The 144,179-nt window shown below is 46.1% G+C and overlaps 4 protein-coding genes across 4 annotated transcripts in view; 2 read left to right on the top strand and 2 right to left on the bottom strand.

Moving 5' to 3' along the window:
* The window catches only part of LOC122928680 (thyroid adenoma-associated protein homolog), a 99,353-nt gene extending 30,820 nt beyond the window's left edge, over nucleotides 1–68,533 (bottom strand). Inside the window, exons 1-17 of the mRNA XM_044281774.1 lie at nucleotides 68,399–68,533; nucleotides 62,748–62,922; nucleotides 61,437–61,523; nucleotides 49,950–49,977; nucleotides 49,150–49,298; nucleotides 47,517–47,639; nucleotides 39,843–39,963; nucleotides 33,178–33,323; nucleotides 32,696–32,777; nucleotides 31,800–31,936; nucleotides 30,659–30,856; nucleotides 29,896–30,562; nucleotides 24,470–24,622; nucleotides 21,637–21,746; nucleotides 8,388–8,545; nucleotides 4,970–5,112; nucleotides 354–533 (exon numbers count right to left, since the gene is read on the bottom strand). Coding sequence (XP_044137709.1) covers nucleotides 354–533; nucleotides 4,970–5,112; nucleotides 8,388–8,545; nucleotides 21,637–21,746; nucleotides 24,470–24,622; nucleotides 29,896–30,562; nucleotides 30,659–30,856; nucleotides 31,800–31,936; nucleotides 32,696–32,777; nucleotides 33,178–33,323; nucleotides 39,843–39,963; nucleotides 47,517–47,639; nucleotides 49,150–49,298; nucleotides 49,950–49,977; nucleotides 61,437–61,523; nucleotides 62,748–62,922; nucleotides 68,399–68,520 — 2,779 coding nt within the window. The 5' untranslated portion in view covers nucleotides 68,521–68,533. The remainder of the gene's footprint in view (nucleotides 1–353; nucleotides 534–4,969; nucleotides 5,113–8,387; nucleotides 8,546–21,636; nucleotides 21,747–24,469; nucleotides 24,623–29,895; nucleotides 30,563–30,658; nucleotides 30,857–31,799; nucleotides 31,937–32,695; nucleotides 32,778–33,177; nucleotides 33,324–39,842; nucleotides 39,964–47,516; nucleotides 47,640–49,149; nucleotides 49,299–49,949; nucleotides 49,978–61,436; nucleotides 61,524–62,747; nucleotides 62,923–68,398) is intronic.
* A 19,357-nt stretch (nucleotides 68,534–87,890) lies between these two features.
* GSC2 (goosecoid homeobox 2) lies at nucleotides 87,891–96,232 on the top strand. Its single transcript, XM_044281760.1, has 3 exons — nucleotides 87,891–88,542; nucleotides 91,952–92,226; nucleotides 96,121–96,232. The coding sequence occupies exons 1-3, from the start codon at nucleotides 88,221–88,223 to the stop codon at nucleotides 96,220–96,222; spliced, it is 699 nt and encodes a 232-aa protein (XP_044137695.1). The 5' UTR covers nucleotides 87,891–88,220; the 3' UTR covers nucleotides 96,223–96,232.
* Nucleotides 96,233–99,396: 3,164 nt separating this feature from the next.
* ESS2 (ess-2 splicing factor homolog) lies at nucleotides 99,397–137,484 on the top strand. Its single transcript, XM_044275540.1, has 10 exons — nucleotides 99,397–99,600; nucleotides 102,130–102,295; nucleotides 105,141–105,221; nucleotides 123,843–124,015; nucleotides 124,770–124,887; nucleotides 133,361–133,494; nucleotides 133,586–133,688; nucleotides 133,775–133,884; nucleotides 135,981–136,096; nucleotides 136,198–137,484. Exons 1-10 carry the CDS (start codon nucleotides 99,451–99,453, stop codon nucleotides 136,481–136,483), a joined length of 1,437 nt encoding a protein of 478 aa, XP_044131475.1. The 5' UTR covers nucleotides 99,397–99,450; the 3' UTR covers nucleotides 136,484–137,484.
* Nucleotides 137,485–137,507: 23 nt separating this feature from the next.
* Nucleotides 137,508–140,607, bottom strand: LOC122924445 (testis-specific serine/threonine-protein kinase 1-like). The gene has a single exon (XM_044275539.1). It carries the CDS (start codon nucleotides 139,747–139,749, stop codon nucleotides 138,661–138,663), a length of 1,089 nt encoding a protein of 362 aa, XP_044131474.1. The 5' UTR covers nucleotides 139,750–140,607; the 3' UTR covers nucleotides 137,508–138,660.
* Nucleotides 140,608–144,179: the final 3,572 nt, after the last annotated feature.

Genomic DNA, 144,179 nt, shown 5'->3' with positions numbered 1-144,179 from the left:
TTGTCACGGTCTCACAATGATGACTTGCTGAAAGTCTAACCAAATGTGGTAGTGAGCAATGATTGCATAATTTAGTTGTTTTCCATTGCAGTGATCACCATAAAGTCTGCTGCGTGCATGATATGCTATAGAATTGTGAATAACCCTGTAAGAACACAGCTTCCTCATCCGTACTTGTGGTTTCGCTGGTATTTCATCACTTAAATGAAGGAGGTTGAGCTGTAAAATTACACACAACCTGTGCACGGTGTGGCGGTGTGAAAGCAGCAATGCTATTTGAATCCTATACAACCCCTTTAATAAAAAGAAATAATTCTAGAAAACCTGTGAGTATAACGTTATTAGCACCTTACCTGAAGGCTCTGCCCTCCATGATTTGTGCAGCGTGCTCAGGATGAAAGATGCTATTTCTTGCAACAAGCTAACAAGATTTTGTAAGAGGTAACGCCAGCAGGTGGAATCATGAGCTTGTAAGATGGCTTGTGAGAAGGAAGAGACATCCAACAGGCATAACCGCAGAGCAGAGAGCACCCCTAAGTGGTGACAACAGGGATGACAACATGTAAATGGAGTCTATATGACCAGCAAGTAATATGTTCTCCAGCTGTACAATGCTTTATCTAGTCAACCAAAAAGAATATATGGATCCCCACTGAGTCGTATAAAATAATATACCAACGCAAAATATAATGAAACCATACACAATTTTATTTTAATTATCACAAAAATAAATATCACAAAAACACAAAATTAAAAACACAATTAAAAAAGACACTAGGGCTGGTGGTGCATGATTGGTGGGTCAGAAAATAAAGTGCCAGTGCAAAGTGATATCAGCAACAAAAGTAAATAGAAAAATCCATGTCTTCATCAACAATGATGTAGTCACTGATCTGATCATTAAAGGGGTTCTCTACTTTGTTTAAACTGAAGATCTATCCTCTGGATAGATCATCAGCATCTTATCGGTGGGGGTTCGACACCCGGGACCCCCGCCGATCAGCTGTTTGAGAAGGCAGCGGCGCTCCAGCAGTGCTGTTGCCTTCTCACTGTTTACCTCAGGCCGAGTGACGCCACGACTGCCGCTGCCTTCTCAAACAGCTGATCGGCGGGGGTCCCAGGTGTCGGACCCCACCGGTCAGATGCTGATGATCTATCCAGAGGATAGATCATCAGTTTAAACTAAGTGCAGAACCCCTTTAAGCATTAATGCTTTATCTAGAACAGGAAAAACTTACTGGAAATTATCTATTATTACACAGATTTGATTAAAGAGGACCTTTCACCACTCCTGACATGCCTGTTTTAATAGCTTCATGCATCCCCCATGTAATAACAATCATGGAGCATCTATTCTTATGGCTCTATGTTGTGCCATTCCTTTATTATTTCTACTAGAAGTTATGAGTGAATTGCTAGCAGTCTGCAGTAAGGGTACAGAGGGGCGGTAACCAGTTGGGGGGAGTGTACCTGCACAGTCTGAAAATGGCAGCACTGATTGAGTCTGTGCAGGTACACCCCCCCCCCCCCCCCCCAACTGGTTACCACCCCTCTGTACCCTTATTAACCACTTTAACCCCACTAGCTAAAGCCCCCTTAATGACCAGGCCACTACACTACTTTCACCGTTTATTGCTCGTTATCGTTTTTATGCAACTTACCACCCAAATGAATTTTACCTTCTTTTCTTCTCACTAATAGAGCTTTCATTTGGTGGTATTTTATTGCTGCTGACATTTTTACTTTTTTTGTTATTAATCGAAATTTAACGATTTTTTGCAAAAAAATGACATTTTTCACTTTCAAAAAAAACGACATCCATATATAAATTTTTCGCTAAATTTATTGTTCTACATGTCTTTGATTAAAAAAAAAATGTTTGGGCAAAAAAAAAAATGGTTTGGGTAAAAGTTATAGCGTTTACACACTATGGTACAAAAATGTGAATTTCCGCTTTTTGAAGCAGCTCTGACTTTCTGAGCACCTGTCATGTTTCCTGAGGTTCTACACTGCCCAAACAGTAGAAAAACCCCACAAATGATCCCATTTCGGAAAGTAGACACCCTAAGGTATTCGCTGATGGGCATAGTGAGTTCATAGAACTTTTTATTTTTTGTCACAAGTTAGCGGAAAATGATGATTTTATATATTTTTTTTTTCTTACAAAGTCTCATATTCCACTAACTTGAGACAAAAAATAAAAAATTCTAGGAACTCGCCATGCCCCTCACGGAATACCTTGGGGTGTCTTCTTTCCAAAATGGGGTCACTTGTGGCGTAGTTATACTGCCTTGGCAATTTAGGGGCCCATATGTGTGAGAAGTAGTTTGCAATCAAAATGTGTAAAAAATGGCCTGCGAAATCCGAAAGGTGCTCTTTGGAATGTGTGCCCCTTTGCCCACCTAGGCTGCAAAAAAGTGTCACACATGTGGTATTGCCGTACTCAGGAGAAGTTGGGGAATGTGTTTTGGGGTGTCATTTTACATATACCCATGCTGGGTGAGAGAAATATCTTGGCAAAAGACAACTTTTCCCATTTTTTTAATACAAAGTTGGCATTTGACCAAGATATTTATCTCACCCAGCATGGGTATATGTAAAATGACACCCCAAAACACATTCCCCAACTTCTCCTGAGTACGGCAATACCACGTGTGACACTTTTTTGCAGCCTAGATTCGCAAAGCGGCCCAAATTCCTTTTAGGAAGGCATTTTTAGACATTTGGATCCCAGACTTCTTCTCACGCTTTCGGGCCCCTAACATGCCAGGGCAGTATAAATACCCCACATGTGACCCCATTTTGGAAAGAAGACACCCCAAGGTATTCCGTGAGGGGCATGGCGAGTTCCTAGAATTATTATTTTTTTTTGGCACAAGTTAGCGGAAATTGATTTTTTTTGTATTTGCTCACAAAGTCTCCCTTTCCGCTAACTTGGGACAAAAATTTCAATCTTTCATGGACTCAATATGCCCCTCACGGAATACCTTGGGGTGTCTTCTTTCCGCAATGGGGTCACATGTGGGGTATTTATACTGCCCTGGCATTTTAGGGCCCTAAAGCGTGAGAAGAAGTCTGGAATATAAATGTCTAAAAAATGTTACGCATTTGGATTCCGTGAGGGGTATGGTGAGTTCATGTGAGATTTTATTTTTTGACACAAGTTAGTGGAATATAAGACTTTGTAAGAAAAAACAAAAACAAAAACAAACAAAAAATTTCCACTAACTTGGGCCCAAAAAAATGTCTGAATGGAGCCTTACAGGGGGTGATCAATGACAGGGGGGTGATCAGGGAGTCTATATGGGGTGATCACCCCCTTGTCATTGATCACCCCCCTGTAAGGCTCCATTCAGACGTCCGCATGTGTTTTGCGGATCCGATCCATGTATCAGTGGATCGGTAAAAATCATACGGACGTCTGAATGGAGCCTTACAGGGGGGTGATCAATGACGGAGGTGATCAGGGAGTCTATATGGGTGATCACCCCTCTGTCATTGATCACCCCCCTGTAAAGCTCCATTCAGAGGTCCGCATGTGTTTTGTGGATCCGATCCATGTATCAGTGGATCCGTAAAAATCATACGGACGTCTGAATGGAGCCTTACAGGGGGGTGATCAATGACAGGGGGGTGATCAATGACAGGGAAGTGATCAGGAAGTCTATATGCGTGATCACCCCCTTGTCATTGATCACCCCCCTGTAAGGCTCCATTCAGAGGTCCGCATGTGTTTTGCGGATCCGATCCATGTATCCGTGGATCCGTAAAAATCATACGGACCACTGAATGGAGCCTTACAGGGGGGTGATCAATGACAGGGGGGGTGATCAGGGAGTCTATATGGGGTGATCAGTGGTTCATAAAGGGTTAATAAGTGACGGGGGGGGGGGGGGGTGTAGTGTAGTGTAGTGTTTTGTGGTACTTTACAGAGCTGCCTGTGTCCTCTGGTGGTCGATCCAAACAAAAGGGACCACCAGAGGACCAGGTAGCAGGTATATTAGACGCTGTTATCAAAACAGCGTCTAATATACCTGTTAGGGGTTAAAAAAAAATCACATCTCCAGCCTGCCAGCGAGCGATCGCCGCTGGCAGGCTGGAGATCCACTCGCTTACCTTCAGTTCCTGTGAGCACGCGCGCCTGTGTGCGCGCGTTCACAGGAAATCTCGGCTATCGCGAGATGACGCACGGATGCGTCCAGGAGGAATAGATCAACCACCTTCCGGACGCATCCGTGCGTTAGGCGGTCGGGAGGTGGTTAAAGGCTAATAGCAACTCATTCATAACTTCTAGTAGAAATAATCAAGCAACGGCACAACATAGAGCCATAAGAATAGATGCTCCATGATTGTTATTACACAGGGAATGCATGAAGCTATTAAAATAGGAATTTCAGGCGTGGTGACAGGTCCTCTTTAACTTCTTCTTGCACAAAAACAATTACCGTATTCACTATAATGTTAGGGCTCTTTCACATCAGTGTTTGCTATTTCTGTCATTCTGCTCTGTTATAGGAGCAGAACAACAAAACTAATGGCAGTGCCAGATTCGGCACACGACTGAAGCAAATGAAGCAAAACAGACCCTATTGGCTATAACGCCTCATTCACACATCAGTGTTTGGTCAGTGATTTCCATCAGTGATTGTGAGCCAAAACCAAGTGTGTCTCTATACACAGAACAGGAGCAGCTATTTCCCTTATACCTTATGTCTGTGGAGGCTCCGCTCCTGGTTTTGGATCACAATCACTGATGGAAATCACTGACCAAAATACTGACGTGTTCAGGAGAATGCTTTTTTTTTTTTTTTTTTTTTAGCAGAGAAAAAGTCTTGCATACTATTTGTATCAAATTCTGCCCCGAGCGGAGCCTCCAACGCAGATGTGAACAGAGCCTTAATGATACACATAGAGTTTCTGTGAGCAATGAGAATAACCACACAAAACCAACCAGTAACCAGATGCTTACCATGGATGGGCTTCTTGCTAGCTGCATGTAAGAGGTTTTTCTGTGCACAACAATAATGATCCTTGAGCATCATGGTGAGATAGGTAACAAGTCCTAGAGCAGACAGAGGGACACCTTCGGCCAAAAACAGACACTCATTTGGCCTTTACAGGGAACAAAAGTGAAGCTATATCAATATTTAATAAAAAAAAAACAACTTTCTGCATAAAAAGTGACACTATGAATGTTTTGCTGTTATTGTGTATTTTACAAAAAGAGGTGAAGCAGCTGCCAGATACACATATTGTCGAACATTTGTAAAGATCTGATGATATTCACATTATACAAACAGGACTTGAAATGGTTTTGAAACCCAAAAATTATATTAAAGTGGGTATTCCTATCTCAGACAATGGGGGCATATCGCTAGGATATGCCCCCATTGTCTGATAGGTGCGGCTCCCACCGCTGGGACCCGCACCCACAATGAGAACGTAGCGGGGAAATGAACGGAGGGCGCACTGTGCATGCTCAGCTGCCCTCCATTTCTATGGGGCCGCCGAAAATAGCCGAGGGCTGGCTCGGCTATTTCCGTCTGCCCCATAGGAATGAATGGAGCAGGGGCCGCGCGTGTTCGGTTCACTCCTATTCACTTCTAATGGAGCAGTGCTGGGACCCGCACCTACGAGAACGGAGCGGGGATTTCTCGGGGTTCGTCCACCACCAAGCACTGCTCCATTAGAAGTGAATAGGAGTGAACCGAACACGCGCGGCCCCTGCTCCATTCATTCCTATGGGGCAGACGGAAATAGCCGAGCCAGCGCTCAGCTATTTTCGGCGGCCCCATAGAAATGGAGTGCAGCTGCGCATGCACAGTGTGCCCTCCGTTCATTTCCCCGCTACGTTCTCATTGTGGGTGCGGGTCCCAGCGGTGGGACCCGCACCTATCAGACAATGGGGGCATATCCTAGCGATATGCCCCCATTGTCTGAGATGGGACAACCCCTTTAAGGAAGCACAGATTTTTCTTCTTTATTCGTTCCCCAATAACAGAGAGAATAGTACATTGAAGGACGTCTTTATTCTTGCATAAAATAATACCCTTCCCATGTGACCTGCAGTCTGACCACCACATGGTAGTCAGAAGGAAATAAGCCTTTCTATCCAAGTCTATGACAGCTTCAATGTCAGATTCACAGACTTGCATGACACAGGCTGTATTAGTCCGGTGGTCAAACTGCAGCACTGAGACAGATATTTTAAAATGGCTGGTAGTGTCTTTCCTTGAAGTACTACTCTTAACAGGGTTATAAACGGGTGACCAAATAAAAATACATTCTTAAAGGTCTAATCAACCTTTGTCTTTAGATGCAGACAGGAAGTCATTATTTGGTGCAGAAGAGGGCATCACACACAAAACTGAATGCAGATGCTAAATGGAGTGTTGCATCTGTTACATAATTCACATGTTTAAATTCATAAATATAGATATCTATACTAAACCATCTCAATCTAAGGGCTCGTTCATACGACCGTATGGCTTTTTCAGTGTCCTGCGGGCTGTTTTTAACGGATCTGTTTTTTGTTTCAGTAGTGTATCCAGTTCCGTTCCGTTTTTCCGTATGGCATATACAGTAATTACATAGAAAAAATTGGTTTGGGCATAAAATTTTTAATAGATGGTTCCGCAAAAACAGAATGGATACGGAAGACATATGGAGTACATTCTGTATGTCTTCCGTTTTTTTTGCGGACCCATTCACTTGAATGGAGCCACGGAACGTGATTTGCGGGCAATAATAGGACATGTTCTATCTTTGAATGGAACGGAAAAAACGGAAATGAATGGTTCTGTATACGGACCATATAAAGAACGCAAAAATGTTCGTGTTAACAAGCCCTAATCTACATGTTTTTCATATAAACTAGTTGATAGGGCACAAATACTAATCACCTGTCTGGAACTTCCCTCCAGCACTACAAATTCCAGAAAGCCAACTATACAAATAATAAGGGCAACGCAGTTATATACTGCTGGAATATGAAAAGAGATCAGCTAGAAGGAGCTAGGATAAAAAGCCTATTTTACAATATGGCAATACTGGGGTGTTACCTGTTCAAAGATCCAAGAGCCTTACTGTACATACTAGCCATCCTGTCGGGCCGCCAGCCACATCTGAAAATCATAAAGATCTGATGCTTTCAGCATTAATTAATGTAGGAGCATCAGACACTTTTGCACCTGGCCAGTGGCCGCAGGTGCCCTCCCTGAATTCTACTGTATTGCCCTCCTCAGGGCGATGATACAGTTTCATAATGTGGTGCGGGCGGCAGTATTTTTTTGCTGCACTATGGTATTTGGTTCTGCACTACAGTATTGCTGGCCCCGCCTACTTCTATTGTCCCATCTTCTGTCAATTTAAACCCGTCTACAACATTTTTGCCAGGGCCACTTTAAGTTCCCAGTCCGCCCCTGGGATGGGGTGACGGATCTCCCATGCACTGCACCCAACAACGATCTTGGCTAAATTATGGGTCTAAGTTGAAAGAGCTTGGAATTACATATCATAGGAGGATATTCAACATCTGAATGACTGTTACCATGCCAGAGTGGCAGCCTGTATCATAGCAAGGACGCTATGCCACCCAGTATTAATGTGACCCTGCCTTATCGTGTACCCTGCTGCAGAACTCAAAATAAAGGATGCACCACCATGGTTGTGGGCAGTGATGGCCAGTTCGCATTGTTCGCCCGCGAACACATGCGAGCTGCCATCTTTTCTCACAAGTCCGGTGAGGCACAGGTAAGCCCTTACCTGTGCCTGTGTGCGAGCCAGTCTGAAACAAATGCGGTCACCGGGAGCAGGCAGTTCCGAGAACAGCCGCTGGGGGCCTTTATCGGACTGTTCTCGAAACTGCCAGCTCCCGCTAACCGCATTTGTTTCAGACCGGCTCGCGCACAGGCCCAGGTAAGGGCTTACCTGTGCCTCACCGGACTTGTGAGTCAAGATGGCAGCTCGCATGTGTTCGCGGGCGAACAATGCGAACTGGCCATCACTGGTTGTGGGATCAGTGCCCCACTAGCAGCTTATACTCTGTCAGTCTCAGCTCAATCGCATTAAGTTTATATTACAGGAGGTAAGACTGCTCCGAAAATGAATGTCAGTCTTTCACAAGCATTCTGAATAAAAAAAAATAAAAAATATTTTCATAAGAACAGCACTGTGTAAAATGGAATTTGGACTCAAGTGACAAGCAAAAGATTAAAAGGTCCCTTGAAGTTCTACTAGTAATACCATTAAATTCTTTACATTTAAAACAAGCTATATATGCCATGTGCCTATCATTATAATGTGAATAATGTATCAGAAATGAAGGAAAATACAGTAAATCTTAGCCCTTCCATTGCTGTTTTCTCATTTTATGATTCCCTAAGCACCTTTGCAGCAAAGTCTTCATTAGAAGAGCTCCAGATTCTGCCATCGGTACACGAGGACTACAGAGAAATGCCTGCCCTAGTTCAAACAGACTAACAGTCAGCTCTTCTGAGGCTGGCAGGAAGAAACGGGCAAGCAAATCAGACGCCATTTCACGTAACTGTGGGGTAAAGAGTAATGCAACATATTAGAGAGCTAAAAATGGGAATTACATTTGTCAGCTTTTCATTGTGTGTACATTTCTATGACTATAGCCCCTAACAACAGCCTGATGTAATTCAGCTTCCTTGCATTATCAAGAGGGGGCCCCCCCTGTAACCTAAGCAATATGATCATCGGTGGAGACCGGGAAATCGTGAAAGCCATGGACAAAGGGCTGTCTAAGGGCCATATTACACAGGTCAAGGATGGGTCAAGCACGTTCCCAATAATTGGCCCATGTCAATGTGCCACTGATCACCCAACAAGCATGAAAAAGGAGATTTTTGTATAACTTACAAGTAAAATCTCTTTCTCGCTCTTCATTGGGGGACACAGAGACCTTGGGTATAGCTATGTCCTCTAGGAGGCGTTGACACTAGTAAAAGCTGTTGGCTCCTCCCCTGGCAGCTATACCCCCTCCAGCCTGGAGAGAGAGCTTCAGTTTGTGAGAAGCAGTAGGAGAAGCAAGCTAAGAAAAAACACGGAACACCAACCATGGCAAAGGACCCAACGGGCTCAAACCATCAACCGCCACAACTGTGACCAAACAACAATACTGAGTGGGTGCTGTGTCCCCCAATGAAGAGCGAGAAAGAGATTTTACTGGTAAGTTATACAAAAATCTCCTTTTCTCGCCCATATTCATTGGGGGACACAGAGACCTTGGGACGTCCAAGAGCAGTCCACAAGGGGGGGGGGAATAAACACAGACCCATGGAGCCAGCGCCCCTGCAGGCAACTGAGAACTGCTGCCTGCAAGACAAAGCTTCCAGAGGCGGTGCCCGCCGATGCATAAGTATGCACCTGGCAAATTTTTGTGAATGAGCGGAAGGAGGGCAGTAGCCGCCCCGCACAACTGCACGGCTGAACCTTGAATCATCCGAGCCCAAGAGCGCTAACCCCTCTGGTGAAAGGAGCCGCAACACTGAAGGGTGGAACCCTGCCCCGGGGACAGAATGTTCAAACAAATGCAGACGTGCAATTGACACCCTGGAGGCCGCCAATGTTATGCGAGGACCCTCCGGAAAGACAAAAACAAAGGCGAGCACTTACGCCGGAAGGAACTGGAGGCTGGCAAATAAACAGTCAGAGCCCTGACAACGGCCAAATGACCCAACTCCCTTTCCCTAGGGTGTGAAGGGGAGGGACGCAGTGATGGAAGGCCAGATTCTTCATTGAGATGAAAATCAGAGACCACGGTGCTTTAGTGTGACAGTAGGCTGCGTATCAAACATTGTCTTATGTGCTGTAAATGTTGGTGCATTATTAGATTATGCTTATGGTTGACGGTCGGCGCTGGCCCGACTACTATTTTTTGTTGTATGTGATTCAACATGCCATGATTTTGTTTCCTTTGCGAAATAGAAATAAAGAATTTCAAAAAAAAAAAAAAAAAAAAAAGAAAATCAGAGACCAGCGTCGGGAGAAAGGAAGAACGGCCCCAGGGAAGCTCCTACCCCTGGCAGAACCAGGACAGGTTCAAGGGGAGAATTCCGGAGTGCTAAAAAGACCAAGGTCTGATCCCAAGGCGGTAAAAGGAGGACGGCATGGAGGAACCGTTCGGCCATTCCCTGTAGGAAGGAATTGTGGACCCCGGGTGGGTCAGAGGACGCTGGAAGGCCACACAGTGCCGAACCTACCCAGCCAAGAACTAAAGCCCAAGCAAAAAACCCCGGATCCACCCCTGCTAAGGGGAAGCGCTCCACGGAAACGGAAGTGGTCCACCAATGTCCCCCCGAGCCGACCAGGTTTGACGGGAGACTGAGAAGCTGCCTGAATGAGGCATGTCCAACCGCAAGCCAGGAATCAACACATTGGATAGTCAAAAGTAGTGACGATATGAGAATCATTGACGGAAGAATTCCGTTAGCGACCGTGTATCGACGGTGCAGCAAAACCGCTTGACGGAAGCAAACAACCAAACCAAGATTAGAGAGAAAAAACTTCTGCCTCAAGGAGGAAGAATAGAAGGGGTGTCCCGTTCCAGGAACAAAACTCCATCAACAGACGCGACAGCACCCCCGCACATCCTGGCGTGGGGAGTCTCATAGTCTAGCCACGGAATGTGCAGTGAAAAGGTATGACTACATCGGACAGACATGCCGACACCAGTCAAGTATCAAGAGAGGTAGTGGTACACACTGGTAGCGCGCCCAGGACCAACGGTAGGAGTCACCTGTAGAAGGAGGAATATAGGAAACGTCACAGGCCAACAGTCGGTCCGGAACAAGACCGAAAGAAAAAGAAAAAACCACAGAACCAAAACCCTGCATCACATAGATGAGGGGGAGTAGCAACAGAGGAACCACCAAGGTTTGCGGAATGGCCGTGAACCCCGAGCCAGAGAAGGAAGAACGGAAGGAGAAAGGGGGGAAGGACGAAGCCCGTTCCCCATCCGAGACCAGCAGTATACAGAAGTAGCCACCGGATGATAGCAGTGATGCCATACTCCGCCAAAGGAGGAGCCTATGCAGCGTACGCCACCGAATACGGAGACAGAAGAATCCGTCAACTGACGAAGGAGCCGTACAGGAGGAGCCAGATTACGCAACGGCTACTACAGGACCCCCATACCGTAGAGGAATCCGGTAGAAGCCACGGTACCATACCGCCCCAGGGAAGGAGAGCTAACTTTAAACGCTCCACCCGGGAAGGGCGCTGAACAGGAACAACTGCCCAGCAAGCGTCAAGGTAGAACCCCTACCTGATAGAATGCCCCACTGTAGCGACTGCGAACGCTAGTACCCGCACAGGCTGAACAGGCTGCAAAGCTAAACCAGAGTGCCAACCCAAACACTTCCCACATCAGGATTGGTGGAAGAGAGTAAGGAGTCAGTGTAACACTTGGCCCGTTGGCACGTAATCACCATATATGTGCAATGGTGTACGCACCACTACTGATGCGAACAATACCGTTACCGACTGGGACAATGGAAACCCATGGAGATGGGAGTCTCTAGGACACAAGTGGTTTTGGGCAGGAGTTATAATCCTGCCCAAAACCAGCTCCAAAGGAACACAATGAGGAATAGCCACCGTATGCACTGGCGGGACTCATATAGTACTGGAGTAAGCGTACCGAGCACCGTCAAGTACCGAACTGTTGCCACGCCCCCTAATGAAATAAGCGCAGGCACCTAGAGCCGTGGCGCAGTTGAATTGCAGAATCTGAAGATGTACAGATACTCCCCCGCTAGTGATCACTAGCGAAAGAGGGTAAGGCAAGTAGTAAGAACAGTGACGCGCAACACTCCGCCTAAGGAAGGATAGTGCGACAGTCGGACCGTATCCAAACTGGTGCCACAGGAAGACACCCCACCAAGAAGGGGGGTTAATACCCACGTGGGAGAACTAGTGCATATGGCAATCCTGTACCCTGTGGGAGAGCAATTAGCACCCGAGAAAGGAGGTAATGTATACAGTACCCCTTGTAACCAGTGAGAATGGAATCGCTCCACCAATGGAAGGAGCTAATGAATACGGCAGGTACTGAACCCAGTGGAGGTACAATTCCGCCACCTACAGAAGGGGGAATGCACTGAAAATAGTGTTATTGTACCTAGTCCACCTATGGCAGGGGACAAAGTATAAAGGTGAAAACCGTATCGTAGTAGTGCAATTATACCGCCTAAGGAAGGGGGTAATGCCCACGACGAGTGCTACTGGCCACCGTAGATGCAACCTAAGGAGATTGATTCGGATTCACGTCAAGGCCCGAATCAGTGATTCTCCTCACCCCCCCTCCCTTGGGCGGACCCACTCCCGTGAGAGAGAGGGTGCACCTGAGTGTGACCCTGGGAGGAAGGGAGGGGGTGTGGAGATATCGAGGAGAAGACGACCTGCTGTGGTCCGCTTGCGCGCAGGTATACGCATTAGAAAATCGCCCCTAGCAGTCACGGACTGCGCAGTTGGGGGCTTATCAACCAAACTACCTGGGGGTGGATTGGGAACAGAGGTCCTGTATACAAAAGGAACCTGCGGAGAATTATCAACCCAACAACCCTAGAGGGTGGATTGGGAATTTCCAGTTTTCCCCCACTGGAATCGCGCAGGTGGGGAATTATCAACCAAACGACCCCATGGGGTGGATTGGGAATTCCAGAGGTTCTCCACAGTATGGCACAGGTAGAGAATATCGACCAAACGGCACCGGAGGACGGATTGGGATCCCGCAGAGATCCTTAACTGAATTGCGCAGGTGGAGAATTACGGGAATACTTCAGCTGTCCTCCTGTGAGTTGCGAAGGTGGAGAGTTATCAACCAAACGACCCCAGAGGGTGGAATGGGAATTCCAGAGGTTCTCCGCTGTATTGAGCAGGCGGAGAATTATCAACCAAACGACCCCGGAGGGTGGATTGGGAATTGCGGAGGCTCTCCGCTGTATTGAACAGGTGGAGAACTATCAACCAAACGACCCCGGAGGGTGGAATGGGAATTCCAGAGGTTCTCCGCTGTATTGAGCCGGTGGAGAATTATCAACCAAACGACCCCGGAGGGTGAATTGCGGAGGCTCTCCGCTGTATTGAACAGGTGGAGAATTATCAACCAAACGACCCCGGAGGGTGGAATGGGAGTTCCAGAGGCTCTCCGCTGTATTGAACAGGTGGAGAATTATGAACCAACGACCCCGGAGGGTGGATTGGTAATTGCAGCGGTCCTCAACTGTATTGCACCGGTGGAAAAGAATCAACCAAGCTCCCCCTGAGGGTGGGTTGGGAACTGTCAGAGGTCCTCCACTGGACTACGCAGGTGGAGGATTATCAACCAAACGGCCCAGAGGGCGGAGTGGGAAACTACGGTAAGAGAGGTCGTCACATGTCCGGGGCAGGACACGGGCCCATTTTTGTGCCGCACAGTCAGAGTGGACATGACTGAGGGGAGTAGGGCCTGAATGGAGGTAGACATTTATTTCCAGCTTCATTTTATTTATTTTTTATTTTATTTTTATTTTTTATTTTTTTTAAACTGGTCTGCCTAGCCTCAAGTGGATAAGAGGCAGGAAGGGGTTAAATTTTCAGCGGCGCCCGGAGGACCGGGATGTTCACCCCGCGGCCGGAATCGTGACAGCCGGAGGTCCATGCTAAGTAAGTGCCCCGCGGCGCGAGACTACCGCAAGGGGTCAGATGTCCGCGATCGGCCAGGGGCATTAACCCTTTCGGAGCTGCGTGCTTGACGCCTGCTCCCGAAAGAGTAAAATGAAGGATACTGCCGCCAGAAATAGCAAGTGGGAGACGGACTGCGCTCCAGTCTTTCGCCGGAGGTGCCCGGGGAGAAGATACATTAACCCTCTATGAGCCGGAAGCAGTCGGCCTAGAGGGCAAGTGAGAGGGGGACCGCGTGTCGCATGGCGCCCGCCGGATTAACCCCTTCTCTCTTTAGGGGTCTTGTCATAGTTGAATAAAGTCCCCTGGCCATTAACCTTAGGGCGACCCAGATTTTCAAAGATGGAGGGAGGGGGAAGAGGGCTTCATACTCACCTAGTCCCATGTACTCACCTCTCTCATCCTCTTCTCTTCACCCTCCCTAAGTGGACCCTCAAGGTCACCTTCTCCAGCAGGGTCACCTCCTCAGCAGCTGGCACCGGAGTGGCAGGCGTCTGGTATGGCGGGAGGGTCTTCTCTTTGGCGGACCTAGGTGACCCCTTGGCTGGCGGGATGCAGGGGAGCGAGGCTGCCCTGGTCCACTTTGTCTTCTGTGGGGGAGGCAGCAGTGCGGAATCGGCACTGGCGCAACTCGACCCCGGGAGAACAGGGAGGCGAGGCGACCACTGTTGTCCCATCTGAAAAGGAAGGAAAAAATAAACTAAAAATCTTCAGGAGATCCCTGCAGAGCAGGGAGGTCTTGCCTCCTATTGACACTAGAAAAAACTGAAGCTCTCTCTCCAGGCTGGAGGGGGTATAGCTGCCAGGGGAGGAGCCAACAGCTTTTACTAGTGTCAACGCCTCCTAGAGGACATAGCTATACCCAAGGTCTCTGTGTCCCCCAATGAATATGGGCGAGAAATGGGTGATCACATCATTCATTCAGTACCTAAAAGTGTTGTTTGTCAGCAGCATATCTCCCTGTGTAAACAGGGGACGTGATAATGACAATATGCAAACTAAATCGGGTGCGAATGATAGTAATGATGATAGTTTGTCCCCTCATTTTGCATTGACTCGTGTGAAAAGCCCTTTAAATGAGCATTGTTTGAACGTGCCACCATTGGCTCATATAACAGGACCCTTAGCTTATCGGGTGTCTGTACTTTTACATGCACAGGCAAGAATGTACTGCTATACAGACATAAAAAAGAAAAAAAAAAATAGGTAAAAACTCCCCTTATAGTTAGGCCTCTTGCACACGACCATATGTATTTTGCTGTCCGCAAAAAGGAGATTTTTGTATAACTTACCAGTTAAATCTCTTTCTCGCTCTTCCTTGGGGGACACAGACCTTGGGTATAGCTCAGCTCCCTAGGAGGCGTGACACTAAGTAAAACTGTTAAGCCCCTCCTCCATCAGCTATACCCTCAGCCTGGAGATAGAGGCTACCAGTTGCGTGTCCAAGTAGTGAAAGGATAACAACCAATAACGGAAACAACCAGCCAGCAACCCAACGGGGCGCCAGACCATAACCCTGTAACCAAACACAGAAGGGTGGGTGCTGTGTCCCCCAAGGAAGAGCGAGAAAGAGATTTAACTGGTAAGTTATACAAAAATCTCCTTTTCTCGCCCATTTTCCTTGGGGGACACAGACCTTGGGACGTTCAAGAGCAGTCCAAGAAGGGAGGGACCACAAACCCAAGGCGGAACACCACCAGAGCATCAGGAAACCGCTGCCTGCAAAACCAGGCGGCCCAAAGCAGCATCCGCTGATGCATGCGTATGCACCCTATAGAACTTTGTGAAAGTGTGCAGAGAGGACCAAGTGGCTGCTTTGCACAACTGTTCAGCCGAGGCCCGATGCCTCTGCGCCCAGGAAGCTCCGACTGCTCTGGTGGAATGAGCAGTGACGCCGAAAGGCGGAGGTCTGCCCTTGGCTCGATAAGCCTCAGACACCGCCAGTTTAATGAAACGGGCAATAGCCACCTTGGAGACCGCCAACCCTTTGCGCGAACCCTCCGGAACCACAAACAGGGAGTCCGTGCGCCGAAAGGACCCGGTGACCTCCAAGTAAATCCTCAACGCCCTGACCACATCCAGACGGTGCAGTTCCCGTTCTCTGGGGTGGGAAGGAGAGGGACAGAGCGACGGAAGGACGATGTCCTCATTGATGTGAAAGGCGGAGACCACCTTTGGCAGGAAAGTCGGGACAGGCCGAAGCACAACCTTATCCTGGTGGAAGATCAGGAAAGGTTCGGAGCAAGAAAGAGCCGCTAACTCCGACACCCGTCGGAGAGACGTGACGGCCACAAGAAAGATGACCTTGCAGGACAGAAGGCGAAGGGAGACCTCCCGTAAAGGCTCGAAGGGGGCTGATTGGAGCGACGAGAGCACCACATTCAGGTCCCAGGAAGGAACTGGAGGGCGGTACGGCGGAACAGAGTGAGCCACCCCTTGTAAAAAGGTCTTAATTGGCCCTAGAGGGGCCAGGGGACGCTGGAGAAGAATAGACAGCGCCGAAATCTGACCCTTCAGAGAACTGAGTCACAGCCCCAGGTCCAGACCCGACTGGAGGAAGGACAGGATTGTGGGAAGAGAAAACCGGAGAGGTGGGATGCTCCGGGACTCACAGAACCCCAGATAGGACCTCCAAACCCGATAGTAGATCCTAGAGGATACGGGCTTACGAGCCCGGATCATGGTGCGGACTACGTCCGCGGAGAAACCCCGTCGCGTTAAGACGGCGGTCTCAATAGCCACGCCGTCAAACGTAGCGAGCCTAAATGCTCGTGGAAGATCGGTCCCTGAGAGAGAAGGTCTTCCCTGGAGGGCAGTGGCCACGGTGCGTCTGCCAACAGCAACATTAGGTCGGCGTACCAAGACCGGCGGGGCCAATCCGGGGCGATTAGAATCGCGGGGACGCCCTCTGCCGCGATCCTCCGAAGAACCCGTGGCAGGAGGGGAAAAGGAGGAAAGACGTACAGAAGGGAGAATTCGCGCCACGGAAGGACGAGCGCGTCGGCGCCGTATGCCTTCGGGTCCCGTGCCCTGGCCAGGTATAGGGGGACCTTGTGGTTGAATTTGGAGGCCATGAGGTCCACATCGGGGCGACCCCAGCGAAGACAAAGGGCTTCGAACACCTCTGGGTGCAGGGACCATTCTCCCGGGTCGATGGTGGACCGGCTGAGGAAATCCGCCGCCCAGTTGTCCACCCCCGGGATGTAAATCGCAGATAAGGCCGGCACGTGCGTCTCCGCTCAGAGGAGAATGAGGGTCACCTCTTGCATCGCTGCAGCGCTGCGAGTGCCTCCCTGATGGTTTATGTATGCCACAGCCGTGGCATTGTCCGATTGGATCCGAACAGGGTGGCCCCTCAGCAGATGGGTCCAGTGTCTGAGGGACAGAAGAATCGCCCTCAGTTCCAGAATATTGATTGGAAGTCTGGACTCCGATAGAGACCAAACGCCCTGGACGGACCGGGGAGGGAAAACCCCCCCCCACCCCCGTAAGCTGGCATCTGTGGTAATCACCAGCCAGTTCAGTGGAAGGAAGGACTTCCTCCTTAGAGGGATATGCAACCACCAGCCGAGGGAAGCCCGAGCCAGGGGAGGCAGAAGAAAGGTCCTGTCCAGACTCCTCGGTGATTTGTCCCAGGCCGACAGAATTGCCCTCTGAAAGGTGCGGGATCGGAATTGTGCGAACGGCACCGCTTCGAAACAGGCAACCATCTTTCCCAACAACCGCATGCTGGATCTGAGGGAAGGGCGGTGATGACGGAGGAGACTGCGAACCGACCCGCGAAGGGCCAGACGCTTGTCCGACGGAAGGCGGACCTCCGCCAACTCTGTATCCAGGAGCATCCCCAGGAAGATCAGCCGTCTGGAGGGGGTAAGGGAAGATTTGGGGTGGTTGATAATCCAACCGAACCGCGTCAGGGTCTCCAGAGTGAGTTCCACACTGCGGGATGTCTGAGAGAAGGAGGGTGCCTTGACCAGGATGTCGTCCAAGTATGGGAGAAGAAAACACTTCTTGAACGTAGAAGGGCCAAGACAGGGGCCAGGACCTTGGTGAACACTCGAGGAGCCGTCGCCAGACCAAAGGGAAGGGCGACGAATTGGAAGTGATCGTCCCCCACCGCGAAGCGCAGGAAGCGGTGATGACATGGAGCAACCGGAACGTGGAGGTATGCATCCTGAATGTCGATTGAGGCCATGAAATCCCCTCTTTCCAGGGAGGCCACTGCGGACCTGAGAGACTCCATCCGGAATCTCTGCAGTCGGAGAAAACGGTTCAGGCGTTTTAGGTCCAAGATCGGACGCACTGAGCCTTCCTTCTTGGGAACCACAAAGAGGTTCGAGTAGAACCCCCTGAACCTTTCCGTCGGAGGCACGGGGGCGACGACACCCTTGTCCATTAGAGAGTGAATGGCCGCGAAGAAGGCGGCCAATCGTACGGGATCTCGCGGAGGACGGGATCGGAAGAAACGGTCTGGCGGAATGGACGCAATTCGATTTTGTATCCGCAAGATACAATCTCGAGCGCCCATGCGTCTGAGATGTGGGCCCGCCATACGTTCCTGAATAGGAGAAGGCGGCCCCCCACCCGGGTGGGTGGGGGCGCACCTTCAGGCAGAGGGCTGCTGGCCTGTGGGAGCCCGTGCAGGCTGGGACTTGCGCCAGGTAGGTTGCGTCCGAAAAAACGGCTTCTTGCGTCTATCCTGGGCTGGGCCAGAGGAAGAAGAACTGGCCGCGGGTCTAGACCCGGTGGGCTTGCGAAAGGACCGAAAACGGGACGAACCAGCGCGACCACGGGGGGCGCCCATTGGCCTGGACTGGGGGAGGTGAGTACTCTTCCCACCCGTGGCCTCTGATATAAGTTCGTCCAGACGGGTTCCGAACAGGCGGGAACCCGTGAATGGTAGGCCGGCCAAAGAGCGTTTGGAAGCGGCGTCCGCCGCCCAAACCTTCAGCCAGAGTTCCCTCCTGACAGAAACTGCCAGGGCAGAGGAACGGGCAATGAGGGCACCCGCATCAAGGGAGGCCTCACAGACGAATTTTCCGGCCTGAACAATTAGTTGGGCTAAGGAACGGAGGTCCTGAACAGGGACGTCCGACCCTAACTCCCGTTCCAGTTGCAAACCCCATTCAGAGACCGCTTTGCCAACCCAGGCGGAGGCAAAGACCGGTCTAAGGGCCGAACCAGAGGCAGTAAATATGGCCTTGGAGAGGGATTCCGTACGACGGTCCTCAACAGACTGGAGGGAAGATCCGTCCTGTACAGGAATAGTAGTGCTTTTGGACAGGCGAGCCACGGGAGGATCAACCTTAGGCGGGGATGTCCACGTGGTCACAGAATCCGCTGGAAAGGGATAACAAATGTCCAGCTTTTTGGGTGTAATAAAGCGGACGTTAGGCCGAGTCCAAGCCTTGGATACCACAGAAGAAAAATCAGCGTGTATGGGAAAAACCTTGGAGGCCTGTTTGGGGCGGAGAAAGGACACGCCGGCCTGTTCAGAGCTGGGGGGGTCATCGTGTAGCTGAAAGGTATCACGGATGCTAGTGACAAGATGCCCCACCGCGGACGCCAATTTGGACGGAAGCTCTGAGTCCATGTCCACGTCCGAATCCGCCAGTTCTCCCTCAGAAAGCGTATCCCTTTGAGAGGATAGACTTGACTGAGCTCGCACGCATGGCGGAGAGAGCGAAGCATCTGGAGAAGATGTGCGCTCAACCCTTGAACGTTTCTGAGTATGCCGGGCCCTGGAAGATTCGCTGGGAGGCAGGGAACCAGTGGGGGCGGCAGAAACGGTAGTCCCAGCGGGTGCGACAGGGATTGTGGCAGCCTGCGGGAGAGGCGGTCTATCCACGAGACGGCCCACTACGTGTGTAAGGCTTTCCACCGCCTGAGACAGAGACCTAGCCCAGTCAGGGGGTTCAGAGGCACCGGGGGGCGCAGCGGGAAGCGGGCCCTGCACCGGGGCCTGACATGCAAGGCAATGCGGCTCAGATTGCCCACGCGGAAAAAGTTCCTTACAGGCGGTACAGGCATGGTACCAGGGTTTGGGGGCACCTGTGGGATCTGACATGCTGAAGTGTGGTTGTACTCTAATATAGAGACCACAAAGGGTTATAGCAGCTATGACCAGGAGGGTTAGGAGAGGGTTAACTGTCCTACCAGTGCCTCAGAAGAACGTCAGGAGATGGCCCAGATCAGCAGCAGCAGAGAAGCAGTGAACAGCAGTGAGCAGCAGAGAGCGCCCACAGAAGCCGAGCGATGTACACAGGAGGTTAGAGTCCCCCACCGTGTCCCAGCTTCCTGTCAGGAGTGAGGAAGCGCGGGAAACCTCAGCAGAAAGCACGGGGAACAAGCTCCGCCCCCTTCAGCGCTTGAAATGTCTCATGTGAAGGAGAACGTAGCTCCGCCCCCAAAATGACGCGCGCGTAAGCCCCGCCCCCTGCCGGGACCGCTAAGCCCCGCCCCCCGTTCTCGGCGGGAAGGGGGAGAGAGAGAAGAGAAAAATGGAGTCAGCCCCGAATGAGGGGGAGGGGGGGGAGAAAGATAGCGGCGTGGGGGTGCTGAGGATGCTGCTGTGCTGCATTGTCCTGCAGATGAGCGCTCAGAATGAGCGACCACGGGTGCCCCCCTTACCCAGAGGGGTAGATGCTGCAGATAGGGACGGGGTATGGGCTGGAATAGCCATCTCACCGTCCGACGTCTTCACCCTCAGTCCTTTCCAGCAGGGTCGCCCCTTCAGCCACTGGCACCGCAGTGGCAGGAAGCTGGAAGAGGGGCTTGGCGTGCGGGCGACCCCCTAGATGGCGGGATGTAGGGGAGCCATTGCTGCCCAGATCCTCCTATTGCTTCTGTGGGGGAGGCAGCAGTGCAGATAAGTTGGCACTGGCGCAGCTCAACCCCGGGAGAGCAGAGAGGTCTAATGCGTCTCTGGTATCCCTAGGAAAAAATAAAATAACAAAATTAGAAGAAAAAGTAAAAATAACAAGGAGAAAACAGCCCTGCAGTAGCAGGGAGTGTCTTGCCTCCTTGGACACTAAGCTAAAACTGGTAGCCTCTATCTCCAGGCTGAGGGTATAGCTGATGGAGGAGGGGCTTAACAGTTTTACTTAGTGTCACGCCTCCTAGGGAGCTGAGCTATACCCAAGGTCTGTGTCCCCCAAGGAAAATGGGCGAGAAAAACAGATCTTCAAAAAATACGGATGACGTCTGGGTGCATTCTGTATTTTGCGTAACGGAACAGCTGGCCCCTAATAGAACAGTACTATCCTTGTCCGTTATGCGGACAATAATAGGACAAGTTCAATCTTTTAGCAGGACGGGTATACCGAAATACGGAAACAGAATGCACCTTCCGTTTTTTTTGCGGACCCATTGAAATGAATGGTTCCGCATACGGTCCGCAAAAATAATTGAACTGACACGGAAAGAACATAGCTTTGTGTGCAAGAGTCCTTAGATTTATCTGTGCTAACTTCTAAAGAGGAAGAATATCTTGTATTGAATCTTCAATGGTAGTAATACCGAAATAAATAAATAAATAAAAAATAAAAAAAGGACTGTCGTAACTTGGCATGCACCAAATTCCTTTTACCATGGTTGGTTAAGCTCCCTCAGGCAAGAAATGCCTCAATAAAATATTACTCCTCTATGTCACCCCCAAAACTTCGATCCTCCATGCCAGCCAGGCCTTGCTTGTTTGCCTGCATCTATGACTTACCTGTATACCACAAGTGACCACTTTAATCACTGGTCTCATTTGGTGCCATAAATGGCTGAGGCCAGTGATTGGCTGCAGTGGTTACATGTAGTATACAAGGTGTCAACACTGCAGCTAAAAAGCATATCCTTGCCCCCCCCCCCCCCCTTTATTTTTTATTTTTTTTTACTCTGACTCCACCATAAAACAGATTTGCTCATGGAAATGATGTTTAATATTTGAAGTTGGTTTACCTCATTAGTGCTGTCCTGCATACATCCTAACAGTGCCTGCATGCTGCCAGCTGACAGGAAATCCCAGCATCCTTTCTGCTTTGCAGAGTTTAGTAGAATAGAAACATCGTCTGTAAACATAGCACATAGGTAAAGCTGAGCATTCTTTAGATTATGAACAAAACATCTAAAAAGCATTCATACTAGCAAATAAACCATATTAATTAGAGAACATCTATTTAAGGTCTATAATATAGCAATATAATGTATATAAAAAGTTTCTACAGTTCAATCGCATTCTGCTGCAAACACTGAGCTATTGCACATTTTTTTCTTCTAAAAACCATTTCAGTGCATTATACCCATCTTATTAAATGCATATTATTGCAAGTTAACATTCATTTATAGCAAAAGCATTTTACTGCAATAAACGCCATTATGATCCCTGTGTTAATAAAGGCATTGATAACTGCTGCAAGATAAGGATAACGTGTATTTGCAGCAAAAGCAATACTGCAATAACGCCATTTTTGTAACCGTGTTTGTGAGTGCATAGTTCAAAGAAATTTTGCCGTAAACATTGCATTATTATATCCATGTTAGTGAACACATTCCTGCTTCAGACCGTGTAGTCCAATATTTAATGAAAATGTTGCGTTATTACCAAAGTAAATAGTCAATACCAGTTTAATTGCATCTATGTATTTACCGTATTTTTAACCCCATAAGACGGGGAAAACATTAATATGTCTTATGGGGTGAATACAGGGAAAAAAAAATTGGCGGCTTGCCGCCGGACATCTTATACTACCTGGCCGCAGCTGCGAGTGCTGGGAGGAAGTGGCCTGACATCGCTGCAGATGGTGGGGAAGGCAGGGACCAGCTGGCTCTGCGGGTGCTCCGTGTTATGGACCGACCGGCCAGCCGCAGCAGGTGTTGGGTGATATTAATCGGCCGGCCAGAATATGCACTGTGAGAGGTTGATGGAAGCACGTTAGCAGGCAGAAGAGGGGTGGAGCAGGCTTCCCTGTCACACATGCCTGCTCCACCTTTCGGTCCCCCCCAATAACATTTTATCAGCAGCAGAATAGGCTACTTTCACATTAGTGTTAGCAGTGTCCGGCAGGAACAGACTGCCGAATGCATACTAACACAAGCCCACATTCACTATACCTTTTGTTCAAAATATTTTTTTTCCTATTTTCACCCTCTTATGAGCAGGTGTGTCTTATAGGGCGAAAAATACGGTAAATTACAGGAAAAAAACTTGCAATTTTGTAAGTAGCATTTAATAATCTGTGTACCAAACCCATGACTTTTCATTTATAGGCCTCATAATAAAATGTCGGTAAAACAGAAAAATGCTAAACAAAAGATCTTATCATCCAAGAGTCAGAATGCGCATAGTAGCACCAGCAATCCAGTCAGTAGTAGTAGTAGGCCACAGTCCTCCATGGCTTACGATAGGCAACGAATTATTACTGAGGACAAATAAGATGATGTAGTGAACAGGATAACTCCCTCCTCCTCTCAGTCACAAAAGGATGATGCAAGTCTGAGCTTTGGAACACAACATTCCCCCTGCTACTCCTTGCAACCCCAGAGAAGCCTTTCAGTTTTATCTGCATCCTCTCTGTCTTTACTGCCAGCAAACCCACCCCACCCCACTAGTGAAGCAACTTCATTTTTCCTAAGAGGAGGCAACAACATTCCATGTGCTGTGGAAGATACTCAAGATAGTATACCTGTTGATGATTTTGTGTTAGAACAGTAAGCGTTTGGACTACCATAAAAAGAAGGTTCAGATGGAGGCGGGGGAACCCATGCATAACTGTGTTGGTAGCAACACTGTTAATCAGAGCAAATACAAAGCATGGAATTGTGAGGTGGGGCAAGGAGCCCACAATGACTTATCACATTCTGAGAAAAGTGGTGTGGGGGCGAGGATGATTATGTGTTGGATAAGACCTGGTAGTCAGATCAGGGTGCTAAGGAGAAGGTAACATCAGAAGAGGAGGGTGATGGCCTCAGTGGCAATAACGATCAAATGAAACCTTACAGCCAGAACCTCCAAAGAACTGCCATGAGCTGAGGTCTGTATAAATGTAAGCTCCGATTTGAGGTTTATTCTGGGATCTGTATAAATTTGTGAACTGATCTGGGGTCTATGAATTTGGGGGCTGATTTGGGGTTTAATCTGGGATCACTATAAATTTAGGATCTACCTGGGTTCTGTATGAATTTGGAGGTTGATCTGGGGTGTACGTTATCTTGGGTCTGTATGAATTTGGTGGCTGATCTGCAGTCTACATTCATTTTGAGGTCTGTGTGCAGGTCTGTATGAATTTTGGTGTCTGTATTAATTTTAGGTTCTGTATTAATTTTGGGGTATGGGAGTTTATATTCATTTTGGGGTCTCATCTTGGGTCTGTATTAAGAATGGGTTGTCCAGCCATGTAAAATTTATTTTTAGAAAAGTGATCAGAATGCCACAAAAAAGTAGTGATACCTCTCACCCCACTGTTCTCACTACTAGGGTAACGCCGGCTGAGTTGAAGCTCGGGGCGGTGTGTGAGACAAATGCACTGTATGATATTGAAATGAACTCAGCCCGTCAAATAAAAAAAATTCTTTGTGCGGCCCATATATCAGGTCGAGTTTGATACCCCTGACCTAGATTGTCAAAGAGCACTCTTAAAACACCACTTGTGAACCCAGACTAAAGTATCCATGGATAAATGCAGCTCAATTGTGAATATGGAGTGTAATCCCTGCCTAGGGTAGCACCTGTGGTAAACACCACCCTGGAAACAGTTTATACTTTTTCCATCAAAATGGAAAGTGCACCACTCACGTGGGGGTTGTCCTTTTTTCCTCTGTGGACTCCAACGGTCAGTGAAAGTTTCCAGCACGGAGCAAAGTGTGATCAAGGCACTGCATCGTCTCTGGTAATTGGCCGCAGGGGTCAGTGATGAAATGCTCAGATGAAACATCCAGTCTGTGAAGTCTGTTGCAGTAAATACGGATAAGAAAGATACATAAGTAACCACATCTAAATTACTAAAACCAGTATCATTCTGAAGCATGCATGTTAAAAATGATTGCAATGTTCAGTAATATTATTAAAGTAGTACTCTGGGATATTTTTTTATTTGCCTATATAGTGCAGTATAGGCCATCATTAAAGAATAAGACAGAGGGGTGGAGTCTCACCACACAGTGACAAAGAGCTGCTGTCCAGTGATGGCCAGTTCGCAGTGTTCGCCCAGAAACATATACGGGCTGCCATCTTTTTTCACAAGTCCGGCGAGGCACTAAGCCGGTCTGAAAACAAGTGCGGTCAGCAGGAGCAGGCAGTTCCGAGAACAGCCACCGGGGGCCTTCATCGGGCTGTTCTCGGAACTGCCTGCTCCCGGGGACCGCATTTGTTTTCAGACCGGCCCGTGGCACAGGTAAGGACTTACCTGTGCCTCGCCAGACTTGTGAAAAAAGATGGCAGCCTGCATATGTTTGCGGGTGAAAATTGCGAACTGGCCATCACTGCTGCTGTCCCCTCATGCTTCAGGGTCTCAATATTTTCTTGTGTGATGCAGCTGCCTGTCTGCCCTCTCTGCCTTAGCATTTCTTTCCCCTGTGAGCTTTTACATGAAGGAGGCAGGGAGACCAGTGTGAAGCTACGTCTCATAGAACTATACTGGAGGGTCAGCACACACAGATACTACAGGCAGTGTAAGGTTTATATAATTGTAGCTAATCACTGTATACTCTTGCCTACTATTTAGGGCACAACTACACTGCAACATTTGTCGCGCAACATTTTGTTGCACCAATATCGCGCAACAATTTTTATAATGGTAGTCCATGGTGTCGCGCTGCGACTGCGACAGTTGCAGAAAAATCCATCTCGAATAGATTTTTTGCACCAAATCCGCACCAATTGATGCGGATTGACCGCACGGATTTTCTTGAGAAGACCTGCGGATTTCAGTTCGGATTGTCCGCACATAAATCCTGAATGTGTGCATTTACCTTAAGACTTTTTTCAGATATTCTCCATGAAGATGCTCTCAACCACTGCTCAGTTGAAGGAGCAGTGTTTCAACTCCCTGCACAGTGGGTAGTCTGAAGTGCTGCAAAACTGCTAAAGGGACCTTAGCCCCTTTGTATTCAGAATCAGGAATCATTGATAAGAATACTATGGTATATGCTAGCAATATGCAATAATATTCTATCCTATAAGAGGCATTTCGTCATATAGCCAGCATAGACTTCTATTATGACGGAATGCTTCTTATAGGTGGTGCATGCAGTCATAAAATTCCGTTAAGGTCCATAGTAGCGGAATCCATAACAGGATTCTTTCATAACCCGGACGCTGAACTTAAAACACAAGTTCGCTCAACACTACTCCCAGTGCCATACAGATGAGTGAAATAGTTGTTAGAACAAACCTATTGTTCCATGGGCAGAAGTTCAGTGCCACAGATATATAAGAACTAGGCCTCATGCACACAACCGTATTTTGTATCAGTGTTCGATTTCTGTGGATGGCGCACACCACCTGGATACTTTCCCGATGAAATAATTTATGGAGGGACCATGGCTTGTGAGACCTTACAGTCAAATCATTGTTTTTCAGATCTGTACAGAATGAAGTAAACTGATCTCATGGTTTTTATGGAAATTTATAAGCATCTTAGATAAAAAAGTGGAGTCATGTTAGATAATTCTGTCTTCCATAATCATGGTTCTCTTATACGGAAGGCTTGAAACTTCCCAAAGCGTCTTGCTGCTGTAATGGCTATCAAGAAAGTTGTTTTATAGAAGGGATGTTTAAAAGGAAACCGACTATATTGGTTTAACCACTTAATGACCAGCATGTTTTGGGCCTTAGTGACCAAATAGTTTTCATCATCACTTTCCAATAGCTGTAACTTTTTTATTTTTTCATTGATATAGCTATATTAGGGGCTTGTTTTTTGCGGGACAATTGTAGTTTTTTAGTGGTGCCACATAACTTACTGATTAGTTTATGTTTTAGTACTTTTGCAAAATAAAACCTTTTAAAAAAATAAATAAAAAATAATGAGATTTTTGTGGACTCGCCTGTAAAAATTTCTTTCTCGCTTAGTTCATTGGGGGACACAGGACCGTGGGTATAGCTTCTGCTGCCACTAGGAGGCAACACTAGGCTGAAAAGTGTTAGCTCCTCCTCTGCCGGCTATACCCCCTTCCAGCCTGGAGAGAGCATATCAGTTTGTGCCCAAGCAGTAAGAGTAGGAGAAAAAAAACATACCTGAAATAAACCAAAACATAACTAATGCCGGAAGGGCCGAACCAGACTGAGGACCCCACCGGCAAACAAACCGCTAGCACCTGCGGCAATCATGGAAAATAATGGGTGGGAGCTGTGTCCCCCAATGAACTAAGCGAGAAAGATTTTACTGGTGAGTCCACAAAAATCTCGCTTTCTCGCTCGTATAATTGGGGACACAGGAACGTGGGACGTTCCAAAGCAGTCCACCGGGCGGGAAGAACACACCCCCATGGAAAACTGCCTCGCGGACGCTCAAGACACTAAGATGATAAAAACTGATATGCTCTCTCTTGGCTGGAGGGGGTATAGCGGCAGAGGAGAAGCTAACACTTTTCAGCCTAGTGTCGCCTCCTAGTGGCAGCAGCAGCTATACCCACGGTCCTGTGTCCCCCAATGATACTAGCGAGAAAAAAATGTTTTTGCATCACCATATCCAAAGGCCAATATCTTTTTTTATTTTATTTTTGTTTCTGCAGGGCTGTGTGGGGGCTTTATTTTTAAGAGACAAAATTATAGAATTCATAACACTTTTTGATTGCTTTTTATTTCAACTTTGGTGGTGAATAAGCAAAAAACACCAATTCTGGCAAATTTTTTTTGCATTCACCGTACAGGATAAATTGCTTAATAAATGTGTAGTGCTAGCCATTATAGACGTGGCGGTACCAAATATGTGGAAGGGATTTTATTTTAGCAATTTTTTCAATTAAGAAGCTTTATTTACCAATGAAAAAAAAAAAAATTTAACAGAATTTTTTTTATTTAATAAAACTTTTTTTACACTATTTATTAGTCCTACAAGAGGACTTTAATATGCAAATTTTGTTGATTAATTTATTTGATTAATTTGCCTTTGAGGCCTCTGACAATTAATTTTTTTTTAACAGAATTGTCAAAATAATTTTGTCCGACCCACTGTTTTGCCTCGCTGCCGCCTTCTCCTTCACTGCTGATTTATAGATGTGTAATAACCCCCTGCACGGCCAGTCCAAAAAAATGGGAGTGCAGGGGTTACTGTACATAGACCGGCAGTGCATGGGTTATTATATATATGTTTTCAGTTTAATTAACAAAATTAAACTGAAAACATATATATATTAAGTTGAATTAACAAAAATAAGAAAATCGAGATTCAAATTAAAAATTGTCCATAAGGTTGAAAAAAATTGAGATTAAATTTTTTTTCAAAATTGCCCAGCCCTACTTCTGGGGGTATAAATGATCAAAGCAAAACTCATAAAGTGGATGGACCAGGAGGGGATGGAAAAGAGGGAGAGACAAACTGGAGGAGAGAACCAAAGTATGTGAAGTGTCCATGTGTGGTAACTATGTATCACTGTTACTGTAAATTTTAAGGGATTTTATAAGCTTATATTGTAATTAGAGATGAGCGAATTTTATATTTTGAGGACTCCCCTGCATGACGGAAACGGGACGAATCTGTTTTGCAGCCCATAGACTTCTATTATACCTCTAAGGCATTCCGTTATAGAATTGCGTTATGGTCCGTGGTAACGGAATCCATAACGCAATTCACCTTTTACCAACAAACGAAGTGTAAACGAATTTCAAAATATGAAATTTGCTCATTTCTAATTGTAATCTTTGTTGATAAGCTGAGAAAATGTAATTATTGTTTTTCATAAATACAAAAATGTTTCTCTGAATATGACATTTCTTTTCTTCTGTATATTCATATAACTGACAATAGCTGTAGCAGCAATATTTGTGTTATACAATATACGGTATCTTCGCTCTATAAGACGCACCTGGATTTTAGAGGAGGTAAATAATAAAAAAAATATTTTTCATCAGAGCCCCAGTCTTTATCAGATCTCAGATCAGACCCTCAATCTTCATCAGACCTTAGATCAGACCCCCCAATATTCATCAGACCTCATATCGGACAAAAAAATAAAATAAAACTTACCTCTCCTGCTTTGGACAGAGCCGTCACTTGAGAGATCCAGCTCACTCTTCCTGCTGCGTTGCACTGTGATCTGACGAGTGCACTATGTCCTGATGCTGTCAGAACACAGTGCGGGACCCGGTTAAAGACCAGGGAGTGGCGAGTAAAACCAGTGCTAGCAGCGCTACACTCACTTCTCCCTGATCCTACTGTACTAATGAACGCTTCCAGAATGGAATCACTCATTAGTATTTGCTTTATAAGACACACTGCCATTCCCCCCCCCCCCCCCACACTTTTTTGGGGGAAAAAGTGTCTTCTAAAACAAAAATATGGTAGCTTTTTTGCAATATTGTATCTAATTTATTCATAAATAATATTTCTTACAAACTGCATATTGCTTCGAACTTTTTTTTCTGTTGCACTGTACCTCTGTCCTTGGAACAAAAGGTATGCAGGTATGCTCTAAAAACTTTCAGTCATCTACACAGCCCTGGGAGTAGTTAATTGGGTCAAAGGTAGCCGACAGACTCCTTGTAAGGCCCCATGCACACGGCCGTGTTTCACAGCCGCGTGCGGGCCGTGGAACCGCGGCCTGGATCCCTCCTGAGAGCAGGAGCGCACGGCGTCACTGATTGCTATGACGCCGGGCGCTCCCTGCTGCCGCCGCAATACAGTAATACACTGGTATGATCTATACCAGTGTATTACTGTACTGTGCCGACAGCAGGGAGCGCACGGCGTCATAGCAACCAATGACGCCGTGCGCTCCTGCTCTCAGGAGGGATCCAGGCCGCGGTTCCACGGCCCGCACACGGCTGTGAAACACGGCGGTGTGCATGGGGCCTAAGTGTGGTCGTATTCAGACTAGGCTGCAATGAACCCACAATTTAGTCGACAAGATCTTTGATCTGGCCATGTATATTAGTAGTTAAACTGATATTTGTAAAGTTGACATAATGTAATGTATATGTCGAAAAAAATAAACACTGTCCAATTATTGACATCATGCAGACTGTATATCATTTTGCTTTAACTTAAATACAGCTCTCACCAATTGCTTGGGCCACAGTTTCCTCTTCAGTACGTCCCTTGCGGAGGGCAGACATGGCTCCATCCCGAAGCCTCTCTAGAACTCTGCGTAGCACAGCCTGCAGTTGCTGTCGAAACCCTGGATTATCACAACCCATATTGTAAGGCAGATATTTCTTGAGTAGTTGCAGCTCATGAGAAGATGGGGGTTGATTAGTCCGAGGACCACAACACAGTAAACTCATTGCATCTAGACGTACGCCATCATCAGCAGATTCCAGACACAGCTGCATCCTCTCTTCTGCTTTTACCATTTGCCCTGAGACTACCTTCTGTGCCCGTGCAAGGCTGATCCAGCCACGTAGATGTGGTATACCTGAACCACACAGTTGTTTTGCCAAAAATTTGGATGAGTCGCTAAATGTGCGCAGAGTACACGGGAGAATATAAGTAGCTGCATTATTTTGTAGACTACATTCAGTGGAGCATAGTGCATCAGAAAGAGGTGCAATCCAAATTTCTGCCCAAAGTTTACCTAGCTCCCCTTCATCCACTATGCCCACCTGAACCCATTCTTGTTTCTGAAGAGAAATAAAAGTACGGTAAGTCTCTGCAGCCGGAGGGCAGAGGTAGTTTGTCTCCAAACAGCAAAACAGATGGGAAGGGAGCAAAGGGTAGAGAGCCAAAACCTGTAAGCAAAACCAAACTTGTCAACTCTAACAGAAACATGGCAATAGTACATATTATAGATGATTTCTGATAATATACAGGATATTAGTTCTGACCTTCTTAGAACCCAGAAATGGCAACAGAGCGCAAAGTACTGTATATCTTGATCGTGCCTGCCAGGAGATTTCGGTGATTTTCTGCAGCAAATTTTGAAGCATTGTCTCTTCTCTTATTGCCAAGAGCTGACACTCGTTATGGTGTATGTGTAAATAGTGCTGGAAGCAGCAGAGCACCAGAGCGGTCATACCATCCACCTGTGCATGAATAAGGTTACATAACACCTTTGATATATATGGTAAAAGTGTTAGAATAAGAGAAAGTTAAATACTGATGACCTATGACCTCAGGATATATCAATATCAGATCTGTGGGGGTCAGATTCCTGTCACCCTTGCTGACCAGCTGCTTGAGGGGGCCGCAGAGCTTGGGTGAGCACTGCAGCCTTTTCCTTGGTCTGCGACGTTGCGTCAATTGGTCGCATGGCTTTCTGCAACTCAGTCCCATGTAAGTGATTGGCATATAGCTGCAATATCAAACCCAGCCGCTATAAAGAGGCTGCAGCGCTCAGCTGAGTACCGGAGTCTTTTCACTGAGTTGAGAAGGGGAGAGAGTCAGACCCCCTCTGATCTGATGGCCATCAATATTTAAAGGGGTGTCAGAGTTCAATAAAGACTTGAGCCGGCCCTGTAATGTGCTATATAACAAATCAAGCAATGCTCAGGCCTTTTCTCACCTGCCACTTCCAGTGATATGCACTTGTGCTGCACCGCTGACGTCATCTTTCTGGCTGCAGCAATGATATCCGTGCACACAGGTCACTGTGCAGTCCATCAGTGGCCTCAGCAATACAAAAGACGGCACTGCTGCAGCCAGGAAAACAAACAGCAATGTAGAGCACCGGAGCTCATCGTTGGAAGCTGCAGGGGAGAAAAAGGCTAAGAATCGCTTATTTTAGCACACTTACAGGTGCTGCCTGAATTTTATTGAACTCTGACAACCCCTTTAACCCATAGGCTGCCTGAATTTTGATTGAACTCGGACAACCCTTTTAACTCCTTGATAACCCCTTTAAGACAACATCACAGGAATAGCTACACTATAAATCAAGATACTGCAAATGGCAACCCCCACTAAAAAATGATATTTTTAAGACTATAAGTAATATTTTGGACAAATAATGTAACAAGAAATTCTTACCTGCATTTCCGCACCAGTCCACAGAAGATTCATCACACGAGAGGCAGTCTCACTAGTACCTGTCAATAGAGAAGCCCCCTGCATTCTGAGCAGTACAGTCAGGTGCTCCCGTATACGCTGTAACCAGAGGCAAAGCACTACAAAAAAAAAAGGGGCAATTTCAGTCATTTGTTGTTTTTAAAGGGGACCTGTCTGTGGCAAAAACCACCCCAAACCGCCAGCAGTACCTTTAAGTAGCCAGCAGTGTGTTTCTAATGCAGATTTTCTTCCTGCAGTCAGAAGTGGTAAAAGCAGGAAAAAACGTTCTTTTATCCCTTGCGTTCGCTATTTTTCAGTCATGCTGGAAGTCAAGGGGGCAGCGGCTTCCCTGCCCCTTCGCCTGTGACTGACAGCTGTTCGGCAAAGCAAGCTGATCTCTCTGCATATGCGCTGTCAGTCACAGGAGAAGGGGCAGGGAAGGTGGCACGGTTACCTTGACTTGAAGCAAGGAGACAGGGTTGCCCCCTTGACTTCAAACATGACTGAAAAATAGCAAACGCAAGGGATAAAAGAACGTTTTTTCCTGCTTTCCCCGCATCTGACTGCAGGAAGAAAATCATCATTAGAAAAACACTGCCGGCTACTTGAAGGTACTGCTGGCGGCTTGGGGGGGGGGGGGTATTTGCCGCTGACAGGTTTCCTTTACAAAACTAATAGGGTCATTTATCGAACTGGTGTAAGGTAGAACTAGCTTACTTGCCAATAGCAACCAATCAGATTCCTCCTTTATTTTTTCACAGCTCCTTTGGAAAATGTAAGGTGGAATCTGATTGGTTGCTATGGGCAACTAAGCCAGTTCTACTTTACACCAGTTTGATAAATGACCCCATAAATGTGCTAACCTTTGGATATTATACCTTGAAAACTGTAATATGGTTCAGTTTGCTGTGCACATAGGCAGGCTACAGCAGGAAACAGGCACTCCAGCAAGGTCGTAGTCTGAGGATAGACAAATTATACAGTAAAGATACTAGCTATAAACCTGCGTGCATACACGTACAGTAGATATTCAGCTTTTTTGCAATACATCTTTTATCATTCTCTAAATCAAAGCATGTTACATAACAGAACTACACATTAAAAGATGTGGCTGCATTTTCTGCAGCTGAGAGAGCAAGTGGTCTGATGTATAGGCGAATGTGCTATGCCAGACGTTCCTTACAGTCAGCTACACTCCTAACTGGATATACACTTTAACATATATAATTTCATGTGCATTTAGATACAAAAGAGGAACTCCAGAGTGCCAGCCTTCATTTCAATTTGATTGATATTAAAATTCAATACAGAGACAATCCACTAAGCTCATTCCTGTTACAACAATATTTAATGATGTTACCTGGCCTGAAGAACAGAATCTACAGGTTAGAAGATCTCCACGACCACAGGTGAGCAGCCCTCGTAATACTGCTAACAGTCCAACGTCACTGGTTGTGTGCCTAGGGTGAGACACATGTAGTTCTCCAAACTGTAAGGCACCGGTGGCTGCAAGATGGATGTAAAAGAAATACATCTGAAGTTGTCCATAAAATCCTCACAGGTAAAATGTCTATATGACATGATAGCTATGATGCCTCAATAGCAGTGTTTTTATACTAAATCAGTATCTTGACACCTTCTATAGGAGATGTAAAAAAGATGACAAGCACAAGTAATATTGGAAAGAGAAAAAAGGCACAAGGTACACAAAGAACCAGAACAGCAGGGTTAGCAATCCGAAAAAAGAATACATGGGGGAGCATGCCTTGGCCTAGCAGTTTTTATTGCCCAAGGAAGGGAAAGATGAATGATGAGGAAAAATGCTCCTGAAACAAATGTAACAAATCATTAGATGAGGAGCAGCCTAGAAGGATCATAATTAGTAGAAAACGCTCTAGTTTCTAAGGCAGATGTTCAGTCCACAGCATTAGAGGCCGTCCTCCAGCAGGGAAGGTCCCTAAGTGAAACTAATTTGATCACAAATGGATAATAACAAGCATCTTGTTCCCCAAGAAAGCATCTGGTAATCCAAAAGAAGCACAACTGAGTCTGATAAGAAGATGGGAGTAGGTGGAAATTATAAAAAAGCTTCTAGGAGTGGTACCTGCTGCAGGGTGTTGCTAAGCTGTGAAACCTTAGTAGGAAGTACTATCACTAGATCTCACTCAGAGGACAAGCAAGAGTACTTGATCAAGACTGTTGGATGAGGTTTTTTTTATTTTTATTTTTTTTATTGAAAATTAGGGTCCATTCACACATCTGTAGAATGGGTCCGGATCCATTCTGCAACGTTGCGGAACAAATCCAGACCCATTCATTCTCTATGGGGCCGGAAGAGATGCAGACAGCACACAGTGCGCTGTCGGCATCCGCATTTCCGGAGCGCGGCCCCGATCTTCCAGTCCGCAGCTCCTGAAAAAAATAGAACATGTTCTATTCTTGTCCGCAATTGCGGACAAGAATAGGCAGTTCTATGGGGGTGCTGGCCGGATGTATTGCGGACGTGTGAATGGACCCTTATGGTGAGAAACTCAAGGCGTACATACCAATAAACAAATGATTACATATTGACATAAAATAGACTGGCAATAATAAAATGGATTAACAATAAAAAAAAAAATTACAATATATATCCAGATAAGTCACTTGCTGCGGGCCAAGCAGCTAATTCATGGATTCATGCTGTAAAAATGAATAGAACATAGTTTTTTCCTTAACCAATATGGCAAAAATGGATCGATGTTGATATAACTGTATCAATTCTGCAACACTAGTTACATCAACATCAATACATTTTTGCAATATTGTTTCAGGAAAAGACTATGTGAGTCATTAATTAAGAGATATATGCTACTTTCGTGGCGTATGTCTGGCGCAGATTCTGTCGCATGGCATGTTACGGCAGAATCTGGGACTTCTTCCCTATTCCTGCCAGATCTATAAAAAAAAGGGGACATGGCATGGGTGGAGACAGCAGGTCCATCTCATTCATCATTTTCTAAATGTATATTGGTATATATGCCTTGAGCTTCTACCATAATTTTCATGATTATTTTACATGAGTATCTGAAGGCACCAGTTACTAGGAATATTGCCGACTTTCTGACCCCTGATGCACAGAAGCTCTTAGACTCCCACCAGTCACAACTTAATCAGTTCAAAATATTAAACCTAAAAATAAATTGGGGTAAGAAGTGGAGGTTCACTTTAAGCTGTTGTTTGGACATCAGGTATTACTCTTAATTTAGCAATGGACACTTTCACATGCCTCTGTATGCAAATACGGAGGAGAGTTCACTCCTTTGAGCCCAGATAGCACACTGACAAATGCATCAGCATGATCTGTCAAAACTGGAATAAAATGACCTATATGCTCCGAACAAGAATCAAGACACCTGGATTACATGCACCATAAGAGAATACAAGCCTTTCATTGAAGGAATTTTCCTACTATGAGGAGACCTAAACATAGCTTTCCACCCACATATGGACACATCCACAGGACGCTCAATGCTGTCCAAGAAGGCGCTAAACAGGATACATAAAACATTACACTCTGCCCAATTAGTAGATACTTGGATACATATCCATTGCAGATTGAATGAATCCATCCTCAGCAACCAACAATATAAAAGCCGCATAGAAAGCGCCCTAATAGATTACTTTCAAAGGAATATAGATGAAACACTACCCTTTACAACAGTTTGGGAAGCCCACAAAACAGTCAGAGGTGAATTTATTTCAATACCTTCACAGCTCAATAAATCTAAACAAGAAACTATATAGTCAGATTCAACAACTAGAACTTACACACAAATCATCTAACTCTAGAGTCCAAACGACAACAATTGAGAGACATACTAAACGTGCAATATGGCATGGGAAAACAGACTTTTCATACATGGTGACAAAGTGTCTAAATTAATGATGTCCCTCATAAAAAAACGCAAAGCGCACGTACATACTCTCAACAAAACATCCTACAGGCTCCTGAGTTACGGACGCCAAAGGTATATCTGATGCATTTTGTCATTATTATAAATCCCTATATCAACTGAGAGCACAAGACACTACTGATCAAACAATTAGGAGACAGGAAGAGATCAAAGGCTTCCTCTCATCTCTTAGTCTCCCAACATTGTCGGAGGACCAACAAAGAGAGATCAGTAGGCCGTTTACGCTACTGGAAGTCCAGTCCATCCTGTCGAAGAGCCCTGCGGGCAAAAGCCCAGGACCCGATGGTCTCCCTGTCTCATATTATAAATCCCTATGAGAAATTCTTCAACCCCTTCTCCTGCGCTTTTGTAACGATGTGCTACAAGGCTCTGCATTACCGAGACAAGTACTTGAAGCACATATCTCCCTCGTACACAAAGAAGGGAAATATCCAGAATTATGCAGTAATTACAGACCAATATCCCTTTTGAATAATGACCTAAAAATATATGCCAGCCTTGTGTAGCAGCGTTTAAGCCCTTTGCTACCAACTCTGATATCTCCCGAACAGGTTGGTTTTGCAAAAGGTAGAGAGGGCAGGGACAATTCCATCAGACTCCTAAATCTTATGCAACAAGCTAATGTATCTCGCTCCCCATTGATCCTCTTAGGTACGGATGCGGAGAAAGCTTCAACAGGGTGGACTGGATATTCATGACTAAAACCCTAAAACATTTCCATATTCCCAAACCCTTTATCAAATTTATCTCCCAACTATATACTCCCGCCCATATGCACGAGTCTGGGTCAATGGCCTTTTGTCAGACCCATTCGATATCCTAAACGGTACTCGGCAAGGCTGCCCTCTGCCCCCCTCGCTATTATTCTAGCGATGGAGACTCTAATTCAAAGCGTTCAACAACACCCTGCCATAGCAGGATATAAAGTTAACGCAGTAGATCACAAAGCAGCCTTTGCTGACGATCTTCTTTTGATCCTCACAGACCCTGTAAAAGAATTACCAGCAGTACTAGATACATTCACCAGATTTGGATCACTCTCTAACGTCAAAATAAACCTGGAAAAGTCAGAAGCACTAGGCATAAATATCTCTCAAGAAATAAAGAACAAACTTGAAAGCCAATTTCCATTTAAATGGCCAAAAAATGATATAACGTATTTAGGAATTAAACTAAGCGCACGTTGGACAGACCTGGCTAAACTTAACTACATAGCACTACTACAAAACTCTTTAAATGAAATAGAATCCTGGATGGCTCCCTTCCTATCCTGGATAGGAAGGAAAAACTTACTAAAAGGACTCATTCTACCAAAAGTAATTTACCTGTTTCAGATGTTACCGATCAAGATACCCAAGACATATTTTATAAAAAACAGATCCCTATTCTCAAATTACATTTGGAAAAACAAGCGATCCGGATTAGGTTTCTCGAAACTAACACTACCCAAACAACTAGGTGGCCTCGGGGTACCAGATCTATCCTTGTATCATACGGCAGCAGTACTTTCTAGAATAATTCACTGGGCTAGACCCACAACAAACAAATTACATGTAGCACTAGAAGAATCTTCCTCCCCAATACCCCTGAAGACACTGCTGTAATAGCACCAACTGCCTACTAAAGCTACTTTCACACTCGCGTCATGGACGGATCCGTTCAGATAATACAACCGTCTGCATCCGTTCTGAACAGATCCGTCCCCATTGACTTACATTCTGTGCCAGGACGGATCCGTTTGGCTCAGTTTCATCAGACGGACACCAAAACACTACAAGCAGCGTTTTGGTGTCCATCTTCAAAGCGGAATGGAGACTGAACGGAGGCAAACTGATGCATTCTGAGCGGATCCTTTTCCATTCAGAATTCATTAGAATGCAAACTGATCCGTTTTGGACCGCTTGTGAGAGCCCTGAATAGATCTCACAAATGGAAAGCCAAAACGAGAGCGTGAAAGTAGCCTTACTCATACTAACCTTTAAAAAAGCCCTAACTCAAGAAGTAACACACTTATGGAAAGTACAGGCATCATATCTCCTACCGGCCCCTTCCTACCGAGGCTATACACTGCACAAAGACACCTGGATTCCCCAGACCGTTTACACACCACGGACATACAACTAGAAAACGTCATGGAAAATGGACCGGTGAAGTCTCTTGCCGACATAAATAATTTAACAAAAGAAACTTCCTAGAATATAATAAACTCAAAAAGGCACTTCACTCCTATATATCACATGGGCAATTGGACAGACAACTGACACAACTCAAAACCCGAATGGCACAACAGAACACACCGGCCAAGGTGCTATCAAAACGTTACAATCTACTCCTAACTAGACCTGTCCCACCTAAACGAGCCTATACTGTATATGCCTCTGGGAAAGAGACTTAGGAATTAAGCTATCACCCAAAGCAATCTCTAACATTTACAAATGTTCACATGGACCATCCTCTTGTATATAAATACAAGAAAATTCTTGATACTGTCCCGATGGTATATAACCCCGGTTAAGGCCTAGTTCACACGAACGTTTTTTTTTGCGGGTGTACGGGCCGTTTTTTTGTGTTCCGTATACGGTCCGTATACGGAACCATTCATTTCAATGGTTCCGCTAAAAAAACGGAATGTGTTCCGTATGCCTTCCGTTTCCGTTTTTCCGTTCCATTGAAAGATAGAGCTTGTCCTATATTTGGCCATAAATCACGGGTCGTGGCTCCATTCAAGTCAATGGATCCGCAAAAAAAACGGAACACATACGGAAATGCATCCGTATGTCTTCCGTTTCCGTTCCGTTTTTTCTGAACCATCTATTGAAAATGTTATGGCCAGCCCAATTTTTCCTATGTAATTACTGTAAACTGTACATGGCATACGGAAAAACGGAACGGAACAACGGAACGGAAACGGAAACACAACGGAACTCAAAAACGGAACAACGGATCCGTGAAAAACGGACCGCAAAAAACTATAAAAGCCATACGTTCGTGTGAACTAGGCCTAAAACTAACATTTGGTATCCATCTATCCCTGACACTTGCTGGAGATGTAATTTGGAAAGAGGGACATACACATTTGGTGGTCCTGCTCGAAACTAACAATGTTCTGGAACTCTGTCTTAGAGACTGCCAAAAACATCTGTTTATGAACAACTATACCTTCACCTGCCTTGACATGCTTAGGTTGGAATGAAGAGAAACAAAATGTGCAAAGTAAATCCCTTCTTTCTTTTCTACTAGCAGCCGCTAAATTTCTAATCCCCCCGTTGTGGAGACCGACAACTTACCCCACAATACCTCAATGGTTGCATAAAGTGAACCATATATACAGTATTGAAGAGATTGTCGTGATAACCCAATACACCCAGAGGAGATTTATGACACTTTGGGCCTCATGGGTTGCATATCGCAACTCTACCTCTTTCCTTAACCACATGTCGGAAGAAAGTAACCCACAGGAAGTTGCCAAAAGAGATATATGAGACGAAACAACCAACAGTGACAATACTCACTCTTTCTACACCTCCGTATATATTAATTAGTGGTCTCGGGCTCACATCCCCTCTCCCTCGCCCCTCTTCTTACCCCTTTCTACTCCCTATCACACACAAACATTACACACTTACCACATTGGTATTGTACAAGTTATTTCACTCATACTTTTGTTTACACAAGGCAATTCATCTAGTTATTAAAGTTGTTTTACTGAAGTCAATCAACACAAGACAAAGACAAACAAGACTTGTCCCAAACTACACAAATCAAAGTCTTTCAGATTCCAACATCAGAACTGGGACTGCGGCACTATTTCCTCTAGTATACCAATAGGAACGGTCTAACTATTTACCGTACTATGCAATACTCATCCAAACAATGTAGACTGGAATATATTATAATGGTTTATATGCTAATTGTGTACTACAGTAGATTGCACTATATTGCCTTCCCATTATAATGCCTTGTATTGTCTTTCATATAAATGATTGTTAAACCATAATAAAAAGAAAATTGAAAAGAAAAAGTATATTATGTAAAATAGGTATTTACAATATAGGTTCCAATTCCTCACCAGTCTCAAAATGCTGTACAAGGTTCAGAGCAGCAAGAGCTGCTGACTCCACTACTGGTCCTGTATTTGCCAGGGAGGCCACAGCAGTCCCAGCTAATAATCGAGCATCACGGCTGACATTCTTAAAAAAAAATAATAATAGTTTAAATATATATTGCATTATAGCAGACGATGTCAGTATTATGTTACACCAAGGGCAACACATACATGTCCTCTCAAGTGTCACTACAAGTAAAATAATTTTTAGTAACTTCTCTATGTCTTCACCATAACCCAAAAGTTTAATAATAAATAGCGTAAGAGGGTTTGTAAGAGGGTAGAGGAAACCGTAGCCCTTTAAATTGGTAATACTACCCCCTCAGCAAACCCTTGCAGCATCACAACAAAGGTGCTATACAAAGATGAAAATGAAAAATCAGTACATGTGTACATAGTGGCAGAATTCAGACACATATAGGATACTTTTATGTATTTTTTTAAGCATGCGACTATAGAAAAAAGCAGTGGCCAACCTGTGTGCGTAGGTCAGCTCTTTTTCCTATAAAATGCAAGTATGGCCACTGCTGCTGGATTGCAGGGTGGTCGTAATCCCTGGACACAAGAGGTGCATAATGTGATGAAAAAAGGAGATTTTTGTATAACTTACCAGTTAAATCTCTTTCTCGCTCTTCCTTGGGGGACACAGACCTTGGGTATAGCTCAGCTCCCTAGGAGGCGTGACACTAAGTAAAACTGTTAAGCCCCTCCTCCATCAGCTATACCCTCAGCCTGGAGATAGAGGCTACCAGTTGCGTGTCCAAGTAGTGAAAGGATAACAACCAATAACGGAAACAACCAGCCAGCAACCCAACGGGGCGCCAGACCATAACCCTGTAACCAAACACAGAAGGGTGGGTGCTGTGTCCCCCAAGGAAGAGCGAGAAAGAGATTTAACTGGTAAGTTATACAAAAATCTCCTTTTCTCGCCCATTTTCCTTGGGGGACACAGACCTTGGGACGTTCAAGAGCAGTCCAAGAAGGGAGGGACCACAAACCCAAGGCGGAACACCACCAGAGCATCAGGAAACCGCTGCCTGCTTTGCACAACTGTTCAGCCAAGGCCCGATGCCTCTGCGCCCAGGAAGCTCCGACTGCTCTGGTGGACTGAGCAGTGACGCCGAAAGGCGGAGGTCTGCCCTTGGCTCGATAAGCCTCAGACACCGCCAGTTTAATGAAACGGGCAATAGCCACCTTGGAGACCGCCAACCCTTTGCGCGAACTCTCCGGAACCACAAACAGGGAGTCCGTGCGCCGAAAGGACCCGGTGACCTCCAAGTAAATCCTCAACGCCCTGACCACATCCAGACGGTGCAGTTCCCGTTCTCTGGGGTGGGAAGGAGAGGGACAGAGCGACGGAAGGACGATGTCCTCATTGATGTGAAAGGCGGAGACCACCTTTGGCAGGAAGGTCGGGACAGGCCGAAGCACAACCTTATCCTGGTGGAAGATCAGGAAAGGTTCGGAGCAAGAAAGAGCCGCTAACTCCGACACCCGTCGGAGAGACGTGATGGCCACAAGAAGGATGACCTTGCAGGACAGAAGGCGAAGGGAGACCTCCCGTAAAGGCTCGAAGGGGGCTGATTGGAGCGACGAGAGCACCACATTCAGGTCCCAGGAAGGAACTGGAGGGCGGTACGGCGGAACAGAGTGAGCCACCCCTTGTAAGAAGGTCTTAATTGGCCCTAGAGGGGCCAGGGGGCGCTGGAGAAGAATAGACAGCGCCGAAATCTGACCCTTCAGAGAACTGAGGCACAGCCCCAGGTCCAGACCCGACTGGAGGAAGGACAGGATTGTGGGAAGAGAAAACCGGAGAGGTGGGATGCTCCGGGACTCACAGAACCCCAGATAGGACCTCCAAACCCGATAGTAGATCCTAGAGGATACGGGCTTACGAGCACGGATCATGGTGCGGACTACGTCCGCGGAGAAACCCCGTCGCGTTAAGACGGCGGTCCCAATAGCCACGCAGTCAAACGTAGCGAGCCTAAATGCTCGTGGAAGATCGGTCCCTGAGAGAGAAGGTCTTCCCTGGAGGGCAGTGGCCACGGTGCGTCTGCCAACAGCAACATTAGGTCGGCGTACCAAGACCGGCGGGGCCAATCCGGGGCGATTAGAATCGCGGGGACGCCCTCTGCCGCGATCCTCCGAAGAACCCATGGCAGGAGGGGAAAAGGAGGAAAGACGTACAGAAGGGAGAATTCGCGCCACGGAAGGACGAGCGCGTCGGCGCCGTATGCCTTCGGGTCCCGTGCCCTGGCCAGGTATAGGGGGACCTTGTGGTTGAATTTGGAAGCCATGAGGTCCACGTCGGGGCGACCCCAGCGAAGACAAAGGGCTTCGAACACCTCTGGGTGCAGGGACCATTCTCCCGGGTCGATGGTGGACCGGCTGAGGAAATCCGCCGCCCAGTTGTCCACCCCCGGGATGTAAATCGCGGATAAGGCCGGCACGTGCGTCTCCGCCCAGAGGAGAATGAGGTCCACGTCGGGGCGACCCCAGCGAAGACAAAGGGCTTCGAACACCTCTTGCATCGCTGCAGTGCTGCGAGTGCCTCCCTGATGGTTTATGTATGCCACAGCCGTGGCATTGTCCGATTGGATCCGAACAGGGTGGCCCCTCAGCAGATGGGTCCAGTGTCTGAGGGACAGAAGAATCGCCCTCAGTTCCAGAATATTGATTGGAAGTCTGGACTCCGATAGAGACCAAACGCCCTGGACGGACCGGGGAGGGAAAACCCCCCCCCCCCCCACCCCCGTAAGCTGGCATCGGTGGTAATCACCAGCCAGTTCAGTGGAAGGAAGGACTTCCCCCTTAGAGGGATATGCAACCACCAGCCGAGGGAAGCCCGAGCCAGGGGAGGCAGAAGAAAGGTCCTGTCCAGACTCCTCGGTGATTTGTCCCAGGCCGACAGAATTGCCCTCTGAAAGGTGCGGGATCGGAATTGTGCGAACGGCACCGCTTCGAAACAGGCAACCATCTTTCCCAACAACCGCATGCTGGATCTGAGGGAAGGGCGGTGATGACGGAGGAGACTGCGAACCGACCCGCGAAGGGCCAGACGCTTGTCCGACGGAAGGCGGACCTCCGCCAACTCTGTATCCAGGAGCATCCCCAGGAAGATCAGCCGTCTGGAGGGGGTAAGGGAAGATTTGGGGTGGTTGAATCCAACCGAACCGCGTCAGGGTCTCCAGAGTGAGTTCCACACTGCGGGATGTCTGAGAGAAGGAGGGTGCCTTGACCAGGATGTCGTCCAAGTATGGGAGAAGAAAAACACTTCTTGAACGTAGAAGGGCCAGGACCTTGGTGAACACTCGAGGAGCCGTCGCCAGACCAAAGGGAAGGGCGACGAATTGGAAGTGATCGCCCCCCACCGCGAAGCGCAGGAAGCGGTGATGACATGGAGCAACCGGAACGTGGAGGTATGCATCCTGAATGTCGATTGAGGCCATGAAATCCCCTCTTTCCAGGGAGGCCACTGCGAACCTGAGAGACTCCATCCGGAATCTCTGCAGTCGGAGAAAACGGTTCAGGCGTTTTAGGTCCAAGATCGGACGCACTGAGCCTTCCTTCTTGGGAACCACAAAGAGGTTCGAGTAGAACCCCCTGAACCTTTCCGTCGGAGGCACGGGGGCGACGACACCCTTGTCCATTAGAGAGTGAATGGCCGCGAAGAAGGCGGCCGCTCGTACGGGATCTCGCGGAGGACGGGATCAGAAGAAACCGTCTGGCGGAATGGACGCAAATTTGATTTTGTATCCGCAAGATACAATCTCGAGCGCCCATGCGTCTGAGATGTGGGCCCGCCATACGTTCCTGAATAGGAGAAGGCGGCCCCCCACCCGGGTGGGTGGGGGCACACCTTCAGGCAGAGGGCTGCTGGCCTGTGGGAGCCCGTGCAGGCTGGGACTTGCGCCAGGTAGGTTGCGTCCGAAAAAACAGCTTCTTGCGTCTATCTTGGGCTGGGCCAGAGGAAGAAGAACTGGCCGCGGGTCTAGACCCGGTGGGCTTGCGAAAGGACCGAAAAACGGGACGAACCAGCGCGACCACGGGGGGCGCCCATTGGCCTGGACTGGGGGAGGTGAGTACTCTTCCCACCCGTGGCCTCTGATATAAGTTCGTCCAGACGGGTTCCGAACAGGCGGGAACCCGTGAATGGTAGGCCGGCCAAAGAGCGTTTGGAAGCGGCGTCCGCCGCCCAAACCTTCAGCCAGAGTTCCCTCCTGACAAACTGCCAGGGCAGAGGAACGGGCAATGAGGGCACCCGCATCAAGGGAGGCCTCACAGACGAATTTTCCGGCCTGAACAATTAGTTGGGCTAAGGAACGGAGGTCCTGAACAGGGACGTCCGACCCTAACTCCCGTTCCAGTTGCAAACCCCATTCAGAGACCGCTTTGCCAACCCAGGCGGAGGCAAAGACCGGTCTAAGGGCCGAACCAGAGGCAGTAAATATGGCCTTGGAGAGGGATTCCGTACGACGGTCCTCAACAGACTGGAGGGAAGATCCGTCCTGTACAGGAATAGTAGTGCTTTTGGACAGGCGAGCCACGGGAGGATCAACCTTAGGCGGGGATGTCCACGTGGTCACAGAATCCGCTGGAAAGGGATAACAAATGTCCAGCTTTTTGGGTGTAATAAAGCGGACGTTAGGCCGAGTCCAAGCCTTGGATACCACAGAAGAAAAATCAGCGTGTATGGGAAAAACCTTGGAGGCCTGTTTGGGGCGGAGAAAGGACACGCCGGCCTGTTCAGAGCTGGGGGGGGTCATCGTGTAGCTGAAAGGTATCACGGATGCTAGTGATAAGATGCCCCACCGCGGACGCCAATTTGGACGGAAGCTCTGAGTCCATGTCCACGTCCGAATCCGCCAGTTCTCCCTCAGAAAGCGTATCCCTTTGAGAGGATAGACTTGACTGAGCTCGCACGCATGGCGGAGAGAGCGAAGCATCTGGAGAAGATGTGCGCTCAACCCTTGAACGTTTCTGAGTATGCCGAGCCCTGGAAGATTCGCTGGGAGGCAGGGAACCAGTGGGGGCGGCAGAAACGGTAGTCCCAGCGGGTGCGACAGGGATTGTGGCAGCCTGCGGGAGAGGCGGTCTATCCACGAGACGGCCCACTACGTGTGTAAGGCTTTCCACCGCCTGAGACAGAGACCTAGCCCAGTCAGGGGGTTCAGAGGCACCGGGGGGCGCAGCGGGAAGCGGGCCCTGCACCGGGGCCTGACATGCAAGGCAATGCGGCTCAGATTGCCCACGCGGAAAAAGTTCCTTACAGGCGGTACAGGCATGGTACCAGGGTTTGGGGGCACCCGTGGGATCTGACATGCTGAAGTGTGGTTGTACTCTAATATAGAGACCACAAAGGGTTATAGCAGTTATGACCAGGAGGGTTAGGAGAGGGTTAACTGTCCTACCAGTGCCTCAGAAGAACGTCAGGAGTAGAGATGGCCCAGATCAGCAGCAGCAGAGAAGCAGTGACAGCAGTGAGCAGCAGAGAGCAGCAGATAGCGCCCACAGAAGCCGAGCGATGTACACAGGAGGTTAGAGTCCCCCACCGTGTCCCAGCTTCCTGTCAGGAGTGAGGAAGCGCGGGAAACCTCAGCAGAAAGCGCGGGGAACAAGCTCCGCCCCCTCCAGCGCTTGAAATGTCTCCTGTGAAGGAGAACGTAGCTCCGCCCCCAAAATGACACGCGCGCGTAAGCCACGCCCCCTGCCAGGACCGCTAAGCCCCGCCCCCCGTTCTCGGAACGGAGCGGGCGGCGGCGGGAAGGGGGAGAGAGAGAAGAGAAAAATGGAGTCAGCCCCGAATGAGGGGGAGGGGGGGAGGGGGGAGAAAGATAGCAGCGTGGGGGGGAACGGCGTGGGGGTGCTGAGAATGCTGCTGTGCTGCATTGTCCTGCAGATGAGCGCTCAGAATGAGCGACCACAGTCACCCCCAGAGGGGTAGATGCTGCAGATAGGGATGGGGTATGGGCTGGAATAGCCATCTCACCGTCCGACGTCTTCACCCTCAGTCCTTTCCAGCAGGGTCGCCCCTTCAGCCACTGGCACCGCAGTGGCAGGAAGCTGGAAGAGGGGCTTGGCGTGCAGGCGACCCCCTAGCTGGCGGGATGTAGGGGAGCCATTGCTGCCCAGATCCTCCTATTGCTTCTGTGGGGGAGGCAGCAGTGCAGATAAGTTGGCACTGGCGCAGCTCAACCCCGGGAGAGCAGAGAGGTCTAATGCGTCTCTGGTATCCCTATGAAAAAATAAAATAACAAAATTAGAAGGAAAAGTAAAAATAACAAGGAGAAAACAGCCCTGCAGTAGCAGGGAGTGTCTTGCCTCCTTGGACACTAAGCTAAAACTGGTAGCCTCTATCTCCAGGCTGAGGGTATAGCTGATGGAGGAGGGGCTTAACAGTTTTACTTAGTGTCACGCCTCCTAGGGAGCTGAGCTATACCCAAGGTCTGTGTCCCCCAAGGAAAATGGGCGAGAAAATACATTTAGCCAGCAAAGGAGGCATTATGGACAATCACAGTACATTAGTGTCTTGTAATAACTTGGTCTACATCATAAATGCCATTTGCTGAAGTGAGACAACCCCTTGAATACCAGAGTTTTTTTCGTTTTCATTTTTCTTCCCTGTCTTCACCTTATTTTTCGTTCACACAGCCACATGAGGGCTTCTTTTATTGCAGGACAAGTTGTACTTTCTAATGCTGCCATTTGACATGGCATACAATGTACTGGGAAGCAGGAAACAAAATTGGTTGGAATCAGGAAAAAAGCACAATTCTGCCACAGTTTTACAGGTTTGTTTATTGGGCAATAGTCTAGTCCCTTCGGGCGTGCACCCTGTTTTTGTTTAAGTTGGATGTAATACTGCCATAGAACTACAGTATAAGTTCTATTTGCGGTTATCCTATGGAGGCCTGCATCCTGCCGCATAGGAACTGCAGCTCTGATACGCTCAGTCAGAGAGACTCAGTGCATCAGAAAGAAGGAATGCCTCCAACAATCGCCACACAGGGGAGTAGGTCCTAACCTGTAAGCGTGTGCTTAGAATTTTTTGAGATTTAGATGCTGTGGTCACGCTTGATCATTGGCATCTAAAGGGGTAAATGCTGTGGTCAGCATTATTGCCGGTCGTAGATATTAGCCCTGGGCCTCTGCTGTTTGAAATAAAAGAGACCTGCTGGCTAAGGCGCCTATGAGCGGGTGCCATATTTAAAGTCCATAAGGGTTAAAGGGGTTTTGTGAGATTTTAATACTGATGACCTATCCTCTGGCACGGGTGATCCTGTGAGCGCTATGGCTTTTTTTTTAGCTTTTCCTAGGCCAGTAATGACACATTCATCTGTCGTGTGGCCTAGATATGCAGTTCAGCCCCATTGAATTGAATGGGGCTGAGCTGCAATACCAAGCACAGCTTCTATAGAATGTATTGTGCTGTGCTTGGCGAGTATAGTGAAGGCTGCAGTACTTAACAGAGCTCTGGTGCCTTCTCAAACAGCTGATCAGCGGGGGTCCTGAAAACCCTTTCAAACATGCATACAGCAGAGCAAAATGAAGAAAAGATAGACTTTTTAGTTACGTCTTGATATAATCAATGGATCAGATGTATAGAATTGCCATGAAGTACTAAAATAGTTATACCTGGTCTGTAATTATTTGCAGGAGTGATTCCAGTATGCTTTCCACAAGGTTTGGTGTACAGGAAGAATCCCATACCAGTGGGCCAATACTGTCTGCAAGCTCTCGAAACAGCTGAAGGCACAACTAGAGGGAACACAATGACAGAAGGAATATCCTAAAAACAGACCCAGCCTTCTTAATTAAAAACTAATCTGAGAAACCAATGTTAAAAAAAGAAACTTTAAATTAATTTTACTGTTGTTTTTATTTAATCAGGAGTTGAGGATAAAGTACAATTTGAAAAAAGGTGCTGTCCAGCCATATGTGAAAAAATTTAAAAAGATGCAACTTTTTAGTATATTTTGCATTTCAATTACTCAACAATTTACCCTTTACGGATGCAGCCTATTTTGGCCTTTTAAAGGGGTTCTCCTCTCTCAGCCTAGTATGGCCGCGATGGTAATAACCAGGGCTTTTTTTCTGACGGAACGCACCGGAACGGCGTTCCGCCACCTTTTGACATCGCAGCCTGCTATGCTCCAGCATCGCAGGCTGCGATGTATCAGCGGGGAGGGACTGGGAGGAGGAGCTGGGGGCCGGTGCGTTCACTGTGCTCCGGCCCCCAGCTCCAGTAGTTATAAAATGTGTACAATTAATAAGAATTCTATTCACGAGGCCCCCTCTGTAGTAGAACATTCAATATAGCCACATCCTACTCACAGGGCTGTTATCTTAATGCAGGGCGGCCGGGCAGACGAGCGGCAGCGTCACTGACTGACGTCACGTGCCTGCGCCGCCTACTTTATGAATGAAGTAGGCGGCACAGCCACGTGACGTCAGTCAGTGACGCTGCCGCTCGTCTGCCCGGCCGCCCTGCATTAAGATAATAACAACCCTGTGAGTAGGATGGGTGGCTATATTGAATGTTCTACTACAGAGGGGGCCTCATGAATAGAATTCTTATTAATTGTACACATTTTATAACTAGTCTGTACTGGAGCGGCAATGGGGGGGGTCTGTGGATGGCACTGTTATGGGGTGGGGGGGTCTGTGGATGGCACTGTTAAGGGGGGGGTCTGTGGATAGCACTGTTAAGGGGGGGGTCTGTGGATGGCACTGTTATGGGGTGGGGGGTCTGTGGATGGCACTGTTATGGGGTGGGGGGTCTGTGGATGGCACTGTTATGGGGTGGGGGGTCTGTGGATGGCACTGTTATGGGGTGGGGGGTCTGTGGATGGCACTGTTATGGGGTGGGGGGGGGGTCTGTGGATGGCACTGTTATAGGATGGGGGATCTGTGGATGCCATCCCCAGATCCCCCATTAACAGTGCCATCCCCATCTGGGAGGTTTCTTAGCTGGGCTGGACTTTTATAGCCCCCCAAATTTTACTTGCATCCCTGTTCTCTAAAGGGGCGGTTTTAGGGGGCGGTCCTAGGGGTGGGTAGGGGCGTGGCCATGGGAGGCGGGGGGGGGGGGGGTGAGTTCCACCACCTTTTCTCTGAGAAAAAAAATGGTAATAACCACCATAAGCGTTGGCCAGTGGAGGCTGAGTTATATACATGGCCGAGTAGCTGTATATGCTGTTTCCATGACTCTCATAGCAGTGAATGGGAACTACGCAAACAGTATAGAACAGCAAGATTTTAAACTTACTTTAACACTGAGATGACAGTAATCAGCACTTTGAGCAAATTCTCCATGTAACACTGAAGATAAAGTTAAAGACATTTTTGAAAGTAAAGCTTGTAGATTTTTTGCAAAATATGTCCGTCCAGAGGGGCTTCCTTCCAAACACATACATACTGAAAAAGAAAAACACATGCAGACTGCAATGACTACATATGTAACAACAAAATCCAAATAAATATAAGCACAAAGCACAGATATAGGCAGATACATACATACTGTACAATTCTAGTCAATAGGACACGTTATAAGGGTACTTTCACACTAGTATTTTTCTTTTCCAGCACTGAGTTCCGTCAAAGGGGCTTACTACCGGAAAAGAACTGATCAGGCATATCCCCATGCATTCTGAATGGAGAGAAATCCATTTAGGATGCATCAGGATGTCTTCAGTTCAGCCACTGAACAGCGTTTTGGCATGCTGCGGTATTATCTTCGTCCAAAAGTCCGGATCAGTTGCCGGAATGCCAGAACCGGCATTAAATTTACATTTAAATGAATTAGTGCCGGATTAAAAATACCGCAATGCCGGATCCGTCCTTACGCATGCGCAGACCGGTAAATATGTGAAACAAATATATAACGGATCAATTTCTCCGGATGACATACGGAGAGACGGATCCATTCTTGCAATGCATTTGTAAGATGGATCTGCATCCTGATCCATCTACAAATGCTGTCCGTTTGCATGCAGATGGAACTGCTTGCCAGATCGCTCCACCGCAAGTGTGAAAGTAGCCCAAGAATAATATATTAGGGAGTCCTACCTGTATGCAGTTCCACAAGCTGGAACACCTATGATAAAAACCACAATGACAAATTATTTATAAGAATAGCTGCACATCATAAAACATTTTAAGGAAAATGCCATTATTTAAATCTTTGAATAAACGTATGTGCCATTAGAGAACAATAGGCTGACATAGTCATCTCATTACAGATCTGGGGGATTAAAAGGGTTATCAAACTTCAAGAAAAGCAAAAAATACAAACTAATGTAAACGTTAGAAACAAAAAAAAAAGAGATACACTACTCTCTTCTTCCTTCCTCTAGTGATCAACTATTGGCTGCAGCAGTTACATGCATGCTGCCGGCATTTTGGCACCGTGCAGGGTGTTTTTGGGCTGCTGGTCCTTGCCACCTGCTGTGTTGTGGCGGTCACCATGTGGCGCTGTATAGAGTAGGGAGCCACTCACAAGAGGCTGTCTTGATGTGGTGAGTGGGCCTCTGCATTTTGATCAAAACCTATACTAGGTGCCTCAATATATATGTTTATAGACTGCGCTGAGAAGCAATGCATCTGTGCATGGCATGTGGATGTGTGATCCTATCCTTTTTTTGCCCTACAATTAGCACAATGCTAAGCAATGGTTCCATTACAATTACAAGTAAAAGACTTGACTTTTGTAGCCACTGATTAGCTGCAGCAGTCTCAAGTTGACCTCTTGTATACGCAGACTGGGAGGACTGTTGGAGCTTCTGCACTGAAAATACAGCTGCTTAAGAAAAGTCCCAGTAAGAGGACTGAAACGTCTCTTTGGTGATTAAAGAACACTACTTTTGAATCACATCAGTTGGAGTGCCGTGGAATTTTTTTAATTATATATAATGAGTGATCCCTTGCTCTATATATATCTATATATATATATATATATATATATATATATATATAGTAAGGGATTGCTCTCTCAAGCAGGGAGGCGATGACAGATTCCTCCTCAGACAACGAGGTTAAAGTCCAAATTGTGCTTTATTTTGGCACTTCAGTAATACAGATGATCACCCAGTTATATTGGCACTGGGTAAGGTGAGGTTCCAGCACCCCAAAGCACAAACACAGCAAAATAAACTCCTGCCCTTCTGGGCTCTAACTAACACAAAATTGTCTCTAGCTCACCTATTGAGCGCAGATCACACACAGGGAATCAGGCTTCAATAGCCAGCAAGTCAGCCTGCTTTCCCGGCATAACTCCCAGACTGACAGCCTGGGATGTGCTTTATTTCCCCCTAACGATCCCAGCTGGACTACACCTGGGTATCCCTCAGGGAAAACATGCCCTAAAGGGGGTGGACTGGGGAAGTCCCACTACCAAACCTATCTTCCCAGTCCAAATAAAATCCAGCCCTTGAACTCTTCTGATCGCTGTGCCGCTTTCATTGCTATTTTACATATATATATACAGTACAGACCAAAAGTTTGGACATACCTTCTCATTCAAAGAGTTTTCTTTATTTTCATAACTATGAAAATTGTAGATTCACACTAAAGGCATCAAAACTATGAATTAACACATGTGGAATTATATACATAACAAAAAAGTGTGAAACAACTGAAAATATGTCATATTCTAGGTTCTTAAAAGTAGCCACCTTTTGCTTTGATTACTGCTTTGCACACTCTTGGCATTCTCTTGATGAGCTTCAAGAGGTAGTCACCTGAAATGGTCTTCTAACAGTCTTGAAGGAGTTCCCAGAGATGCTTAGCACTTGTTGGCCCTTTTGCCTTCACTCTGCGGTCCAGTTCACCCCAAACCATCTCGATTGGGTTCAGGTTCGGTGACTGTGGAGGCCAGGTCATCTGGCGCAGCACCCCATCACTCTCCTTCATGGTCAAATAGCCCTTACACAGCAAACCGGATGGAATAGCATGCCGTTGCAAGATGCTGTGGTAGCCATGCTGGTTTAGTATGCCTTCAATTTTGAATAAATCCCCAACAGTGTCACCAGCAAAGCACCCCCACACCATCACACCTCCTCCTCCATGCTTCACGGTGAGAACCAGGCATGTAGAGTCCATACGTTCACCTTTTCTGCGTCGCACAAAGACACGGTGGTTGGAACCAAAGATCTCAAATTTGGACTCATCAGACCAAAGCACAGATTTCCACTGGTCTAATGTCCATTCCTTGTGTTCTTTAGCCCAAACAAGTCTCTTCTGCTTGTTGCCTGTCCTTAGCAGTGGTTTCCTAGCAGATATTCTACCATGAAGGCCTGATTCACACAGTCTCCTCTTAACAGTTGTTCTAGAGATGTGTCTGCTGCTAGAACTCTGTGTGGCATTGACCTGGTCTCTAATCTGAGCTGCCGTTAACCTGCGATTTCTGAGGCTGGTTACTCGGATGAACTTATCCTCCGCAGCAGAGGTGACTCTTGGTCTTCCTTTCCTGGGGCTGTCCACATGCGAGCCAGTTTCTTTGTAGCGCTTGATGGTTTTTGTGACTGCACTTGGGGACACTTTCAAAGTTTTCCCAATTTTTCGGACTGACTGACCTTCATGGCCACTCGTTTTTCTTTACTTGGCTGCTTTTTTATTGCCATAATACAAATTCTAACAGTCTATTCAGTAGGACTATCAGCTGTAAAAAAAAAAAAAAAAATTCACTGGTATAACTGGTATAAGGTATACGTTCCACTAGGGGTGGGCGATATAGGCGATATAGGCGATATGAATTTGGGCCACGATATGGATTTTCGCCATATCGCCTATATCGCCGGACCGCGATATGATCGCGCGCACCATGTTCTGAGCCGGCCGGCACAGCGGAGGGAGGAGGAAGGAGGAGGGAGTCCCTCCCTCCCCACTGTGTGCGGCTGCCGCTGAATACCAATGAGGACCGAGGAGGAGGAGGGGAGGGACTGTGGCCACTGCACTACCAATGAATGTGCCGGCCATATCCCTCAGGGTCCCCCTCCTCCCCCCCATCATTGGTGGCAGTTTGCAGTTCCGATCGGAGCCCCAGCAGTGTAATGCTGGGGCTCCGATCGGTTACCATGGCAGCCAGGAGTCACGCTGCTGAAGTCCTGGCTGCCATGGTATGTTAGTGAGCAGCGCATTATACTCACGTGCGCTGTGGCCGGCGGTCGCTCCTTCTTCTGTCTGTGCGGCGGATAGCTAATGCTTACAGCATTAGCAATCCGCCGCACAGACCTATGAGAAGGAGCGACCGGCGGCCACAGCGCACGTGAGTATAATGCGCTGCTCTCTGCTCACTAATATACCATGGCAGCCAGGACTTCAGCAGCGTGACTCCTGGCTGCCATGGTAACCGATCGGAGCCCCAGCATTACACTGCTGGGGCTCCGATCGGAACTGCAAACTGCCACCAATGATGGGGGTGGGAGGGGGAGGGGGACCCTGTGGCCACTGCCACAAATGATTAATAGTGGCGAGGGAGGGAGGGGGGGTTTGCGTTACCAGAGGGGGCAGATCAGAGGTTGGGGAAGGGAGGCAGATCAGAGGCTGGGGAGAAGATCAGAGGCTGGGGAAGGGGGGCAGATCAGAGGCTGGGGAGAAGATCAGAGGCTGGGGAGAAGATCAGAGGCTGGGGAGAAGATCAGAGGCTGGGGAAGGGGGGCAGATCAGAGGCTGGGGAGAAGATCAGAGGCTGGGGAGAAGATCAGAGGCTGGGGAAGGGGGGCAGATCAGAGGCTGGGGAAGGGGGGCAGATCAGAGGCTGGGGAAGGGGGGCAGATCAGAGGCTGGGGAAGGGGGGCAGATCAGAGGCTGGGGAAGGGGGGCAGATCAGAGGCTACCGCCATGGTCAGCTCCCTGCTGTTGTGTGCACTATGCACAGGGCAGCAGGGAGAGTGTAAAGTCCTATTCACCCTAATAGAGCTCTATTAGGGTGAATATGACAAGGGTTCTAGCCCTTAAGGAGGCCAATAGTTAATAAATAAAAAGTAAAAAATAAATAAAATTTAAACACCCCCCCCCCCCCAATATAGAAAACAATATATCGCAATATATATCGCATATCGCACATGCTTAAAATTATATCGCAATATAGATTTTAGGCCATATCGCCCACCCCTACGTTCCACCTATCAAAATTAAATCACTGTCGATTGGAACGCTATATTTCTGTTAAAACTGTTACTTTATTAATCAGAAAACAAAAAGGGGAAGGGAGACTAACCTATATAAAAATTCTAGGACGCCATCAATTCAGTATAGGGTTGATGAATAGGACCTATAAACCGCACTGCGGTGGATACAGCTATGGATGGGGTCACTAGAAATACCGCAGGCTAGTGCTGTACTGCTGGTTGAAGCATAGGGCCATGGGGCCGTGCTTAATCAATACCACAGAAGTTGGGCACTATGGCGCGGTCTAGGTGCTCTGAACCACTACCAGCTGTTGGATCCCTGGACTAAAATTATTCATAGACTAATCCAGTGATAGACATCTGCCTGCAGAAGCCGATCTCAATTGAAACCATCCGTTCATATAAAACGGGTGTCTGAGAATCGGCCCTGCAAACACGAATCAATGGATCTAAGCTACAGCTGGGTGGAACAGGAAAAAACTGAATTGCCGTTGCTCATCTACCTGCAGAGGGCTGAGAACCGCAGACCTCAACTGCAGTGTGAGCGCAATGCAGATACATATGAACATTATTTCATCCCCACACCACACTCGACGCGTTTCGCCATAAGGCTCGTCAGGAGTGTGTATCTGTGGTTATCAGGAGAAATATTCAAAGCTGCTGAGCCTCCGTTACAGAGACTGCAGCTGTAAGTACGAGGTGTTCATATGTATCTGCATTGCGCTCACACTGCAGTTGAGGTCTGCGGTTCTCAGCCCTCTGCAGGTAGATGAGCAACGGCAATTCAGTTTTTTCCTGTTCCACCCAGCTGTAGCTTAGATCCATTGATTCGTGTTTGCAGGGCCGATTCTCAGACACCCGTTTTATATGAACGGATGGTTTCAATTGAGATCGGCTTCTGCAGGCAGATGTCTATCACTGGATTAGTCTATGAATAATTTTAGTCCAGGGATCCAACAGCTGGTAGTGGTTCAGAGCACCTCGACCGCGCCATAGTGCCCAACTTCTGTGGTATTGATTAAGCACGGCCCCATGGCCCTATGCTTCAACCAGCAGTACAGCACTAGCCTGCGGTATTTCTAGTGACCCCATCCATAGCTGTATCCACCGCAGTGCGGTTTATAGGTCCTATTCATCGACCCTATACTGAATGGATGGCGTCCTAGAATTTTTATATAGGTTAGTCTCCCTTCCCCTTTTTGTTTTCTGAATAAAGTAACAGTTTTAACAGAAATATAGCGTTCCAATCGACAGTGATGGACTATCAGCTGTGTATCCACCTGACTTCTCCACAACGCAACTGACGGTCCCAACCCCATTTATAAGGCAAGAAATTCCACTTATTAAACCTGACAGGGCACACCTGTGAAGTGAAAACCATTTCAGGTGACTACACAAGAGTGTGCAAAGCAGTAATCAAAACAAAAGGTGGCTACTTTGAAGAACCTAGAATATGACATATTTTCAGTTGCTTCACACTTTTTTGTTATGTACAGGTCCTTCTAAAAAAATTAGCATATTGTGATAAAGTTCATTATTTTCTGTAATGTACTGATAAACATTAGACTTTCATATATTTTAGATTCATTACACACCAACTGAAGTAGTTCAAGCCTTTTATTGTTTTAATATTGATGATTTTGGCATACAGCTCATGAAAACCCAAAACTCCTATCTAAAAAAATTAGCATATCATGAAAAGGTTCTCTAAACGAGCTATTAACCTAATCATTTGAATCAACTAATTAACTCTAAACACCTGCAAAAGATTCCTGAGGCTTTTAAAAACTCCCAGCCTGGTTCATTACTCAAAACCGCAATCATGGGTAAGACTGCCGACCTGACTGCTGTCCAGAAGGCCATCATTGACACCCTCAAGCAAGAGGGTAAGACACAGAAAGAAATTTCTGAAGGAATAGACTGTTCCCAGAGTGCTGCATCAAGGCACCTCAGTGGGAAGTCTGTGGGAAGGAAAAAGTGTGTCAGAAAACGCTGCACAACGAGAAGAGGTGACCGGACCCTGAGGAAGATTGTGGAGAAGGACCGATTCCAGACCTTGGGGGACCTGTGGAAGCAGTGGACTGAGTCTGGAGTAGAAACATCCAGAGCCACCGTGTACAGGCGTGTGCAGAAAATGGGCTACAGGTGCCGCATTCCCCAGGTCAAGCCACTTTTGAACCAGAAACAGCGGCAGAAGCGCCTGACCTGGGCTACAGAGAAGCAGCACTGGACTTTTGCTCAGTGGTCCAAAGTACTTTTTTCGGATGAAAGCAAATTTTGCATGTCATTCGGAAATCAAGGTGCCAGAGTCTGGAGGAAGACTGGGGAGAGGGAAATGCCAAAATGCCTGAAGTCCAGTGTCAAGTACCCACAGTCAGTGATGGTCTGGGGTGCCATGTCAGCTGCTGGTGTTGGTCCACTGTGTTTTATCAAGGGCAGGGTCAATGCAGCTAGCTATCAGGAGATTTTGGAGCACTTCATGCTTCCATCTGCTGAAAAGCTTTATGGAGATGAAGATTTCATTTTTCAGCACGACCTGGCACCTGCTCACAGTGCCAAAACCACTGGTAAATGGTTTACTGACCATGGCATTACTGGGCTCAATTGGCCTGCCAACTCTTCTGACCTGAACCCCATAGAGAATCTGTGGGATATTGGGAAGAGAAAGTTGAGAGACGCAAGACCCAACACTCTGGATGAGCTTAAGGCCGCTATCGAAGCATCCTGGGCCTCCATAACACCTCAGCAGTGCCACAGGCTGATTGCCTCCATGCCACGCCGCATTGAAGCAGTCATTTCTGCAAAAGGATTCCCGACCAAGTATTGAGTGCATAACTGAACATAATTATTTAAAGGTTGACTTTTTTTGTATTAAAAACACTTTTCTTTTATTGGTCGGATGAAATATGCTAATTTTTTTCATGAGCTGTATGCCAAAATCATCAATATTAAAACAATAAAAGGCTTGAACTACTTCAGTTGGTGTGTAATGAATCTAAAATATATAAAAGTCTAATGTTTATCAGTACATTACAGAAAATAATGAACTTTATCACAATATGCTAATTTTTTTAGAAGGACCTGTATATAATTCCACATGTGTTAATTCATAGTTTTGATGCCTTCAGTGTAAATCTACAATTTTCATAGTCATGAAAATAAAGAAAACTCTTTGAATGAGAAGGTGTGTCCAAACTTTTGGTCTGTACTGTATATATGTGTATATATACAGTACAGACCAAAAGTTTGGACACACCTTCTCATTCAAAGAGTTTTCTTTATTTCCATGACTATGAAAATTGTAGATTCACACTGAAGGCATCACAACTATGAATTAACACATGTGGAATTATATACATAACAAAATAGTGTGAAACAACTGAAAATGTGTCATTTTCTAGGTTCTTCAAAGTAGCCACCTTTTGCTTTGATTACTGCTTTGCACACTCTTGGCATTCTCTTGATGAACTTCAAGAGGTAGTCACCTGAAATGGTTTTCACTTCACAGGTGTGCCCTGTCAGGTTTAATAAGTGGGATTTATTGCCTTATAAATGGGGTTGGGACCATCAGTTGCGTTGTGGAGAAGTCAGGTGGATACACAGCTGATAGTCCTACTGAATAGACTGTTAGAATTTCTATTATGGCAAGAAAAAAGCAGCTAAGAAAAGAAAAACAAGTGCCCATCATTACTTTAAGAAATGAAGGTCAGTCAATCCGAAAAATTGGGAAAACTTTGAAAGTGTCCCCAAGTGCAGTCACAAAAACCATCAAGAGCTACAAAGAAACTGGCTCACATGCCGACCGCCCCAGGAAAGGAAGACCAAGAGTCACCTCTGCTGCGGAGGATATGTTCATCCTGAGTCACCAGCCTCAAAAATCAGGTTAACAGCAGCTCAGATTAGACCAGGTCAATGCCACACAGAGTTCTAGCAGCAGACACATCTTTAGAACAACTGTTAAGAGGAGACTGTGTGAATCAGGCCTTCATGGTAGAATATCTGCAAAGAAACCACTGCTAAGGACAGGCAACAAGCAGAAGAGACTTGTTTGGGCTAAAGAACACAAGGAATGGACATTAGACCAGTGGAAATCTGTGCTTTGGTCTGATGAGTCCAAATTTGAGATCTTTGGTTCCAACCACCGTGTCTTTGTGCGACGCAGAAAAGGTGAACGGATGGACTCTACATGCCTGGTTCCCACCGTGAAGCATGGAGGAGGAGGTGTGATGGTGTGGGGGTGCTTTGCTGCTGACACTGTTGGGAATTTATTCAAAATTGAAGGCATACTGAACCAGCATGGCTACCACAGCATCTTGCAGCGGCATGCTATTCCATACATTTTGTGTTTAGTTGGACCATCATTTATTTTTCAACAGGACAATGACCCCAAACACACCTCCAGGCTGTGTAAGGGCTATTTGACCATGAAGGAGAGTGATGGGGTGCTGCGCCAGATGACCTGGCCTCCACAGTCACCGGACCTGAACCCAATCGAGATGGTTTGGTGTGAGCTGGACCGCAGAGTGAAGGCAAAAGGGCCAACAAGTGCTAAGCATCTCTGGGAACTCCTTCAAGACTGTTGGAAGACCATTTCAGGTGACTACCTCTTGAAGCTCATCAAGAGAATGCCAAGAGTGTGCAAAGCAGTAATCAAAGCAAAAGGTGGCTACTTTGAAGAACCTAGAATATGACATATTTTCAGTTGATTCACACTTTTTTGTTATGTATATAATTCCACGTGTTAATTCATAGTTTTGATGCCTTTAGTGTGAATCTACAATTTTCATAGTCATGAAAATAAAGAAAACTCTTTAAAGGGAGTCTTTCACCTAAAATGACCATTACACAACACAAACATCATGATAACCATTACATTCCCCATATTATAATCTTACCTTTCATATTGCTGTCCGTCGCCTATTCTCTCTTAAAAACGCTTTTAATCCATATGCTAATTAGGTTCTGAAGGTGCCCAGGGGCGGCGTTTATGCGGCCGGTGCCCAGGCTCCACGGCGCTGTTCAAATCAAACCCCTCCCCTTTCACCCCTCTGGCCCGCCCTCGGTTCGTCAGATACCATCATCCAGTTAATGACAAATCCGGCGCCTGCGCCTGCGCACTCCATTACCCACTAGGGCAGAGGCAGCAGAGCGTTTAATGCGCATGCGCCGGCCCGATCTAGCCGGCGGAAGTAAACTACCAAAATATCGGGATGTACGGGCCGGCGCATGCGCATTAAACGCTCTGCTGCCTCTGCCCTAGTGGGTAATGGAGTGCGCAGGCGCCGGATTTGTCATTAACTGGAGGATGGTATCTGACGAACCGAGGGCGGGCCAGAGGGGTGAAAGGGGAGGGGTTTGATTTGAACAGCGCCGTGGAGCCTGGGCACCGGCCGCATAAACGCCGCCCCTGGGCACCTTCAGAACCTAATTAGCATATGGATTAAAAGCGTTTTTAAGAGAGAATAGGCGACGGACAGCAATATGAAAGGTAAGATTATAATATGGGGAATGTAATGGTTATCATGATGTTTGTGGTGTATAATTGTCATTTTAGGTGAAAGACTCCCTTTAAATGAGAATGTATGTCCAAACTTTTGGTCTGTACTATATATATATATATATTCCTGCCCATCTCTTAACAGGTTAACCTGGTGTGCTGACCACATCCATGTCGCATCACCCGCCAAAAAATGTATTACGGACAAAAATTGGACAGTTCTATAGGAAGCTGGTCCTTCTGTTATGCAAAATGTGTAATGCACATAGCTGGTATCTGTGTTTTGCGTATTCGCAATTTGCAGACCGCAAAAGCGGCAACCGCCATGTGCATGAGCCCTACAGGGGTTCTCATGACATTTTGTCTAATTAGCACATGGTACTAACCTGTGGAGGGAAGATGTTTTCTTGCGTACATTTACCTTAATAAATATGAACTAAAATGTAAGAAAACTCTAGTAGAAGTGTTTTATGTCAACTTAAAGGGGTTGTCCCACTTTGCTTTTTCAATCTTACCAGCAGTAAATGTCCTGATAACTTCCTGGTTTGGCTCCTGTAGTTGAGTGAAGGCCGGCCACGCCTCCTCATGACTCACCCTGAGAGCTCAGTCCTTGCGTGCTCGTTCATGTGGATGAGTCATCCTTCTGGAGCCGACAATGTATGTGAGGCCCCCCCCCCCCCCTCAGTATAATAAGTGAGTGAGGCCCCCCCCCCAGTATAATAAACTTGTGTGCCGCCCCCCACCCCAGTATAATAAACATTGAGTGCGGCCCCCCCCCCAGTATAATATACATTGAGTGCACCCCCCCAGTATAATATACATTGAGTGCGCCCCCCCCAGTATAATATACATTGAGTGCGGCCCCACCCCCCCAGTATAATAAACATTGAGTGCGGCCCCCCCCCCCCCCAGTATAATAAACATTGAGTGCGGCCCCCGCCGCCAGTATAATAAACATTGAGTGCGGCCCCCCCCCCCCAGTATAATAAACATTGGTGGCGCAGTGGGAAGTGCCAATGAGGGTTAAAAAAATAAATAAAAAATTAACTCACCTCCACCAATTGATCACGCAGCTGCCGGTCTCCTGTTCTTTCTTTAGGACCTGTCAAAGGACCTGTGGTGACATCACTGTGGTCATCACATGGTACATCATATGATCCATCACCATGGTAATGGACCATGTGATTAGCTCAGTGACTGTCACCACAGGTCCTGAAGCAAGAACAGGAGACCGGCAGCTGCGCTATCAATTGGTGGAGGGGAGTTAATTTTTTATTTATTTTTTAACCCTCATTGGCACTTCCCACTGCGCCACCAATGTTTATTATACTGGGTGGGGGGGGCCGCACTAAATGTATTATACTGGGGGGGGGGGGCCGCACTCAATGTTTATTATACTGGGGGGGGGGCCTCACTCAATGTTTATTATACTGGGGGGGGGGGGGGCCGCACTCAATGTTTATTATACTGGGGTGTTCGGGGGGCGCACTGCGCCACCAATGTCAATACAAATGCAGGAGGTGGGTGCCGGAGTGAAATAGCCGGCACCCGACCTCTATGATAGGGGGCTGCGATCAGCGGCAGTTAACCCCTAAGGTGCCGCTCCCTGTCATAGAGGTCGGGTGCCGGCTATTTGATTCCGGCACCCGCCTCCTGTATTTGCGCATGCGCGGACGTGCGCGTACTCGTACGAATAGAGAGGCGGCCCGATGACTGTGTTCAGCAGTTGTGCGCAGGCGCGGCACAGCGATGCGGCCGGCCAGAAGAGGCCGTATCCATGGGATACTGAAATAAACAAAGGGATCGCATATCTGGATTTATTGAAAGGTAGCTTTTTGATAATGACATAGATAGGAAGATATGTTCTGTGGGGGTAAATAAATTAGATAAAACATATTTAATGAAGAGGGACAACCCCTTTAAGCTCACCTCTTTACTCTGTAAGAGGCGAGTCAAAAATGGTTCTCTGTGCTGTGCCACAAGGTTTGGTCTGTCCTGGGAAATCCTTTCTAGAACCTGAGGAAAACAACAGAGGTGCATATGTTCACTCAGAACGTCATTTTATTAAACCAATCAATAAGGAATCATTTCCTTTGCACAAAACACTATAAGAGCACCTCATATACGTTTGTAAAGTAACAGAATTGTATAACTGTAGATGTCATGTGTTTCCAGTCAGTCTATTCATTAATATAAACATATAGATTAAATACACGTAAAGAAACATTAGTATCCAGGATTACTAATCAAGGATTTCTGGGGTTTTACATTACCAACATATCGATGACTTATCCACAGGACAGGTCATCAGGTCAGCGAGGGTTACACCCGGCACCCCCGCCAATCAGCTGTTGGCAGCAGTAGTGGTTCCAGAAGTAAACAGCGTATAGACAACCGCTTTGTGCACTGTGTAATGGCAATTCTCAAGTATATCATCTAAGGGTTCATTCACATGTCCATTAGGTAAATACAGTATTCTGTCCTGGCAGAGGGGCACTGCCAGATCCCTATTCACTATAAAGGGATTCCACAGACATCAGGCTGGTCTACAGCATAAATACCAGATGTCTGCCAGAAAACCACTGCTGCACGCAGCAGTATTTCTCTGGAGAACGCCGGCATTCGGATCTCATTATAGTGAATGGGGATCTGGCGGTGCTTGGCTATGCCCGATTCGGTAGCTCTGGTAGACAGAGTACCGGATTTACCTAACAGAGATGAGAACCTATCCTTAGCTCCAATGTACTTGAAAAGGAGTTGAGCTGCAATACCCCAAAACAGCCAATACACAGTGTACAGAGCTGTGTTCCTGTCGAGCTGATCGGTGGGGTGACACCCTGACTGATCTCATACTGATGACCTATTCTTTTTTGGTCCTGGAAAGGCTTCATTCTGTGAATGGAGTTGACACAGAGGCAAAAAGACTACACTATGGATCCTGTGTCTCCGATAGAAGCATTCTCTCCTAGAAGTAATGCAAGGGAATAATACAGCATGCATCAAAGGACAGAATATATAGGGGAAAACCTGTATGAGTCTCTATATAGAATAGAAGACACACAGAGGGATAATACAAGCCTATTGAATTCTACAGGCACTGTAAATATAGATTATTTTAGGCATCTGTAAGTGGATCCCGACAGAAGAAAACTTCACTTCCTCAGTCCTGCCTGTAATGAATGCCGCAATATAGGTCTGTCATGCAACTACCTACCTGCTGTCAGACCCCCTTTCATTTACCTTTTCTAGCTTCAGGAAAAAACTGGAAGAGCTGCTACAAGCCATCTGCGTGGTGAAGATATAATGGAGTAATGGAAGCAGCTCATCACCAGAAAGGGTTTTCAGTACACGTGCTGCTTCTAACGCCTGGACAGCCTCATCTAGATGCTTGTCTTTACAGCGCTTCACTGATGATCTGTGGAGAAATAGACAATACCATGACAAAAGGATAGCCAAAAGCAGAAGATGTGGGAGTGGGCAGCACGGTGGCTCAGTACATAGTTAGGCTACTTTCACACTAGCGTTCGGCTGTCCGCTCGTGAGCTCCGTTTGAAGGGGCTCACGAGCGGACCCGAACGCTTCCGTCCAGCCCTGATGCAGTCTGAATGGATGCAGATCCGCTCAGACTGCATCAGTCTGGCGGCGTTCAGCCTCCGCTCCGCTCGCCTCCGCACGGACAGGCGGACAGCTGAACGCTGCTTGCAGCGTTCGGGTGTCCGCCTGGCCGTGCGGAGGCGTGCGGATCCGTCCAGACTTACAATGTAAGTCAATGGGGACGGATCCGTTTGAAGATGCCACAATATGGCTCAATCTTCAAGCGGATCCGTCCCCCATTGACTTTACATTGAAAGTCTGGACGGATCCGTCCGAGGCTATTTTCACACTTAGCTTTTATATGCCAATATAATGCAGACGGATCCGTTCTGAACGGAGCCTCCGTCTGCATTATTATGATCGGATCAGTTCAGAACGGATCCGATCGAACGCTAGTGTGAAAGTAGCCTTAGCACTGCTGAAATCCCGGGGTTCGGGGATCCAACGTGACCAACATCTGCATGGACTTTTACCATCATCCCCTCTAATGCTACTACAAGTGAGCCTGGAAGAGGCTGGGTTCAGACTGTATCATTTTTGTCTACACAGTGAAAATGCCGGTTTTTACGTTGCTAGGAATTTCATAGCTACCAATGGTAGTAACAATTCCAGGATCAGTACAACACACATCACACATAGTGAACTTGCCGGCTAAAGTGCAGTGCATTTTTGGACGCAGCAGAAGGTGTTTCTGTGGCAGAAGCAATGCCACAGATCACATATATGCAAGTCCTGATCAAAAGTTTAAGACCACTTGAAAAATGGCAAAAAATCATATTTAGTATGGCTGGATCTTAACAAGGTTCCAAGTAGAGCTTCAACATGCGACAAGAAGAAATGAGAGTGAGACAAAACATTTTTTGAGCATTCAATTTAATGAAAACAACGAATAAACTGAAACAGGCTGTTTTTCAGCTGATCAAAAGTTTAGGACCGCATGCCTTTAAAAGGCCAAATCTGTGCAAAGATGTGGATTCATTGTCATTTTCTGTCAGGAAGTCACATGTTGTGATGGCAAAGGCAAAAAAACTCTCCCTTTTTGAACGTGGTCGGGTTGGTGAACTGCATAAGCAGGGTCTCTCACTTGTGCCATCGCTGCTGAGGTGGGACGCAGTAAGACAGTCATTTGGAATTTCTTAAATGATCCTGAGGGTTATGGAACAAAAAAGTCAAGTGGAAGTCCCCAAAAAAATTTCATTAGCACTGAGCCGGAGGATCCAATTGGCTGTCCGTCAAGACACTGGACGATCCTCGACCTAAATTAAGGCCCTTACTGGTGCTGACTGCAGCCCCATAACCATCAGACGGTATCTGAGACTGAAGGGCTTCAAAAACAAAAAACGTCTTCAAAGACCTCGTCTCCTTGAACGCCACAGAACTGCTCGTTTGGACTTTGCAAGAGAGCACCAAACATGGGACATTCATGGTGGAAGAAAGTTTTATTCTCTGATGGTCCTGATGGTTTCCAACGTTACTGGCATGACAAGCAGATCCCACCCGAGATGTTTTCTACGCGCCACAGTGGAGGGGGCGCCATAATGGTCTGGGGTGCTTTTTCCTTCAGTGGAACAATGGAGCTTCAGGAAGTGCAGGGGCGTCAAACGACCGCAGGCTATGTCCAGATGTTGCAGAGAGCATTCCTCATGACTGAGGGCCCTCGTCTGTATGCTAACGACTGGGTTTTCAACAGGACAACGCTACAGTACACAATGCCCGCAGGACAAGGGACTTCTTCCAGGAGAATAACATCACTCTTTTGGCCCATCCTGCGTGTTCCCCTGATCTAAATCCAATTGAGAACCTTTGGGGATGGATGGCAAGGGAAGTTTACAAAAATGGACAACAGTTCCAGAGAGTTGATGGCCTTCGTGCGGCCGTCTTCACCACTTGGAGAAATGTTCCCACTCACCTCATGGAAACGCTTGCATCAAGCATGCCGAAACAAATTTTTGAAGTGATAAACAATAACGGCGGAGCTACTCATTACTGAGTTCATGTTTGGAAGTTGGATTTCTGTTTTGGGGGGTTTAGTTTTTTTTGGGAGGTGTGGTCCTAAACTTTTGATCAGCTGAAAAACAGCCTGTTTCAGTTTATTCGTTGTTTTCATTAAATTGAATGCTAAAAAATTGTTTTGTTTCACTCCCATTTCTTCTTGTTGCATGTTGAAGCTCTACTTGGAACCTTGTTAAGATCCAGCCATGCTAAATATGATTTTTTGCAATTTTTTAAGTGGTCTTAAACTTTTGATCAGAACTGTATCATTGTCCCAATACTATATACAAATGCAGAAATCTTTAAATTGATTTTCCAGGATGTTTATATCCTCAGGATAAGCCATCAATCAGATCGGTGGGTCCTACATTCCACGCTGCCACCAGTCAGCTGTTTGGGAGCAGCGCTGCAGTATCCAGCTCTGTCCACTCCACAATGGAGAGAGATTGGTGGCTCCAGCGCCGGAGCTACTCCGGAATGTTAAAGGGGTTGTCCAATTTATATTTATTGATGACCTATCCTCAGGATAGGTCATCAATATCAGATCGGCGGGCGTCCAACAGCCGAGACCCCCGCCGATCAGCTGTTTGAAGAGAAGACGCGCGCTGTGCCAGCGCTGCCTTCTTTTCATTGTTTACCTGCTCGCTGTCGCATCTGCAGCGGTGAGCAGGTGTAATTACACCCAAGCCGTCCCATTCATTTCAATGGGACGGCTCGTTCTTATACACTTCCATAGGAGCGATCCGTCCCATTGAAATGTGTGGGAAGGCTTGGGTGTAATTACACCTGCTCACCGCTGCAGATGCGACAGCGAGCAGGTAAACAATAAAAAGGAGGCAGCGGTGGCACGGCGCGCGTCTTCTCTTCAAACAGCTGATCGGCGGGGGTCCCAGCTGTCAGAAACCCAGCTATCTGATATTAAATATGCTGCCTCTGTATACATACATTTAGCATCAACACAGTCTAGGGGCCTCCATTACAGTCCTCGGGAAGCCACCCAGCTCTCCAAAGATCCTGAAAGATAATTCTGCCATTATAATTCCCTTTTCCCATATTGCTGCATAATCAGGCAGGTTTGCCATTCGGGAAGTTAATGAGGTATACTGGAGACCAATGTAGACATATAGCATACTCACTGTTGTCCTGATGCCATATGTATGTACCAAGTGTGGTCACCATTATGATGACCCTGTAGAGGTTTTTACCCAGCTCTCCCACACTGTTATGTAGTGATAATTCCTCCCATATGGCCAGACTGACTTGTCACCCTGCACAGCACAGACTACAGAGCCCCAATACATTGTGTGTGTCTGTGATACAGTATCAGAGCAGCAGGACATCACAGCCATACACAGGATGTTACCCAGCTTTCCCTCATGGCACATTACCAGTTCTGCCTAGGTACACACGGATATACTGCAGGATACTGTAGGATAATTAGTCGGATTGCTATTCAGGAAACCAAGGTAAGAAACCTTTTGCTTTTTTAGCCCCAAAAAGATGATTCCCAAGTGTCCATAGTCTCTGTCTGGTAGTCATTTCCCATCCTGAACACTGCCCCTGTGATGGGACCTTTGAGCATTATAATGATCCATAATGCTGCGTATCCCAGCCCGACAGCGGCTGTAATGAACTGTACTCACATAATGCCATCAGTTCAAATCATTACAGCTGATGACGGGCAGGGACACACAGCATTAAAAATCATTAAAAGGCCTCATGCACACGACCGTTGTGTGTTTTGCGGTCCACAAATTGCGGTTACGCAAAACACAGATGGCATCCGTGTGCATTCCACAATTTGAGGAACGGCACGGACAGCCATTAATAATAGGACAGGTTACATTTTTTTTACGGAGCAACGGATGCAGAAAGCACACAGAGTGCTGTCCGCATTTTTTGCGGCCCAATTGAAGCTTATGGGTCCGCATCCAAGCCGCAAATACTGCGGCTCGGATGCGGACCACAACAACGGTCGTGTGCATGAGGCCTTATGCAGTGAAGTCCCATTACAAGAGCAGAGTTCAAGCCAGGAAACTATGCTCCCACACGGAGCGTGTTTCCCCACTGTCAACTCACTTGTCTGGGATGGGCCTAACCCTGGGTTCACACCTGAGCGTTTCTGAGACGCGCATAAAACGCGCGTATTTGTCGCGCGTTTTTATGCGCGTTTTTTGCAATAGTAAACGCGCGTTTGTGTGATTGACTGCAGTGTTGTCCAATGAGTCTATGGCCCAAACGCGCGACAAACGCCCCAAAAAAAGCTCAAGTACTTGTTTATGCGTCGGGCGTTTTACAGCGCGTTCAAACGCGCTGTAAAACGCTCAAGTGTGAACCAGGGCCATAGGGAAGCATTGGTTTTCACGTGTTGAGCGTTTTACAGCGCGTTTGAACGCGCTGTAAAACGCTCAGGTGTGAACTTAGGGTAAGTGTATGGTCACACATTCAGGTTTATGCAGTTTCAGAAGTGAAAATCAGAAGTGGATCATAAAAGGAGAGAACATATCAAGGGCTGATACTTCTCGTTTACTCCCGATTTTGGCTTCAACAGCTGCATCAAAAAACCTGAACGTGTGGCTGTACCCTTAGACACCAAAAACTGTTTCACTGCAGAAGGTTGGGGAGGTCTCGCGGCAGTTTCGCTGCAGCAGGCCGGGGGGCGGTTTCGCTGCGGCAGGCCGGGGGGGGGGGGGCGGTTTCGCTGCGAAAGGCCGGGGGGGCGGTTTCGCTGCGAAAGGCCGGGGGGGGGGGGGGGGGCGGTTTCGCTGTACCCTTAGACACCAAAAACTGTTTCACTGCAGAAGGTAGGGGTGGTCTAGCGGCAGTTTCGCTGCGGCAGGCCGGGGGGGCGGTTTCGCTGCGGCAGGCCGGGGGGGGCGGTTTCGCTGCGAAAGGCCGGGGGGGGCGGTTTCGCTGCGAAAGGCCGGGGGGCGGTTTCGCTGCGAAAGGCCGGGGGGGCGGTTTCGCTGCGAAAGGCCGGGGGGGCGGTATCGCTGCGAAAGGCCGGGGGGCAGTCTCAAGGCGGCAGGCTGGGCGGTTTCGAGAAGGCAGCAGACTTTTGTCCGCGCCAAAAATAAAGGCTAACGAAATGGTGATGGAAATCTACCATAACATGTACATTTTGGTGCGAACACGCTGAGAAATCTACATGAAAACTTGTACAGCAGCAGCAGCAGGCATAAGCCTTCCACCACAGAAAGCACATAACCTGCTCACTGCTATCAGGCAATGTGTAGTAATGCACGGACAGCTCGTCAGTACACACTGCAAGGCTATATGAGAGGGAAGCTGGACGGGGCACTCACTCTGCGAACTGGCTGAGCGCCTGCGCCACTGAACACAGGGAATGCAGCCCCTGCTCCTGATAGAAACGAGCACACTGCCCGGGCTCCATCTCTTCAGCGTGGGCCATCCTGGAAGCAGCCATCAGCTGTCAGCCCTGCCCTCACCACAGTGTACTTCCCACCAGTGGTAACGATGTCCGCGCTGCACATCGCCCCCTGCTGACGCGGAGGAGAACTGACACCGGACAGCAGCTGCTCTGCAGCTTTGACCATGGGGCCGACGTGCACCGGTCTCTATGAAAGCAGAGCAGTTTCCCACCGTATTTGTGTCTTGTGATGCAAATACAGTTGATATATTACAGCAGGAGCCTGTGCTGCAATCCTGAGGGGTCGTGGTGACAGGACAGCAGCATCCCTTATACAGGGTGAAACCTGGGTCAGTATTGTCACCAACCTGCGTTTACTTCGGGATCTACACAGGACAGTGAAAGAGTAATTTATGAAAAATGAAGGTCAGAGAATGGTACATGGTGTAAGGGTACTTTCACACTTGCGTTAAACTTTTCCGATATTGAGTTCCGTCCTAGGGACTCAATACCGGAAAAAAACTGATCAGTTTTATCCTGAACTTGCATTCTGAATGGATGCATCAAGATGTCTTCAGTCACTGTACGGTTTTTGGACGGAGAAAATACTGCAGCATGCTGTAGTATTTTCTCAGTCCAAAATTCTGGAACATTTGCCGGAATGCCGTATCCGGCATTATTTTCCATTGAAATGCATTAATGCCGAATCCGACCCCAAGTGTTTCGGAAAAACGGATTGGGGTTTGCAGTCTGCGCGTGCTCAGACCTTTAAAAATGTGAAAAAGATAAATACTGGATCAGTTTTTCCGGATGACAACCTGAGAGACAGATCCGGTATTGCAATGCATTTGTGAGACGGATCCGTCTACAAATGCTGTCTGTTTGCATAGCGATGGAACTGCCTTCCGGAATCCAGCAACGCTAGTGTGAAAGTACCCTAAGCCCTGCTTGGTGACTCCTCCACATCGCAGAGTTCTTATCCACACTGTAGTTCATTCAAAACATTTCTTGATTTTTCCTGTAAGAGGAAACCACTTTTCTTTTGAATTCACAACAGTAAATTTATTTTAAGAAAAAATCCATACCTCCCCAACCATCCTGCATTTCAGTGGCCGAGGTATGTCCTGATTTCAGCTGAATCTGCATTCTGAGGATGCAGTGGTGACACAGAGAGCCCCCAGCTCCCTGCTCCACCATTCACCGACCGCACTTTACCCAACAACCACGTGACCCAGCCAGAGCCCTGACTTGAACCCAATCAAACATCTCCGGAGCGACTTGAAAATGGAGGTCTAACCAATGGTCCCCATCCAAGCTGAGAGAGCTTAAGAGGATTTGCAGAGAAGAAGGGCAGAAAATCCCCAAATCCAGATGTGTAAACCTTGTGGCATCATCCCCAAGAAGACTGGAGACTGTAATCACTGGCAAAGGTGCTTCCACTAAGTACAGAGTAAGGCTACATTCACACGACCGTATGTGTTTTGCGGTCCGCAAATTGCGGATCAGCAAAACACGGATACCAGCAGTGTGAATGTAGCCGGCCCTATGATAGAAATGCCTATTCTTGTCCGCATCTTTTGCGGCTCCATTGAAATGAATGGGTCCGCAAACACTCGGAATTGCGGAAAGGATGTGGAGCCAAAAATACGGTCGTGTGAATGTAGCCTAAAGGGTCTGAATACTTACGTCAATGCAAGATTTTAGTTTTTCCTCTTCAAAAAATTCAAAGATTTTTAACCTTCTGTTTTCACTTTTAATCATGGGGTACTGAGTGCAGAATGATATAACAACATGATTTTTTTTTTTTTTTAAATTTAAGACAAGACCACAACATAATATGTAAGAAAAAAAGTGGAATGGTCTGAAGACTTTCCGAATGCATTGTATGTATACACTCCTCAACAATTAAAGAGGAGCTTTCACCACTCCTGACATGCCTGTTTTAATAGCCACATGCATTCCCCATGTAATAACAATTCTGAAACATCTAGTCTTATGGCTGTACGTTGTGCCATTCCTTTATTATTTCTACTAGAAGTTATGGGTGAATTGCTAGCAGTCTGCAGTAAGGGTACAGAGGGGAGGTAACCAGTCGGGGGGTGTACGCTGTGCAGGTACACCCCCCCCCCCAATTGGTTACCTCCCCTCTGTACCCTTACTGCAGACTGCTAGCAATTCACCCATAACTTCTAGTAGAAACCATAAGACTAGATGCTCCAGAATTATTATCACATGGGGGATGCATGTGGCTATTAACACAGACAAGTCAGGAGGACAATGTTGCGTGTTATAAAGGGAAGTGTTATGTGTTAATATACACGTGTGTGTGTGCATTCATTTAGTTTCAGGCCTACTTATGCAGGGAGATGTTCCTGACACATTGCACAGGAAAATGCTAGTCAGATCCCTTTTTGTTCTTCTGTGGGTGAAGCCACAGGAGGTATATAGATACTGAGGATCGCCCATTGTTCTACTGTATCTAGTGGTGAACGAAGTGAGCTTCAGACCATATATCTGAAGTCGATTCTGTCAAAAGCGTCTCCGTACAAAATTCAAATGTATGGGCTCGCCGAGGTGAAATTCGTTATCGCCAAAGTCACGCGAGACTTCGGTGAATAACTTCGGACATCAATCATTCAACTTGAAAAACAATTAAAACTGGGATCTGAAGTCAGCTGACACATATGCAACTTGTGCTGCAACCCCATTCACTTCTGTGAGATCACTGCTGTGTATTTGTGTGTGTGTGTGTACATATATATATATATATATATACACACACACACACACACAGTGTATATATAAATATATATATAAACATTTTTTTTTTTTTTTTTACAAAACATTATCAGTAACTCAAAATGGTGCCAAAAAATACAACTTGTCCAATAAAAAACAATCCCTCTTACAACTACATTGATAGAAAAATAAAAGAAAGTCAAAGGTTTTTTCAAAGATTTTAACACTGATGACCCATCCTCAGGATAGGTCATCAGTATCTGATCAGTGGGGGTCTAACACCAGGGACTGAGAAGGCACCGGAGCTCCTGTGAGCTCCACGGCCTTCTCTCTGCTTTTCCTAGGCAAGTGACGTCACGTTCATCGTTCTCGTGGCCTAGGAGCAGCTCAGCCCCATTCAAGTGACTGGGGCTGAGCTGCGATACCAAGCATAACCACTATACTATGTATGGCACTGTGCTTGGTAAGCTGTGAGAAGGCAGCAGAGCGCACAGGAGTTCTGATGCCTTCTCAAAACAGCTGATCGGCGGGGGTCCCGGGTGTTAGATCCCCACCGATCAGATACTGGTGACCTATCCTAGGACAGTTCATCAGTAAAAAATCTCAGAAAACCCTTTAGCTGTAAATAATGATAATACATTTCCTTTAGCCCCTTAATACAAAATGCCATACGTATACATGGCTGGTAGTGAAAGGGTTGTCCACTTTTGTAATATTGATGACCTATCCTATCAATATCAGATTATGACATTATTTTACCCACATGATGAATGCCATAAAACAGAAAAATAGAAAATGGCATAATTACTTTTGTTGATCTTGCCTCACAAGACAATGAAATAAGAAGTAATCATAAAGTCACATGTACCCCAAAATGAAAATGTCAACCCATGAAAATGTGACATCATTCATTAAAATGTCAACCCATCCCCCTCGCACAGCTCTGTTCATGGGCAAATGAAAAAATTATAGCTCTTAAGATATGGCAAAGTCAAAATGCTAAAGTAGTAGAACAAAATAAATATACAGTGCATATCTGTTATTGCTGTGACTGTACTGACTGCGGAATAAGCCTATCATATTACTTCTGCTGCATGGTGAACAGCGCAAAATGTATAAGGCAAAAACAATTCCTGGTTTTCTTTTCTTCCCTCCCAGAAAAAGTTAACAAAAGATAATTTGCAAGGCTATATGTGAACCAAAACTGTGGCAGTTTAATTAGCCCCTTAATGCAGAACAATTTACAAGATCGTCATCAGTGGTCGTCAATAGTTCCTGCAGGATTCCATACGTGTTTTATAATTATCCACCTCTACTTTCAAAACATGTAGATTCTGCGTGTGTCAGGTTCTCCTTCTGCAGTCCCGAATGGTGCTGGTTGGTCAACTGGCTTCATTAAAATTGAAGTTTGTGTTGGACATAGGCTGTATGTTCTGCTGGATTAGATTTCAGTGAGTGGCCTTTTTAGATTGATTGTTCTAAGGTTATTTTCGGACTGGGGTCCTTGAGTCTACCAGAGAAAATTATTCTCGGGTCCCAACCCTATATATCATCAATAATAGGTTTTGAATGATCAAAGAAATCATCTCCAATGGCAGAGCCAAATGATCTTTTGGTCATGGACCTTTGGGGTCTACTGGAGGATCCTCTGGTAGTCTGGTAAGCCAGTCTGACTCTAAGGTACAAAAAAACTATAAGTAACTTTCCTTTTCCTAAACCTGTCACCTCCAAAACCATTTTAAACCGACATCATTACCTTACAGTAGCTCCCAGTGAGTTCCTAATCATGTTTTTCATTCCTCCACTGGTTCTTGTATACTTTATAAAAACACTGTCAGCGTCAGCTTGAAGTCAAGTGGGCAGCGGCCTCCTTGCTTCAAGTCAAGCTAAGCCCGCCCCTTACCCGTCCTCCCTTCACTGTGTTTGACATCCTGCTGTGCGGCTGGGATCGTGCAAGTCTCGCGCATGCACGGTGCACTCTTTGTCACTGCGCAATCCGGTCTCCCACACTCAGCCGGCCGCTTTCCTCTCGCCCGGCGCATGCGCCGGGCGAGCGCGCACGATGGAAGAGCCCGGCGCATGCGCAGAGAGAGGAAAGCGGCCGGCTGAGTGCGGGAGCCGGAGACGGGATCGTGCAGTGACAAGGAGCGAACCGTGCATGCGTGAATCTTGCACGATCCCAGCCGCACAGCAGGATGTCAATCGCAGTGAAGCAAGGAGGCCGCTGCCCACTTGACTTCAAGCTGACTCTTATGTTAGTGAAAACACAGATTAAGGCAACATGCATACGACCGTAAGTGTTTTGCGGTCCGCAAAAAAAAATGGGTGACATCCATATGTCATCCGTTTTTTTTTTTTTTTTTTTGCGTATCCATTGTAACAATGCCTAAAACGGAGAAGAATAGGACATGCTGTCCGCATTTTTTGTGGACCCATTGAAATTAATGGGTCTGCATCCTATCAGCAAAAAAAATGGAACGGACACGGAGACAACGTTCGTGTGCATGTAGCCTAAAACAGCGTTTTTATAAAGTATACAACAACCAGTGGAGGAATGAAAACTATGATTAGGAACACACTGGGGAATACTGTAAGGTAATGTTGGTTTAAAATGTGTTTTGGAGGTGACAGGTTCCCTTTAAGATGTAGTAGAGGTTTTGCGCCACACATTTTCCAGCAAACCTGCAGTAGCAAAATCGAATTATGGAATATGTTGATTCAAGCCTTTCAAGTCCGGAGCCCAATGACATTAGTGTTTGAGGGACTTGATTACAAATGGAAACCCTGTGCACGTAGCCTGCAAATACAGGTATCAACTGTAGGATACTTGTCGTATGTTCTAAACTGTTTTCCTGTGTGGCACGTTACATGGTTTCTCATCTTTTGTGCTTTGCTGGAACATTACAATGATCTTATCGAAGTAAACAGCTCCTGACTTAATCCTTCCCCCTCCTCTTCGCTTTTATTACCCTCAGATAACTCAAATCCTTTTGATAGATCTGTTTCCAAATCCCTTAATTCCTTATACAAAGGGAAAGGCATTTGTTCTATTTTCTGACACCGAAATCTGTAGGAGAGTGTGATCTCTGCTCACCTACCCTTTGGTGTGTGTGATTAACTCTAGAAATTCATTGCTTTTTTATTACAGCTCATCCTGGAAAATGGTTACAGTGTACCTAAACTTATACATAAAGTTTATTAAAACCTACTGTAAATACCCTAAAATGATTTTTTGTAATATACTTTATTTATTTGTTTATTGCTTTCCATGTGATATAGGTACTGAATGTTAAGATGACTATAGCACTTTGCAATCCATACTCCAGTACATTGCTGTGTATAGGAGTACGGATTCCCCTGCGGCAGCACTGAGCGCTGCTCCATAGCATATTGTTGCTCCTGTCTGTCAGCCATGTGCTATGGAGCTTCTGCTTGTACAGTGCTCAATGCGGCTGCAGGGGAATCCGTACTCCGTACTGGAATATGGATTGCAAAGCGCTATAAGTACCTGAACCTTAGGTGCCTAAATCACATGGGGAAAAAAAGCATATTAGAAAAAATTATGTATTTTATTTATAAGTTTAGGTACACTTTAATAAATACAAAAATAAACTGTAATATGAAATGTGTGTACATACTGCTGTGAATGTGTTCAGCAGCATCCCTATAATCTGGTGTGTACCGCACGACAACTTAAAGGGGTGGTCAGGTTTCAAGAGATAATTGGACAACTCGGGGTCAACCTATAATAAACAGTGATGGTCAGTTCGCAGTGTTCGCCAATGAACACATGCGGGCTGCCATCTTGACTCACCCGTCCGGCGATGCACAGGTGAGCCCTTACCTGTGCCGGGAGCCGGTCTGAAATCAAACGCGGTCAGTGGGAGCAGGCAGTTCCAAGGACAGCCTGATGAAGGCCCCCGGCGGCTGTTCCCGGAACTGCCTGCTCCCGGTGACCGCATTTGATTTCAGGCCGACTCCCGGCACAGGCACAGGTAAGGCCTCTTTCACACTTGCGTTGTCCGGATCCGGCGTGTACTCCACTTGCTGGAATTACACGCCGGATCCAGAAAAACGCAAGTGAACTAAAAGCATTTGAACACGGATCCGTCTTCAAAATGCATTCAGTGTTACTATGGCAGCCAGGACGCTTATTATGGTTGCCATAGTAGTAGTGGGGAGCGGGGGAGCAGTATACTTACAGTCCGTGCGGCTCCCGGGGCGCTCCAGAATGACGTCAGAGCGCCCCATGCGCATAGATGACGTGCCATGCAATCACGTCATCCATGCGCGTGGGGCGCCCTGACGTCACTCTGGAGCGCCCCGGGAGCCGCACGGATGGTAAGTATATCGCTCCCCACTACACTTTACCATGGCTGCCAGGACTTTAGCGTCCCGGCAGCCATGGTAACATTTCAGAAAAAGCTAAACGTCGGATCCGGCAATGCGCCGAAACGACGTTTAGCTTAAGGCCGGATCCGGATCAATGCCTTTCAATGGGCATTAATTCCGGATCCGGCCTTGCGGCAAGTGTTCAGGAATTTTGGCCGGAGCAAAAAGTGCAGCATGCTGCGGTATTTTCTCCGGCCAAAAAACGTTCCGGTCCGGAACTGAAGACATCCTGATGCATCCTGAACGGATTTCACTCCATTTAGAATGCATTAGGATAAAACTGATCAGGATTCTTCCGGCATAGAGCCCTGACGACGGAACTCTATGCCGGAAGAAAAGAACGCAAGTGTGAAAGAGCCCTAAGGGCTTAGGGTACTTTTACACTTGCGTTTTTCTTTTCCGGCATAGAGTTCCGTCACAGGTGTTCTATACCGGAAAAGAACTGATCAGTTTTATCCCCATGCATTCTGAATGGAGAGCAATCCGTTCAGTTTGCATCAGGATGTCTTCAGTTCAGTCGTTTTGACTGATCAGGCAAAAGAGAAAACCGCAGCATGCTACGGTTTTATCTCCCCCTTCCCCATACTGCCGACCATAATGTGTCCCAGTATACAATTCTACTGTACAGAGCCCCCATATAAAATACCCCTTCTTTGTGGCCTCAGTAGATGCCCCTATAGTGCTAGTAACAAGAGCAACCCCCCCCAATCATGTGCCAGTAATAATGGCCCCCCATCATGTGCCAGTAATAATGGCCCCCCATCATGTGCCAGTAATAAGAGCCCCCCCCATCATGTGCCAGTAATAACAGCCCCCCATCATGTGCCAGTAATAACAGCCCCCCATCATGTGCCAGTAATAACAGCCCCCCATCATGTGCCAGTAATAACAGCCCCCCATCATGTGCCAGTAATAACAGCCCCCCATCATGTGCCAGTAATAACAGCCCCCCAATGTGACAGTAATAACAGCCCCCCAATGTACCAGTAATAACAGCCCCCCAATGTACCAGTAATAACAGCCCCCCAATGTGCCAGTAAAAGTATTGCATATATATATAAAAAAAACAAAAAGAACCCACTTATACTTACCTCAGTGTCAGCAATACGATACAGGCCTCTTTTGGCCTGTGTCCCGCCCTGTGCCGGCCTCTAATAGGCTGCCGGCCTAGTGCCTGAAGCCTATCAGAGAAAGGAACACCCCTCTCCCTCCCCTGCCTCAGCACAGCCATCTGTATCGCTGTCCTGAGGACGGCAATACAGATGACTATGGAGATGAGCGCTTCCACAATGGAAGCGTTCATCTCCCTGTGCCCCCCCGCCGCCGCCCCAATTTCCCCGTTGCCCCCCCTGGATCCGCCAGTGGCTGTGTTGGCCGCCAGGCGCCCCTGTTGCGATGGCTCCCTGTGCAGCCGCACAGCTCGCACACCCCAAAGGCCGGCCCTGTGTGCGCCCATAGATCAGTTTTTGAGCACACATGGGGTATTTATGTAAACTCCAGATTCAGGGTAATAGATTTTGGGTTTTGTTTGCCTGTTAACTCTTGATGTGTTGCAGAAAAAATAGATTGAAATTTAAATCTGCTAAAAAAAAGTGAAACTTTTTTTCATTTAATTCTCGTGGGGCACCTAAAGGGTTTACAAAGTTTGTAAAATCAGTTTTCAATCGCTTGAGTGGTGTAGTTTCTAAAATGGGGTGATTTATGGGTGGTTTCTAATATGTAATCCTGAAAAAATTGGGGTTTGGAAATGTTCTTAAAAATTTTAAGATTTGCTTCTAAACTTCTAAGCCTTCTAACGTCCCAAAAAAATAAATTTCAAAATGATCCAAACATGAAGTAGACATATGGGGAATCTAAAGTAATAACTATATTTGGAGTTATTACTATCTATTTTACAAGTACAGAAATAGAAATTTGGAATTTTGCTAATTTTCCCAATTTTTTGGTAATCATTTTTTTTTTTTTTGAAATTATAATTTTTTTGACTCAATTTTACCACTGTCATGAAGTACAATATGTGACAAGAAAACAATCTCAGAATGGCCTGGATAAGTAAAAGCGTTTTAACCCCTTAGTGACCAAGCCTGTTTGGGCCTTTATGACCAAGGGTTTTTCTTCCTTTTTTCATGGTCTCGTTCCAAGAGCTATAACTTTTCAATTTTTTCGTCTATATAGCTTTATAAGGGGTTGTTTTTTACGGGACAAGTTGTAGTTTTTAATGGCGCCATTTTGGGGTACACATAACTTTCTGATTAACTTTTATTAACTCTTTCTGGAGGGAGATGGGGAAAAATAGCAATACCCCTTTTATTAACCAAAAAAATGCTTTTGCATTGCCACTTCACAAGACCCATAACTTTTTTTTTTCTATGGAGTTGTGTGAGGGCTTTATTTTTGAGGGACGACTTGTATTTTTCATTGGTATCATTTTGGAGTAAATGCCGCTTTTTGATCGCTTGTTATTAAGTTTTTTTCAGAGGAAACTAAGAATAAATTAGAAATTCTGTATTTTTTTTTACGGCGTTCACCGTAGGGGATAATTTATGTAATATTTATGTAGTCCGGGTCGTTACGGACGCGTCAATACCAAATATATGGGGGATATTTTCTTTTTGCAATTTTTTTCATTGAAAAGTGTAATTTTAATGGAAAAAATGAATTTTTTTTATTTTATGGAATTTTTTTATTTAATAAATGTGTATTTTTTTTTACTACTTAATAGTCCCACAAGGGGACTATAATATACAGTATTTTGATTGCTTTTAAAATGTAATGCATTATCTCTATAATGTATTACAGTTCGATAGCAATGCTATTCAAACATTGACCAGCAGGCTGCGCCAGAGAGGCACAGGCTACTGGAGATAACTGAAGACAGACTGGGGCCCTGATCGGAAGCGAGGTAAGCTTCCCAACACATAAGCACCCCGCGATCGCATTTTCGGGGTGCTGATGGGAGACAGAGGGAGTCCGCTCCCTCTGTCACCACTTTACAAGCAGCGGGCGCCATTGTGCCCGGCATGTAAAGGGTTAAACAGCCCGAATAAGCACTCCTGCCGGTCCGGGCTGTTAGAGCAGGGCCCCGGCTCTCATGTGAGAGCTGGGTCCGCGCTCCCCGCTGCACGGCCCAGACTTAGGCTGGGCCGTAAAAACGCGGCTGCCCAGCCTAGGGTCCCTAAGTGACCGCCGTAAAAAGGTGTATGGGTGGTCACTAAGGGGTTAAAATTATTACCACATAAAGTGACACGTCAGATTTGCAAAAAGTTAATACTTTCACACATTGGAAGTCAATGTGTGTCCAAAGTTTAGCTTCACTCTGTAATGCCTCATGCAGACGTCCGTGTCAGTTTTGGATTAGTGGTAACACGGACCGTGTTCAATCCGTGTTTTCTCCCGTGACAGATCCGTGTTGGGTCTGTGGGTCAGTTTTTTTGCTGTTGCATCCGTGTTTTACTGACACTGAACAGCTGAAAAATAATTTTCAATTAATCTGTTTTTAATGATCCGTGAAACATGGATGCAACACGGATGGCATTCGTGGTTTTCATGGACCCATAGACTATATTGGGCGTGATTGATCCGTGAATACGGACAAAATAGAGCTTGCATCCATGCTAAAAAAACGGACCCACGGACCGCACTGAAACACTGATGTGTGAATACACACATTAAAGGGACTCTGTCACCAGTTTCTAACCCCCCCTTTTATAACTATGGTTCTCTCCATGGTCCCCTTCTCATTACAAAGCTGTTGTTATAAGTTAAATCCGCCGTGTAGTTTTCATAAAAATCGCTTTTATCTAACCTGTCAATCTTCAGGATAAGGTGCCCAGGGCGTTTCTGATGGTCTGAATCTGCCGCTCTTCGCCGCCGCCGTTGGTGCCCAGCTCCTCCCATGATCCTTTCAGCGCCACCTCGATGTAATGCAATCCGCCTCCGGCTCTCCTCAGTGCCCCCTCCTCCTTTTCAAAGATCTCGCGCGTGCGCACAGGCCTGTGCCTGATGCGCCCGTGCGGACGTTTCGATTCTGCCTCGTTGAGCGAAGTGCGCGAACGCGCGCGAATATGCGCGAACGCGCGCGAATATGCGCGAACGCGCGAATGCGCACTTCGCTCCACGAGGCAGAATCTAAAAGTCCGCACGGGCGCATCAGGCACAGGCCTGTGCGCACGCGCGAGATCTTTGAAAAGGAGGAGGGGGCACTGAGGAGAGCCGGAGGCGGATTGCATTACATCGAGGTGGCGCTGAAAGGATCATGGGAGGAGCTGGGCACCAACGGCGGCGGCGAAGAGCGGCAGATTCAGACCATCAGAAACGCCCTGGGCACCTTATCCTGAAGATTGACAGGTTAGATAAAAGCGATTTTTATGAAAACTACACGGCGGATTTAACTTATAACAACAGCTTTGTAATGACAAGGGCACCATGGAGAGAACAATAGTTTTAAAAGGGGGGGTTAGAAACTGGTGACCCTTTAAAATGAATAGGGACGTGTGCTGTCCGCGGAGAACACGTACAGCACACGTCTGTGAAACACTGACGTGTGAATGAGGCTTAATATGGTTCTTCAAGCTCTTATATAGGCCTCTGTGGAAGATGCTCGTGAAAATCCTATTACTATGCTTGTTATATTTACTCTATTTCATTGGTATACTTTATAATGTTACCTCATGTTCATGTTTATCCCCTGCAAGAGGTTTTTTTGGGCAAATTGTTGCCCTTAAAAATCGAATAAATACTTTTGAAACATCAAAACTGCCCTTAAAGCCACATCACAACTTAAGGGGTCACTTATTAAGACCGGCATTTTAGGCATAACTTTGGCGTATCCAGTCCCGGTCTAAATGTGAGCCAACTTCCTTGGTGGGTTACATTTAGACCATTTTCTACGCCTAAGGCCTCATGCACACGACCGTGGTGTGTTTTGCAGTCCGCAAATCGCGGATCCGCAAAACACGGATGGTGTCCGTGCGCGTTTCGCAATTTGCGGAACAGCACGGACAGCCTTTAATATAAATGTCTATTCTTGTCCGCAAATTGCGGACAAGAATAGGACATGTTATATTTTTTTTAGCAGGGCCACTGAACGGAGCAATGGATGCGGACCTATTGAAGCGAATGGGTCCGCATCCGAGCTGCCAAAACGGCGGCTCAGATGCGGCCAAAACCACGGCCATGTGCATAAGGCCTAAAACAGACGTAGAAAAAACCTTTGCACCGCAATATGCGCCAGAAATACACCTAATATAGGCATATTTCTGATCGTAAATGACCGCCTTAAAGGGGTTGTCCGAGTTATGAAAAAAAAAATATATAGCACTGAAAATCTGATATATAACTGAGCTAAGCAAGTTTTATGGAAAAAAATATATACAGTGGGATGCAAAAGTTTGGGCAACCTTGTAAATCGTCATGATTTTCCTGTATAAATCATTGGTTGTTACGATAAAAAATGTCAGTTAAATATATCATATAGGAGACACACACAGTGATATTTGAGAAGTGAAATGAAGTTTATTGGATTTACAGAAAGTGTGCTATAGTTGTTTAAGCAAAATTAGGCAGGTGCATAAATTTGGGCACTGTTGTCATTTTATTGATTCCAAAACCTTTAGGCCTCTTTCACACGGGCGTCATGTTTTTTGCCCGGATAAGAGGCGGGTGCGTTGCGGGAAAATGCGCAATTTTTCCGCACGAGTGCAAAACATTGTCATGCGTTTTGCACTCGCGTGAGAAAAATCGCGCATGTTTGGTACCCAAACCCGAACTTCTTCACAGAAGTTCGGGCTTGGGATTGATGTTCTGAAGATTGTATTTTTTTCCCTTATAACATGGTTATAAGGGAAAATAATAGCATTCTGAATACAGAATGCTTAGTATAATAGGGCTGGAAGGGTTAAAAAAAAATTAAAAAAGTTAACTCACCTTATCCTCTTGATCGCGTAGTTCCCGGTCGGTCCCTTCTTTACTAGCTGTGGGCTAAATGACCTGTGGTAATGTCAGATCACATGCTCCAATCACATGGTCCCAGCTGTATAATGACACTGCTAAGGGAGTGAATACAAGTGCTGCGCTGAGTGACATGTCTGCCTGCTGGGAGACTCTGCAGCATGTTGTATGTGTAGGACTACAAGTCCCAGCTGTATAATGACACTGCTAAGGGAGTGAATAAAAGAGCTGCCCTGAGTGACATGTCTGCCTGCTGGGAGACTCTGCAGCATGTCGTATGTGTAGGACTACAAGTCCCAGCTGTATAATGACACTGCTAAGGGAGTGGATACAAGTGCTGCCCTGAGTGCTGGGAGAATCAGCAGCATGTTGTATGTGTAGGATTACAAGTCCCAGCTGTATAATGACACTGCTAAGGGAGTGGGTACAAGAGCTGCCCTGAGTGACATGTCTGCCTGCTGGGAGACTCTACAGCATGTTGTATGTGTAGGACTACAAGTCCCAGCTGTATAATGACACTGCTAAGGGAGTGGATACAAGTGCTCCCCTGAGTGACATGTCTGTCTGCTGGGTGACTCTGCAGCATGTTGTATGTGTAGGACTACAAGTCCCAGCTGTATAATGACACTGCTAAGGGAGTGAATACAAGTGCTGCCCTGAGTGCTGGGAGACTCAGCAGCATGTTGTATGTGTAGGACTACAAGTCCCAGCTGTATAATGACACTGCTAAGGGAGTGAATACAAGAGCTGCCCTGAGTGACATGTCTGCCTGCTGGGAGACTCTGCAGCATGTTGTATGTGTAGGACTACAAGTCCCAGCTGTATAATGACACTGCTAAGGGAGTGGATACAAGAGCTGCCCTGAGTGACATGTCTGCCTGCTGGGAGACTCTGCAGCATGTTGTATGTGTAGGACTACAAGTCCCAGCTGTATAATGACACTGCTAAGGGAGTGGATACAAGAGCTGCCCTGAGTGACATGTCTGCCTGCTGGGAGACTCTGCAGCATGTTGTATGTGTAGGACTACAAGTCCCAGCTGTATAATGACACTGCTAAGGTAGTGAATACAAGAGCTGCCCTGAGTGACATGTCTGCCTGCTAGGAGACTCTGTAGCATGTTGTATGTGTAGAACTACAAGTCCCAGCTGTATAATGACACTGCTAAGGGAGTGGATACAAGTGCTCCCCTGAGTGACATGTCTGCCTGCTGGGAGACTCTGCAGCATGTTGTATGTGTAGGACTACAAGTCCCAGCTGTATAATGACACTGCTAAGGGAGTGGGTACAAGAGCTGCCCTGATTGACATGTCTGCCTGCTGGGAGACTTTGCAGCATGTTATATGTGTAGAACTACAATTCCCAGCTGTATAATGACACTGCTAATACACACAGGATCTTCCCCCTACCTTCTTGTGCAATGCTCTCTCTAGTATATCGGCTCCAGTGCCCAGAATTGTCCCTGCCTGCAGAGCTGTGCAGCTGAAAGGGTTAAGAATCCTAGCAGAGAGTAGACGGCAGTGAAGGGGGGGGGGCGTGGCCAGCACAGTGACCTTTCGTTTACAGCAGCGGTTCTCAACCTAGGGGTCGCGACCCCTTTGGGGGTCGATTGGCCCTTTCCGGAGGGTCGCCTGAGGCTTCCTATTAGGGCTGCACGATTGTAGCGTTACATTACCCTACTTCGTGAGATTTCCCTACCTCCTGACTTCCCGTCGCACTGCTAATGATGTGAGGAGGCGTTCCTGAGTTTTGACGATCTGCGCATGCGCAAACCGACAGTTTATGGAAAATCTCAGCAGGAGTTCAGCTTCACACCGGGACACTGCGCATGCGCCGGCCGGAGTTAGCCGCGCTTGCGCACTGGGCCGTAATATTTCCCTACTAAGGCTCTCCTGCGCATGCGCAGTGTCCCGGTGTAAAGCTGAACTCCGCTGAGATTTTCCTATAAACTGTCGGTTTGCGCATGCGCAGATCGTCAAAACTCAGGAACGCCTCCTCACGTCATTAGCAGTGCTGACAGGAAGTCAGGAGGTAGGGAAATCTCACGAGGTAGGGTAGTATAACGCTACAAATAGGAGAGAGATTGTTTCACACAGGAGTAACATACTTTACACGCAAAGATATGTGCGCAGTTTAGGACACATGAGGGGACACATAGGGCCATGAGGGGGACCAGCATAAGATGCTATATGTCTTATGCTGGCCCCCCTCATGGCCCTATGTGTCATAGCACACATCCCCTATAACAGCGAACTCCACAGATCCACCCCATAACAGTGCCATCCACAGATCCCCCATAACACTGTCCTCTACAGATCCCCCATAACAGCGTCCTCCACAGATCCCCCATAACAGCGTCCTCCACAGATCCCCCATAACAGCGTCCTCCACAGATCCCCCATAACAGCGTCCTCCACAGATCCCCCATAACAGCGTCCTCCACAGATCCCCCATAACAGCGTCCTCCACAGATCCCCCATAACAGCGTCCTCCACAGATCCCCCATAACAGCGTCCTCCACAGATCCCCCATAACAGCGTCCTCCACAGATCCCCCATAACAGCGTCCTCCACAGATCCCCCATAACAGCGTCCTCCACAGATCCCCCATATACAGCGTCCTCCACAGATCCCCCATATATCAGCGTCCTCCACAGATCCCCCATATATCAGCGTCCTCCACAGATCCCCCATATATCAGCGTCCTCCACAGATCCCCCATATAACAGCGTCCTCCACAGATCCCCCATATAACAGTGTCCTCCACAGATCCCCCATATAACAGCGTCCTCCACAGATCCCCCATATAACAGCGTCCTCCACAGATCCCCCACAACACAGCGTCCTCCACAGATCCCCCACAACACAGCGTCCTCCACAGATCCCCCACAACACAGCGCCCTCCACAGATCCCCCACAACACAGCGCCCTCCACAGATCCCCCACAACACAGCGCCATCCACAGATCCCCCACAACACAGCGCCCTCCACAGATCCCCCACAACACAGCGCCCTCCCACAGATCCCCCACAACACAGCGCCCTCCACAGATCCCCCACAAGCCACCAACAGCGCCCTCCACAGATCCCCCACAACACAGTGCCCTCCACAGATCCCCCATATAACAGCGTCCTCCACAGATCCCCCACAACACAGCGCCCTCCACAGATCCCCCACAACACAGCGCCCTCCACAGATCCCCGACAACACAGCGCCCTCCACAGATCCCCCACAACACAGTGCCCTCCACAGATCCTCCATATAACAGCGTCCTCCACAGATCCCCCATATAACAGCGTCCTCCACAGATCCCCCATATAACAGCGTCCTCCACAGATCCCCCATATAACAGCGTCCTCCACAGATCCCCCATATAACAGCGTCCTCCACAGATCCCCCACAACACAGCACCCTCCACAGATCCCCCACAACACAGCGCCATCCACAGATCCCCCCACAACACAGTGCAATCCACAGATCCCCCCACAACACAGCGTCCTCCACAGATCCCCCACAACACAGCGTCCTCCACAGATCCCCCACAACACAGCGCCATCCACAGATCCCCCACAACACAGCGCCAATTACAGAACTACCTAACACCTTGTAATAGACTGGCATACATCCTGCATATCAGATATTTCATTACAATTCATAACAGTGGCAAAATAGTTATGACGTAGCAAGGAAAAAATGTAATGGTTGGGGGTCACCACAACATGAGGAACTGTATTAAGGGTTCACGGCTTTAGAAAGGTTGAGAACCACTGGTTTACAGGCTTGTAAACGACCTTTATCAGAGCAGGGAGAGAAGCTGACATCACAGGTCATGTGACCCTCAGTGAAATCTGATAAACCAGGCCACTGCAGATAAAGTGAGTTAATTGGAATGCTGTTACATTTGCTTAGTTAGGAACATAGAAAGAACAAAAAATAACTCGGATAACCCCTTTAATGTCTGAATCCAGGCCTACCTGACTTTTTTGTATTCTGTGTCGTGTGACCTGGCAGTCATGTGTTACTACGCTAACTCTACCCCAGGGGCATATATAGAGTGACCAGATGTCCGGCTTATTGGCTCCCTTGCGGTCCTCCCTCAGGTTTAAGGCCTGGATTAAATTGCAGTGGCTTGGAGAGTAGCATTGGGCTGTCTGACCTCGCCCTGCTGCAACAAAACTCACTGAGGCTGGCTCAGAGGAGCACTGTAATCATATATAATACATGATAATACCTTTAAGGGAAGGCCCCTAGCCTGCATTATTTCCCGAAAAATTCATACTTACCTCCTTCCCACTGCTCCATTGCTGCCATTCCTCCATCTTCAGATCTTTGGCTTGGTTTCTTCCAGCTATTGCATGGACATGGCCACATGTGGCACTGAAGCCCATGACTGCTTAAGCCAGGCATTAGCTGCAGTGACCATGTCCATGCCCTGGTCAGAAGAAAGCAAGCTAAGGACTGGAAGGTGCAGAAATGCGAGGCAGCGTGCAGGACTGGATCGGTGGGAAGCAGGTGAGCAAGAATCTTTCAGGAGGTGATGCAGGATAGGTACCTTTGTTTAAATGTTAGGGAGTTTTGCAAGATTATCATACTGTGGATAGGTCATCAGTGTCTGATCGGTGGGAGTCCTACACCTGGGACCCCAGCTGATCAGCTGTTTGAAAAGACAACGGTGTTACTGTGAGCGCTATGGCCTTCTGTAACAGCGGCTGTGGGGCACCGCTGTTCCCCCGCTTACCGCTGCAGTCCTGGCCTCTGTCGGGGTGTGTGCTGTGCTTCTGAGGGTTCCGCTCCACAGCTTCCACTGGTTTCATGTTACACTGCTCTAAGGGTGGAGCACATCACTCCCTGGGCTGTGTGGGTTAGGTCAGGTGACCTTGCTGACCAACTCTGGCTCTCCTGCAGGTACTAAAGTGGCTCAATCCTCTTCCCAGATGCCTCAGTGTCAAGGTCCTTGCGTTTGTTAGTTCCTGATACTCACGTGTGCTCCTGACCTATACTTCGTTCCTGGATTCTGCTTATCGTCTGATCCCTGCCTGCTTGCTTGCTTTGACTCTCTTGCAGCCGACCCGGATTCCCTGACTTGTACCTGTGCCACCTGCCCTGACCTATTGCCTGTCTGACTACGTCTCTGCCGCATCCTTCGGTTCTGCACCGTTGCTCCTGGTAACGTCTCTGCTCACCTGACTACGCTTATACTTCTGATACCTACTCAGGTACGTCCTGGTACGCCCGGACTAGCAGCCACTGACTCTGGGATTACTCTGGAGTAGCCCCTGGCAACTCCCCTAATGGCTCAAGTCTATCCTCACCATCAGAGGCTCTAGTGAAAACCAGGTAGTTGCTTAGACACGCCCCTCCAGAGTATAGCCAGTCAGTGGCACAGTGGGGTCACACCCGCTGATCCGTGACACCTTCTCTCAGCTTTTCCTAAGCCAGAGACAACACAATAATCTGTCACATTGAAGTGAATGGGACTGAGCTGTGATATCAAGCACAATAAGCAAGGAGAAGGCCGCGGTACTTACAGGAATGCCGATGCCTTCTCAAACAGCTGATCAGCAGGGGTTCCGGGTGTTGGACCCCCATCAATCAGTAATAAAATCTCAGAAAACCCTTTTAAATTTGCCTTTAAAGAACAAGTCATTTTTGGCCACAACTTTTGCTGACACAGCTTTATTAGATCCTGTATATTATCATGTGGATATAATTCAACATTTAATGTATCTTTTTTATAATGCATAGAAATTCCACCATTTTCATCTCAGCTTTTACGTCATTCACTCAAAAATAGCACATTCGTTTTAAAGTACCGGATGGTATGGTTTTGTGGATACCAAATATGTATATGTTTTATTATTTTTGTAATAATTATTTAATGTGGAGAGCTTGCGCATGCATTGCTTATAGAGGCTGCTTGCATATATGTGACCGTTCCGTATTTAATGGTATCTCCAAGCACAATTTGCCCCCTGAAATTCGCATATCCAGCTGTGTGGGATCATAATGTTTTATAAAGATTGTGAGGAATGAAGTTAAAAATGAATTAAATCATCATGGTAGATCCAACTGTAAAGTTATATATTTTATACATACAAATATAAAGCAATGCACATCAAATAATGTACAGAACAGATAAAGGAAGAAATCTAAAGGCCAGCTATGATTCCATGGGGCCAAACATTGCCCAGTGATATGTTATTGAACTCAGTATGACAGGTCTGTCAGATTTTGCAGGTATTTTGGTGTTGAGCTAAAATGGAATAATTGTTCTTGGTAATCCCTCTCTGTTGTGTGGAAGCAGTTTTGATATCAGACTTTTTATTCCTGTACACAATGCCCATCACACAATCTGCCTGGCGCCCCAGATGCAAAAAGCAGATTCTTATTTTTTTTCCAAGCTCTGCTTGGATTAACGAGATCTCAGATGCACAACTCAGAGTGAACAAAACCCCCTGAGATTAGAGGGCCAGTTATCGTATTCACTGAGGTTTAGCATTTCTGTCCAGGGATTATGGAAGCTTTTTTTTTTTTTTCTCTCCCCCATGAAATAGTTTGAGTTATAAAGTGGCAGCTTTAGAGGAAAGAAATAAAGGTATTTAAAATACAGACAAGTCGAGGAATGAAAGGAAAATACTTTAAGCTGAAGTATTAAAGGTAAAGGGGGTCTCTTGTACAAGATGAGATGTTTTATAAGGCGAGCAATCATATCGGAGAGAGACGGTGTAGAGTCAGCACTGCGGAGGCGCACTCGCGGCATGTCATCCAGCAAGGAAAGTGTTAAAAAGAAGACACAGCGTCCCTTCTCTATTGAAAGCATCCTCTCTCTTCCTCCACCTAAAATAAAACAAAAGCCTAATGGTGGCCAGCAGGGATCAGCATGGCCACCAAGTGGGCAATGTCAAGTGACTACATGTCAAGATGACCCACCCGTGCCTGGATGCAAATGTTGCTGCTGTGTCCATTTCAGCCACCACTCTGGACAGGATCCACCATGGCTCAGTGAGTATGCCTGTAGCTTGTGGTAAATACTACTACTGTGAAGGGTTGTAGAGCTAAAATAATGCATAGCTAGTAACTTTTAGCAGGTATTTATAAGGGATGAGCATCAATTTGTACTTACATGTGACTGTTAGGAAATCAGTATTGTGTGCCTATTGTCATTTGCAAGCGCTAAAGGAGCAGAATCCTATCTTTTCCGTCTCCTTTCTTTATCATTTCTTAATTAAAGTAGCTAAAACAAATTTGCCATTTTTTGTGTGTTATTTTGTAGGATTTCTGATTCCTCCTCCAATGGGAAATATAATGGTGTTAAATGGTATTTATCATGTAGACAGAGTTATTACAAGGCACTTACTTATGTATTGTGATTGTCCATATTGCCTCCTTTTCTGGCTTGATTCATTTTTCATCACTTTATTCACTGATCATTTCCAGGGGTTGCGACCACCCTGCAATCCAGCAGCGGTGGTCATGCTTGCCCACTATAGGAAAAAGAGCCAGCCATGGTTGGGACGTAGGGAGTGTACATAGGAACACGTGCGCAGCAGCTTCCGTCCCGGCCACCTGGTATCTATGCTGCAGCATTAACCCCTGGAAACGAGCAGTGCATAATGCGACAGGAAAATGAATCAAACCAGCAAATGAGGCAATATGGACATATATACAGACGTGGACAAAATTGTTGGTACCCTTTGGTCAATGAAAGAAAAAGTCACAATGGTCACAGAAATAACTTTAATCTGACAAAAGTAATAATAAATTAAAATTCTATAAATGTTAACCAATGAAAGTCAGACATTGTTTTTCAACCATGCTTCAACAGAATTATGTAAAAAAATAAACTCATGAAACAGGCATGGACAAAAATGATGGTACCCCTAGAAAACACAGAACATAATGTGACCAAAGGGACATGTTAATTCAAGGTGTGTCCACTAATTAGCATCACAGGTGTCTACAACCTTGTAATCAGCCATTGGGCCTATATATATGGCTCCAGGTAATCACTGTGTTGTTTGGTGATATGGTGTGTACCACACTCGACATGGACCAGAGGAAGCAAAGGAAAGAGCTGTCTCAAGAGATCAGAAAGAAAATTATAGACAAGCATGTTAAAGGTAAAGGCTATAAGACCATCTCCAAGCAACTAGATGTTCCTGTGAGTACAGTTGCACATATTATTCATAAGTTTAAGATCCATGGGACTGTAGCCAACCTCCCTGGACGTGGCCGCAGGAGGAAAATTGATGACAAATCTAAGAGACGGATAATCCGAATGGTAACAAAAGAGCCTAGAAAGACTTCTAAAGAGATTCAAGGTGAACTTCATGCTCAAGGAACATCAGTGTCAGATCGCACCATCCGTCGTTGTTTGAGCCAAAGTGGACTACATGGGAGACGACCAAGGAGGACACCATTGTTGAAAACGAATCATAAAAAAGCAAGACTGGAATATGCCAAACTACATGTTGACAAGCCACAAAGCTTCTGGGAGAATGTCCTGTGGACAGATGAGACAAAAATCGAAGTTTTTGCCAAGGCACATCAGCTGTATGTTCACAGACGAAAAAATGAAGCATATCAAGAAAAGAACACTGTCCCTACTGTGAAACATGGAGGAGGCTCTGTTATGTTCTGGGGCTGCTTTGCTGCGTCTGGCACAGGGTGTCTTGAATCTGTGCAGGGTACAATGAAATCTCAAGACTATCAAGGAATTCTAGAGAGAAATGTACTAGCCAGTGTCAGAAAGCTTGGTCTCAGTCGCAGGTCATGGGTCTTGCAACAGGACAATGACCCAAAACACACCGCTAAAAACACCCAAGAATGGCTAAGAGGAAAAAATTGGACTATTCTAAAGTGGCCTTCTATGAGCCCTGACCTCAATCCTATTGAGCATCTTTGGAAGGAGCTGAAACATGCAGTCTGGAAAAGGCACCCTTCAAACCGGACACAACTGGAGCAGTTTGCTCATGAGGAGTGGGCCAAAATACCTGCTGAGAGGTGCAGATGTCTCATTGACAGTTACAGGAAGCGTTTGATTGCAGTGATTGCCTCAAAAGGTTGCGCAACAAAATATTAAGTTAGGGGTACCATCATTTTTGTCCATGCCTGTTTCATGAGTTTATTTTTTTACATAATTCTGTTGAAGCATGGTTGAAAAACAATGTCTGACTTTCATTGGTTAACATTTATAGAATTTTAATTTATTATTACTTTTGTCAGATTAAAGTTATTTCTGTGACCATTGTGACTTTTTCTTTCATTGACCAAAGGGTACCAACAATTTTGTCCACGTCTGTATATGTATAGATGCTGCTGCCCAGCATAGGAGGTAAATATGTATTCGCCTGGTATGACTCACCTTGTCATATAAGTAAAAAATGAATATATAGATAGTATTAGTCAGGCACTCACCAACTGGCACGACACAGATATGTAAAAGCGCGTTTATTCGTATCAATATGAGCGGTATAAAAAAGAGGGGCGGTATATAAAGGATAATTGGCAAAAGAATAAGAATTCACACCTTCTCTGCATTTTTTATTCAAAGATATCACCTTCTCTGCATGAAGAGACAGTTACCTAGGATTTAAATTTTTTCTACATTTTTTTTTTTTACCTGTATACCGATATTACTACATAGATATTCTTGCTAGCAGACAGCAGTATTGACATACTACGTTCTAATACCATTGTGAATTAATATTCTTTTACCAATTATCCTTTATATACCGTCCCCCTTTTTTATACCGCTTATATCGATACGAATAAACGCGCTTTTACATATCTGTGTCGTGCCAGTTGGTGAGTGCCTGACTAATACTATCTATATATTCATTGTCTGCACATTGTATGCAGGCGTCAGCATGGAAATACATGCACAGAGCATAGCATCCTCACAGGGGCTGTTGTGGTGCCCACCAGTACCATTGACATAATATACCGGTAGGTTTCTGCAACTAGTTTGTGTATTCTGCCCCTTAGCAAAAGCAGCTTGCTCATAAGCGTACGGCCACACGGTCAGGTTTTCTGATGCAGTTTTGGAAGCCAAAATCAGGAGTGAATGCTAAAATAAGAGAAAGTATAAAGAACAGATAAAAACTTCTCTTTTTTTAATTCACTCCTAGTTTTCGCTTCCAAAACTGCATGCAAAAACCTGACCGTGTGGCCTTACCCTAAAGCAGGCATGTCCAAACTGTGGCCCTCCAGCTGTTGTAAAACTACAACCCCCAGCATGCCCTAATAGATGTAAGCTATCCAGGCATGCTGGGAGTTGTAGTTTTGGAACAGCTGGAGGGCCGCAGTTTGGACATGCCTGCCCTAAAGGAAATGTTACTATAATTCTTTGTTGCCTTTAGAAATGTAAATATTATTTTCTGGTATGTTAAAACTTGTGTCATTTTATAAATATTTATCTATAACTATAACACAGGCTCCCAGTTACACTGGCCTGTACAAATAATCAGTACAGTCCCTGAAGATGGAGGAAAAGTCATCTATAACGGGATCCAAACAGTGAATAATATGCCAGTCATTCAGCGTAGGACTCGTCGTCACCGTACGATATTCACAGAAGAGCAGTTACACGCTTTGGAGGAAACCTTCCACCAGAACCAGTATCCAGATGTCATTGCTAGGGAACAGTTGGCTGGCCGGATCCATCTCAGAGAGGAGCGAGTGGAGGTAACATGAACTGTAAAAAGTCAACAAACAGAACGTGATGAAAATGTATCAATGTAAGGGATGGTGAAGGCCTCATGCAAACTGCCGATCCGCTAATCAGACAAGCAGTCCATGTGCCATCTGCTTTTTGTTTGCGGACTCATTGACTTTTAATGGGTCCGCAGTTCGCATTTTGATAGAACATGTCCTACACTTGTTCACAATACGTGGGCTGCACATGGACTGCTTCCGTATTTTGAAGATCTGCAGTTTGCGGACCGCATAAGGCCTAATAGTGAAAGTATATGAAGAGAGCCCTTAGTGTTTATTTTGTCATTTTAATGCACAGAAACCCTACCTTATTCAGTGCTCTCCTTACATACATTTCTACTCATGTAGTTTTTCCCCACCATCTTATAAATAAAAAAAAGGGACACTCGTAATATTTGTGCATTGGATATAATCAATGATACATGTTATACAAGGTGGCCCATGAAAAAGTAGCCCGCCTCCAGCAATAGTATGACAAGATGAACCAGCAAGTGGATTTTAATTTTTTTTTTTAGAACTCATAAGTCATAAAAGATGCTGAAAGTGGTCCCCGTTCACGTCTCTGCATCTTTGGCCACGTTGGATTATGTTGGTGTATACTGCTTGTGATGCTGCAGATGGTGTTTGTGAGGTTTTCCTTGAGTTTATCCTATTCACTGACACTGAGCACCAAACACCAATTTTTTGGTCGTGAAGTGGTGTTTTTTTAGTCAAATGGGGTTTTCAGCGGACCGGAACATCGTATTCTGGGAATTTACCTGACCTGATAAATGAAACCAAGCTTCGTCCGTCATAAAGTACAGCAATGGGTCCAAATATTTAGCTTTGTCAGACTCTTTCAGTTCCTGAAAGAATAAATCAGTCTTAATTGCCCATAGCAACCAATCAGAACTCAGCTTTCATTTTCTCAGAGCCCTGTAGGACCTGAAAGCTGAGCTCCGATTGGTTGCTATGGGCAACTAAAACTGATTTATTATTCAGTTTGATAAAAGTGGCCTTTTGTGTCAGAAAGACGGTGTTCTCCCTGGAACAGCAAATAGTGATTGTGGAAGTGCAGCGGCCCGGACTGCAGGGGCAGTATGTGAGTGCATGGTGGGCTGATGGGGGTAGTAGTCGTACTCACGGTTTTGGAGCTCCGGGGCACTCTCTATTGCAGGGAACACCAGCCAGATGGAAGTTGAGGTGCCCTTGATGGTAATGGGCATGCTTAGGGTGCTTTTGTGGCTGGGCCCCTGTGTTCGTGGCGCCAGCACCGTAAGGTGCAATTAAGGTGGAGCAGAAGAATGAGGAATGAGACAGTAGTTAAACCAAACAGGAACTTTACTTATCAGATGTAGTAAGGCATCCAATATCATCACTTTGTGTTGCATACAGATAGCAAAAAGGGTAAAGCTGCAAATTCAAATTAGCAGGCTACCTGAGGTGAAGTGTAGAGGTTAACTACAGCACACTTTAGTAGAGGTGATGTTCTTACTTGCACTTGGTTCCTTATCTTGCTTTTGTTACTCAGCCTTTTAATAGTAGTTTAGATCCTCTGTAAGTGAGTATTCTGACAGATGGCATTTCTGTCCTTGGTTACGGTGGGCAGCCGATAGCTTAGAAACTCTCCACCTAATGCAAAGGTGACAAAAAATGATAAACGGCAGTTATCTTCCTTTGCCAATAGTCTATAGTTTAGTAATCCAGCAACCCAAGAGCAATCTCCCTCATGTCGTAGGTTTATTCCGGCCGCCTCTCGGCATGTTTGCCATGCTGCCGCCGGAACTCTGGCCCGCCCCCATTATAGTCAATGGGGCCAGAGCGGTAGTCAGGGGGCACGTCTGCACTAGCAGCAGCAAGGATCCGACAGGCTGTTCACCCGCCGGATCAGCCTGCCGGAGTTCCTTGGTACTAGTGTGAAAGTAGCCTTAGGCAGTTTGATTTTGAGATATTGGAGGCGGACTACTTTTTTGTGGGACACCCTGTATAAGGCCTATTTTGCATGTGGTACAAGGAGAGGGGAAGCATTTGTGATGTAAAAGAGGCCTAAGTGGGAACATGGGTCAAGGTTTGAGCACTGAAGATACTAAATCAGATTAATGTTAGAAACAAATTAGGAAATTATGAGCCTACATTGAAAATGTGAAATAAGTACATATCTGGACTGGCCTAGTGTTTGTCTAAGTATACTTCACATATGTGACTGTGTCATTGTGCATTCTATTCACATGAAAGGGGTTTATAGGATTAGAAAAAACATGGCTGCTTTTTCCCCAAAATCACTGGCACTAGTCATGAGCAAATCGATTTGTACTAATCAATCATGCTTCTTGAGCAGATAGGGGCTAACCCTGCTGCTCAAGACTCCCACCTGCTCCTGACTGACAGGGCCATACAGCTTGCTTGGCTGTGCCAATCTTTCCTTGCACCTGTGTTGTTGCTTGGCACAAACCCAGAGCATCTGCTGCTGGTACCTGAGTAGCGCAGATGCCAACTCTGCCATCATCGCTTCACTTCCAGATAAACCAAAACGTGAGTGGCGCATGTACAGTTGGCATTGTACTGGTCCGGTAGCAGCTGCAGATCCTCTGCACTTGCACCACTACTTGGAGCAACAGCACAGGAGCAAGAGGACACGGCCAGGCAAGATGTTTGGCCCTCTCAATCAAGGGGGATCCTCTTGAGCAGCGGGGCCAGCCCCTTGCTACTCAAGAAGGCAGATTTTTTTTTTTTATTTTAGCAAATTTGATATACGTGAATCAATTAGCTCATCACTAATTGGCACCAGGGGTGGACTGGGAACTTAAAGGGGTATTCCCATTACATACAATGGGGGCATACCACCATTCCTCCATTGTCTGATAGGTGCGGGTCTCGCATCTACAACGAGAACGGAGTGGGGAGAGCTGTGGCTGGAGGACCGTCCACCACCAAGTGCTGCTCACATAGAAGTAAAAGGGAGCGCATCGTGCACGCGCGGCCCCTGCTGCTCCCATTCATTTCTATGGGGCAGATAGAAATAGTCGAGCCAGCGCTCGGCTATTTTTGGCAGCTCCATAGAAATGAGAAGAGGGCGGCTGTGCATGCGCAGTGCGCCCTCCGTTCATTTCCCCGCTTCGTTGTAGGTGCGGGTTCCAGAGGTGGGACCTGCACCTATCAGAGACAACAGGGGCATATCCTAGCGATATGCCCCATTGCCTGAGATGGCAAAACCCCTTTAAAGTGGTCCTGGAAAAAAAAACTAAAAGTGGCCCCAATGTTGAAGGTGGGTTCAAATTGATAGAAGGTGGGGCAACAAAAGTAAGCAGGGATAACAGAAGTAGAGGAGGCAGCAATACCATAGTGCAGCACAAAATACCACCCCAGAAGCTGTCCCTCTGTAGTGAAGTTAGATGTGGACCATATCAGTACATCAGTGAGGCAGCCCTACCTTCAGCATGCTGTCTGGACTTACTCTAATAATGACCCCTATAGTTCCCCCAGTAGTATATACCCGACCAGCAGCAGTGAGGAGGGCTTGGGTGGCCCTATGGGCATTGGCCCAGCAGGAAATTTCCCTGTAGGGCCTATGGCCAGTCTGCCCCTAATTGGCACACTTATCCATAGGTTGTGTGTTATATTGCAGCTGGCCCCATTGACTTCAATGGAGCTGACCTGCAATACTAGACACAACCAATATGTGCCCCCTTTAAAAAAACAGCCATATTTGCCTAATCCTGTGCAAACCCTTTAAGACCTAATGGTACATTAGGCACTTGTAGGGCTGCATTGCTGCAGTGTATCGTTTTCATGTGCCTGTTTGAAGGGGTAGCGTTAAGGATAGTAAACCCTATGACCTATATGTGGCTTGATTTGATGTATAAACCATTCCTTTTTGTGGAACAGGTATGGTTTAAAAACCGAAGAGCAAAGTGGAGAAGGCAAAAGAGAGTTACAACGTCCATCATCATCCTCCAAGGAAACAAAAAGGGAGATGACTCTTGTTAGCGGTGGATGAGGAGTCACGATGAGCAGTAACAAGAATCAATAAAAAATCCTTGTCGTCTTTTCTCTATTAGAAGACTCGGGCTTTACATTTGTACCAAATATTTTCTCTACTTTCTATATGTGCTTAGTTTTCCAATGCGGTTCATTTAGTCTCTATGGAATAAAAATTTAGAGTTAACGGGTGTGTTTGATAAATGTTTATTTTTTATGACATCTGCAGGGCAGATAAAGCTTTATTCACACGTCAGTGATTGTGAGTAGAGATTAGCGAATTCCTATTGAAAAGTAGCAGGGTGCAATGACAGGGAGCTGCAATAGCGCCGCCCGCCATCATTGTACCCTTCAGATGCCGAGTTCAAACATGATTGCAGCATCTAAGTGTAAAAACTGTGTAAAATTAACATTAAAAAAAACTTACCGCCTCCATTTGCTCGAGACGGGCCGACCAGCACAATCCTGCTTGAAGATCTGGTGTGAAATGACATCCCACGCATGGGATTTCGGCCGAGATCTTCAATCAAGGTGGAGGCTGGCAGCCCGTCGCGTGCAAATGTATTTTTTTTATACTATTTCAGGTTAAATCAATTTGCTAAGCACCCGTTTGCATAAAGGGTTCCCCAGGTTACCGGTAGATATGCATGGGGTCTGTAATTTATTTTTGCACCAAGCTTTAATCAGCTGGGGCAGCCTTACCAGGCATTATTCCTAGTTTAATAGGGCTGATCCTGCTGACAGATGCCCTTTAAAAAAAAAAATGGAAAAAAGTTATACTACTGGGACCCCCACTGATCCCAAGAATGGGGGTCTCATTCTCCTATGTCCGGCGGTCCCATAGAGAATAAATGGAGTGACAGGGCGCATGCTTGACCTGCTGCTCTAACAGATCGGGGATTGGGACCCCTGTTCTTGGGATTGGTGGGGGTACCAACAGTTGGACCCCCACCAATAAGTTAGTTATCCCCTACCCTGTAGATTGAAAACTTGGCATAACCCCTTTGATGTTTCCCACCGCTTCCTCCCTGGTTCTTCTCACAGGAAGATGTGGCCTGTTGGCTAATCGCTGGCTATGATCACCACTGTGACCAGTGATTAGATGAGCAGTCACGGCAACAGATCGGTATCACTTTTGTCCACCATTAACCCCTCCCCTTTTTTTTAAAAGTAATTACACGTGCTTGCATAATGCTTTTCCTTTAATCCCTTCAACCACAATGACGTATCGGTATGTCATGGTGGTTGAGGGAATGTATGGGGGCAGGCTGCTGCAGTAAGCCTGCTCCATACGTGGCGGGTGTCGACTGTATCATACAGCAGGCACACGACTGCAATGACGGGGAACGGAGATCGTCCAAAACCCCATCATTGAACCCCTTAGATACTGCGATCAACACTGATCGTGGCATCTGTGGAGTTAGGCCTCATGCACCCGACCGTTGTTTTGGTCCACATCCGAGCCACCGTTTTTGCGGCTCTGATGCGGACCCATTCACTTCAATGGGGCACTCCGTGTGCTGTCCGCATCCGTTGCTCTGTTCCGTGGCCCCGCCCAAAAAATATAACCTGTCCTATTCTTGTCCGTTTTGCAGACAAGAATAGGCAGTTAGGCTACATGCACACGACCGTACTATTTAGACTACATGCACACGACATGCACTATTTTTTTTTGCGGGGGAACGGACATACTGATGCGGACAGTACACGGTGTGCTGTCCACGTTTTTTGCAGACCCATTGAAATGAATGGGTCCGCATCCTATCCGCTAAAAAAAAAAATGAACATGAAAACAAACGTTCGTGTGCATGTAGCCTTATATAAATGGCTGTCCGTGCCATTCCGCAAATTGCGGAACGCACACGTACGCGGACCGCAAAACACACAACGGTTGTGTGCACGAGGCCTTAGGCAGAGGGATGCTTTCCGATCGGAGCACCCGCAATGACATCGCAGGGCTCCAATCGGTTACCATGGCAGCCTGGACAATTTTAATGCTTCCCAGGCCTACCATGGTAAGCTGCCTGCTAAGCTATACACGAGGCACAGCTCAGCAGGGAGTGTGTCAAAATCCCATTCACCCTAATAGATTTCTATTAGGGTGAATAGGACAACGGAATAGTAGAAGTATAAATCATTCCCCTTTCCCAATTTTACAGATAAAAATATATCAACAATCAAAGAATAAACATATCGGGTATCGCTGCGTCCGAAAATGTCTGGACTAATAAAATATTTTATAAAAATGTCATGGTCATGTGAACGCCGCAATGGAAGTCGTATGCACCACAAAAATGGTACCAATAAAAACAAGCCCTCATACAGCTCTGTGGATGAAAATCTAAACAATTTGTGACTGTCAGAATATGCTGAGAATTTTTTTTCAAAGGTTTTTATTTAAAGTAGTAAAAAAAAAAAAAAACTAGACAAGTTTGGTATCTTCCTAGCCGTACTGAGCCACAGAATAAGGACATCATGTCATTTTTCTGCAAAAATTAAGCTCTTTTATGGCCATGATGTCAAAACTCCAAAGACTTTGGCGGAACTGTGTTTTTTTTTATTTAGCCCCAGGTTTCCAGTATATATTTTTAAGGGCACCATTTCATTTAACAGACACGGTAAATTAAATGGTGCCCTTAAAAATACAACTTATCCCGCTAAAATTAAGCCCTCACATGGCTATATGAATGGGTGGGGGGGGGGGGGGGGGGGAAGAAAAAACAGAAATGGGCCCGGTACTTAAGGGGTTAATAGGCTTTGGTCAAAAACAAGACAGGAACAACCAGCTACACGAGGGGGGGGGGGTCATTTATCAAACTTGGGTAAAGTAGAACTGGCTTAGTTGCCCAAAGCAACCAATCAGATTCCACCTTTCATTTTCCAACGGAGCTGTCCAAAATGAAATGTGAAATCTGATTGGTTGCTATGGGGAACTAAGCCAGTTCTACTTTACAACAGTTTGATACCTGATCCCCATGGTTCTTACCAATGATGGGAAACATCCAATTCTACCAAAGCTGTCTTATCTCCCGTCACTGCAAAGGAGCCCTTGGCCCTAGTAATTATGTAAAGCCCGAGAGGTATCGGCTCCCAGTGATTCTGGACTACATCTCCCGACATCCCTTTGCGGGCGGACGGCGTCGCAGCAGGCTCAATTCTCCCTCACTTCCGCTTTGCGGAACTTGCTGTATTTTCCTGTTATGTGAGTGGTGTGTCGTTGTGCTACCGTAATCCAGGATGGCTGCCCCAGTACCTGAGAACCCGCTGTCTGGGGCACTGGTAACGCAGAGACCCGGGTCCACGGCCCTGGCTGTGGCCGAGAACCCGCTGACAGCTGAAGCTAAGAAGCCGAAGAAGAAAGTCTTGTGCGAAGAGACGTACATCCAGGTGAGGAGCGCTGCGGTACCGGCCCGGTCTCATCTCTGGGTCTGAGCAGTGACCTGTATAGACATTACATAGTGCTCCTATTCTGTCCATAGACGTAAACAGCTCTTCCTTGTAGTGGAGCAGGGCAGCCATTATCATATACAACACCTGTGCTGCAGGACAGACTCCTTACATCTGCCCCACTCTGATGATTTCCCAAGGGACTACATTTATATGAATGTACATAGATATGTATTAATCTACTATCTCCACAATGTCCATGGCACGGAATATTGGAACCTGTGTTAGATTGGGGCCATTCTTCATGATATGGCAGCTTGCCTAATGCTGGATAACATCCCTGCCAGCTCCTCGCTGTTTGATTTCAGTAGGGCACCTTGGCAGAGCTAGTCAGATCCCAGGGGCCACCTCGAAGAGCGCCCCTCTTGGTAGCTGTTCATTTATTTTATTTTTCGAAGTTTCCAAGCGACACCTTTTTATTAGTGTAAACCTGCATGGTTAATTACCACTAGGGCTGCAGTAAACGAATATTTTAGTAATCGAGTATTCTATCGATTTTATATTTCTCGATTCATCGAGTAATCTAATAAGAAAAACCTACTTAAAATAGCGTACGTAATTAGGCATGTATGAAGTTATTGGTTTGAAGGGGTTAATGGAAACACCTTGGCATTAGGCATGTATAAAGTTATTGGTTTGAAGGGGTTAATGGAAACACCTTGGCATTAGGCATGTATAAAGTTTTTGGTTTGAAGGGGTTAATGGAAACACCTTGGCATTAGGCATGTATAAAGTTATTGGTTTGAAGGGGTTAATGGAAACACCTTGGCATTAGGCATGTATAAAGTTATTAACCCCTTCAAACCAATAACTTTATACATGCCTAATGCCAAGGTGCTTCCATTAACCCCTCCAAACCAATAACTTTATACATGCCCATTGGGTTTGGAGGGGTTAATGGAAGCACCTTGGCATTAGGCATGTATAAAGTTATTGGTTTGTAGGGGTTAATGAAAGCACCTTGGAGGGGCCTTCATTAACCCCTCTCTAAACCAATAACTTTATACATCCCTAATTACGTACGCTATTTTAAGTAGGTTTTTCTTATTAGATTACTCGATGAATCGAGAAATATAAATCGATAGAATAGGTGGTGCCTGCAGCCTCCATTAACCACTCTCTCTCTCTCCATCTGCCTTTCATTTCAATAATCAATTTACAGTGACTCGGTGCCCCCGATTCCCCCCTGGCGTGCCTCAAGTGCTGTTAACTTAAATTACCTAATGGCACTGGCACTAGTGAGGAGGGCGCAGCCGCAGACACATGGGGTCCGAGACCGTCTTCATCCCAGCATGCACCGGGACCTTACGTGACGTCAGACACACATCTTTAGCCGGCGTGATGATGATGTATGAGCGCAACTGCGCCATACGCAAAGTCCTGCCTCTCTGGCCTCCGGAGGACACGGAAGCGGTGAGTGAGACGCTTAATTTCACTCCCGCTCCGTGATCATGTGATGTAACGATTACTCGATGCAGGGAAACTGCATCGATGAATTTTTTGACTCGATTTAATCGAGTTATTCGAATAATCGTTTCAGCCCTAATTTCCACATTGCAAAACCAGGGTGCAGTCCTAGGTCCTCTCCTCATCCTCTTAGGGTACTTTCACCCTAGTGTCGTTTGAATCCGCTGGATCCAGAAAAATCTGTGAAAATGGATTACGTTTGAATCCTGATCAGGATTCTGATCACAATGAACAAATGCATTGGAAAAAACAGATCCGCCATTTATGGACTATTTTTGCACATTTTTCGGGTTTAACATGCAAAAGCCAGATCCGGTTTGACGGAACACACGGCACCGGATCCGGCATAAATGCAAGTCAATGGGAAAAATGCCAGATCCGGCGTTCAGTCAAAGTGTTCAGTTTTTTGGGCCGGATGTAAAAATACAACATGCTACGGTTCTCTGAAAAGCCTGATCAGTAAAGAAGACTGAACTGGATGCATCCTGAACGGATTACTCTCCATTCAGAATGCATGGGGATAAAACTGATCAGTTCTTTTCCGGATTTGAGCCCCTAGGACAGAACTCAGAAAAGAAAAACGCTAGTGTGAAGGTTCCCTTACTGCTGGGGTTCCTCAGGGTTCAGTCCTAGGTCCTCTGCGCATACTCTTGTTGGGGCTCCTCAGATGGCCAATCTGCGGCTTTCCAGCTGTTGTAAAACGACAACTCCCAACATGCCCAGACTGCCTACAGCTATCAGTCTACAGCAAGGCATGGTGGGAATTGTAGTTTTACAACAGCTGGAGAGCCGCAGGTTGGTCATCCCTGCCCTAAAGCCTTTCACATTCTGCTTGGACAAGGGGATCAGAGGGCAGGAAACCTCTGACTGGGCTTATAGTGTCTCCTTGAGCCTTACAATTCTGTAACTTTTCTATATCTACTGCATTTATATTTTTCAAGCCTTGCAGAACACCATGTTAATTATGCTCCTTAAGATTAACCCTCAATATTACTTCTACAGAATTTGCAGAAAATCATCCAGAGAGATTTCTTCCCAGATGTGGAGAAGCTCCGGGCTCAGAAAGAATATTTAGAAGCAGAAGAATCCGGGGACCTTGAAAAAATGAGACAAATAGCAATCAAGATTGGCACCTCTGGGAGATGTTCTCGAGAATCACCTTTACCTTGTAAGTAAAGTGTCCTAAACGAGCTTATTAGACATTAAATAGTCATAGGAATTATGTGCCTTGCTTTAAAGAGGTTGTCCCATTACAACAACTTATCCTCCATCCACAGGATAGGGAATAAGTGTTTGATCGGCTGTAGCACCTGCCAATAATTAGAACCAGGGCCCTCCGTTTGCATGGATTGCTAAACATGTATATGTACTGATGCTCTATTCTGCACTTGGCTGTCTAAGTTGTAATTATGAGACAATCCATTTAAAAGCTATGGACTTTTTATTATTGCATTGTACACATTTTCAGCAAAACAGAATACATTCTGTTGGTCTTTTGGGGCCCTTTCTCTGTACAGCCTTGAGATTCTCTAGTATCATGTTCTGTATTTTTACTGTGTTCAATCAGGCAGCTTAGCTGATGGCTTCTGATCTCTGACCGTATAACATTCATTATAGCTCAATTCTTATCTTACTGATAAGAATGTGGTTTAAATTAAGTGATTTATGGCCTTTTAGTAATTTAGAGATAAGGGTTATTAGAGGGGCACAAAGTGAGAGGACAATTCACACAGATACAGTTAACCCCTTGTGACAGAACAGCTGAATATTTTTAATAAAGACCAATTGAAAAAATTATTTTTAGTCCAAAATGAGTAATATGCAATCTGTTTTCCGGTCCGACAAAATGATCTGCCTGTAAGTGGATCTAGGGAGTGGCAGAACACATGAGAGCAGATCACTATGTGACATCGGTAATTCTCACTCTGATTAATGCCTGTGATATCATGTTATTCATGATGTGTCTCTAAGTCTACAGGTAATGTATTTTTTGCTAGGCTCGTCCCGGAAACGGAAAAAGATGTTTATCGTCCTAAAACTCCCATCCATGTCTCTGATGACATCTGTGGCAAGATGTTCAATGGTTCATCTGTGAAGATGTCCGTGTGTCCGTTTTTTGTCCTCCGTGTGACATGCGTATTCCACGGATGCTGATAGGCTAAATATTAGTTTCCAGAGCATGTCTTACCAATGGTCCATTAAAAGAAGGGAACAAACACGGATGGTATCCATGTTGTGTCTGTAGGTTTTCACGGATCCGTAGACTATAATGTGCGTGAGTTAATCATGGACAAAATAGGACATGCTTCACGGTAGGCCACCAATATCGGATCTGCTGCAGGGTAATTACAGCTTTGCCCCTTTCACTTAAATGGGATGAAGTTGTAATTCCCTTGCACCACCAACTGAATCAGAGTCCCCCCCCACCAATCTGATATTGGTAGGTTGTTCTAAGGGAAGACCATCAGTATTGTGAAGCCAGAATACACCTTTAATTCTATTTAAGGTACATGTATTTTTATGGCTCATGCATACGAGCATGTGTGCCCCAAGCCGGTGCTGGGGACTGCAAAAAGCGGTCTACAATGCATGGGCACCGGCGTTATGCCCGCCGTTTGTGGATGTGGACCCATTCCCTTAAATGGGTTTGTGATCTGCAAGATTCAGTATTCGCTGCAAAAAAGTAGAACCTGTTCTGTTTTTTTTTTTTTTGTAGTGTGGAGGCCTATGCACCAAGTGAATGGGTCCGCATTCGTGATACGAAGCACACATGGCCAGTGTCCATATATTACGGATATGAGTTGCACATGTTTGTGTGCATGATCCCTTAGGCCTCTTTCACACGGGCGTAATTTTTTTGGCCCGGCTAAGAGCCGGGTGCGTTGCGGGAAAATGCGCGATTTTTTCTGCGCAAGTGCAAAACATTGTCATGCGTTGCACTCGCGTGAGAAAAATCGCGCATGTTTGGTACCCAAACCCGAACTTCTTCATAGAAGTTCGGGCTTGGGATTGATGTTCTGAAGATTGTATTATTTTCTGAATACAGAATGCATAGTAAACCAGCGCTAGAGGGGTTAAAATAAAATAAAAAATAATTTAACTCACCTTAGTCCACTTGTTCGCGAAGCCGGCATCTCCTTGTGTCTCCGCTGCTGATGAACAGGACCTGGGATGAGCTGCTCCATTAAATACCGGTTAAGGACCTTCGATGACGTCACTCCGGTCATCACATGGTACGTCACATGATCTTTTACCATGGTGATTCACCATGGTAAAAGATCATGTGATGACCGGAGTGACGTCATCGAAGGTCCTTAAGCTCTATTTAATGGAGCAGCTCATCCCAGGTCCTGTTCATCAGCAGCGGAGACACAAGGAGATGCCGGCTTCGCGAACAAGTGGACTAAGGTGAGTTAAATTATTTTTTATTTTATTTTAACCCCTCTAGCGCTGGTTTACTATGCATTCTGTATTCAGAATGCTATTATTTTCCCTTATAACCATGTTATAAGGGAAAATAATAATGATCGGGTCTCCATCCCGATGGTCTCCTAGCAACCATGCGTGCAAATCGCATGGCATCCGTACTTGCTTGCGGATGCCATCCGATTTTCACACACCCCATTCACTTCTATGGGGCCTGCGTCACGTCAAAATCGGACATTATAGAGCATGCTGCGATTTGCACTGAACGTACAAGTGATGCGTTAAAAACAACGCTCATGTGCACAGCCCCATAGAAATGAATGGGTCAGGATTCAGTGCGGGTGCCATACGTTCGCCGCACGGATCGCACCCGCACGGAAAAGTCGCCCGTGTGAAAGGGGCCTTATAGTGAGAGAATCCACAGTGTCTTGGACAAGTTTGACTTGCCCCACTTTTAGTACCCGCATCCTGTGGCTCAGATTAATGTGAAATGCTCATCGTTTTTATGAAAGCATAGGTTTTCCATTGTTTCCTTTTAGTTGGCATGGATAACATACTGTTTCCTATTCTTCACTTTCCATCTTCAGATGTGACACCTGCCACGTTTGAGACACCTGCTGGAATTCCTGGAACGCCCTTATTTAATACTAAACATAGAGAAGAAGACGGTAAGGCTGCCGTGTGCAGGTTGCATTTTCTTGAGGTCAATGGTAGATAAAACAGATGTTGTTGGTCTTGTGCACCTGTAAACATAACTAAGGCTACTTTCACACTAGCATTTCTATTTTCTCCCTCACCCATGACGGCACCCATGTGACTAGGACCTCCCATCCTGGACAGGAAACCTGAAGAGATAAAATGGTTCACACACCACACCTCAGTTCAGGTTTCCTGTCCTCCGGATAGGAGGTACTTGAGGAGTTCCCTTTTTCTTTTTAGGTTCTCACCTCGGAGGGCTGGGAGAGGTCCGGGTCCACAACCCCGTAACGGGACCTACCCCTGGCGGCGTAAGTCTACGGTGGGAGCCGTCGCCTAAGACTGTCCTGCTCCTGCCTCCTCCCAAAACCTCATTGGGGAGCCGCTGTGGCTCAGGCGGCTCCCGGTCTATGGTAGTGCAGCGGCCCACTTCTAAGATGGCGGAGAGTGCTCCCGACGCGCTCTGCGCATATGAGCGAGGGTGGCTTCTTCTGGGGCATTAAAACTCTGCCGGCGGCGCTAAAAGGAAGTGGAGGGGCTTGCCAGCCTCATGGATTAGGCATTTCTGTTGGGCATACTGTTAAAAGGAGCCCAGGCGCGTAACAAGTCGGCAGCAGGAGAGGACAGCCAGCCGTGGTACGCACACAGTGCTGTGCAGGACCTGTAGTCTCCACTAAGATGTCAGAACTAGGTGATGCTGGACGTGCTGATCCCTTGGAACCCTCGAGGCCCACCAGCCCGGTATTGGACCCGAGGAGTGGGGAAGCTGGATTCTTCACTTTGGGTGATATTGATCCTCTATTAATTTTGGATATTTGCTTTTTTTTACGTAGCAGAAACACCTAAGAAATCTTCCGGCAAAACTAAACATAAGGAATGTGGAGGATGTAGAGTAGCGTTGTCAGCTGCATATGCTAAACCACTATGTCAAACTTGTATAGATAAGTTAGTCATGGAAGAATCCCATAGCTTATCTAAAACCATTAAGGCCTTAGTACGATCTGAAGTGAAGTCCTCCATTAAGTCCTTCAGTCAGGGCCGTCTGAAATCACCAGAAGGGCGTACCTATAACACGGACTCTGATTCTGATCTTTCTGGTGGTGACAAAGACATAGAATCAGGTCAGGAGTTATCGTCAGATTTTATGTCTTCAGATGAGGATTCAGCGGAGAAAGCGTTATTTCCACCGGAAGATACTGAGCCTTTATTAAAAGCCGTAAAAACTACGATGCAGTTGGAGGATGTAAAACAGCCTCAGACTATTGCCGACCAGATTATTGAGGGCCTTCGCCCTAAACGCCATAGAGTTTTCTCAGTTCATAAGAACATAGAAGCATTGATTAGGAAAGAATGGAAAAACCCTGACAGAATTTTTTTATACCGAATTCTGTTAAAAGAAAATATTTATTTGAAGAGTCAGTGGCAGGCGTATGGGACAGAGCTCCTGCTGTAGATGCTCCTGTAGCCAAAATAGCCCAAAAAATCGGCTCTTCCGTTTGATGATTTGGGCTGTTTAGGATACCCTTTAGATAAAAGAGCTGATATTTATCTTAAGCATACTTGGGAATGTGCCTCTACAAGTCTCAGGCCGGCCATTGCCGCCTGCTGGGTCTCCAGGTCATTAAAGGGGTTGTCCGAGTTATGAAAAAAAAAGGGAGTAAATTAAAGAGCTGCCCTGAGTGACATGTCTGCCTGCTGGGAGACTCTGCAGCATGTTGTATGTGTAGGACTACAAGTCCCAGCCGTATAATGACACTGCTAAGGGAGTGGATACAAGAGCTGCCCTGAGTGCTGGGAGAATCAGCAGCAACTTGTAAGTGTAGAACTACAAGTCCAAGCTGTATCGTGACACTGCTAATACATACAGGAACTTCCCCCTACCTTCTTGTACAATGCTCTCTCTAGTTTTTCAGCTCCTGTGCCCAGAATTGTCACTGCCTGCAGTCTGTGCAGCTGAAGGGGTTAAGAATCCTAGGATAGAGGAGACAGCAGGCAGTGAAGGGGGGCGTGGCCAGCACAGTGACATCTCCTTATGAACATTATCAGAGCAGGGAGAGAAGCTGACATCACAGGTTCATGTGACCCTCTGTGAAATCTGAGAAACCAGCCACTGGAGATAAAGTGAGTGAATTGGAAAGCTGTTGTTATATTTGCCTAGTTAGAAACATAGAACACAAAAATAACTTGGATAACCCCTTTTAAGGCTATGGTTAGGTCAACTAGAATCCCATATCAGAGACAAAACCCCTAGAGAGGACTTGCTATCCTCCCTCCCAACTTTCCTCAAGGCAGCAGACTTCCTTGCAGACACCCCTACTGACGTGGTCCGTTTTTCTGCCAGAGCAGCCGCTATCTCAAATGCAGCAAGGTGTGCTTTTTTTGGCTTAGATTATGGAACAGGGATTCAGAGTCCAAGTCTAGACTTTGCTCTCTCACTTGTGAAGGTTCTAGATTGTTTGGTTCCTCTCTGGATGACATCTTAGAGAGAGCATCTGACAAAATAAAGGGGTATCCGGTTCCCCAGAAAACTTATTTTTTTTGGTAAACCCCAGGTGGGAGGAAGACTGTCTCAGTTCGTCCCAGCCTGGGGGTCCATTTCCCAGAACAAATGGATCCTAAGTGTAATAGAAAACGGATTCCGGCTGGAGTTCCTTTCTGGGCCAAATTTTATTTTTCACTCAGACAAAATCAGGAAAAAAGGAAAGCTCTGGAAGCGGAGACTAGGGAGTAGTTTGTATAGTTCCCAAGACAGAGAAGGGCAAGGGGTTCTATTCCCCTTTATTTTTGGGCTCCCTGTATTTTTTGGGATAAAAAATTCCACCTTTCCTCAAAGTCAAGACACTACCTGTTGTGGTGGATGATGCCAAAAAATCTATCAGCAGGAGTGCCATGAACATTTCCATACCAGATAATTACCACAGACGCCAGCCTTTAGGGTTGGGGAGCCCACTCCCAAAACAGATACTGGCAAGGGAGGTGGGATCTGAATACGAGGAAAGCATCCTCCAATTTCAAGGAGTTAAAAGTAGTAGAGAGGGCACTGACGGTGGAGCTTCCAGAAATAATATACAGATTCTGTTCTATTCAGACAATTCAACAGTGGTTGCCTACATAAACTATCAAGGAGGAACGAGAGTCTCTTCCCTCCTACTTCTCTGCCAGGAGATCTTTTGTATAACAGAGAGAAGAATGCTTTTCCTTGCAGCGGTACATCTGAAGGGGAAGGAGAATGTTATAGCGGACATCCTCAGTCGAGTTTCCATAAGACAGGACGAATGGTGTCTAAACAGACGTTTTTTTTAGATAGTCCAGAGGTACGGTCTTCCTACAGTGGAACTTTTCGCCTCAAGAGCCAACAGGAAGGTAGTCATTTGGACAGCTCATCAGCATTGGATGGGTTAGCTCAGGACTGGAGCCAAGAATTGGGGTACGCCTTCCCTCCAATTTGCCTCATCCCACAAGTATTGAAGAAAATAGAGAGAGAGACCTCCTCGGTTATCCTGATTGCTCCAAAGTGGCCCAAGAGGTCCTGGTATTCGAATCTTCTGAGGTTGGCAGTACAGCCTCCGTGGGTCCTACCATTGAGTTAGAGCCTTCTTTACCAGGGTCCGCTAGTTCATCCCAGCCTAGAAGTTCTTCAGCTTTTGGCATGGATTTTGAAAGGGAGGTCTGGTCAGGAAGGGGATTGTCGGACAAGGTGGTTTTCAACTTGCTAAAAAAGTAGAAAGGCAGTTACCTCTAAAAAATACAGTATATTAAAATGTGAAATATTTTTTTTTCTACATTCCTAGGTCACAGACCAGATCCCTTTAAATCTCCACAAATACCAAGAATCCTAGATTTTTTGCAAGCAGGGCTAGATAGGAATCTTAAAGCTTCCACACTAAAAGTTCAGGTAGCTGCCCTATTTTTTTAATTATAGGTTAGCTGATCATCCGTGGATTCAAAGATTCTTGTCAGCAGCCTCTAGGTTACATCCTTCCTTAAAGGGGTTGTCTGGGATTAGGGACCATTGTTTAGTAGCATTGCACATACACCCATGTCCTATCTTTTCAGCATGTTTCTAAGTACCTTTTTTACCCAAAACCTTTATGGCAGGAAGTAACTGATTTCTTTCAGTCAGTGACGTACCGGGTCCCTTGCAAAGGAGGAAAGCTTCCTCTTCCGCTGCTTCGGGAGCCCGGTGACTTCACTGACAGCCTAATTAATTATTAGGCGTACGCTCCTTGTGGTGCAGATATTGATGGCAGCGGCTCAGGAACGGAGCCGCTGCCATCAGCAGAGAGCGTTAGCTGTAACTGTAACAGCTAACTCTCTGTAACAGGTGCGTGGCATCCAGATCCATGTGGTGTAGAAGGAGGGAGCTCCCCCTCTCTACCATCGCGCCCCTGCTGCTGCGATTGCAGCGGCCGATCGTTGCCATGGCAACCGGACGCCTCACAAAGGCGTCCTGGTTGCTATGGACCTAAGGCTAATCAGACCCTGAGGTCTGATTAGCCTTAGTCAGGGCTCCAGATGGCGACCAAAATGCGCCACCAATGAAGAAAACTGACCTGTAATACAAATACAGTAGGCGGGTGCCGGAATCAAATAGCCGGCACCCGACCTCTGTGACAGGGAGCTGCGATCAGCTGCAGTTGAGTTAACCCGTCAGGTGCGGTACCTGAGGGGTTAACTGTCGCTGATCGCAGCTCCCTGTCACAAAGGTCGGGTGTCGGCTATTTGATTCCGGCACCCGCCTACTGTATTTGTATAAGAAACATTGGTGGCACAGTGTGCCCCCCCAACACCCCAGTATAAGAAACATTGGTGGCACAGTGTGCCCCCCAACACCCCAGTATAAGAAACATTGGTGGCTCAGTGGGAAGTGCCAATGAGGGTTAAAAATAATTTAAAAAAATTAACTCACCTCCTCCAGTTGATCGCGTAGCTGCCGGTCTCCTGTTCTATCTTCAGGACCTGTGGTGATGTCACTGAGCTCATCACATGGTCCATTTCCATGGTGATGAATCATGTGATGTATCATGTGATGAGCACAGTGATGTCACCACAGGTCCTTTGACAGGTCCCGAAGAAAGAACAGGAGACGATCAATTGGAGGAGGTGAGTTAATTTTTTTAATTTTTTTTTAACCCTCATTGGCACTGCCCACTGCGCCACCAATGTTTATTATATTGAGGAAGGGGGGGGGGGGGGCGCACTGCGCCACCAATGTTTATTATATTGAGGGGGGGCGCACTGCGCCACCAATGTTTATTATATTGAGGGGGGGCGCACTGCGCCACCAATGTTTATTATATTGAGGGGGGGCGCACTGCGCCACCAATGTTTATTATATTGAGGGGGGGCGCTCTGCGCCACCAATGTTTATTATATTGAGGGGGGGCGCTCTGCGCCACCAATGTTTATTATATTGACCTTCTACTATGCATTCTGTATTCAGAATGCTATTATTTTCCCTTATAACCATGTTATAAGGGGAAATAATACAGTGAATAGACTTTCATCCTAGCAACCATGCGTGAAAATCGCACCGCATCCGCACTTGCTTGCGATTTTCACGCAGCCCTATTAACTTTTATGGGGCCTGCGTTGCGTGAAAAACGCAGAATATAGAGCATGCTGCGATTTTCACGCAACGCACAAGTGATGTGTGAAAATCACTGCTCATGTGCACAGCCCCATAGAAGTGAATGGGTCCGGATTTAGTGCGGGTGCATTCCGGTATTTTGAATGCCGGATCCGGCACTAATACATTCCTATGGGGAAAAATGCTGGATCCGGCATTCAGGCAAATCTTCAGTTTTTTTCGCCGGAGATAAAACCGTAGCATGCTGCGGTTTTCTCTTTTGCCTAATCAGTCAAAATGACTGAACTGGAGACGTGCTGATGCCTCCAGAACGGATTACTCCATTCAGAATGCATGGGAATATGCCTGATCAGTTCTTTTCTGGTATAGAGCCCCTGTGACGGAACTCTATGCCGGAAAAGAGAAACACAAGTGTGAAAGAGCCCTAAAATATTAAGTTTAAATCCCCCCTTTCCCAATTTTACATATGTTTATTTATTCTTTATATATTTTATATTACATAGCGCTGTCCAAACTATTAAATTATTAAAAAATATCTCCTATGCGGTGAGCATTCACAATTTTTTAGTCACCTTGTCACCCCAAAAAATAGGATAGGACTGTTCTATTATGGGCCGAATGTTTCATAAAATGCCAAATGCACCCAGCTCTTTTTTTGGTGTTTTTTTTTTTTTTTTTTGCGCGGTAATGAGTATCGCAATACTTTTTTATGGTGACGAAAGCGAATAAAATTTTTTTGTTTCAAAACAACAACAGCGTTGTCACGGAGCGTGGCCCTTATAGTGGGACGCTGTCAGCGATGTTCATGGATAGATGTGTGAGCATGGCTCTTATAGTGGGACGCTGTCAGCGATGTTTATGGATAGATGTGGGAGCATGGCCTTATAGTGTGGTGCTGTCAGCGATGTTTATGGATAGATGTGTGAGCGTGGCTCTTATAGTGGGACGCTGTCAGCGATGTTTATGGATAGATGTAGGAGCGTGGCCCTTATAGTGGGACGCTGTCAGCGATGTTTATGGATAGATGTTGGAGCGTGGCCCTTATAGTGTGATGCTGTCAGCGATGTTCATGGATAGATGTGTGAGCATGGCTCTTATAGTGTGACGCTGTCAGCGATGTTCATGGATAGATGTGTGAGCATGGCTCTTATAGTGGGACGCTGTCAGCGATGTTTATGGATAGATGTGTGAGCGTGGCCCTTATAGTGTGACGCTGTCAGCGATGTTTATGGATAGATGTGTGAGCATGGCTCTTATAGTGGGACGCTGTCAGCGATGTTCATGGATAGATGTGTGAGCATGGCTCTTATAGTGGGACGCTGTCAGCGATGTTTATGGATAGATGTGTGAGCATGGCCTTATAGTGGGACGCTGTCAGCGATGTTTATGGATAGATGTAGGAGCGTGGCCTTATAGTGTGGTGCTGTCAGCGATGTTTATGGATAGATGTAGGAGCGTGGCCTTATAGTGTGATGCTGTCAGCGATGTTTATGGATAGATGTGTGAGCGTGGCTCTTATAGTGGGACGCTGTCAGCGATGTTTATGGATAGATGTTGGAGCGTGGCCCTTATAGTGTGATGCTGTCAGCGATGTTTATGGATAGATGTGTGAGCGTGGCTCTTATAGTGGGACGCTGTCAGCGATGTTTATGGATAGATGTGTGAGCATGGCTCTTATAGTGGGACGCTGTCAGCGATGTTTATGGATAGATGTAGGAGCATGGCCTTATAGTGGGACGCTGTCAGCGATGTTTATGGATAGATGTGTGAGCGTGGCCTTATAGTGGGACGCTGTCAGCGATGTTTATGGATAGATGTAGGAGCGTGGCCCTTATAGTGTGGTGCTGTCAGCGATGTTTATGGATAGATGTGTGAGAGTGGCTCTTATAGTGGGACGCTGTCAGCGATGTTTATGGATAGATGTGGGAGCGTGGCCCTTATAGTGGGACGCTGTCAGCGATGTTTATGGATAGATGTAGGAGCGTGGCCCTTATAGTGGGACGCTGTCAGCGATGTTTATGGATAGATGTAGGAGCGTGGCCCTTATAGTGGGATGCTGTCAGCGATGTTTATAGATAGATGTGAGAGCGTGGCCCTTATAGTTTGTTGCAGTCTGCTATCCCTAAGGTTGTATACCATGAGTAACTAGCACAAGCATAAAACTAAAAATGATCTACCATTGTGGAAAGATGGAGCTGCTCCCTGTGTGTTAGTTCACTGTCTGCAAACACTGAGCACATGACACGTGCAAGAGACAGAGCAAGGAGGAGTTTATGTAAAAGGTGGGCGGATCTATGGAGGAGGCTGAATATGTAAGAGGGGGGCGGATCTATGGAGGAGGCTGAATATGTAAGAGGGGGGCGGATCTATGGAGGAGGCTGAATATGTATGAGGGGGGCGGATGCAGGGAGGTGATCTTGCACTGTAGAAACCAGGAGCTGCTGATCTGCACTGAGAGCCACAATGCACTGCAGCAGGAAGTGATAGCATACATAAACAGATATGTACACAGTCTGCTGGGGACTGTAGGAGCCATGCAGCAGTGCAAAAGCTACCTAAAAATATCTTAGGAAGATAGATTTGGCTACTAACAGTGAGTAAGCAGTTAAAAAAAAAAAATTTGATCCCGGACAACCCCTTTAAGACCATTGTCTCCTCCCTGGTATTTGAGTGTGGTTCTTTCGGCCCTATCTCAGAAGCCGTTTGAACCATTAAATGAGATTTCTATTAAAATGCTCCCCTATAAAGGGTTTTTGTCACCTGAAAAGTGGGTGTTAGGCAGGCTGACATTAGCGATGTGCTAATGTCAGCTGAACATAACTATATTAGTGCCATCTCAGTCCCTGCTGCTGTTATTGAGAAAAACTGACTTTTATAATATGCTAATTAGTCTCTAGGAGCAGGGGGGGGGAGCGTTGCCCCTGCTCCTAGAGGCTCAGTTCTCCTACCTCTGGCCACGCCCTGCTACACTAGATTGACAGGGCCAGGCAGCGTTGGTCTCCTACCTCCAGCCCTGTCTGCAGTGTAAATCTCACTGCAGACAGGGCTAGGAGCAGCCTGCTCCTAGAGGCTAATTGGCATATTATTAAAGTTTGTTTTTCCCCTACACCCATGACCGCACCCTTTAGAGACCGCCTCCATCATCAGGACAGGAAACGGGAACGTACGTTGAGAGCTCTCTGCCCCTATAGCCCTAGTTCCTGTTTCCTGTCCTAAGGATAGGACATGCGGTGAAGATTAGGCTGCAGGAGCCCAGCATATTATTACCAATGTGGGTTACCTGGTGTGGTGTAAGACTCAACTAGGAACAGCCTGCAAAGTCTGGGGCAGCGTCCTTCTGGGTCTCGGACTTTGCTTTGTCGAGATGGCGTTTCGGTGCAGTCCCAGGAGTTACTGTGAGGTAGCCCCGGCACGCCGGATCCTTCTGGCAGTGTTTAGGAGGTCCGGGGCCTGTACTGTTTCTTCTTCTGGCTTCCGGTAGCCTTACAATAGCTAGGGGAGGTTCCTTGTTTTCTATGCACGCTCCGTGTGTAAACCGGAAGTTGCGCGTCGCAACATCCGGTATTTGAAACGTAAGTTGGTTTCGGTTAACAGGCGTTCCGGAAGGGAAGCTGGTACATCTCTCCATATAGGCCGCATTTGGTACGCCGGCAGGGACCCGACCTGGGTTGTTTAACCTCCTTCTCAGCGTGTGGTCAGAAGGATCCCAGCCAGCCTGCAAGCTTCCCTAGATGCATATGGACTCTCTATCCGGAGACATGGAGGAAGAGAGCCCTGGTCGGTGCGCTGATGTACAGGATGCTCATGATGGCAGACCGGTATTCCTGGTTGGGTAAGGGGGTCAATCCCCACCTTTTGTATTCCTCCCTGTTGTGCCTAATTGGGGGTTATTCTCTGATTTTGTTTTAGAATACTAAAGAAGTCCCTAGGAAAGCAACTGCTAAAATTAAAGGAAGAGTGTGCCGTCTGCAAGAAAAAACTCGCCTCTTACTGGTCTAAAATGTTATGTCAGCATTGTGCTAATAAGGTGGTAGAGGAGGAATCCCCATAATTACTTCAGAGCATCAAAAGAGATAGTCAAATCTAAGGTCTCTGATTCTATCAAAATGTTTAAGAATCGCCTACCTTCCTCAGCCACGGGCAAGCAAGGTCATTCTAATATCATATCTGATAGTGAATCTTCCGAGGAGAATGAGCAAGGAAAGATCCTAGATAGTTCAAGCTCTTCCTTGGATGAAGTTTCCTCGGGCAGACCTTTTATTCTCCCCGAGGATATGGATTCCTTACACAAAGCTATTAGAACCACGATGAAGGTGGATGAATCCAGAGAACAAAAGTCTGGTTAAGATATAATGTTGGGCATCTGGGTCACAAAGGATCTGTAGTTTTTCCGTTAAATGAAAATTTAAAACATTTAATTCAGAAAGAATGGAAGAAACCGGATAAGAAGTTTTTTATTCCCAGAAGTGTAAAGAGAAATTTTTTTTTGATGAAGGCGAGTCGTCCTGTTGGGACAGGCCTCCTAAACTAGATGCCCCTATTGTGAAAATCTCAAATAGATCTGCTTTGCCTTTTGAGGATCTTGGCGTTTTTAAAAGACCCGATGGATAGACGGTCTGAGCTGTACCTTAAAAAAAATTTGGGAGGCCTCTACTCAGGCCTTTAAAGGGCTTCTGTCACCCCATTAAACCGTTTTTTTTTTCTTTACTAATAATCCCTACACTGCGATCTCATCATACATAAGCTAATTAATGATTTTCGTTTAGTAGAATATGTTAAAAATCGATTTTTGAAATATGTAAATTACCTTGCTACCAGCAAGTAGGGCGGCTACTTGCTGGTAGCAGCCGCAATCTCCGATGGTAATGACGCCCCCTCTGCTTGTTGATTGACAGGGCCAGCGGACGGGATCTTTCTATGCTGGCACTGCCTGTTTCGATTCAATATCTGGCGCCTGCGCCGCGGCCGTACCTCTCTTCAATCTGCGCAGGCGCACTGAGAGGCGGCCGCTCGCTCCGCAATGCGCCTGCGCCGGGTGTAGATGTCACGTCAGGCTATTGAGGATGGAGCGGCCGAGCGAGTGGCCGCCTCTCAGTGCGCCTGCGCAGATTAAAGAGAGGTACGGCTGCGGCGCAGGCGCCAGATATTGAATCAAAACAGGCAGGGCCAGCAGAGAAAGATCCCGTCCGCTGGCCCTGTCAATCAACAAGCAGAGGGGGCGTCATTACCATCGGAGAATGCGGCTGCTACCAGCAAGTAGCCGCCCTACTTGCTGGTAGCAAGGTAATTTACATATTTCAAAAATCGATTTTTAACAAATTCTACTGAACGAAAATCATTAATTAGCTTATGTATGATGAGATCGCAGTGTAGGGATTATTAGTAAAGAAAGAAAAAAAAAAAACGGTTTAATGGGGTGACAGAAGCCCTTTAAGCCTAATATAGCCACTACCTCCACTGCCAGGTCATTGAAATTGTGGCTTCAGGATTTTAGAATCCCACATCCAGAATAAGACCTCTAGGGACCAGCTCCTATCTTTTTTTCCCACTATACATAAAGCGGTGGACTTTATTTTAGATGCATCGGCCGATGCATTAAGATTAAATGCCAGATCTTCTACTCTTTCCAATTCAGCTACAAGAGCGATTTGGCTGAAAGGATGGTCTGGGGACACAAGTTCGAAAACAACTTTGTTCTATCCCATGTCAGGGAGAATTTCTGTTCGGTTTAGTTCTGAATGACCTCTTGGAAAAAGCCTCTGATAATAAGATGGTTTTTCCCGTATGTAATCTTCTAGGAAGCAGCAGTTTTTTTAAAAAAATGAGAAGTTTCGATAAATCAAATAAAAAGCAAAACAGGTGGCGAGAAAACAAGGGTAGAAGGGATAGAGGTTCCCTCTTTAATTCCCAGTCCTCTTCAGGCCCCAAGTCTAGTCAACAATGACTGTTACTGTCCTGTTGGGGAAAGACTATCTCTATTTTCTCAGGCTTGGGGGAAAATTTCTGCAAGCCCCTGGATAAATGGTATTGTGAAAGACTGTTTTCGTCTAGAGTTTATCTCTCCCCCACCGGAAAGGCTAAAAGTTACAAGCTTGACTCAAAATTCAGCAAAAGACCTAGCACTAAAGGAGGAAGTGTTTTCCCTTTTAAAGAAAAATTTCCTAGTTCCCAGACTCAAAAAAAAGTTTTATTCTCCCCTTTTTCTCGTACCCAAGCCGGACAGTTCCTTCTGAATAATCATAAATCTGAAAGACGTAAAGGGATTCTGTCACCTCTTTTTACCCTATAGAGATGCGGACATGCACGTCTAGATCGCCGCTAGCATGCCCGCAATATTCTTGTCCCATAGCTCTGTGTGGTTTTATTGAGTGTAAAAAATGATTTTATATATATGTAAATCAGCCTGGTAAGGAGACCAAGGGGCTGTACTAACCGTTCTGGAGCCCAGCACCGCCTGTATCCAGGAATCTCCTCCTTGCTCAGAAAGTCAGATCGCCGTAATCTCGCAATGCGCAGTTCCTTCCCTAAGGCTGATGCCAGCACAGGGAAGGAACACTATGCCGGCACTGCGCATGCGCGAGATTATGGCGATCTGACTTTCTGAGCATGGAGGAGATTTGTGGAGACATGCTAGCGGCGATCTAGCCTTGCATGTCCGCAACTCTATATGGTAAAAAGAGGTGACAGAATCTCTTTAAATCAATACCTCGTCTACAAAGAATTCAGAATGGAGTCTGTACAGTCGGCAATAAAGCATCTCTTCAAGGACTGTGTAATGGCCACCTTAGACATAAAGGACGCTGTCATGTCCCTATTCATGCCGATTTCCAGAAATACCTCAGAGTAGCTGTATCTATGGAAGGTCAGGTGTATCATCTACAGTACAGAGCTCTTACATTTGGAATTTCCCAGGCTCCAAGGCTTTTTGCAAAGTTAATGGCAGAGGCCATGGCCCACATAAGGGGAAAAAGACATTCTCGTTATACCTTACTTAGATGACCTCCTGATAGTAGCAGAATCTGTCGTCTGCTGGAAGTGGTAAACATTTTAATAAATCTCGGATGGCAGATAAACTGGGAAAAATCCAACCTAACCCCTTCCCAACAATGTGTCTTTCTAGGTTTTATCCTAGATTCAGTAAATCTACGGTGCATCCTCCCTCAGCACAAAATAGACAGTTTAAAAGAAGACGTGCGAGTCTTGATGGCCTCAAAAAAATCGAACTATCGGGCAAGGGATGGCAGTTCTTGGCAGAATGACCTCCACAATACCAGCAGTAGGTTGGTCCCTGTTACGCTCCAAGACGCTTCAGTGGCAGATCCTAAAAGAATGGCAAGGATCATTGTTCCCGCTGGATACCCCTCTTCCTCTCACCCCACAGGTGATACAGTCCTTAAACTGGTCGCTACAGCCTTTAAATCTGTCTGAGGGCTTCCCCTGGATTCTGCAAGTAACCATATCCACAGATGCCAGTCCAACCGGATGGGGGGCCTTCTGTCAGTGTGGGGGTACTGCAGGGAGTTTGGAGTCTGACAGCCAGTATTCCCAAAATACCAGAGAACTAAGAGCGGTTCTGCTAGCCTTAAGAGCTTTTCTGCCCAGATTAAAGGGAATAGGAGTAAAGATATTATCTGACAATGCTATGGTGGTCTCCTACCTAAACAGACAAGGTCAGAGCGTCTTATGTCCTTAATCACTGAAATTTTCTATTTAATAATTCCTTTCATTCCTTTTATCAAAGCGGTACACCTGAAAGGAACAGAAAACTAAGTCTCAGATTACCTAAGCAGAAACCATTTGGATCAAGGAGAATGGTGCCTGAATCAGGAGGTCTTCTACCAGATAGTTCAACTTTTGGGGTCATCCTCAGATAGACTTTTCTCTGAATCCAAGAGATTCTCTCAGGGATAGACGCCTTCTCCCTTCCTTGGCCTGATCAACTTCTGTATGCCTTTCCTCCTCTGAGACTTCTTCCAAGGGTATTGCAGAAACTGAGGTAGGAACAGACGAAGCTCTTTCTAATTGCACCCTTCTGGCCGAGAAGGACCTGGTTCTCTTGGCTAAGAAACCTATCCCTGACAGATCCTTGGATTCTTTCGGACAGGCAGGATCTGTTAGACAGGTCCCTGGAATATCATCCAGAAGTAAAGAACCTTCACTTGGCAGCTTGGCATTTGAGGGGGAAATATTAGAACGTAGAGGTCTATCCAAAGAGGTCATTTCCACCCTTTTATCTTGTCGTAAGGGGGTAACCTCCACTATTTATCTCAGAGTATGGAAGACTCCCAAAACCATCCCAAGCCACCAGCAGTGTGTTTCTCATGATGCCTTTCTTCCTGAAGGCAGATGCGGCAAAAGTACTGAAAACTGTGTTTTATCCCCTGCCCGGCGTGCTTTTCCACACATGCTTGAAGTCAAGGAGGCAGAAGTCATGGTAACCACGCCCCCTTCCCTGACCCTTCTCTGTGACTGACAGCGCTTATGCAGAGGGTTTGGCAAAGCCAGCCGAACTGCCAGCTGTCAGTCACAGTGAAGGGGCAGGGAAGGGGACGTGCTTACCGTGACTTGAAGCAAGGAGGCTGCTGTCTCCTTGACTTCAATCATGTGTGGAGAAGCGCGCTGGGCAGGGGATAAAACAATGTTTTCAGTACTTTTGCTGCATCTGACTTCAGAAAGAAAGGCATCATTAGAAACATACTGCTGGCGACTTGGGATGGTTTTGGGAGGTGACCGGTTCCCTTTAAGGTTTTCGGGGACTCCCGTTGATCCTTTGAGTCCTCCCCCTATGCCTAAGGTTCTGGAATTCCTTCAAGAAGGCCACACTAAAAACATTAGGCTTAGCACTCTTAATTAAGGTACAGGTCTCTGCTTTGAGTGCCTTTTTTGATTGCCCTATTGCCAATAATCCTTGGATTAGGAGATTTTTTTTACGGCAGTTAGTAGGATAAGGCCTGTAATCAGGTCTTCTTTTCCCCCCCCCCGTGGGATCTGAATTTAGACCTGTCTAGGTTGATGGGGCCTCCATTTGAACCACTACAGGATTTACCCATTAAAATATTATCTTTTAAAACTGCCTTCTTGGTGGCCATCACCTCAGCTAGAAGGGTGGGGGAGATTTCTGCATTTTCAGCTTCCCCTCCCTATACTAACCTCTTGGAGGATAGGGTGCTTATTAAGGGTCCAGTCACATGTCCGTAACTTGGGTCTGCATTAGTTCCGTAATTTGCGGACCTATTCACTTTCAATGGGGCAGGAACGGATGCAAATCCGCATTTTCGGGATCCGCATCTGTTTTTTCAGGATCCGCAATTCTGTTTCTAATAAAAATAGAACGTGTCCTATTCTTGTCTGCAGTTGCAGACCAGAAAAGGCATTTTCTATTCGTGTCTGTGATGTGCGGATCCGCAAAACACTTATGGACGTGTGAATGGACCATAAACCAGACCCAGCATTTCTGCCTAAAGTGCATATTGTTCTCCCATCTTTGTGTCAATCCCCTAAGAATGAGAAAGAAAAGAAACTGCATTGTCTAGATGTCAAAAGATGCCTGTCACATTATTTGAATGTCACCAGTCAGTGGAGAAAATCCTCTAGACTGTTCGTACAGATTTGTAGGGCTGCCACATAGAAGTCTCCAAGTACCTTTTTCCGTCACTACAAGTTAGATTTAGACTCTAATGATCGTCTTTCCTTCGGAAGGAAGGTATTACAAGCGGTAGTCCCCCCCCCCCCCCTTTTCCTAAGCTAGTTCTATTCTAGTCGTCTCTCAAGGGTGCTGTCATGGGCGTAGGGGAGATTCAGGATTACTTACCAGTAATCGTTTTTCCATGAGCCCATGACAGCACCCGGGATTTATTCCTGCCCTATATTTGTTTGTTTCATAAACTTGAAATACTTATGTAAATATACCAAAAAATTATAAAAAAATAATATATAAAAAAAATAAAAATTAGGACAAGTTCTCGCAGATTAACTGGGGCTATAGGGGTAGAGCCCCTCTTTATGAGCTCTCCACGTATGTTCCTGTCCTGATGATGGAGGCGGTCTCTCAAGGGTGCGGTCATGGGCTCATGGAAAAACTATTACCAGTAAGTAATCCTGAATTTCTCAATAACTGCGGCAGGCACTGAAATGGCACTAATATAGTTATGTTCAGCTGACATTAACACATCGCTAATGTCAGCCAGCTTAATACCCATTTTTCAGGTGACAGAAACCCTTTAAAATGGCCTTCCGTCTAGTAATAACCTCTGCTAGATGGGTTTCTGAGATTCAAGTGTTTTCTGCTTTCCCTCCCTATACCACTTTTTTGGAGGATAAAGTTATCATTAGACCAATTCCATCTTTCCAGCCGAAGGTGGTCTCAGATTTTCACAGAAATCAGGATGTGGTTCTTCTCTCCTTTTGCCCAAATCCAGCTAATCCGTCAGATTTTTTTTTTCATTGCCTAGGTGTTAGGAGGTGCTTTTTTTACATAGATTCCACTTCTCTTTGGAGGATAGATGAAAATCTCCTAATCCAGTTTCAGGGAAAGTATAGGGGCCCCAAGGTTTCCACTAGTGTTATTGCTAGATAGGTAAAGAATGCTATTTCTCTTGCCTATTCTTCCCTTAGTCTGCTCCCTCCAAGAGACCCCCCCCCACAAATTTTTGTCTGGTTTTATAGTTTTCTCGCATGGGTGCCGTCATGGGTGAGGGGGAAACAATAATTGATTTTACCAGTAATTATTCTTGAAACCCATGACAGCACCCCAAAAAAGTCAATATATCTAGATAGAGCCTCTTTTCCTTGGAAATTTGGAGGAACTACAGGATGGAGTCTCCTCTTTCCACAATTCATGTTGTGTTCTGTCCTTTAATCCTTCTTGCTTGGTGGTTGGCATGCCTCCGGAGTTTGATTTATTATAATCACTGAGGTGTGTGGTGGTGGGGGTGGGGGGGTGAACCATTTTATCTCTTTAGATTTCCTGTCCCGGATGGGAGGACCTAGTCGCATGGGTGTCAAAAGCATTTGCTTTATATACCCGACAGTCCCAAGAAAAACAATTACCAGTAAGAGCAATTATTGTTTTCCGGTATTGAGATCAGTCATAGGGTTTCAATACCGGAAAAAAACACTTCTGTTTTGTCCCTATTCTTTGTCAATGGAGACAAAACGTAACTGAACAGAATGGAATACTCCAAAATGCATTCTGTTCCGTTCTCATACCAGAGAGCAAACCGCAGCATACTGCTGTTTGCTTTCCGTCCTGGGGTGTGGAGCAAGACGGATCTGTCATGACCCACAATGCAAGTAAATGGGGACAGATCTGTTTTCTCTGACGCAATAGAAAACTGATCCGTCCCCCCTTGACTTTTAATGGTGTTCATGACTGATCTGTCTTGCTATGTTACAGATAATACAACCAGATCCGTTCATAACGGATGCAGATGATTGTATTATCAGTAACAGAAACGTTTTTGCTGAACCCTGCCGGATCCAGTAAGAAAACTAGTGTTCAAGTAGCCTAAGCTCTAGTGCTGTTTGTTGCATTCTGGCGCCCTTTAAGTTGTATTGGCACATAAAGGGGATGGCCACTTTCTGTTTCTGTATGACTATATTTCGCACTTGAGGGGTCATTGAGGCCGGGTACCACCCGCCGCCCACCTTTGTATTAAGGGGTTAATTATATTCATTGGTGGTGCAGTGGCTACAGACCCTCCTTTTCAGTGCTATTTTCACTGGTGGCCAGCGGCAGCCGCGTCGCAGTGGGGAGGGAGGGACTGCCTCCTTCTCCACTGTGCCCGCTCAGAAGAACATGGTGCGCACCTATGTCGGCACGTGCCATGTTCTCTAACAGGTACTAGGCTGCAACCCTAGTACAGATCAGTTTACTGCAGTTACCTGCGTATCTGTCATTCTGATCCTGCCTGTAATGATATCACCTCTGTGTATAGATATGACAGAATCCTCCATTCACAATAGATGATTGTCACATCTTATCTATTCTTTCCTTGTACAATGACTTCTGCATCGGTCACAGAGCATGCCCAGAATACTCTCCCATAGAAGCCAATGAGGTTACAATTTTTTAATATGCTGTTAAGAACAGCTCAGGCAAGATGGCCACCCCCATAATCATGTGCAGGAAATAGAATAAAGATCTGCAATCAGAAAATAAAAACAGATCACCAAAAAAGGATATTTGCTATTATCTGTATTTTACTGGCAGAGTTTCGGTGACACATTTCTTTTAAAGGGAACCTGTCATCAGCTTTATGGTGACCTCACTGAGGGAAGTATAAAATAGTGACAGAAATGCTGATCTCAGCAATGTGTCACTCATGAGCTAAAAGGAAGTGGTTGCTGAGAACCATCATCATAATCATTGCAGCCCAGGCCTTGAAAAGAGTCAAATCTACCTGAGAAGAGTCCTGGTTATTCAGGATCTCCTGCACTCTCACCCACCTGCTGATGATTGGCAGTTCTCTCCTAGAGAGAAAGGGAGAAAACTAGGTAGAAGACTGTCATCAGCAGGTGGCAGGGAGAGCAGGAATTTATGAATAACCATGACTTTTCTCAGGTGTCCGGGACTCTTTTCCAGGCCCAGTCTGCAATGATTGTGATGTTGGTTCTCGGCAACCACTTACTTTTACCTTTTAAATGACAGACCGCTGAAATCAACTCGCCTGTCTCTACTTTATGCTGCCCATACTAACGGCAGCATAAAGTTGATCACAGGTTCCCTTTAAGCAAAATTCTTATCAAACTGATGAGAACTTTTGCTGTGAGTGTTTGAGATGTTTGAAAAGTAAAGATCAGGACCACCGTTTTCTAACGGATTCACTGACGATCAGAAAGCAGCAGTCTGCAGATACACTGAAATTGCCCCCAGTTGTCTCTATAGCCTTTAGCTTTATTTTAATTATGTAAATTTAACAGTTTAGTTTTTTTGCTCTGTAATTCTTGTATAGTGAAGCATGACAAACATCCTGAAATATCTTACACTAAATAAATCTTGCAGGGGAGAGCGAGAAAACTGACGAGGATGGCAAGGAGCTTCTGGGCCTTGATAATTTTTTAGCAAAGCACACAAGTGAGGACAATGCGTCTTTTGAACAGATAATGGAGGTGGCAAAAGAGAAGGAGCGAGCGAAGAATGCCTGGCTTTACGAAGCAGAGGAAGAGTACAAACAGGTAGAGAGAATTCTGTATGCGAATACGTTCATGTACCTAATGCTGAGACCCACCTCCAAGCTCTTGGTGTGTACACTATATGTTGGCTAGATGGACAGATTGTGGAAGAAATTTGCGCCACTTTTACCAACCTAAATAAATCACAGACATTAAAGAAGCACTCTTCTTACCAGTGGCTGTATTTGTAAGTTATAACCTCCCTTCTGATCCTCAGCTGTGTCATGTGACCAGGACTCAGACTTACCAACTGACACAGGACAGGAAGTCAGTTACTTCTCTATTCCTATGAGACTGACATTGAGGCTCCAATAGGAATACATAGAGAAACTGAATTAATGTCCACACATAAGATGCTTTGTTATTTGGAGAGTCTGAGTTTTGGTCACAGGACACAACTGTGGATCAGAAGGGAGAAGGTAACTCACAAATTCAGACACTGGTAGGTAAGAAAATTACTTTCACTACAGTTTATCATGTACCTTTCTAACAGGTCAGAGAATAAAAACATTTGTGGGAGTGCTCCTTTAATGCACATCATGTTTCTGCTAAAATTTGCAACATTTTCTTTTTTTTCCTCTTTCCATTTTTTCATAAGTGGGCTGCGTTAGGTGGGATGAACCAACAAGTTTTTATTTTTTGTTCACAAATACGCACCTGCCATTATCAGGCACAGATGTCGTTTGCTGTCTTTAGGACAGTCCAGGATGCTCCAAATGTATAATTTATTAGCTTATTCATTTTTGTCCCTCTCCAGCGGCTTCAAGAAAACCTTGTCCTCCCCTCCCTTGAGAAGCAAGCTATTCAGAATGTCAAAGCCGGCCTAGATACCTGGGAGTACAAAACCCACAACTCGCTCATGTACTATCCTGAAGGTATGTATTGCAAACATGGGCAAACCGTGGCCAAATAGCTGGTTACCTGTAGTACTGTGGCAGTGTAAAATGTTAAACACGACCCTGTACAGACATATGGGGGTCATTTATCAAACTGGTGTAAAGTAGAACTGGCTTAGTTGCCCCTAGCAACCAATCAGATTCCACCTTTCATTTTTCAAAGGAGCTGTGAAAAATAAAAGGTGGAATCTGATTGGTTGCTAGGGGCAACTAAGCCAGTTCTACTTTCCATTGGCTTGATAAATGACCCCAATAGTACACATTATTCATTGAGCGAAATGATTGGATAGGAAAACTCCATTCTAGTTTACTATTCATTGTGCACACCACTTTTTACATGTGATTCTTTACTCCACCAGTGAGCTTTCCATCCAGATGCATTTCGTTTTGCAGACAGCATCCGGACTGAACCCTGACCCATTAATTTCATTGGCTGTATTCACGTGAGCATTGTTTTGCACTGACCATCTTTCAAGAAAATTTGCAGTATGTTCTGTCTTTATCAGTTTTTCTTGCCGGACTGGTCCATTCAAGTTAGTGGGTCAGTGACAAAAACGGACAGCATCCAAATGCAGTCCATTTTTCACTGATGGTTGCTAGGAAATGCTGTGGGTAATAATTCAGTTTTTCTTCACACGTGGGAAAAATTGATGTTATATGGATACACTAACACTATTGCAGACAGAGAGGACACCCCCCTGAGCTTTCAGCTTGATATAAATCTAGCAGAGCAATGAATGGGGAGATCTCTGGATCCATGTGAGGTACAGGGCTGGTTCTAGCTTTGTTAGAAAGAGATTGTCATGTACTATATGATGTCTGATTTTCATTTTTTACGTTACTAGTGGGATAACCCCTTTAAGCCAGATTTACATGGGAACTTTATCATTCCCAATAATTGGCCCATGTAAAGGTGCCGCAGATCACCCAGTGAAGAAGCAAAATGCTTGTTCATTGGAAAGAATCATTTATGCTGCGCATTAAATCTTTTTTTTTCCATTGCGCCCCATGACAGCACCTGTGAGAGATCCTCCCCCCTCCGGACAGGAAACAGGAACTTCCCAGATCCTTAAATTGGTCCATTGCCTTCCGCCACTCAGTTCTTTCCTGTTTCCTGTCCAGGGACAGGAGGATTTCCTTCCAGGTCTATCCTTGGGCTGCAGGACCTCTAGGGTTAAATTGAGAGACCTAGTGGAGGTACCTGTCGGCGTAAGTCTCCACTATGAGCCGCTGAGAAGCCCGGTGTTTCTTTCTTCCTTTCAGCCATGGGGGGATGCCTGTAGCTGCCTCGGATCCCTGCCTAGCCGGCGAAGCTGCGGCGTGAGGGGGGGAGGTAATTCTTCTCCTCTCATGGAGGCAGGCCGAGTCGGAGCGTGCGTGTTGTGCCGGAAGTGACGCGTGCGTTCCACCGGCCGGAAGGGGAGGAGCGAACATTGCGGGCGTTGCGCGGCCCATTTGGAAAGGAAACGTCGGCCAGCCATCATGGAGGGTTATAGCAGCAGGCAATACCGACCGGACGGCTAGATCTGCCCTCCATTTGCCCCCTTGTGCAGACATCATGCAGGATGAAGGGGAAGGACAACTGCACGTTGAAAAGCAGGAGCAGCCTTCGGAAACCAGCACGGTACTCCTGGGGTAAGAGGGGTTAACCCCCGCCATCTCCCTTAGGGGAGTTGTGATTATGGCAGTGTTAGACTGATTAGGCTATTTTCTTATATGCAGGTTAAAGAAGCCCCTAGAAAGGCCACACATAAAACAAGATTTAAGGAATGTGGAATTTGCAAACGGAAGTTGGCCCCATCTTACCCCAAAACATGTTGCCAACCATGTCTGGATAATTTAGTGGCGGACGAGTCGCCATCTTTATTGCAGAGTATCCAGGAGTTAGTTAAAAATGAAGTTCGTTCTTCTGTGGAAGAACTTAAAAAATCCATTCCTAGCTCATCCAGACATAGGAAGGTTAAGACGGTAGTGAAGGATACTATTCAGTCTGATTCGGAGGTAGGCGCCATTGCAGATTCAGATTCTTCTTCTGAGGATTTGACAGGGAAGCTGTTGTTCAGAGCAGAAGATACGGATCTATTATTAAAAGCGGTTAGATCCACGATGGAGCTGGAGGAAGAAAAGGCATCCAGGTCTAGACCAGAACTTATGTTTGAGAGCCTAAAGCCCAAAAAGTGTAGGGTGTTCCCCATTCAGGACTGTATCAAAGACTTAATTAAACGTGAATGGGAGAAGCCTGACAAAAAGTTATTTATTCCCAGAGCGGTCAAGAGAAAATATCTCTTTGACGATCAGGAAGTGTCAGCCTGGCAGGAGGTTCCGAGAGTATACACCCCTGTAGCGAAGGTTAATAAAAAAGTCCGCTCTCCCGTTTGAAGATTTAGGATCCCTTAAAGATCCCATGGACAAAAGGGCTGATGCATACTTAAGGAAGAATTGGGAGGCATCCACTTCTGCCTTTAAGCCAAATATAGCAACTACTTCGGTAGCGAGGTCATTAAAGGTCTGGCTGGAGGAACTGGAGTCTCATATAGAAAACAAGACACCTAGGAATCAGCTTCTGGAGGCTATACCAACAATGTCCAGTGCAGTGGACTTTATCTCCGATGCCTCCGCGGATGCGTTGAGGCTTTCCGCTAGAGCGGCCTGCACTGTCCAACTCAGCCAGAAGGTCCTTTATGGTTGAAGGGGTGGAAGGGCGATGTGGCTTCGAAGTCTAAACTTTGTGCCCTCCCTTGCCAGGGAAATCTTTTGTTTGGGTCGGCCCTAGACGATATATTCTAGATAAGGCTTCCAATAAGAAAAAAGGATTTCTAGCACGGTCCTTTCCTAGGCAAGGGAAGCCATTTCGGAATAATGAGAGAAGGAAAAGTTTCGGGGATCAGAAGAAAAAAAAGGGAATGGAGATCCGATAAATCAAAAAGTGTGCTGTTTAAACCCAGACCTCAAACTTCTAGTTCCACTCAACAATGACGCCAGGCCCCAGGTAGGCGGTCGTCTTTCTTTGTTTTCTCCAGCCTGGCGAAATATTACCGCAAGCGCCTGGGTAAGGGGTAATATAGAGGAGGGCTACCGCCTAGACTTCAAAAGGTTACCACCCAGGACATTCAAAATGACTTCTCTAAACCAAAATTCTCCAAAACAGGCGGCACTTTTCGAAGAAATAAACAGCCTCCTGAAAAAGGCAGTCCTTGTTCCAGTCCCAAAAAACAAACAAGGGGAAGGTTTTTATTCAACCCTATTTCTGGTTCCCAAGCCCAACGGTTCGTTCAGACTGATAATAAATTTGAAAGGTCTCAACCAATATCTGTCCTACCAGAAATTCAGGATGGAATCCATCTGTTCCCCAACTGCGTCATGGCCTTAATAGATATAAAAGATGCCTACTATCATGTGCCTATTCATCCATTGTCTCAGAATGAGGATGGGAGAAGCAATCGTCCATTTACAGTTCAGAGCACTTCCCTTCGGGGTATCTCAGGCGCCGAGGCTCTTCACAAAGCTAATGGCGGAAATAAGAAGGTCAGACGTCATTATAATTTCATACCTGGACGACCTTCTCTTGGTAGGGCAGTCCCCAGAACTATTGAGATCTCAGATGCAGAAGGTCCTGGAGATCCTGATGAGCCTGGGCTGGTTAATAAATTGGGACAAATCGTCCCTGATTCCAACCTCCAAATGCGTTTTTTCTAGGTATTCTATTAGATTCTCGGACACAGAAATCTCATCTTCCGGCAGACAAGAAGAAAGTTATTCAGCAGAAGATCAGGTCTTTCAGCAAAACCATGGAAGTTTCCTTAAGAAAAGCAATGTCTATTCTGGGTCTGATGACGGCTTGTATTCCTGCTGTGAGGTGGGCCCAATTCAGGTCCAGAATACTTCAGTGGCACATTTTGACCAAATGGGACGGGAGGTTGTTGTCCCTGGATCGCAAGATCGTAATCCGGGGGTCAGTAACCCGGTCCCTAGCCTGGTGGCTAAATATTCAGAACCTCAGTCAGGGAGTAGAGTGGTTGAGGCACGACCCCTTAATAATGACCACTGACGCAAGCCCTTGGGGATGGGGGGCCCATTCAGTTTTAGTTTTTTTCCAAGGCCCTTGGTCAAAATCCCAGAGTGCTCAGTCCCAAAATGCCAGGGAATTAAGGGCAGTCCTATGTGCGTTAAAGGAAAGTCTCCCATGTTTGCCTCAACGACATGTCAGGATCTTATCCGACAACGCTTCAGTGGTAGCCTACATAAACAAGCAAGGGGGAACAAGATCCCCTCAACTAATGCAGCTAGCATCCAGGATCTTCTTACTAATACAGGGGAAAGCTCTTTCTCTTTCAGCAGTTCATTTGAAGGGCTCAGAGAATCACCAGGCGGACTTTCTTAGCACTCTAGGGCTGCAGCTAACGATTATTTGAATAATCGATTAGTTGCCGATTAATTTCTACGATTAATCGATTAATCGGGAAAAACGCCAAAATTACAAAACAGAGAGGTTTATATGATCTTACTTGAAAAATGATGTTCAAAGGCCATATTAAAACAAATTGTGGACGACACTATTATGGGGGATCTGTGGACGACACTATTATGGGGGATCTGTGGACGACACTATTATGGGGGATCTGTGGACGACACTATTATGGGGGATCTGTGGACGGCGCAGTTATGGAGAGGGGGATCTGTGGACGGCGTAGTTATGGAGAGGGGGATCTGTGGACGGCGTAGTTATGGAGAGGGGGATCTGTGGACGGCGTAGTTATGGAGAGGGGGATCTGTGGACGGCGTAGTTATGGAGAGGGGGATCTGTGGACGGCGTAGTTATGGAGAGGGGGATCTGTGGACGGCGCTGTTATGGAGAGGGGGATCTGTGGACGGCGCTGTTATGGAGAGGGGGATCTGTGGACGGCGCTGTTATGGAGAGGGGGAACTGTGGGTGGCGCTGTTATGGAGAGGGGGATCTGTGGATGGCGCAGTTATGGAGAGGGGGATCTGTGGGTGGCGCAGTTATGGAGAGGGGGATCTGTGGGTGGCGCAGTTATGGAGAGGGGGATCTGTGGGTGGCGCAGTTATGGAGAGGGGGATCTGTGGGTGGCGCAGTTATGGAGAGGGGGATCTGTGGGTGGCGCTGTTATGGAGAGGGGGATATGTGCACTGTTATGGGCATAACAGTGCACAGATCCCTTTCCTCATAACAGTGCACAGATCCCCCTTCCCATAGCAGTGCCATACACAGACCCCCCCCTCCTCCCCATAGCAGTGCTATACACAGACCCCCCTCCCCATAGCAGTGCCATAGACAGATCCTCCCCCCTCCCCATAGCAGTGCTATACACAGACCCCCCTCCCCATAGCAGTGCCATAGACAGATCCTCCCCCCTCCCCATAACAGCCCCGGCCCCGATGCTTATAAGTCGGACTAATCACCGCATCTTTATTTTACCTTTTTACAATGACGCTCCTGTAACAGCCAGGCAGAGCGGACGGCGGCGTAACGTCACTCACTCACGTGACGCACCTGCTCCGCCCACTTCATGAATGAAGGAGGCGGAGCAGGCGTGTCACGTGAGTGAGTGACGTTACGCCGCCGTCCGCTCTGCCTGGCTGTTACAGGAGCGTCATTGTAAAAAGGTAAAATAAAGATGCAGCGCCCGCCCGCATAGCAACGAATCGGCGATTATTCGATAACTGGATTCGTCGACAACGAATCCAGTTATCGAATATAATCGATTACATCGATTAATCGTTGCAGCCCTAAGTCACAGATTCAGTCAAGCCAATTGGTGTCTGAACCAGGAATTTTTTTCATCAAATAGAGGCCCTATGGGGATGTCCCACGATAGATCTTTTTGCTTCGGCGGAGAACAGGAAGTGCGAAAGGTTCTTTTCTCTGAGCAGGAAGGATCAGTCGATGGGCACAGATGCTCTCACAGCCATGGGGGAAAGGCCTAGTCTATGCTTTCCCTCCCATCAGCCTATTGCCTAGAGTGATCCAGAAGATCAGGGGGGAGCAAGCAACAGTAATTCTAATAGCACCGTTTTGGCCGAGAAGAGTCTGGTTTGCCTGGTTGAGGAGGCTGTCAATAGCCGACCCCTGGATACTTCCGGAAAGACAGGATCTATTATATCAGGGCCCTCTACATCATCCGGAAGTCAAGAACCTCCATCTGACGGCATGGATTTTGAGAGGACATTCTTCAGGTCTAAGGGCCTATCAGAACAAGTCATTGGGACTCTTCTAGCTAGTAGGAAAAAAGTCACCTCCGAGATTTATCTCTGGGTATGGAAGACCTTCCTCCGGTTTGCAGGGCCAGGCCTCGATTTGAGCTCGCCCAACATTATGTTAATTTTAGATTTTTTACAGGAAGGCCTTAACAAAAAGCTTAAGCCTAGCACTCTCAGGGTCCAGGTCTCAGCACTCAGTGTCCTATTTGATTTTAGATTGGCCACTTATCCTTGGGTCAAAAGGTTCATTAAGGGGTCCTCTAGACTATGTTCTATAGTTAAATCTAAATCAGCCCCATGGGACCTTAACCTGGTCCTGTCCGCTCTAACCAAGGCTCCGTTCGAGCCTCTTGGGGACATCCCCTTAAAGATGCTGTCATATAAGACTATTTTTAGTGGCCAATACATCTGCTAGACAAGTAGGTGAACTATCTGCTTTATCATCTTCCCCTCTATATACTCAGATTCTGGAGGATAGAATTGTATTCAGACCGGATCCTGCATTCCTGCCCAAAGTAGTGTCTGTATTCTATAGATCTCAGGAAATAGTTCTCCCTTCCTTTTGTCAGGACCCAAAGAATGAAGGGGGAAAAGCTTTTCATACTTTAGACATCAGAAGGTGTGTCTGTGCTTATTTAGAGTCTACGAAGGGCTTTAGAAAAACCCTGCAACTCTTTGTGCAGTTTCAGGGTCAGAATAGGGGTTCGAAAGTTGTGAGCCGTACCTTAGCCAGTTGGATCAAAAGAGTGATAGGTCTGGCATATTCTCAATCAGATTGTCAGGTCCCTTCAGATTTTTCAGCTCATTCCACTAGGGCAGTGGCCTCTTCCTGGGCAGAAAAAGGGTGCGCTACTATTGATCAGATCTGTAGGGCAGCAACGTGGAGTTCCCCCTCTACGTTTTACAAGCACTATAGGTTAGACCTTTCATCTGTGCAGGATATGTCTTTTGGGAGAAAGGTGCTGCAGGCTGTAGTCCCTCCCTAATGGTTATCTAGTCTAGTCTCTCACAGGTGCTGTCATTGGGCGTAATGGAAATACTTAAATTACTCTTACCGGTAATATGTTTTCCATGAGCCCATGACAGCACCTACATAATTCCCTCCCTATAAAAAAAAAATATATATATAGTAGGCAAATAAAAAAAAAAAGATTTTTTAATAATAAAAAAAATTAATATATATAATATATTATATACATAAAAGATGATGTAAAGGAGAAATCTATATTTTGTGCCAAAGAAGAGATATGCCTAGCATATATTTGGCGCAGTTTTTTTCTGGTTTGTTTTCTTTTTGTTGTGTTACTAGTTTCACTATATATAGGTGCATTGCTGGTCCCAGGAATCTTGTCAAGTACTGAGTGGCGGAAGGCAATGGACCAATTTAAGGATCTGGGAAGTTCCTGTTTCCTGTCCGGAGGGGGGAGGATCTCTCACAGGTGCTGTCATGGGCTCATGGAAAACATATTACCGGTAACAGTAATTTAAGTATTTTTGGGCAGCAGATTGAGCAGTAATTAGCTGTAGAGAAACAATGAAGGGGAGGTGTCGCTCGCTGGAGCACTACTGCCCTTTAAAACTGCTTAAAGGGGTTGTCTTCCTTCAGCAAGTGGCATCTGTTATGTAGATAAAGTTAATGCAAGGTACTTACTAATGTATTGTTGTCCATATTGCTTCCTTTGCTGGCTGGATTCATTTTTTCTATCACAATATACACTGCTCGTTTCCATGGTTATAACCACCCTGCAATCAGTGGCCACGCTTGCACACTATAAGAAAAAGCCTCAGGCTCTCTGGTGGCCGGGACCTTAGTAACAGACTTCCACCGACCTTATATAGATGGCCTGTCCTAAGAATTGGTCACCAATTTTTTCAGCTTACAAAGACATTTATAGTTTTGGATACTGATCCGTCAAAAGATGACCTGAGAAGTGCTGAATGGATTCACATTTATGGTACTTCCTGCTCGGAAAAATACATTTTTTTTTTTTTGCACGTTTTAAAACGCAATCTCATGTTGTTTTTTAAGTCAATGAGGGAGATTTATCAAAGTGGTGTAAAATAGAACTGGCTTAGTTGCCCATAGCAACCTATTAGATTCCACCTTTCACTTTTCACAGCTCCCTTGTAAAATGAAAGGTGGAATTGTTTGCTAGGGGCATCTAAGTCAGTTCTACTTTACTCTAGTTTGATAAATCTCCCCCAATGTCCTCACAATAGTTTTTCTTTCTAGGTGTACCAGACAATGATGCTATATTCAAAAAGCCTCGGGAGGTAGTCCATAAAAACACTCGTTTCCAGAAAGACCCCTTCAGTCAAGCCTTGAGTAAAACGCAGCTCCAACAGGCAGCCGCTCTGAACGCCCAGGTAAATTCTTCTTGTCGTGTCTCATCGTCTGCGCTTGCTTCTGTGCTTGTGAATACTCCCACTGACAGTCATGTGCTTTGCTTGTGTGCAGTACAAACAAGGGAAGGTTGGTCCAGATGGAAAGGAACTCATACCGCAAGAGTCTCCAAAAGTCAATGGCTTTGGATTTGTAGCTACCCCGTCTACTGCCCCAGGTTTGTACACAAATCTTGTGTCGTCCTATAGTTCTTGAATGTTCTGTTTTACAATCATTTTTTTTCATTTTTTTCCCCCATCACAGGAGTGGATGACTCTCCACTTATGACATGGGGTGAGGTTGAGAGCACTCCCTTTCGTTTGGATGGATCAGAGACGCCATATTTAGAGAAGACACCTGGGCCATCATTTAAGGTAATAACTTTGTCACTCAGTAAATGTTAGCTGCCCTCTATTTATTTCTGTGGGACTACCGACAATAGCCAGACGCTGGTTCAGCTATTCCCAGCAGTCCCATAAAAGTGAATGGAGTGGTGGCCGCACTTGCACTGTGCTCTCTTCGTTTATTTCTATGGGACTTCCGAAGAAAGCGGAGTGCTCTCTCAGCTATTTTTAGAACTCCCATAGAAGTGAATATAGAGCATGCTGCGCTTATACGGTGCACTCCATTCTAGAGATAGGTGGGGATCCCAGAGGTAGAGCCTGCACCTGTCTGACATTGGCATATGCTAGCAATATACCACTAATGGGTGAGATGGTACAAGCTCTTTAACAACTGAACTCTTGGTAGTCATCTGTTTCTGCCAAAATGTCATAGAAGTGGTCGAGAGCATGGTGTTTCCCTCTAAAAAAAAAAAAATCACTTGTGACAGATAAGAAAGGTAGTGGCCCTCAAATCTTTAAAATGTGGCATTGTGGATGCAGTCCCAACAGGACATGCAATGGCTGTTATTTGTGCAACCTGGACTGTTGCCTCAGTCACCGGGCAAAACTACTTCTAGAGTCCTGAGGGCTTAATAAGTCAGCTTGTAGAGTGTTTGTTCTATTGCTCTTGGTTTGAATTTATTGGACTTCCCTCTATGGCATCCATTTGCCCCTTAAGTGTAGTTATTGCTATGTAACATAGTTGATGATAAGGTTGGAAATAAAACTGCGGTCCTTCAAGTATAGCCTGTATTCCCACTCTGTTGATCGAGGGAAATAAAAATATCTCTGAGAGGTGCCATCTGACCTATATTAGGCAGACATGTTCCTAAGGGTAGCGGTCATATTAAAATAAGCAGTCGTGTGTATAAGAAACGCTATACCTGGCTATTATATGACTTTTAGTAGCATTCTTCAGTAGTTTCCCCTTTGCATGCTACATCTTTTAATTATCTGTTTTCCCTGAGCTCTGCTCCAAAGTGGCCAGAGACTAACTAGATGTCTCCCATACACAGTATACACATGTTCACATATAGAAAAGAGGAGATCCTACTCCCCTGTCTCTCGAAGGAGAGATGCTATGAATCCAGTACTGGAGTGAGAGAGAGAACACTGCCCGTCTTTGCAACTGCTCCCTCCATCTCCAACGGCTGTAAACCTCTATTTCTCGTCCCTAAAGACAGATTTTAGCAGTGACTTAAGAGTGAGTGATCAGTGCAGGAGAAAGGGGGGGGGAGGGGGAGGGGGAGACTGGAGTCTGATAAATAAATAAAGAAGCATTTGTTTGTAATGAGGTATATTACAAAGTGTCTTATCTCTGCTTGTAATATTTATTTATGGGAAAATTTGACACAGTGGATACTTTTGAAATCCTTTCATCGACCCTATTTTTTTATTTTTTTTAATAATGCCCCTGAACTTGCTCTACCAAAAATAAGAGTTCCCCTCCTCTGCTCCCTGCTGCTCTGTTGTAGTGATGAAGTTCTGTTCTGCAATGCCTCTGGTCCCTGGCCTGTCAACTTTCAGATGGGGTCACATGTGGTTCTGAAGTCAATCCCCAGCCTCTCTGGTGACAAGTCCCCAAGTTGCACATGACTCGGCAGTGAAACCAGCGATTGGCTTCAGTGGCGTCTGTGAACCCATCTGGAAGTTTACAAGCTGGGGATCAGAGGTTTTGCTGAACTGAGTGGCAGAGAAATGATGAGTAGTTTTTAGGATTTTAGGTGGATCCCATTTTGGGGCATAATTTAAAAGATATTAATGATGAACCACCCATTTAAGGGGTTTCTTGGAATTCAGAATACATGTCTGGTTTCTTTTAGAAGCATTGCCACACAACCGCCAATCGACAGGTTGTGTGTGGCATTACAGCTCAGCCATTTTTAATCCTGTACAAGGTTTGGACATTACATAGAATCCATGTTGAATATTGCCAGGGATCTGAGTCCATGGATATGACTGGTCTGTCTGCTTATTTGTATGACACCAGAAGATCATTGTTGGTCGGATTTACTCCAAAACTATAAAACCTTTTTTCAGACCTTTTTGATTAAAGTTTACAAACCATATTTCACTGTTTGTTTCAGATCCTGGAGCCTGGTCGTAGAGAACGATTGGGTCTGAAAATGGCAAATGAAGCTGCTGCAAAGAATAGAGCAAACAAGCAGGAAGCGTTAAGGAGAGTGACTGAGAACCTGGCCAAGTAAGTGCCGCCTGTTATTAAAATGGCTTTAGCCGTTCAGATTTTCATTGTCCTTTTCATTGTATTTTCATTCATTTTCAATGTTTTTTATTTTTCCACAGCTTGACACCTAAGGGACTCAGCCCGTCCATGTCTCCTGCTCTTCAGCGTTTGGTGAATAGGACGTCAAGCAAATACACAGATAAAGCTCTAAGGGCCAGCTACACCCCATCTCCTTCTCACACTGGCTCTCATGGCTATAAAACCCCAGGGGGCTCACGTCTGACGCCTACTGTTACCCCCACTCCAGGAGCTGCTTCACAAACTCCTACTGTACCTGATCCCACCTCCATAACCGATGATTTACTACATTTACCCAAACGAAGAAAAGCAGCCGATTACTTTTAAGCTGTGGGAAGGAAATTGCTATGCATGACTGTGTTAGGTGGGACCTTGTGACTATTGAGGGACCAGACTGTAAATATTACTCTCTTTATAGAGAATGATGATGGATATGCTAATTTAATAGCAACGGTTTGTGTTAATATACTTCTTTTTAATAATTTAAATGCAGTGTTGCTCAAAGACTTAAAGGGGTTCAAGTTTTTTTTTGGGGGGGGGGCAAAAAGCAGGGGGCAGGTAAAAAAACAAAAAACAAAAAAAGAAAACACCTCCCCCGAGCCTACTTTAGTCCAATTCTGCAGCTCGGCTTTCTCTACAGGGCTGCAGTAGTGATGTCTCTTATACCACTGCAGCCTATCGTTGGCCTCAGCAGTCTTGTGCCGTACACCACTGAGGCTACTGATTGGCTGCAGCAATGCTGGTTCGAAGAGAGTTTTGTTAGGCAAGTAACGTATGTTCTTACCAGCCTCCCTGCAGTTTGCCCGCAGGAAAATCTTGGACAACTCCTTTCATGTTTGTACAGTATACCTTCTTGCACCTTGGAAGTTTTATATTTTGGGAACATTGATAAAAATGTTGTCTCCTCTGTATTTTTTTTTTTTTTTTTTTTTATCAGCCAGGGTAATATGTTAATGCTGCTGTTTTCCTGCTCACCTTGCTAACCATTTATAGCAGGGAACGGCAACCTCGACACGCCAGCTGTTGTGAAACTACAACTCCCAGCGTACACACTTGGTCAGCTTTGAGTTTTATGCTATTTGACACTACTGCCGGGTCGTCCAAATAGCGCTAATATATTTCTCCTACTGGAAGCAGTGTCAATAAAACCTCTTAAGACAAATCTTCTATATTATATAAATGTATTCCCTAAAAGGAGAGTCTATCATACTTGTAAAACAAGAGGGGCAAATATCTGATTATAACCAAGTGGAGATATATTACTACCATGATGAAAATAATTAACAGAATAACTTTTTTTTTTTTTTTTTTTTTTTTTTTTTTTTTTATATATATTACAGAGCAGAGGATGCATAAAATACTGGAAAAAAAATGGTCTTTTCTGGTGTGTGTGTTTTTTTTTTTTTTTTTTTTGGAGCCAAAGCAGGTTATTTTGGGAGAGGAAAGCTTAAACTTCTTCCTGATGGATCCACTAGTAGCTTTGCCTCAGAAACTGCCATTAAAAGCTATGTTTGACACCACCCTAAATGTGGCCATAGGCAATAGCCATTGCTTTTCATCCCCCATACACGTGCATGCTTGGCCGAGTGTGATCATGTTCAAAATGGGGTGAGGGGAATACATGGCTGCCAGACACCTCTGGCTTGTGAATTAATCTCCCTTGAGAATAAAGCACCTGACATGTTGAAAACCAATAAGTCCTAACTCTTCTGTCACCTGACATCTGGAGTCGAGGGAAAGTTGGGATACCTCAATACATATTAAGTGGTGTTGATGTATGGCCACTTTAAGGGTCCATTTACACGTCCATAGTGTATTCTAGATCCACAATACACCCGGCCGGCACCCCCATAGTACTGCCTATTCTTGTCCGGACAAGAATAGGATATATTCAATTTTTTTCCCCCAAAGCCGCGGACCTTAATATTGGGGGAGCGCTCCAGAAATGCGGACAGCACACTCTGTGCTGTACGTATCATTCCTGCCCCATAGAGAATGAATGGGTCCGCAATGTGCTGAACCGATGCGGACCCATTCTACAGACGTGTGAATGGACCCTTAGAGATGAGATTAGTAGCAGTCTGCTGAATGGGATGCTACAAACACCAATGCCTTGTCACTCATGCATGCATATGAAGAGGTGCTGATGGTAAAACGTATAGATGGTGTACCAAAAGCAGGCTCTTTACTTACCTTTAAATAATAAGTGAACACAGGGTGATCCTGCTGCAGTGAGCAATGACATCCGCTGTTGATAGTGACATGACATGTCTACACTATTAGACCTGACCTCTGCTCTTTTGAGTCAGTTTCCATCCACCTACACTAAAATAAAATTTCTAGCCTGGGTCAAGTAAGATGAATAACATGACATTAGGTAGCTATAGTGTAGGAGATTAAAAATGGAAAATCTGGTTTAGTAGGTAAGTGTCTGTGAATGGTTATGCCTTTGGAAAATAACAACAATTGAACTATGCACTGAGAAAAACACATTTTTGAATGAGCTAACTACTTGCAACTGGTATATGATGACTGACTATTGCAGCTCCGTCTTTGCTTGATGTGTTTGTGTCTGCTGCTGTCTTTACTGGCTCTTGCTGCAGAAGTCTATCTTGGAGACTTGCCTCCTCAGAAGTCTGGTCTTCCTTTTGTGTTTGGGATTTAGGAGTGGCTTTTTCTTTGTTTGCGGCCTCTTGCTTAAAATAAGAAATCTGATCAGCAGAGTTCACATCCTTTTTACTTTGAAGGGGAAGTTCAGATCCTTTAGCTTTTGAGAGAGGCTGAAGCCAGCTATGGTTCAAAATTTCATTTATGGTTAGACGCTGGCGTACGTCTGGCTGAAGCATGTGGATAATGATGTCTTTACAGTCATTAGAAAGATGTTTAGATCGTGGAAAGTCTATATGGTGTTGCTTCTGTATACGTAACATCTTCTTTATGTTGGAATCATCATAAGGCATTGAACCAGAGACCATTATAAATAATATCACTCCAAGGCTCCAGATATCATAGAGCTTAGGTTCATAGGGTATTCCTTGTAAGACCTCTGGCGCAGCATAAGCAGCAGATCCACAGTAAGTTTTACTGAAGACCATTTCACTACTGTTGCCTAAACGTCTAGCGAAACCAAAGTCTGAAAGTTTAATGTTGTACGCTTTATCCAATAGAATATTCTCACACTTCAGATCTCTGTGGACAATATCTAAATCATGGCAATATTTTACAGCCGTGGCTAGTTGATAGAACAATTTTCGTGCCACGTCTTCTGGTATTGGTCCTCTGCTCTTGATGAATTCCAACAAGTCCCCTTGGGCACCCAGCTCCATTACAATATATACCTTGCCCACAGATGTCTCAAAGATTTCGTACGTCTTTATGATAGACTGATGGTTCATGACAGTCAGGATCTCCATTTCACGGGGAAGGAACTTCTGCAAAAAATCTGGTGGAGATTTTCTACGATTAATAATCTTCACAGCAACACTGCATTTTAGACGTTCTGAGAATGCTGACTTAACTTTTGCATATGAGCCTTCACCTAAGATTATGCCAATTTTGTATCCTCTTACTTTAAGTACGGCAGAGTCGTCCATGACTGGTTGAGAATTTGGTGAGATGTTATTCTACATTGTAATTAGTATATTTTTCTACTGCATGTGGGTGTTCTAGAGCGTAGTGATGTCATACTACTTCTAGTTTCACAATGCCAGACAATGTCATTCGATGCCACAACACAGGACAGTTACTGTAAAAAAATAAATAAAAATCTCTTAGGCCCCATGCACTCGACCAATACGGTCACGTGCATGAGGTCTTGTGCGGGTGTACAGCTTGCGATACATGGTTAGACTAGGTTTACACTGGCACACGCAAGAAGCATAACCATATGGCTCCAATAACTTGCCAGAGGCCTTGATTGGGACAATATACATTGGTATACAACAGACAAATGCTCTAATTATATTGGACAGCTGTCTCAGAAGGCACTGGGAACAGTTTGTGGACATCAGGGTGACCATATTAAACCATCAGACCTGAAGATTGCAGTACTGGGATATTGTAGGTGAGATGACAAAAAAGGCCCTTGCATTTTTTGAGCTACACTATCTGTGTTGATTACAGTGCAGAAAAATAAATGTGATAGGAGTTTTCTCCAATCCCAGCCATTCATACTGGTGGGCGGCTATCATACCTATACTCCAGTGGGTGGGCCGGCAGGCACCATTAACTACATGTATGTGGGGATGCAGGAAGGGTTATCTAACTGCAAGTTACATCTACGTGACAATAAGTGAATTGGTTAAAGTGATCTGTCTCCACAAACAATTTTTATTAAATGGCTTTTCTCACTTCAGCAAATGGCATTTATCATGTAGGGACCGTTAATACAAGCCACTTATTAATGTATTGTGATTGTTCCTATTGCTTCCTTTGCTACCTTGATTAATTAATCCAGGGCTGGCCAACCTGCGGCTCTCCAGCTGTTGCAAAACTACAACTCCCAGTCTGCCTACAGCTATCCGCCTACAGCAGGGAATGGTGGGAGTTGTAGTTTAACAGCTGGAGAGCCGCAGGTTGGCCAGCCCTGAATTAATCCATCGAATTATACACTGCTAATTTCCAGGGGTTGCGGCCACCGTTGCAGCACAGATACTAGGTGGCTAGGACAGCAGCTGCTGCACGCCTATGTAAGACAGCTTCTTTAATGAAGGCACATGTATTCACTATCTTTGTATGTCCATTAGCCCCTGCTAGTGTCAGGGCTTAGTAGGATGCCAGTGTAAGACCACATTCACACAACAAAAATCATGTATCTGCAAAATACGGGCAACGGTCGTGTGCACCCTGCATTGTTGTGTGGACCCATTGATCCGCAAGATGCACCCAAAGATAGGACATGTCCTATCTTTTGCGGTGCAGAGGCATGGAGCCTGAAAAACACAGAAGGGCTTCTGTGTGCTTCCAGGTCTGTGCCCGGACATGGTCATCCCATGACATGCCTCTGCAGTTATTAAAAATCACTCTGTCCTTAATGGGAGTCGGCCCCATATTCCAGTTAGTGCTCACGCACACGGCCGTTGATTTTTTCCACATCCGATCCACATTTTTTACGGGTTGAATGCGGGCCAATTCACTTCAATGGGGCCGCAAAGATGTGCTGTCCACATCTGCACGTCCATTCTGCAGCATCCGCAAAAAAATGGAACATGTCCTATTCTTGACCTTTTTACAGACAAGGATAGGACAGTTCTATATAGGGAAGGATGTTCCGTTCCGCAAAATGCACAGCGCATACGAGCAGTCTTAACAGGGCTTAACTGAGAGCAGACACCTGCTGTTGTTTCCAGCGTTGTCCGTCTAGAAAGGACATGACCTTTCTTGGAGTGTTTGCGGCTAGGAACCGGGGCTGTATGAACTGCCCACTGAAAACAAAAGAAGGTGGACTCTGTGTGACTGCTGGTGGCTTTTTAGAGTTAAATCTATACCAAATTACGCTGAAGAAAGACTCCATGTGAACAGGGCCAAATGCTTACTTGGCATGCTAAAAATTTCAGTGCTGAATCTGCACCAAAATCCCATGCCTTTTCCACATTGTTTTTTTTAAAATGGGATTTTCTGTTTTAGGCCTCTTTCGCACTTGCGTTGTCCGGATCCGGCGTGTACTCCACTTGCCGGAATTACACGCCGGATCCAGAAAAACGCAAGTGTACTGAAAGCATTTGAAGACGGATCCGTCTTCAAAATGCGTTCAGTGTTACTATGGCATCCAGGACGCTATTAAAGTCCTGGTTGCCATAGTAGGAGCGGGGGAACGGTATACTTACAGTCCGTGCGGCTCCCGGGGCGCTCCAGAATGACGTCAGTGCGCCCCATGCTCATGGATGACGTGCCATGCGATCACGTGATCCATGCGCTTGGGGCGCCCTGACGTCACTCTGGAGCGCCCCGGGAGCCGCGCGGACGGTAAGTATGCTGCTCCCTGCTCCCCACTACACTTTACCATGGCTGGCAGGACTTTAGCGTCCCAGCAGCCATGGTAACCATTGAGAAAAAGCTAAACGTCGGATCCGGCAATGCGCCGAAACGACGTTTAGCTTAAGGCCGGATCCGGATCAATGCCTTTCAATGGGCATTAATTCCGGATCCGGCCTTGCGGCAAGTCTTCCGGATTTTTGGCCGGAGCAAAAAGCGCAGCATGCTGCGGTATTTTCTCCGGCCAAAAAACGTTCCGTTCCGGAACTGAAGACATCCTGATGCATCCTGAACGGATTTCACTCCATTCAGAATGCATTAGGATAAAACTGATCAGGATTCTTCCGGCATAGAGCCCCGACAACGGAACTCTATGCCGGAAGAAAAGAACGCAAGTGTGAAAGAGCCCTTAATGTGTCTTTTTAGCACAGTCATTGATGTCGTTTTTAGATTTCCTATTCATTTCAAAGGAATTGGTCTCGTCACAGTGCCTATCTCGCCACATTGCATTGGAGAAGCCTGGTTGCCAGCCTGCTTCCTTTAGACTATGGCCCCCTGTTGAAATACTTGATTTTCCCCTGCAAAGACTATGTGAAAGACTTTGGCTCCATGGCAATTGAACTGTATTCGTGTAGTCTGAGTGCCATTCACCTAATAATATGCACTCAGACCGGAGCTATCTGGGGATATGTTAAATGTCTATGTTTTATGCAATAGCTGCACAGTTAAATGTTCTTATGTCTTTTATTGTCTTTTGCTACCATCTGGCTAATGAAGTTTTGCCTCTGCCCTTGGAGATAAATTGGATTACTTCCCAATTGTCTCCAGGACAGAAGACATTGTGTAAAACTGTGTATTCTCCTGCCTGTGATAATTACATTAACCCATTGTGTAGGGTAATTGTATCACAGGCAGAGGGGAGGATTTTGTGTGGGATTGTCTTACTGTATTGCACGTGTACTGGTTGTTTTACAAAACCCTGTGGGTGGTACTAATGTTATATAAGAACAATAAACCCACAGCTCTGGCTGTCTACTGCCTTACCCTCAACACGGAGCTTGGTCTCGTTCTTGGGGGGATTCACTGTATGCTGTTAGAGACTGATTGCTAGGAGTGTAAGCCGCTTGGGTGCGTTTCCTATTCGTCTGCTAGCAGCTATTCGTGAGGTTCCGTTCGGAGTTTGGAGCATTCCCTTGTATGCTATTCAGGAGTTTGGTGTAGCTGTGCCTGTAGATCTGGAAGGGGAAGATCGCCTAAACTGTTTTAACCCCTTTTATGCCGGACGTGCCGTTACAGGCACCAAAAAGTCGCTTTTTTCCCTCAATGTGGGTCTCTGATCCATGCGCGGAAAACAAAATTCTGTATTAAAGGGCATCAGTCAGCAGATTTGTACCTATGAAACCAGCTGCATGTGCGCTTGGCAGCTGTGTTGGTCCCATGTTCATATGTGGCGTATAATAAAAAGTATGTTTTAATATATGCAAATGAGAGTCAAGAAGCAACTCCCTGTTACACCTAGAGGCACTGCTCTCTCTGCAACCTCTCCACTTTGACAGGGCTAGGCAGTAATAATGTCCTCACGTCTGGTCCTGTCAATCAAGGTGGAGATAGCTCGGCAGTGGCAGAGAAAGCAGAGAATCTAGGTGTAATGGCAACACCCCCTTTTCGACTAGAGGGGAGGGTGAGGGGGGGCCCAGGTGTCGGGCCGCACTGAAGAGATACTGATGACCTATCCAGTAAAAAACACTTGGAAAACCCCTTTTATTTTCTTTTTCTTTTAGGCCCCCTGCACACGAACGTGTGCTTCCCGTTGCCGTATTGCGGACCCGCAATACACGGGTGCCGTTCCGTGGGCATTCCACATAATGGATGCGGACCCATTCACTCAAATTGGTCCGCAAATCCAGAGATGCAGAATGGTGCGGAGCGGAACGGAACGGAGTGCTTCTGTGGGGTTTCGTCCCGTACTTCCGTTCCGCAAAAAGATAGAACATGTCCTATCTTTTTGCGGAACGGCCAGCTCGCGGACCGATTAAAGTGAATGTGTCCG

This window comes from Bufo gargarizans, chromosome 1, assembly GCF_014858855.1.
Source record: "Bufo gargarizans isolate SCDJY-AF-19 chromosome 1, ASM1485885v1, whole genome shotgun sequence".
NCBI lineage: Eukaryota > Metazoa > Chordata > Amphibia > Anura > Bufonidae > Bufo > Bufo gargarizans.
This window is presented reverse-complemented; position numbering and strand designations above follow the sequence as displayed.

What these genes read in the sequence shown, in the direction of transcription:
- ESS2 (XM_044275540.1), top strand. Translation starts at nt 99,451, where the DNA reads ATGGCTGCCCCAGTACCTGAGAACCCGCTGTCTGGGGCACTGGTAACG. An exon ending in GCGAAGAGACGTACATCCAG is followed by an intron (nt 99,601 to 102,129) that starts GTGAGGAGCGCT and finishes TTACTTCTACAG; the next exon opens with AATTTGCAGAAAATCATCCA. An exon ending in GCTCATGTACTATCCTGAAG is followed by an intron (nt 124,888 to 133,360) that starts GTATGTATTGCA and finishes TTTTCTTTCTAG; the next exon opens with GTGTACCAGACAATGATGCT.
- GSC2 (XM_044281760.1), top strand. Translation starts at nt 88,221, where the DNA reads ATGAGATGTTTTATAAGGCGAGCAATCATATCGGAGAGAGACGGTGTA. An exon ending in ACAGGATCCACCATGGCTCA is followed by an intron (nt 88,543 to 91,951) that starts GTGAGTATGCCT and finishes TCATTTTATAAA; the next exon opens with TATTTATCTATAACTATAAC. An exon ending in TCAGAGAGGAGCGAGTGGAG is followed by an intron (nt 92,227 to 96,120) that starts GTAACATGAACT and finishes TTTGTGGAACAG; the next exon opens with GTATGGTTTAAAAACCGAAG.
- LOC122924445 (XM_044275539.1), bottom strand. Translation starts at nt 139,749, where the DNA reads ATGGACGACTCTGCCGTACTTAAAGTAAGAGGATACAAAATTGGCATA.